Raw genomic sequence first — 138,176 nt, 5'->3', positions numbered from 1 at the left:
CAAAAGGGTGTTAATGATAGTGATACTGGCTAAAGACAGAGAGAGACAGTCATCATCCTCAAAGAGAAAGTTGAGCTTTTCTTGGGCGCCTGCAACTTGACACCATTGTTTTTATCTCAGATCCCAGCGTTCAGTGTTTTCCCTTTCTTTTTTGTCACTTTATCTTATTGTAAGTCTCTGACCTCTGCCCTCTCTCCTCAAGAAATTATGGACAATATTCAGAAACACAAGGAATTTACAGAAACAGGAAGAGACCAATCGGCCCATTGCGTCTGTGCTAGCCAAAAACGAGCAATCCAGCCTACTCTCCTTTCCAGCTATTCGTCCATAGTCTTGTAGGTTACAGAACTTCAAGTGCACATCCGAATATTTTTTAACCTTTAAACCATCAGCATGAAGAGGGAAATTGCCCACCGATAATTCATTCTTTTTGATGCTGAAGATGGATTTGACCTGCCTGTTCTTCATGTGAGCAGCTGTTGCTTTTTATTCATTCACGGGATGTGGGTGTCGCTGGCTAATTACCCTGGGGAAAGTGGTGGCGAGCTGCCTTTTTGAATGGCTGTAGTCCATGTGGTGAAGGCTGCGTTTGCCCATTCCGGCACTGCAGAGGGCGCATTCCCCACACAGGCAGTTGCAATGCAGTGACAGCACTGACCGTGATATCCCAGGCAGCTGCCTGCATCAAAGCTGGAGAAGACGTAAACAAAGTGAGAAAAGAGCACGCACCACGTTCCTGCTCATTTCCCCCCCCCCCATTCTCTTCGCCACTCGCTCCCTCTCGCTGCTCCTTCCTGCCCCCTGCCGTGTGCCTCCCTTCCCTATTCACTTTCATTTACTGTCCTCTCCCTCCCATTTCCCCCAGCTCTCTTCACTTGTCCATCCTGTCCTGGTTGTCTGCCTCCTGCTGCCACTCCTTTTGTTGCTCCCTCCTATTTGAGTGGGACACTGTCGGGAGGGAGTGGTGAAGATAGTGTGGAAAACAGCGAATAGAGCTGAGGGAAGTGGGATTTTATTTTGAAAGCCTGCAAAGTAGTGATAAGTAAAAGTCACCGAGGACAATTTCACCAACAAATCCGTCTGGAAGAACTTCCAGATCTATTGTGACCAGAATTCTGTTAGATCAACAACGCTGAGATCTTTTCAAATTTTATCCTTTTAAAAGAAGCACTTCAATCCTCCAGCCTCTGTGGGGGACTGTTTGTTTTGTCCTGTTTATGTGTGAGTTTATGGGGGTTCAAATATCTGTTTTTTTTAAAAGGGTAAAATTGTTACATTTCTAAACTACAATTTGTATGTTAACTAGTTTACTAACTTGTTTTTAAAAGGAAGTTTGTTTTAAAATAAATCAATATATTTTGTGTTTACTGAAAGAAGCCTGGTTTGAGTCTTTTTATGCTGAGAGTAACAGTATCAAAGGTAACAATTCGCTGCTCCCAATACAGTCTCCTCTACATTGGAGAGACCAAACGCAGACTGGGTGACCCCTTTGTGGAACACCTTCGGTCTGTCCGCAAGCATGACCCAGACCTCCCTGTCGCTTGCCATTTCAACACTCCACCCTGCTCTTATACCCACATGTCCATCCTTGGCCTGCTGCATTGTTCCAGTGAAGCTCAACGCAAACTGGAGGAACAGCACCTCATCTTCCGACTAGGCACTTTACAGCCTTCCGGACTGAATATTGAGTTCAACAATTTTGGATCATGAACTCTCTCCTCCATCCCCACCCCCTTTCCGATCCCCCCCCTTTTCCAATAATTTATATAGATTTTTCTTTTCCCACCTATTTCCATTATTTTTAAATGTATTTCCATCCATTGTTTTATCTCTACCTTTTAGCCTATTTCAATCCCTTCCCTTCACCCCACCCCCACTAGGGCTATCTGTCCCTTGCTCATCCTGCTTTCTACCCTTAATGTCACCTATTAGCACATTCCTTAGATAATATCACCACCTTCAACACCTCTTTGTCCTTTTGTCTGTGACATATTTTGGTTATCTCCACCTATCACTAGCCCTCTATCCAGCTCTACCTGTCCCACCATCACCCCCCCGCCCTTAAACCAGCTTATATTTCACCTCTTTTCTATTTTTCCTTAGTTCTGTTGAAGAGTCATGAGGACTCGAAACGTTAACTGTGTTCCTCTCCGCAGATGCTGTCACACCTGCTGAGTTTTTCCAGGTATTTTTATTTTTGTTTTGTAACAATTGGCCAGTTTTGTGAGTGAATTAAACATTCAAACTATTGTTGCAATCTATGGTGGCAGGAGTTGCAGTATTTCAACTCTGGTAGAGAATATTCTGGGAGATTTCACCTCCTGCCTTGCCCAGTCAAACAACAACCCCATCTGTTTAACTTCTCATTGAAACGATAGCACCCTCTGTAATGTAGCAGTCCCTCAATGCTGCACAAAAGCATCAACTGAGACTCTGTGCTCACATTCAGTGTGGGCCTGAAACCCACAATTTTCTAACGCAGAAATAAGAATATTACCACTGAGCAAAGTTAATAGTTGTATCCAATTTCCCAGGGTGCAGAACAGGTGCAATTGCACAATAAGGCCATAGCCTGGACCTCCCAAACACCTCATAGTAGCCAGGGTCACTCATTTCAACCCATCCGAGCATCAGATTCAACATACCCACCCTGGGAGATCTTACTGGTGCAGATGAAGCACAGGCGAGCTGGAGAAGGGTGTGGTGCAGTCAGTGGAGGAACGGGATCATGCTTTGTGAAGGGCTAGATTGCATCCCCTAACTAAAGGAGAGCCAAGGAATGCAGACCTTATAAACGAAAATGCTTTCTGAGCACATAAATGATAGTCAGTAGACACTGTGCCATTCACCCGAGAACAACTGAAGGCTCCGGTGAAGTGTCCGCATGCTGCATCTTTATAGGAGTGAAAATGCATACTGCACTCTGCAGTTTACCTAGGGACATCTAGTGAATAACCTTCCTCCTCAGAGACCTGAACGCCAATACACAATGTTTTCTAGCAGACTGTACTGAATGGAGTGTCAGCAAGGGCCTCACAGATCTGATGTGGTCATATAGATGAGTGGCCATGGAAATTCAGTTGCAGCAGTGAGAGCATGGTTAAAACTAGCATGATGAAGGTACTGTGCCTCTGGACAATTCCACATCTCGCTCAATTCCCTTCTATAAACTACAGCCGCCTAACCTGGCAAAAGTGGCAATCCTGGCAGCTGTGGATGTGGTGGAGTCAGTAACTATGTGATTTCAGGTCTTAGCTCAGTGTCACAGTGCTGCTTCAGTTCAAAGAAGCTTCAGCTTGGCGTAGCAGCCTCTTTGACTGCAGCCAAACAGGGGGGGGGCATGTAGAGCAGTAGTAGACTTCGCTCAAAATTACAACCCCACCCCAATTCTTCCAGCCCCAAGAGCTGACCCCATTATGCTGTCACATGTTGGGTCAAAGCAATGGGCAATTTTCCCTATGCTCCTGAAATTCTCTATGGGTTGCCTTTGTAACTCCAGTCGAGGGTTCCAGTGATTTTTTTTTTTGCATCCACTAATGTATTAATCCATTCATTCTCTGCAAATCTGTCCTTAATTTCATTACTGTATGCCACTTTGTCACATTTCTCTCCAACCCCGAGGTTCTCCCCATTTGTGCTCGGCTTTTATGTTCACCTAACTCTCTCTCCCTCATACCGTCACAGGCAACCTTGTGTTTCTCTCTGCTAACCGGCGTTTCGATTACCATATTATAAATAACTTGGAATTGCACGCTTCTTAACGTCAATCGTCCATGGTATTAATCGAGGAAGTGCTATCAATGGTGCTAATCAAATATGCTTTTAAAGGATGAAAACCCCCCGTGTTTCGCCTGCACGAATGAACACAAACCAGCTCCTTGATAATGGGATAAAAAGCAAAATACTGCGGATGCTGGAAATCTAGAACAAAAACACCTGGAAAAACTCAGCAGGTCTGACAGCATCTGCGGAGAGGGAGATACAGTTAACGTTTCGAGTCCGTATGACTCTTCAACAGAACAAAGACATATAGAAATGATTTTTTCATCTCATTTCACACTTCATTGCAATATTTAAACGAGATGGATATAGACATTTCTATATGTCTTAGTTCTGATGAAGGGTCATACGGACTCGAAACGTTAACTGTGTCCCTCTCGGCAGATGCTGTCAGAGCTGCTGAGTTTTTCCAGCTGTTTTTGTTTTTGTTCATTGATAATGGGCCCGGAAGAATGTTCTCAGCTGTATTGTAGCGTCATGGGTTGCCTAGTTACATTGACAACAACACACTAACGACATCCAACGTCCAGCGTAAAGTAACAGTCCAGCCTGTGTCCGTCCTCTGTGTAGAAATAACTAACTGTGTTGCACTTCAGGGTAAGTCTCTTTCATGTCCTGTCTTAGCTGCTTCCACTGGAGAATTTTTGGCAAGTCAAACAACTAAAGTTTGACAGTTGATTCTCACTAGGGGGGACCTGGAGGATGATTGACGTAAATATCTGGTTCCAAAATAGAGACTCAGTGATTGGGGATTGGACCCCGCACCTTCGGAAAACTTGGTCATCCCGCACTTGAGTCAGGCCAGTTCTGCAATACTTCCGGCTGCTGCTGTAGATTGGCCGGGTCTGACCCACTGATGGACCTGGGGGAACAAATCAGCCACTGGGGAGTTTCCCCAGTCAACAGCCTTGTATGCCAATGCTCGAAAGAGCAGGATAATCCCAAATACATTTGCCAACGGCCTTTGCCGATAAACTGCAGGATTTTAATCAGTAGACATCCCCTAAACTTGGCTCCTGCCAATGTGTAACTGAAAGCTCTGGTCTTGGATTAGTGAGACCTGACTGTATGGGAAGTACGCATTTTGCATCATGCAGAGGGAAAATTTATTTAAGTTACATTTCCCAGTGGGTTTCTTTCAACACTGTTCAGCACGGTGATGGTTTTCCCAGACATGCTGAGCAGGTCACAACAGCCATTTTCAGATTACATGGACAATGCCTCTGTCTAGGATCTGTCATTATTTCGAAGGAGAACAGGGGAGTTTCACTCAGTGACCTGGCCATCATCCCTCAGCCAACTAAAGCAGGTTATCTGTCACTGCTGTTTGTAGGAGTTTGCTGCGTGCAAATTGGTTGCCTCATTTCCTACATTACAAACAGTGGCTGCACTTCAAATATACTTGATTAGCTGTAAAGTGCTTTGGGACATCCTGATTTTTTAAACAGTGACCCCTAATTCTAGATTCTTCCACAGGAGGAAACATCCTCTCCATATCCAACCTGTCAAGACCCCTCAGGATCTTCAAGATTTCAATTAAGTTGCCTTTTACTCTTCTAAACTCCAGCGGATACAAGTCTAACCGGTCTAGCCTTCCCTCATAAGACAACCCGCCCATTCCTGTTATTAGCCTAGTGAACCTTCTCTGAACTGCTTCTAACACATTTACATCTTTCTTTAAATAAGGAGACCAGCACTGTACACAATATTACACATGTGATCTCACCAATGCCCTGTACAAGTGAGGCATAACTTCTCTACTTACGTAATCAATTCCCCTCGCAATAAATGAGAACATTTTATTAGCTTTCCTAATTACCTGCTGTACCTGCATACTAACCTTTTGTGATTCAAAAGGTAATCTATTATAACGATATGATTTATGAGGCACCTTAAGTGAAGATGCACATTAGAAAGTTGATTTTTATCTTTTTTGTTTTAGGTATTCATTACATTATGTCTTTGAGAGATTTTGGAACCCAAGGGCAGGAAGTAAAACCTAAATTTATGAGTCGTGCCAAGCAATGGACTGAAGAAATAGAAAATTTGTACAGATTTCAACAAGCTGGATACAGAGATGAAATAGAATACAAGCAAGTAAAACAAGTAGATGGGGTAATGAATTCCATGGTTTATTAATTGTATGCACAATTATCTAATTTCCAATATTTGTAATTAAAAACCTGCAGAAAATTTATAAGGGGTAGTACACATTTATCTAATTCAGATGATTTAATCAATGGAATGAACACAATGGACAGTAATGAGATATACATAGCACTACAAGTAAGGTCAGCCCAGGTTTGAGTGATGAACTCATAAAAGCACTATGGATGTGGCCAAGTTCTACAATTCTACAAGTTCTACAAGACTGATTTTTATAACATAAAAGCAGTTTAAAATTATCTCCTTATTTAAAAGTAGCTGTTGCTATATTTTTCTAGGGAAATTGCTGCTCCCGAAACAATCTGATTGTCTACGCTCCCTAAATCTTTGTCCCTCATTCTTGCAATCTCAACATCTGCTGGTTAATTCTTTTTTTTTTACAATCTAATCAATTTTATTCTCACGGGGGGTACTGTGAAATGCTTCTAAAATAAAGTTACCATTCCACACAATGTGTTATATATTTATAAGGAAGTTTCATCGTATATCACAACAGCTACCCAGCTGTTTCATATGTTGCATTTCAATGCCTACCTTTTGGTTTGCAGTGTGTTATATGTATGAGATAATCAATGAGATGTGTGATAAAATTGAGACAGTGATGTCCTGTTCAATGCAGGTGGATCGTTGGCCAGATACTGGATATGTGAAAAAACTTCAAAGACGAGATAACACATTTTATTACTACAGTAGAAAAAGGGAATGTGAGGACAAAGAAGTTCAGAAAGTCAAGGTTTATGCCTATTGAACAATTCTTGTTTGTCACACTTTTGAGTCTAAATAAATCAACATTTACCTTCAAAATCTTTGTGATTGAACAGCTTACATTTCAACATTTGTGAGTTTTTGTTGTGTTCGTTCTCCTTTACTCTCTAGTTAAACCTGAATGAAAATATGTCAGCTCTGTTGAAAAAGACCAACAAGCTTATTAGTAACTTATGAATATATTGCCCACCTGAATGTTTATCACACAAGGAAGGCAAATTTTATAATTCTAAAGGGCTGTTAAAATCACTTCTATAAATGGGGAGATGATATAATATTGGATTGTTTTAGTTTTACATTTCAATATAAATTTTCTGTTTAATTTTACAATTTTTTGGTACTGCTAGTGTTTTGCTTCTATCTTCAACAGAACATTAATGCATGATTTTATTAAATTACTTTTGTTTTTACATTAAAGTAAATTCACACATCATCAAATTAGATACTAATAGGTGGCGAATTAATACACAATAATGAGCAAAATGATACTGTATTTTAAAACTTTTACTGTGTTCCAACAAACATACATTCTCATACATTTAGGAGTACATGCACATATATTCTATGAAGCCATTCATTTTGTAATTATAGGTAACTTCATACAGATTTATTTTATGAGCTCCTTATATATTTAGGTGCACAATTATGCACTTCTTATGGACAAGTACATTTCCATACATAGCTAATGACTGTGCAGTCTGACTGCATAATACCTGCAGGAGGAATCAGTCCATGTTGGGATAATTGTAGGTTGCATGTGTTTTGCTGGGGTAGTTGGAACTGGGGACAATGGGGAGAGGTTCAGAATTTTCTTGTGTTTTTAAAAATTCATTCACAGGATGTGGGCTTCGCTGGCTGGGTCAGTATTTATTGCCCTAGTTGCCCTTGAGAAGGTGGTGGTGTGCTGCCTTCTTGGACCGCTGTAGTCCATGTGGTGTAGGTACACCTACAGTGCTGTTAGGAAGGGAGTTCCAGGATTTTGACCCAGCAACAGTGAAGGAACGGCGATATATTTCCAAGTCAGGAGGGTGAGTGACTTGGAGGGGAACTTCCAGGTGGTGGTGTTCCCATCTATCTTCTGCCCTTGTCCTTCTAGATGGTACTGGTTGTGGGTTTGGAAGATCCTGTCTAAGGAACCTTGGTGAATTCCTGCAGTGCATCTTGTAAATGGCACACACTACTACTAACATGCGTCGGTGGTAGAGGGAGTGAAAGTTTGTGGATATGTTGCCAATCAAGTGGACTGCTTTGTCCTGGATGGTGTCAAGCTTCTTGAGTGTTGTGGGAGTTGCACTCATCCAGGCAGGAGGGAGTATTCCATCACACTCCTGACTTGTGCCTAGTAGATGGTGGACAGGCTTTGGGGAGTCAGGAGGTGAGTTACTCGCCGCAGGATTCCCAGCCTCTGACCTGCTTTTGTAGCCACAGTATTTATACAGCTAGTCCAGTTCAGTTTCTGGTCGATGGTAACCCCCAGGATGTTGATAGTGGGGGATTCAGTGATGGTAATGCCATGGATTGTCAAGGGGCAATGGTTAGACTCTCTCTTGTTTGAGATGGTCATTTCCTGGCACTTGTGTGGCATGAATGTTACTTGCCACTTGTCAGCCCAAGCCTGGATATTGTCCAGGTCTTGCTGCATTTGGACTTGGACTGCTTCAGTATCTGAGGCGTCGTGAATGGTGCTGAACATTGTGCAATCATCAGTGAACATCCCCACTCCTGACCTTATGATGGAAGGAAGGTCATTGATGAAGCAGCTGAAGATGGTTGGGCCTAGGACACTACCCTGAGGAACTCCTGCAGTGATGTCCTGGAGCTGAGATGAATGGCCTCCAACAACCACAACCATCTTCCTTTGTGCTAAGTATGACTCCAACCAGCGGAGAGTTTTCCCCCTAATTCCAATTGACTCCAGCTTTGCTAGAGCAGTCACTCTCACCTCACCTCGGGAGTTCAGCTCTTTCATCCATGTTTGAACCAAGGCTGTAATGAGGTCAGGAGCTGAGTGGCCCTGGCAGAACCCAAACTGGGCATCAGTGAGCAGGTTATTGCTAAGCAAGTGCCGCTTGATGGCACTGTTGATGACCCCTTCCATTACTTTACTGATGATGGAGAGTAGACTGATGGGCAGTAATTGGCCAGGTTGGATTTATCCTGCATTTTGTGTACAGGGCATACCTGGGCAATTTTCCACATAGCCGGGTAGATGCCAGTGTTGTAGCTGTACTGGAACAGCTTTGCTAGGGGTGCTGGAGCACAAGTCTTCAGCATTATTGCCGGAATGTTGTCAGGGCCCTTAGCCTGTGCTGTATCCAGTGCCTTCAGCCGTTCCTTGATATCATGTGGAGTGAATCGAATTGGCTGAAGACTGGCATCTGTGATGCTGGGGACCTCTGGAGGAGGCCACGATGGATCATCTACTCGGCACTTCTGGCTGAAGATTGTAGCAAATGCTTCAGCCTTGTCTTTTGCACTGATGTGCTGGGCTTCTCCATCATTCAGGATGAGGTTACTTGTGGAGCCTCCTCCTCCAGTGAGTTGCTTAATTGTCAGCACCATTCACAACTGGATGTGGTCGGACTGCAGAGCTTAGATCTGATCTGTTGGTTGTAGGATCGCTTAGCTCTGCCTATCACTTGCTGCTTATGCTTTTTGGCACACAAGTAGCTCTGTGTTATCGCTTCACCAGGTTGACACCTCATTTTTAGGTATGCCTGGTGCTGCTCCTGGTATGACCTCCTGCACTCTTCATTGAACCAGGGTTGATCCCCTGGCTTGATGATAATGGTAGAGTGGGGGATATGCCGGGCCATGAGGTTACAGATTGTGTTTGAGTATAATTCTGCTGCTGCTGATGGCCTACAGCACTTCATGCCTGCCCAGTCTTGCTAGATGTGTTCACAATCTATCCCATTTAGCATGGTGGTAGTGCAACACAATCTGATGGAGAGTATCCTCAATGCAAAGTCAGGACTTCGTCTCCACAACAACTGTGCAGTGGTCACTCCTACCGACACTGTCATGGCCAGTATCATGGATCTCGGCAGGCAGGTTGGTGAGGATATCAAGTATATTTTTCTCCACTTCTTGGTTCCCTTGCCAGCTGCCACATACCTAGCCTACCAGCTATGTCCTTTGGGATTCAGCCAGCTGAGTCAGTGGACATTGAAGTCTCTGACCCAGAGTACATTCTGCACCCTTGCCACCTTCAGTGTTCAACATGGAGGGGCACTGATTCATCAGCTGAGGAAGGGCAGTACGTGGTAATCAGCAGGAGGTTTCATGCCCACGTTTGACCTTCATGGGGTCCGGAGTCGATGTTGAGGACTCCCAGGGCAACTCCCTCCCGACTGTATACCACTGTGCTGCCACCTCTGCTGGGTCTGTCCTGCCGGTGGGACAGGACATACCCAGGGGTGGTGATGGTGGAGTCTGGGACATTATCTGTCAGATACGATTCTGTGAGGATGCCTATGTCAGGCTGTTGTTTGACTAGTCTGTGAGACAGCTCTCCCAATTTTGGGTTGTTAGCAAGGAGGACATGGCAGGGTTGCGTTGTCGTTTCCAGTGCCTAGGTTGATTGGTCCGTCCTCTTTTATGACTTTGTAGTGGTTTGATACAACTGAGTGGCTTACTAGGCCATTTGAGAGTCAGCCACATTGCTGGGGGTCTGGAGACTGTAGATTTCCTTCCCTAAAGCACATTATTGAACCAGGTGGGGTTTTACAACAATCGACAATGGTTTCATGGTCATGCCGTGCTGGGATTTGAACCCAGGTCCCCAGGCATTATCTGGATTACTAGTCCGGCGACAATACCACTATGCTATCGCCTCTCCAGTTAAGTTGGTTAAAGTTGTACAGTGAGTCAATTGCTGCTCTGAGAGGATAGGGGTAGTTTGTGCTGAGTGGGTCTCCAAGAAAGTATCAGAAACTGCCTGGTATTCCCCTGCTCCCTCCCTTCTAGCTGGGGGCTGATCATCACTCGTTCTGCTTGGCAGATTTCTCACATGTGTTTCAGTGTTACATTTATTACGGGTGAGACTGCACCTCCTATAGAGTGGGATGCATCTCCTTGCAGTTAGTAGCAAGATAACACTGACCCACCTGTTGGCTTCAGGTATTGGAGGCATATGAGGAGATGGGTGCACCGTGTCCATAGCCTAGCAGCTGTCTGGTGTGGAGGGGTGGACCTTTTGGAGCATGTGCGATTTGTGCAATACATGGTTCTAAATTGGCCTTCCTACATTTTTCTGCAGTTGATGGTGTTTAGGGGTTGACTGCTCACCTTTAGCCATTCCTGCTTCCTTAACACTTGGTCATGTTACCACACGGCCTTCAGGCTTTCTGTCCCGGCTTTGGTGATGGAGGTTACAAGGTAGAGGTGCACTTGCAAAAGGTTGTTGGGCAGCAGAGGAAAATTTCCAAAAGGTGCATGTTGCCTGATGCTGAAGCCTGGAAATTATTGCAGAGTTCTGGAGAATTTCGTCATCTGGAGAAAGCAGGGTTGGCCAAGGTGAAATTTGTCAGCTAGCCAGCAGAAGAACATAGTCTAGCCCCACATGATCATCAACTAGTCTTTCTACTCCTAGTTACTATGTGAGGGTACAACCATAGCTTTTCACTCTTGAATTTTTTCCAACATCAACTTCGGAGGTAAAAGCGGAGGCAACAGCATGAGCTCACAAGCGACATCACTTGACCTTAATCTCTAAGTTAAGGACACCAGTTTTTCCAAGTCAAAGGACATTCACTGTTAACTTCTACATATATATGATGAAGATTAATTGTGGAGCAATTATTGCAACCTATAGCTTTAAAAAATCTTCCCGATCCTTTCAGCATGTTTAGCTTGCAATTACATGATTTAAAAAAAAATTATAGTAATCTTTGTTACTTGTTATGGAGCCTTGTTACAGTAATCTTTGGCTCCTGTTTGTTGTTATGCCATTTCATTTCATTGAAAAATTGTACAGATGAATCTCCAAGCAGTTGACTAACAAGCCATGAATTTTAAAATTGATGCAAAAATGCTCCTATGGAGAGGGACCTTCATCAGTTGACCCTATGTACTGACATGCTATTTGATACAGTAGAATTCATTTCTATATTTTTTGTTCTTTTTCCCCTCCTGTTAGCTTTATGTCCCCACATCGACCTCTTTTCCAGAATGTATTTTACAGACTAAGCTCTGGTACAGAGAGAGAAGATTGAAAAGTAAAAGCAATCTAGGTCAATCCTCTGCATTCCCTGGGTGCCACTCCCGCTAAGTCTTTATTCCCAAGGGCTGAGAGTCTAAGAAAGTCATCGCAATGCCCTGGCCTGAATGATTATCATGGCAGCCCATTAAATATTTTCATGCATTGGGACAGGAGGAGACCTTTCAGCCCCTCAAATTTGTTCCTTTAAATTAGATTAGATTATGGCGGATCTGTATCTTAATTCCAACTACCTGACTTTTTACATAGCCCATAATACCCTTAATTAGCTTACCTTAGCTACAGCAATGGTAGATGTGCTACAGTCGGCATCCCTAATGCATGATTTGGGGAGGAAAACAGATCAGGACACTTGCTGCCAATCCACTGTTCAATGGTCCTGCTGGAAGAGGTCGTGTGTGAACATCAGGTGAGAACAGGGTGAACTCATAGAAACATAGAAACTAGGAGCAGGAGTAGGCCATTCGGCCCTTCGAGCCTGCTCCACCATTCATTATGATCATAGCTGATCATCCGACTCTATAGCCTACTCCCGCTTTCTCCCCATGTCCTTTGATCCCTTTCGCCCTAAGAGCTATATCTAACTCCTTCTTGAAAACATACAATGTTTTGGCCTTAACTACTTTCTGTGGTAACGAATTCCACAGGCTCACCACTCTCTGGGTGAAGAAATTTCTCCTCATCTCAGTCCTAAATGGTCTACCCCGTATCCTCAGACTGTGACCCCTGGTCTGGACTCCCCCACCATCGGGAACATCCTTCCTGCATCTACCCTGTCTAGTCATGTTAGAATTTTATAGGTTTTTATGAGATCCCCCCTAATTCTTCTGAACTCCAGTGAATATAATCCTAACCAACTCAATCTCTCCTCATATGTCAGTCCCACCATCCCAGGAATCAATCTGGTAAACCTTCACTGCACTCCCTCTATAGCAAGAACACCCTTCCTCAGATAACTCGGGTGTGACTGCCCTGTGGCAGGATTAGAGAACAGTTTCTGGTCTAAATGGGAAGAGAAATTTGGAAAATGCAACCAGCATGTTTCTTTAATCATAATGTGGCATGTCCAGCAAGGAAGAATGCATTGCCAGATCTGAAAAGGAGGAGAATTGAACCACTTGAAGTAACTACTGCAACAGAATTAGGTTCACATTGAAATCAACAAGAACCCATGAAAGTATAGGACTGAAAAGTATTCGATTGGCTCCACAAGCCAATTCCTCTAAATAGAGTCATTATTATGGCACAGAAGGAGGCCATTTGGCCCATTGGGTCCATGCTGGCTCCCTGTGGAGCAATCCAGTTCGTCCTATTTCCTGCTCTATCCGCTTATCAAGGGAAGTTTCTTTCCCTTGTGATGAAACTCAAACACTTACCTTCTTTCGTTCATAGGTCGGGAGCTCCGGTTCGCAAAGAACACTGGGCCTCCTGCGCATGCGCCGACTGGAAACTGGCCGCACATGCGCAGTTCAGTTATTCATATATTCCTCAGGCCAGGGACCAGCCCTGTGCACTTTTGGAGAGGGGAACACCATTGTAAGAGTGGGTCCCACGGAGCAGGACACAGGAGGGGGACAGGGAGAAGGTCCTAAACCAGGAACGGGGACAGGGAGAGGTCCTAAAAGGTAGTACCAGGTAAGAGACCAAGCCACGGGACAGGAATAGGTCCCCTTAAGCGAAGCTAAAGAAAGGAGCAGAGTAATAGGCTCCAAATTCAAGAAAGAGCTGCAGGGAGCAGACTTTAAGCAAACTGGGCATGGGAGGAACCCTGAAGATCTGAGAAGGCAGCCAAAAGTTGGTGACTCTGTGCTGCAGGACGTCGGGGCAAAGGTACCCCTTTGGAACAGTGTGTTCAGCTTGGCACAGCCGAAGATCTGAAATTGTGTTTGGAAGGTGAAGCTTGGGTGTGTTCGAAGATCCAGGGGAAAGGAATCTCAGCATGCGAGATTGAAACCCTGAGGTGTGGGTCATTGTTGAAGCTGTCCAAGTGGGAGCGACCTTTAGAGAGAATTCCAAGGCAAGATCTTCAAATGTGGAGATTGGAAACCCAAAGTGAAATTGGGGCTCACAATGTGGCAAATGTCTGGGTGGGTTGTTGAGAAATCCATGGAATCTGTCTTGGTTGCATCTGTCATCTATTGTGTAGTGTAATGTGTCCGTCTCAGTTTGCCTGTTAATTCACACGTACCTCATATTTACCCTGAATGTTAGAGCATAAGATCGATATCATAAATTGTTTTATCTTTCTGAACTTGTAAAGTTTATTTTTGCTTGTTGAAAACCCTTGGAATTTTGTGGCTTTATTCTCTTAGTAAGCGTCTTGAATCTCAAACTTTATCTATTTTAAATAAAATGTTATTGGTCCCTAACCAGATCTCCCTCCATGACCTGGGGTCTGGCCAAGGGTCATAACACCCTCAAGTGCCCATCCAATATCCTTTTGAAATCATTGATTGTCTCTACTTCCACAACTCATGTAAGCAGTGAGTTCCAGGTCATTGCCACTCATAGCTTAAAAAAAAGTTGTTCCTCACACCCCTCTGCATCTCTTGCCCAGTTCCTCAAATAACAGTTAAATTCCCTGAGATTTTAACAATCTATCTGTTGCCACTGTCTTAATTCAAGGAAGTTAACCTATTACACACAACATCCACCAGATGGATAAAAGCAAAAGTACTGCAGATGCTGAAAATCTGAAACAAAAACAAAAATTGTTGGAAAAACTCAGCAGGTCTGACAGCATCTGTGGAGAGAAAGACAGAGTTAACATTTCGAGTCTGTATGACTCTTCTTCAGAGCTCCACCAGGTGGAGATGGTGGGAGGTTTTTTGGGGGGGAATGAAAGAGTGAGTTTGTAATTTGGGTTAAGACAGGGAGTGAGTGAGTCCATGTGTTCCACATCGAAAGAGCAGTGGGGAAGGTTACATATCTGTGCAAAAGTTAGGTATGATAAAGACAAGAAAGTAATGATTATATATATCTTTTCTGTTCAGTACACTTTCATCATATTCACATTTAGAAGTCTGATGTTTAACTCATAGAACTTGTTTTGCTTAAAATATTACAATTCAATGCACCAAAAATATAAAAGAAGAGTATTGGCAATCAGCTGTTTTCTGACAGTTGTTGTGATCGTGACATCTAGGCTTCTCTTCAAGGACAAGAGACTGCCTGGGATTAACAAAGTGCCACAACTATCCTCCAACTGACCTCAGGGTGGATGAGTTGCTGGCTCTGGATTTCCTCTCCTTGCGTTTTCTCTCTGCCTCTGATATACGCTTGCTTTCCAAGGAGGCCACACCATTTTTTTTAAGTTGCGCCAGGTGCAGCGATCCTGGGTGAGCTTCTCCAAGGGCTCAAAGTCAATATCCAAACTCCTAAGTGAAGCCTTCAGAGTGTCCTTGTAGCACTTCCTTGGACCTCAATGAGAGCTATGGTAAGCAAGTGTTAGACATTCTGGCTGCTTCTTTTTCATGCGGAAGCTATAGATAAAAAAAATAATTAAAATTTACCTGCTTGGGGTTTGTGCCTTAGGTTAAAATAACAGATCAGGCCCCAGTGATGCAATTGCAGCCTAATTTGTATATTTAAAGAGGCTTTGCCCTTGGGCATCTGTCCACAGCCCCCCACAGGTTTCACACCCCTATGGCCTCTCAAACTATGGCCCTCCGTCACCCCCCCTCCCCCTTCCCCTCGACTCCCCCCACCCCCGAGACAGTTACAGAGTTCTAATCCACTGCAGCTCACCTCCTCATCGCCCGAGTGCAGAACCAGCAGTCGCCACGACTCCTGCTGGCATTACTGGTGCTGGAGAGAGTTGCTGGCCTCTGATTGGCTGGCAGCTCCCTGAAGCGGGACTCCTGTCTCGGAGGGACAGAAATCCTGCCTCCAGTCTAATGGTCAATTGACCATCAAGTGACTGCAGGGCAGCTGGTCTTCCCCTGGGTGGGCTCCCTCCCGGGCTCCCTCCCGGCCTCCCTCCCGGCTCCCTCCCCACTCCCCCCCAACCCCCCCTGACTTTTTAGTTAGGGGGAGGGGGACAATGGTGCCCCTTATAGTTCAACCCATGATTTAAGAACTAGAAACAGGAGTTGACCATAAGCCCCTCGACCCTGCTGCACCACTCAGTAAGATCATGGCTGATCTTCAACCTCAACTCCACTTTTCTGCACTATCCCTATATCATTTAATTCCCTTAGTATCAAAAAATCTATTGATCTCAGCTTTGAATTCTGAGTAACCACAGCCCTCTGGTGTAGAGAATTCCAAAGATTCGCCTACCCTCGGGGTGAAGAAATTTCTCCTCATCTCAGTCCTAAATGCCTGACCCCTTATCCTGTGACTATGACCCCTAGTCCTAGACTCTCCAGCTGGGCACCATCGTCCTCCTCCCCCCAGCTAAAAAGTCAGTGGTGGGGGCGGGGGGGAAATGGGTTGGTGGGTGGGGCACCCGCTTAGGGAAAGAATGATTTCCAGTAGTCATTTAACAATCAATTGACGTTAGTTGGATATCTGTCTCCCTGGGCTGCTGGCCAATCAGAGGCCAATCTTTCAGCATCTACCCTGTCAAGCCTTCTTTGAATCTTATACTTTTCAATGAGGCCAACTCTCATTCTGCTAAACTCAAGAGAATATAGACCCACTCTACTCAATCTCTTCTGACAGGACAGCGCTGTCATGCCAGAATGCATGTTACACCCTGTCTAAGGCAACTATAGCTTTCCCTATAGGTAGGGAGACCAAAAGTACAATTCCAGCAAAACTTCTTTACTCTTATACTCCAATTCCCTTGCAATGAAGGCTAGCATACTACTTGTTTCTAATTGCTTGCTGTACCTGCATGAAAATTTATAGGTGGTTTGAAGAAATCTGAGATGAACCTAATCATAAAAACAACATGGATTTTAAATTATTAGGATTTATGTTATTTATTTGTTTAGCTATCTTTATACTGAGTATAATTATTTTCGGTTGTTAAAAACTAAGTTACAAACTAATCTAGTCAACTAGACAAACTGAAACATGTGTTCTAATTTTATATAGCGCATAAACATATACACACGTTCTGTGAAGCAGCTATCACCAGCAGGGACAGAAGGGAGTGATTTAGTGGATTTGCAGGAATCACTACAATACTTTGCGGTGCATTTTAAGATATATCACAGTACATGAGGGAAAATTTGAAAGATATATTGGCTCTTTTTTTTAATTAAAGCCTGTTTAGGATCTGGGAGTTCTATGTCTGGTAACTTGTGATAAGATGTTTATCCCAACATTAGACAGCCCTCTATTTATATCTCTCCAAGAGGGAATGTCTTCCTATCAGTCATTGCTTTAGCACACCAGGAACACAAATATTGGAAAAAAAACCCAGAAAATTTAGGAAATCACTCTAATACCTGTACCATGCTATGTAGTATTAAGTAACAAAGATAAGGAAGGTACTGAATTAATCCCACCCAGGCCACTTTGAAGTATTATAATTGAGTTCAGTGTTCTTAGAGGAGATGGGAAATAAGACTTAGGGATGTTACCTTTGACTAGCCCAGGCAGGAAATTGGGTTTTGGGGGTGGGGGGCTTAAGATGATTGACAGCAATATGATGAAGAGAATAGAAAGCACAATGGTCACATTATTACTATTTACTCTTATTAATATTTGAATTATTTTTTATGAGCCCTTCCACCTTTAAATCCTTTCCCCGAAGGCATATTTGCTGCAATAATTGCATGAATCACACAATCACTTAATGCAAATAAAACCTGTGCCAGTATAAACAAACACAAGGCAGCACATCACTCAATCTCACGAAGCTTGTGTTAGAGGATGGAATGATGTGAGAAAAGGGGGAGAATCATTGGCACTTCAGCCTTGAAAGGAAGGGAGCTGAGAGGAGATTTGACTGTAATAGGCAATAATGAATAAAATACCAAAAATAAATCCAAAAACATACAGAACAAGTGAAGAGGGTGCTCAGTAGAGTGCATACCTTTGTCACACTGTGTTAACTCAACGTTATTATAATTACACATTTCTTCCTTGAGGCTTTTCCCTGCCTGGTTGATGTTCTGTAACTACAAAGCCGAAAAAATAAATCTTTTTATCAAGAGCTCCCATCTCACTGAGGAGGCTTCAGGCCAATCCATACCTAACAAGCTGCTCTGAAAACTTTCCTCACATTTTGACAGCTGTGACAAATTCCACCACAGCAGCTGAGATAAATCACAACTTTCTAAAAAAATTAACAACATTATTAATAAAAAAATCCACAACATTCTAAAAAAAATAGACAATTCAGCCTATCTCCCAATATTAATAGATCCTTTAAAAATTTCGAGGATCCAGGCCCACATATTTGCCAAAAACTAGTTGGTTTTTCCTTGGGCCATACCCTATCTGTGTATCAAGTTTCATGGAAATCAGTCCATTAGTTTTTGAGATATATTGTTTACAGTCGAGCAGCTGTGGAGGCGTTGTGGCATCCCTGCCTCTGAGCCAGAAGCTCTGGGTTTGAGTCCTACTCTGGATAAGTAAGGATGGTGCATTCATAACAAGTTAGGTATCAACTTGTAAATCCTTCTAACACGCCAATGGTTGTAAGAGCAGGAGAGATTTCTGGTCAGCCATGTGATGGAAAGAAATTGGAGCCTCTACCATCACAATTCATAGCTCCGGACTACAACATGCATGTAAAGGCGTACGTTGTCACAGCAACTTGGACCTCCTTGCGTGGTCGATTGGCTCAGTTGGTTGGATGGCCCGTGTGGATCAGATTGGTGTCAACTGCACAGGGTTTGATTCCCCATAACTGCTGGGATGGATTTGAGACCTGCCTCCTTGCCATACCCAAGGTGGAGATCACGGCACTGTGGGTCTGATCTGCCTTTGGGCAGGGAGCTGTTGAAGGAGACAACAGGGGCAAAAACATTACCTCTGCCACTGAAGGTGGGCTTCAAGGTAAATAAGAAAAGAGGTATTTACATTTTTTAGCATCTTTCACGACCAGGGGGTGCCTCGACAGCAGTTTACAGCCAATTAAGTACTTTTGAAGTGTGGTCATTGTTGTAATGTAGGAAAAGCAGCAGCCAAGCCCAAATAATCTGTTTCTGTGATGTGGATTGAGGGATAAATATTGGTCATGACTTTGGGGATGACTTCCCCGCTGTTCTTCATAGTAGTGTCAAGGGAGCTTGAGAGGGTAGACAGGTCCTCGATTTAATATTGCAAGTGAAAGGTGGCACTTTTGACAGTGTAGCATAGTCTCAGTAGTGCACTGGAGTGTCAACCTGGAGTGGGATTTGAACCCACAGTCTTCTGACTCAGAGTATTACCAACTGAGCCATAGGGAGAGAAAATGAATTCACAATCATTGCAGAGGGTGGATGATGAGCTGGGAGGTTGAGGAGACTTCCATACCTGGCTCTGGACTTGCCTGGCTCTGGACACATCTGGTTCTGGACACACCTGGTTCTGGACACACCTGGTTCTGGACATGCCTGACTCTGGACGCGTCTGGCTCTGGACACATCTGGATTGGGATACATTTGGATCTGGACACACCTGGCTCTGGTCACACCTGGAGATGTGAGAAGTTGCCTTTAAGCGCCGCCCCTTTAAGGGCCGCTGACGTCGCGCTGCTTGCGTTTGGCCGACAGTTTGGGGGGGAGGGAGGAGCAGCGGCGGCGGCGGCGGCGGTTGGAGCGGAGCCCGGGGTAGGAGCGGCCGGTGAGTGAGTGAGTGGAGCCCCCGGCGGGGCGGAGGGCCGGGTCCCCGGCGGGTGGGTGAGGCAGGGCCGGGAGGGGAGTGTCTGTGCCACGGTCCCGGGATCGGAACCCGGGCCCCGGCTCACACTGAGCAGCCGGGCCCGAGGCGGCGGCGGTGGAGCCCGGGCCCGGGGTGGGGAGGGTCCCCCTGAGAGTGGGGGAGAGGGGGGGATGTGACCTCTCTTTCCCCCGGGGTCGGGCTCCCCTGTGCTCTCCAGTCTGACCCAGTGTGCTGACCCTTTCCCTTCTCCCCCTGGTCAGCTGCTGGTCAGCAGTTTGACCCAGTGATGGGGGTGCTGAGCTGGGGGGGTGCTCTGAGCTGGGGGGGTGCTGAGCTGGGGGGGTGCTGAGCTGGGGGGCTGCTGAGCTGGGGGGGGTGCTCTGAGCTGGGGGGGGTGCTCTGAGCTGGGGGGGGTGCTCTGAGCTGGGGGGGTGCTGAGCTGGGGGTGTGCTGAGCTGGGGGGGTGTGCTGAGCTGGGGGGGTGCTGAGCTGGGGGTGTGCTGAGCTGGGGGGGTGTGCTGAGCTGGGGGGGTGCTGAGCTGGGGGGGTGTGCTGAGCTGGGGGGGTGCTGAGCTGGGGGGGTGCTGAGCTGGGGGGGTGCTGAGGAGCTGGGGGTGCTGAGGAGCTGGGTGGTCGCTGAGCTGGGTGGTCGCTGAGCTGGGTGGTCGCTGAGCTGGGTGGTCGCTGAGCTGGGTGGTCGCTGAGCTGGGTGGTCGCTGAGCTGGGTGGGCGCTGAGCTGGGTGGGCGCTGAGCTGGGTTGTGCTCCCTCCCTGGGTTCAGTGGCTCTGCTGCTCCCCAATCTATATCAGTGAATAGGTGCCTACAGCCTCATCCTCTCTTTTTTTTAACCCCTTTCCTCTTTCTATATTCATAAAATATCCGGGAGAACATTACCAAACATTTCAAAATCACAATAAGTGCAATAATATTCAAGTTTTCTGCATAGATCATGTTGCACCCTGAGGTGCTTCAAATAAAACCAAAGGTACGTTACAGACATTTAAAGTGGTCAGTCAGGCAGTGCGACGGTATTTAAGTTGTCGACATAAACCATGTTGCACTCTGAGGTGCTTCAGTACTATTGTGATACATGCTGCACACATTCAATGTGAGTCATACAGCCTTATCTTTCTTCCCCACCCCCCCGACCAGTTCAGCCTCAGCCGCTGCTCTCCGGTCTGCCCCAGTACATGGAGCCTCTTGTGTTCCCCTCTCAGGTTCAGTCAGCATTGCTGCACTGGCTTTTTAAAATAATAAATGTCCCATGTTGGCTGGTTGTGTCGATTTGGTAGAGTGTGAAATGTGATTTTGAATTTGTTGAAACATCTTCCTTTTCCTTGGTTTACTCAGCTGTGTTGGTTTCTGTTGCTGGCATAAAAAGCCACCATGAGAATTGTATAGACACTTGTGCACAGGAACTTGTGTAAAATAACACTGCTTATATCTGTACATAAGCACCTGCAGTGGCTGACTATGACTGTGTATATAAAATGCTGCTGGATGGATGAATGCAATGACTCCTGTACTCCAGTTTGCTGAAATATATTTTGTAAGTTTCCAAGGGGCACAGTGATTTACTTGTACTTCTTGCTATTCAGTATTGTCTATTCACTGACCACAGTGCGGTTTTCTCTACATTGAGGAGATTAAATCCCAGTTTGGTATCTGCTTTGTGGAACATCGCCTTTCAGTCTCCAAGTGTGACCCGGAGGTTCTGGTCATTTACCAGTTTAATCTCCACCCACTCCCACTCTGACCTCGGCCACCTGCACTGTTTCAATGAAGCTCAATGGAAGCTCGAGGAACAGCAGCCCATCTTTCATTGGACACTTTACATCCTACTGGACTCAACATTCATTTTGACAATTTCAGATCATAACCACTGCTCCCATTTTATCACTGTCAGCGATAACATACTGAGAGTAAAAACAAAAAATGCAGAAATTGCTCGGCAGGTCTGGCAACTTCTGTGGGGAGCGAAACAGATTTTTGACAAGAACCTTTCATCATCGAACAGCTTGCTTTACCTGTTGCTCAAATTGTTGAGATACTTTGCTTCCCCAGCATGATTTGAGGGAGACTGGGCACTTTTCAGGTCCAAAAGTGCTGGCCGTTGGTTGAGCAAATGGTGTCACACTGCTACTATGCAGTGGTTTTGCAAGTGGTAGTTTCCACTAACAGGATGCTGCCATCAGTCCAAAAACATGTTCTGCCTACCACACAATTGAGCAACGTAGTGTATGAATTTCAGTGCCAGTGGGATGCCAGATATGTAGGCTGTACATCCCAGCAAATGGCTGATCAAATCAAACAGCATGTTCTTTTGGTTGTTTGTAATAGACAGAGCACAGGCCGTACTTAACCAGCCTGCACTTGCAAAACCCAAAACAAAACATCCGCTGTTAGATGTCGTTCTGCGATTGGACAGTACTTGCTGAACAATCCCGAGTGCGCCAATAGCTACAGTAACAACCAATATAAAATAATCAGTCGAGCGCTAATTGTGGCTCATTTATTCTTGCTGGAAGTGATATACATTCATACACAGGGACCTGTTTTCTGCAACAAAAAAAAAATGTTCAAGCCGTGCGCCTTTTTTGAATTACCCGGGAGTTTGGGGAGCCTATTGTTCCCTGTTGCATTCTCTATTGTAACACCTTGGCCAATCGGTCGATTTGCCAATCAATCAGCAACCTTTTTTCCTGTAGTGTAAATTGCTATGACCATTTGAAATTTGACATTCTTGCATTTGTCCTGATGAGTACAAGACAAACCTTTGGCAACATGTCTCTTTTCAGTAATATTTATTTTTTTCTCTCCCTTTGGGTGTTCCAGATCAGTAGCGTTGGTGTCTGCTTGGCAACCTGCTGACTGTTTAAAATATATTGTGCTCTCCTTGGAGCTGTTAGTCTGAGCAAAAATTAGGGGAAAATGTTTCCACAGTTTGTCTATACATTGATTTGATGTACCAGCCTGTTCAACTCTAGGGTCTGTTTGTGCTGCATGTTGCTCTCTGAAGAATTTTGCGTTTTGGCAAGTTTTTGGACTGTGGAAACATTAGATACACATTGAAATTCAGCATTGGGGAACAATTAAGGGGAAAAATAGCACTTCCTTTATAACATGAATTAACAATAGATTAAAGTGCTACTTTATATTTTTGCACAAAAGGTTTGCATTCATTTTACCCTGACCCCACCTTGTCTATTCAGCTGCTTGTGGCTTTACTGTGCTGTCTTTGTAAGAGCAATGTTATAGCTGATATCAGCCTTCCATCACAGTATTTCTATTTTACACTTCCACTCATTGTTGCTGTCAGTCGGGGCTGGCTAGAAGTCGAGCTGACAAATCCACTAGTAGCTTTTGAAGTCTCATAATAAAGAGATTGTTCCCCACCCATAAGAACAAGGTACATCAGGTCTTTTACGATTGAGGGTGAAGCTGATGGTGGGTAATGCGTGTTGTCAATTGCACTTTCAATCCTTAGTGGGCCACTGAAGAAGGGACAATTTGTATTAAATGGTTAAAACATTGTGAAAGTACATACAATTGGTGCACCCTTGAAAAATAAAGTTTGTCCAGTAAGTTGCAAAGTCTGAGACACCAAGAAAATACTAGGTTCCTTCTCTGAAATTACCTGATCTTAATGGTGGTGGCATTAAAGGAGCTATGGTTGGCTTTAATTGTTGTGGTTTCAGGGAGGGGAAATTAACAATGATTCCCACCCTGATTTATTATTCACCTGCTGGAAATGTGTGTCAAGTAAGGCCTGGAAAGCGTGACTCTCAGCTGTGATGATCCCTGCTGTTGAATAACCTCCCAGGTCTTCCTGTTAATGCTCATATTTTGGAAGTGCCTGACAACTTTGGAACCATATTTGAGGAGTTAATGCCTTTAGGAAGAGAGGGGAGAAAACATTCTGGGAGGGCAAAGTGAGCATTTTATGCTGATAGTGTTTTATTGGTATTGTGTAGCTCTTTTTGTTACAGAAGAATTAGGAACAGGAGTAGACCACTTGGCCCCTCGAGCCTGCTCTGCCATTCAGTAAGATCATGGCTGACCTGAGTGTAACCTCAACCTCACATTCCTCCCTACCCCCTATGACCTTTCACCCCCTTGTTAATCAATCTATCTAGCTCTGCCTTAAAAACATTCAAAGACTCTGCTTTCACTGCCTTTTGAGAAAAAGAGTTCCAAAGACTCACTACCCTTGGAGAGAGAAAAATTCTCCTCAGCTCTGTCTTAAATGAGCAACCCCTTATTTTTAAACAGTGACCCCCAGTTCTAGATTCTCCCACAAGATAAACATCCTCTCCGCATTCACCCTGTCAAGACTCCTCAGGATCCTAAAGGTTTCAATTAAGTCTCCTCTTATTTTTCTAAATTCCAGTGGATACAAGCCTAACCTGTCCAGCCTTTCCTCCCGAGGCAACCTGCCCTTTCATGGTATTCGTCTAGTAAACCTTCTCTGAACAGCTTCTAATGCATTTACATATTTCTTTAAATAAGGAGACCAGTACTGTACATAATACTGCAGATATGGTCTCACCAGTACCCTGTATAACTGGAGCATAACCTCCCTACTTTTGTTATTAATTCCCCTCGCAATAAATGATAATATATTATTAGCTTTCCTAATTACCTGCTGTACCTGCATACTAACTTTTTGTGATTCATGCACTAGGACACCCAGATTCCTCTGAATCTCAGAACTCTGCAATCTCTCACCATTTAGATAATAAGCTTCCTTTTTATTCTTCCTGCCAAAATGAACAATTTCAGTTTTCCTACATTATACTCCATTTGCCAGATCTTTTCCCACTCACTTAACCTTGTCTCTCATTGTCCAATGCTTTATTTCTATAATCTTGTATCGCTCTTTTTCATTTTATTCCGCTCCCTACTGCTTTATTACCAGACACTTGCCTTGTTTCTCTGTTCCCATAGGTTACAAGCTTTGTATCCCTTCTTTCTGTGTATGCAGTTTTGGTCTCCTTACCTAAGGAAGGATATATTTGCCATAGAGGGAGTGCAGTGAAGGTTCACAAGACTGATTCCTGGGATGGCAGGATTGTTGTATGAGGAGAGATTGGGCCGTCTAGGCCTGTGCTCACTGGAGTTTAGATAGATGAGAGGGGCTCTCATTTGAAACATATAAAATTCTGACAGGGCTGGACAGACTGGGTGCAGGGATGATGTTTCCTCTAGCTGGGTTGTCTAGAACAAGGGATCACAGTCTCAGGATATGGGGCATTTAGGACTGAGATGAGGAGAAATTTCTTCACTCAGAGGGTGGTGAACCTTGGAATTCTCTACCACAGAAGACTGTGGAGACCAAGTCACTGAATATATTTAAGAAGGAAATGGATTTCTAGACACTAAAGGCGTCAAGGGGTATGGGGAGAGAGCGGGTGTGTGGCGTTGAGATAGAGGATCAGCCATGATCATGTTGAATGGCGGAGCAGGCTCAAAAGGCCGAATGACCTACTTCTGCACCTGTTTTCTATGTTTTTCTCTCTCATTGTAGTTCCTCTTGGTTTTGATGTGAATTATAGCGCACATATTGAGATTTCACCATTCATGGAGTATAAAAGAACTACATCAGCAATCAGCGTAAGGCAGTGCAATGTATTGTAAAATATTTTCAAAAGTAGATGCTTGCCTAAAAATTTATTACCCTGATCAGAGGTATGTCATTGCTTTCCATAAACAAGCAACTGTTCATTAAGTCACAGTCTCACAAATTATGTCAATTACACTTCTTGAATACTGATCTGTTGTAAACCACTACCTGTTGAAATCGAGAAATGGAAACATCACAGTTTTGCAATAGTTACATGGCTGAATTTAAAATTTTAACACTACACAGACAGAAGCGTTCACACTTTGCAATTTTATTTGGGTCAATTTAAATGCGTTAGATTTCTTTTTAAAGATCAGTTATTTTTGTGGAAGTATGACTATTAAATGTTTCCTATGTTACAACACCGACTACACTTCAAGAAGCTCTTCATTGACTGTAAAGCCCTATATAACTGCAAGTTTTGTTTTCATAATTTTACACAGTTGTGCAGTTGAGTGTGAGCCTTATGTTGAAAAACCATGAATTAGTATCTTTTTATTTTGTTGAAAGTTGCTGCAAATTAGTTATTAATATTTTTCATTATAAATCTGGGCATTTTGATTAATGCAGGCAAATGAGTGAACAGTGTGAGAGCGAAGCAGTAAAGTCTGCTGGATAATAAAGGACTTGTGCAATCATGGCCCTCACTATTTTTGTGTAGTATTCTGGCACGAGGCCAACCTGGACATTTTGTTGTAATATACTGTGGGGTGATTGGTTGGATCATGCCTGTTTTGCCTGTGTCGATTGGGCACAAAGTGTATTTTAGCAGCAAGACCGCCCTGAGCAATCTGTGCAAGAATTGGCCCCACTGCTAAATTTGTGGGACCCTTTGTCCTTTTGAACGGCCCAAGCAGGAGTGCAGGCACCCATCCCCCCCCCCACCCCACCTCCCGATCTATAGGAGTCACGATTGTTATCTCTGTAACCTCATCCCCGCACCCCCCAAACCATGCAAACATTTAACTGGAAGCTGCTGCCCATGAGGCAGGTAGTCCAAAATTGAAGTCTTTGCTGAGTATGCTGATGAGACCAGAAGATCAATTTCCATTGATTTTCAGACCTCTAGGTTTAAGCACATGCTATTCAGGTTGATCAGTTCAGGTTTCAAATAGTTACAGTTTTTGTGCATGTGGTGTTGTATTGTCAACTTTCAGATACTCAACTGACAAGTCTGGAACTGCAGTGTCAGATGGTGTTATTCTTACCCACCCTCCTGTAACCAACCTGTAATTTACAAGTATAAAGGACAGCAGTAACTTGTTACTGAGCTGAAACATATGTGTTTTATTTGTGAGATGATGGATTTTGCAGCCGCTTTTTTTTTGAAGAAAGTTTGAGATACTCGAGAGCCCCAATCAGCCCATGTGATCTGAACCATACAGAACATTAACTGTACGATCTTCCCGTTACAGCATCTGTTTCCAAGCGTGTATTTACACTATCGGTGTAGTGTTAAAGTTAGGTATTATAAATTAGGTCTTGAGGTTTGACTTGACTCTGTAGTGAGACATCTTATTGAATTGCTAACTCACCATCTCGAGGGTTTTATTATAAATGCAACCCTTGGCGATTACACTTTCATCAGTGATTGCTGGTGCAGGGCTTTGCCATGTTTGTTCAAATTTGTAGAATTTTGGGACAAATTGATAAATTTGAAAAATAGCACAAAGCAAATTGGAAAAAGCCATTGAAGAGTAAAGGATCACGGGGGTGCCTTAAAAGGTACACATCCAACTTCAAATTCGAATATTCACTAATAATAACTTTGCTCATTTGCTACTTTTATAGAATTATTTTATTTGCTCAACTGTTGAAGCAGGGTTATTATTGTAATCAGTACAGAAATATCCAGAACGTTCGAGAAACATCATGCTTTCCTGTACAGCAGTGCCAATTTATTTTAGATATTTTTGATTTGCTCCTGTAGCCAGTTTGCAAAGCATCTTGACCCAATAGTACAGCACACTGCGATTGTTATCCAGTACATGTTGTCCTGTGTAGTCCTTGGGAGGGAATAAAACATTAAAAAAAACTTGCATTTATATATTGCCAGGATGTCCCAAAGTGCTTTACAGCCAATGAAGTACTTTCGAAGTGTAGTCACTTGTAATGGAGGCAACGTGGCAGCCAATTTATACATGGCTGTTTGTGGAAGCTTGCCATGTGGTAATGACTGGATAGGGCTATTCTGTTTTTGTGATGTTGGTTGAAGGATAAATATTGTCCAGGACACTGGAGAGAACTTCTCTGCTTCTCTTCAGAATAGCACCATGGGATCTTTTATGTCTGTGCAAGAGAGCAGACAGGGCCTTTGGTTTAATGTCTCGTCCAGAAAATGGTGCCCATCCAACAGTTCAGCACTCCTCCAGCACTGCACTGGACTGTCAGCCTAGATCTTGTGCTCAAGTTTCTGGTGTGAGGCTTGAACACATAACCTTCTGACTCAAGCAAGAGTGCTACCAACTGAGCCACAGCTGACACATGAAGCAGTGAATGAGCTGATAGGGTTGTGGTCTAAGCCAGTGAATCTTGTTCATTTAAAATACGCAACAAAGTAGAGCTTAATGGGCTTTTCATTGTTTATTTAATGGGGTATATAAACATCCAATTTTACAGAAGGAGCCCTTTGAGCCACCACTCTGAAAGAGTAGTCCTCCATGTTGCCCTGTGCCCACTGTGGCTGCAGTTACCCTGTAAATTCAAATTAGAAGCTGCTGTGTAAATAGGTGACCAGATTTCAATCAAGAGGAAAAGATAACCACAGCCCTCAGGAAGATATCTTAGCCGTGAAATATAGATTGCATTGCTACAGGCTTGACTTTGCATTGCCTATCTTCAGATACCAAAGGAAGCAAGATATAAACATGAGAAAGGAAAAACATCTTTCACCCGAGACAGCTGAATTATCTAACTTCCTCTTAAATAATTTATTTTGTTCTTTCTTCTGTTTGTGGGTTTATTATGTAAAGTACTGAGGAAATGGACAGCATACAGATAGCAGTAATGAAATCCAGTCATTCACAATTCATTATCACTGAAGTGTATTCCTAGACTAATTTACAATGCAGTGTCACTGTTTTTAAGAAAAAAAGCATTGAATAAATTATTTAATTATGTTCTGTTTCTTAACTAATTTTAGGGCTGTGAAGTAATTGAACTGATTTGGTCTCCTTTTTAACTTAATAAATATTTTTTTCATTGGGCTAAAGACTTCATCAGAAGGGGTTTCCTTAAGTTTGTGCTGATGGCTGTGTCTGGTACTCTTCCAGAAAATTCATAGGACATCATCAAAGTCTCTAGTGAGCATTTGGTGTCAAGACAAAAGGACAGTAGGAAGACCCATCTGTGTGGAGCTTTGAAAATCTGTGAAGTAAAGTGAGTGTGAATGTATGTTGTGTCTGGCGATATGGATAATGATGGTAAAGGTTCCAACTTTCTTTCAATGACATGGCTAACCAGGAATCTCTCCCGCACTTACCATCTGCCATTGGCGTGTGTTGGAAGGATTTGCAGTTGATAACTCAACCTGTTTGGCTGGGTTATGAATGTGCCTTCCTTGTCTGTCAAGTCCTGGAGTGAGACCTGAGCCTGGAGCTTCTGGCTCAGAGGCAGCAACATTACCTAATGTGCCACAAGACCTCCCAGAGAGGATCATAGTGTACAAAAGATCAGGGAGAAACCTTGCTGATATCTGTGGTCTTTAAGGTGGTTCTGGGGGTCAAAGTGACGTGTTCAAAGTCAGTGATGTACTAAAAAAAAAACAAGCTGAAATTTGTCCTTGTGAGGGATGCATTTACCAAGTCCTGGCTTAGCAGAACATCATTAGGCTTCAGGAACTGTGCTTACAGTTTCCTGTAGCTCTGACTAACATTGGGGAACAACGTCACCAGAAAGGGATCAGGCGACCATTCAACTCATCGCCAGTAGTGGGATCTTGCTGCTGCATAACTCATTGCACTTTAGTTTAATGCATCTTATTTGAGATATTTCCCTTAGTGATCATAATGAGATGCTGCACAAATGCAAATCTTTTTCTTACTTTTTTGGCTGGGACAGAAAGGCAAGGAGTAGATGCTGAAGCTCTCCATTTTGAAATTGATAGAACCACAGTTTGGTCTATGGTGTGTGTCAGTACCACAAGAACACAGACATGGGAGCAGGAGTAGACCTTATGGTCTGTTGAGCCTGCTGTGCCATTTGGTATGATCATGGCTGAATTTGAACTTCAACTTCACTTCCCTGCCAGCTCCCCATATCTCTTGATTCCCGGAGAGACCAAAAATCTGTCTATCCCAGCCTTAAATAGAATCAACAATGAAGCATCCACAACGCCCTGGGGTAGAGAATTCCAAAGATTCACAACCCTCTGATAGGTTGAGTAAGTGGGCAAAGATCTGGCAAATAGAGTTTAATGTGGGAAAATGTAAAGTTGTTCACTTTGGCAGGAAAAGCTTAATTTCTTAAATGGAGAAATGGCTGCATAATTCTGAGGTGCAGAGGGATTTAGGTGTTCTAGTACATGAGTCACAAAAAATTAGTATGCAGGTACAGCAAGTAATTAAGAAGGCCAATGGAATGCTATCCTTTATTACAAGAGGGATTGAACATAAAAGTAAGGATATTATGCTTCAGTTATACAGGGCATTGGTGAGACCACACCTCGAATACTGTGTGCAGCTTTGGTCTCCTTATTTAAGAAAGGATGTAAATGCATTGGAGGTGGTTCACAGGATGTTTACTAGATTGATACCTGGAAAGAGTGGGTTGTCTTATGAGGAAAGGTTGGATAGAATGGGCTTATTTCCACTGGAGTTTAGAAAAGTGAAGGGTGATTTGATTGAAGTATACAAGATCCTGAACGGCCTTGACAACATGGACGTTGAAAGGATATTTCCTCTTGTGGATGAGTCCAGAACTAGGGGGGCACTGTTTTAAAATTAGGGGTCGCCCTTTTAGAACAGATGAGGAGAAATGTTTTCTGAGGGTTGTGCGACTTTGGAATTCTCTGCCTCAGAAGATGGTGGAGGCGGGGTCATTGAATATCTTTAAGGCAGGGGTAGATAGATTCTTGTTAGGCAAGGGAATCAAAGGTTATGGGGGTTAGATGGGAATGTGGAAATCGAAAAACAAGATGATCAGCCATGATCTTATTGAATGGCGGAACAGGCTCAAGGGGCTGTAGTGTCTACTCCTGTTCCTGTTTCTTATGTTCTTATGAAGAAATTTTTCCTCAACTCAGTCCTAAATGATCAACCCCTTATTCTCAGACTGTGTCCCCCGTGTTCTAGATTACCCAGCCAGCAGAAGCAACCTCTGTCTCAAGCTCTTCAGAATCTCCTGTGTTTCAATGAGATCACCTCTCATTCTTCTTAGCTCCAGAGAATTTAGGCCCAGTTTACACAGTCTCTCATCATAGGACAACCTTCCCATCCCCAGGGGCCAATGTAGTGAATCTTTGCACTGCCTGCAATACAAGTAAATCCTTCATGAAATATGGAGTCCATAACTGCACCCAGCACTCTGTGTGTTATCACCAAAGCTCTGTACAATGTAGCAAGACTTCTTTATTCCTCTACTCCAATCCCATTGCAATAAAGGCCAACATGCCATTTGCCTTCCTAATTGCTTGCTGTATCTGTGTGCTAACTTTGTTCCTTGTTTGAGTACACTCAAGTCTTTCTGAGCTTCAACATTTATAAGATTCGCGCCTTTTTAAAAAAAAATTCTGCTTTTCTATTCTTATGACCAAAGTGAATAACCACACACTTCCCCTTGTGATACTCCATCTGCCATCTTGTTGCCCACTCAGTTAATCTGTCTGTATCTCGTTGCAGCCTCTGTGTCCTCCCTGCAGCCTTCCAGATTGTGAAAAGCTGAGGCTGCAACACTGATCCTTGTGGCACTCCACTTGTCATAGCCTGCCAGCTTCTTGGTTCTAGTTAGGCCATAGGAAAGGTTTTATTGGAATAGAAAACTATAGGGTGAATCAAGCTGGCCTGTTGCACACCTTTAAAATAAAAACAACACAATAGCCTGGATTTAGTGGCAGTAATGATGGCGAATCCCCAGTATTTGCCACCGTTATTCTACTGAAACTGTACACTAACTTCTGAGGTCTGCATATGTACGGTTAAATGTGGAAATCTAGAAATTGCTGTCTGTATTTGTGTTTTTCCATACTGTTGAAGTCCCAGCAGACTGCAATCGAGTAGAAATTGCTGAATTGACATGGACCTCCACCTTTATGCTATTAGGACTCGCAGTAAAAACTCTTAAGTTATGGCTTGTTGAGTGAGGTGTAACTGGATTTTTAATGGTGTAAAACTTTATAATTACTGCCGAACAACCTCTTACCCGATGTTTAAGGTTCTAGCTTAATCCAATGTGTATGTCTCAAATGATATTAAAATATTAAAAAAAGAAGGTTAATCAGTGCTTTTAACTTCCTGAAATAAAAACAAAAAATGTTGGAAATACTCAGCAGTCAAGTGTCATCTGTAGAGAGAGAGAGATAGAGAGACAGAGTTAAATTTTTAAGTTGCTAATCTTTTCTTAGAACTGCTTTTTACTTCCTCATTTGCTGCCTGTGAGAATAGTTCAGTGTGATAAGCTGCTTTGCCTGCTTGATGACATTGCTGCTGCTCGATGCTAGAGTTGGTCTTCTTTCGGAATCAAGGTAACATTGGGAAAGGGGAAATCCGTGTCACATAGATCACTAGATCCCTGCGGGCAACATCCTTCTAGGTCAGTGGTGAGTGTCATTGCTTCGTGTTCAACATATCTGGCAGCATCTCTAGAGAAACAGTGCTAACATTTCATGATGAAAGGCCATAGACATGAAACTCAGTTTCTCTCTCCGATACTACCAGATCTGCTGAGTATTTTCAGTATTTTCTGTTTTTTTATTTCAGATTTTCAGCATCTGCAGTATTTTGCTTTGATCTGCTCCAGTATAGTTTCTGAAACAAAATCTGAACTATGGCTCCATTAGTATAGCTGTTAATTTTAGAATGGGTTTCAGTGTGGAGAAAATTAGATATTTGAAGTTTGTTTGTCTGCTGCTGCCATTAATAAGGAAATGTCTTTGTATAGCGCTAAGTATATTTGAAGAACTTAATGGTTTAATGTAACTAAAATTAAGTTACATGAAAAAACATGGGCTGGTAGTGGTGTGTGTGGTTGGGAGACTGTTGATTTGCACAAAGGAAACCATTCATCTTACTTGTCACAAGGCAAAGCAAACCAAAAGAGCAGTAGTTCATTATGACTCACTCATTTATTTTTTTATTTCAGAATCATTCACCATGAAAAGCAAGTGGAAGTAGTCAGCAGCTGAAGTGTGTTCCATTAGATGTCTCCATGAATGAATATATTTTCCAAAATGTACTCAGGATAACTTGTTTATAGAGAGCACAAGCAAGATTTTGGTCTGCATGAAAGTGTACCATATAAGATTGCAATGGATGAATTTGCCACAAGGACTTATGGCACTAGTGTGCAAGACAACAGGCCCTTGTTTGGAGAGACATCAGCAAGGGTAAGGACATATAGAAGACAACAGTTCATTGTGATCTCCAATTTTCTCGGTTCAAAGATGAGTTTAAAGATAGATTTGGGTATAAGTATTATCATTTTAAATTTGGTTTTCCACTGCACTGAAGCCCAAAGTAATTTGAATTTTTTCTTGTTTAGTGCCTGCTTTAAGTTTGGTTTGAAATGGTTGCATTATTTTGAGTAAATAGTAAATGTGGTAATGATGGTGAAAAAGCAACAGATGCTTGGTGTAATCCTGCACACCTGCTGGCACATCATGGATGATTAATATATATTTTAACAAAACAGAAAATACTGGAAAAACTCAGCAGACCTGGCAGCATCGGTGTAGAGAGAAACAGTTAACGTTTCGAGTCTGTATGACCCTTCTTCAGAGCGTATATATTTTAGTTTGACTGCACTCCCTGAAGACTGGTATGGTAATTTAACCTGTAGTACGTTTGCACATACATTTTGAATTTCAGAACTAGGTGCAGCATTTTGATTTTTGTTTAATTTAACTGAAGTTTTCAAACCTAATTTCATACCACTTATCCACTGAATTATCAAGGGAGTACCCAGGAATTTTAAGGGAGTTGAATGGTAAACGGTGCATATTCAAAGCAACTTTCTTTTTAGGTTGTCTCTTTTTTATAGAAGAATTAGCAAGAAAGAGCGATACTTACATGTTAAATATAATTATTGTAAACTTCCTTTAAAATTGGTTTGGAAAGACATTTGTATTTAGAACTTATTGGTTTCAATGGGAAAGCAAGCAAGGAAGTGCGATTGTTAGTTCTAATGTAGAGCTTGTAGCAGCAAAGGTACAGTGCACCATTTCCTGTGTGGAAATGTTATTGGTTTCAACAACACCACTTCTTAAATCCGTGCTATTCATTTATTGTTAGCCCATTTTATGTTTGCTTTATTTAATTTTACGCTGTCTCAGCTTTTCCAAGCCAGTTTTTGTTACATTGCATGTTTTCCTGTGTTGTGCATAGGTGAAAAAAATACCGTTCTCCCCAAAATGGAATTAAAATCTGTGCTTTGTTTTAACAAATGAAATTGTAGCAGTAGCTTACTGCTGCTAAGTTATTTATAATGTCACACTTTCTGTCCTTGAAACAAGCACGCACAGGAAGATTTCATCTCACTACAGCAAAATCATAAATGCAAGAACACATTTGCACTCTCACTATTGGTATTGTGCAGAGGAAATCTTTCCAGATAGTCTGAAATGTTGTTACAAGCATGCACCAAGGAGTCGGTGTCAGATTGATGAGATTAATGGGTGTACTTTCTTTAATATGCCAAAGCTTTATGATGTTTTATTTCACATTACTGATGAATCTTTCAAACACTAAAGCCTTAGTATAGGGACAAAAGCAAAGTTGCAGGGCAGGTGCATATTGAAGTATCAGATAATGTAAATCACTTCACTGTTTATCTCACTGCTTACATAATGCAAGAAAAGCCAGAAGAATAAAAGGAGGACAGTAGGTTCATTCTTCTACTACATTGCCTTTCTTGTCATGTCTCCTAGTATTTTGAATAACAAATATTTTACCTCTATATTCTGCTTGGGAAGTTATTCCAAACATTTAAAGTTAATTGAGTAAAGATTTATTTTCCAGCCATAAGAACATAAGAAAGAGGAGCAGGAGTAGGCCATTCGGCCCCTCAAGCCTGCCCTGCCATTCAATAAGATCATGGCTGCTCTGCCCCAGGCCTCAACTCCTCTTTCATGCCAGCTCCTCGTAACCCTCAACTCCCCAATATTTCAAAAAAAGATCTACCTCCTCTTTAAATACGTTCAGTGATCTCGCTTCCACAACTCTTTGGGGAAGAGAATTCCAGACATTCGCTACTCTCAGAGAAGAAATTCCTTCGCATCTCAGTCTTAAATGAGTGTCCCCTTATTCTGTAACTTTGTCCCCTAGTTTGAGATTCCCCCGCTAGTGGAAACATCTTCTCAACATCTACCCTATCAAGCCCCTTCAGAATCTTGTATGTTTCAATAAGATCACCCCTCATTATTCTAAACTCTAATGAATAAAGGCCTAACCTGTTTAGATGTTCTTGATAAGTCAACCCCTTCATCCCAGGAATCAGCCTAGTAAATCTCTTTTGAAATGCCTCCAATGCCAGTATATCCTTTCTTAAATAAGGGGACCAAAACTGTACACGGTACTCCAGGTGCGGCCTCACCAACATCCTGTGCAGCTGTAACAAGACTTCCCTATTTTTAAACTTCAACCCCCTAGCAATACAGGCCAAAATTCCATTTGCCTTCTTAATTACTTGCTGCATCTGCATGCTAACTTTGCTTTTTATGTATGAGAACACCCAGATCCCTCTGTGTTGCACTTTTTTGGAGTCTCTCTCCATTTAAATAATAATATGCCTTTTGATTCTTCCTACCAAAGTGCATGACCTCACACCTTCCTACATTAAACTCCATCTGTCAAGTTTTTGCCCACTCACTCAACCTGTCTATATCCCCTTGCAAATTCCTTATGTCCTCATCAAAACATGCCTTCCCACCTATTTTTGTATCGTCAGCAAATTTGAATACATTACACTCTGCCCCCTCCTCCATTAATATAGGCAGTAAATAATTGAGACCCTAGGACTGATCCTTGTGGCACTCCACTAGTTACGTCTTTCCAACCTGAAAAAGGCCCATTAATCCCAACCCTGTCTTCTGTGCGTTAACCAATCCTCAATCCATGTTAATACATTACCCCCAATTATCTTGTGCAATAACCTTTTACGTGGCACATTATCAAATGCCTTCTGGAAATCCAAATACACTACATCCACCGGTTCCCCTTTATCAACTCTGCTTGTTATATCCTCAAGTAACTCTAGCAAATTTGTCAAACCTGATTTCCCTTTCACAAAACCATGTTGACTCTGATTACGTTAAGCTTTTCTAAATGTCCTGCTATTTCTTCCTTAATAATGGACTCTAGCATTTTCCCAATGACAGATGTCTACTCCAAATTTCTTTTTCACTAATTTCCATTTGACTTCTGTGGTTTTATATTCTTGGTTTCAAATGAAGCTGGATTATTTTGTATTGTTTATTATATTTTGGTATGGATCCTCTATCTGCTTTCTGGACAGTTCAAGTTTTGCACATCTTTCCTCATTGTTTATATTTACACTTGGGATCAGTTTTGATGTTCTTTCCTATAAGCTTTCCAAAAAGTATATCTTTTTTGTGGTTGCAACTAGAAACTGAGCACAATATTCAATATGTGACCAGACCAGTGCTTTCTGAACCTGCAAACTGGTATTTTTCTATAGACTTTTTTAGTTGTTTCACTTTATATTTGAACACTGAAGCTGATGGATCTATTACTGCCATCTCCCTTTCTAAGTCTTCCTATACTAATTGAATTCTGTTCATCGTGTGTCTGTATTGCCCTATTTTCTAAACATCTAAATATAGGAAGCATCACTATCTATTTCATCTATAATATCTTTCAGAGTTTTGTCAGACAGGACCTTCTGTTTCGAAGTACAATGTTGTTGTTTTAAGTTTCTATACAGGCACTCCTCCCACTTTCTCTTGGCATTGATTCTATTATTTTGCCTATTACTGATGTTGGACCAGTAGTTGCCTGTGTTCATCTTAAATGTGCCTTTAATGTCCTTTGGGGAAGGAAGTCTGCCGTCCTTGCCTCGTCTGGCCTACATGTGACTCCAGACCCACAGCAATGTAGCTGACTCTTAAATGTCCTCTGAAATGGCCTAGCCAGGCACTCAGTTGTATCACAATCGCTGGAATATTTATAACGAATCGAACTAGACAGACCACCCAGCATCGACCTAGGCACTGGAAACAACGGCAAACTCAGGCCTGTTGACCCTGCAAAGTCCTCCATACTAACATCTGGCAGTTTGTGCCAAAATTGGGAGAGCTGTCTCTCAGACTAGTCGAGCAACAGCCTGACATAGTCATACGCATGGAATCATACCTTACAGATCATGTCCCAGACACCGACACCACCATTACCATCCCTGGGTATGTCCTGTACCACTGGCAGGACAGATCCAGAAGAGGTGGTGGCACAGTGGTATACAGTTGGGAGGGAGTTGCCCTGGGAGTCCTTTATGTCGACTCCGGACCCCATGAAATCTCATGGTATCAAACATGGGCAAGCTAACCTCCTGCTGATTACCATGTTAATCATTGCTCTTCCACGTTGAACACAACTTTGGAGGAAGCACTGAGGATGGCAAAGGCACAGAGTGTAGTCTGGGGTTCGGGGCGGTCTTCAACATCCATCACCATGAGTGGCTCAGTAGTACCACTACTGACCAAGCTGGCTGAGTCCTAAAGGGCATTGCTGTTAGACTCGGTCTGCGGCAGTTGTTGAGGGAACCAACAAGAGGGAAAACATACTTGACCTCGTCCTAGTCAATCTGCCTGTTGGACATGCATCAGTCCATCACAGTATTGGTAGGAGTGACCACTTTTTTGCATTGAGGGTACCCTCCATCATGTTGTGTGGCACTACCACGAAGCTAAATGGGATAGATTTTGAACAGATCTAGCAACTTGAGACTGGTCATCCATGAGATGCTGTGGGCCATCAGCAGCAGCAGAATTGTATACAACCACAATCTGTAACCTCATGGCCAGGCATATCCCCCACTCTACCATTACCACCAAGCCAGGAGATCAACCCTGGTTCAATGAAGAGTGCTGGAAGGCATGCGAGGAGCAGCACCAGGCATACCTAAAAATGAGGTGTCAACTTGGTGAAGCTACAACACAGGACTACTTGCATTCAAACAGCGTAAGTAGCATGTGATAGACAGAACTAAGTGATCTCATAACCAACGGTTCAGACCTAAGCTCTGCCACATCCAGTCGCAAATGGTAGTGGACAATCAAACAATTCACTGGAGGAGGAAACTCAACAAATATCCCCATCCTCAATGACGGCGGAGCCCAGCACATCAGTACAAAAGATAAGGCTGAAGCATTTGCAACAATCTTCAGCAAGTGCTGAATGGATGATCCATCATAGATGCCAGTTGTCAGCCAATTTGATTCACTCCACGTGATATCAAGAAACGGCTGAAGACTGATACTGCAAAGACTATGGGGCCCTAACAATATTCCGGCAATAGTACTGAGGACTTGTGCTCCAGAACTTGCCGTCCCCATAGCTAAACTGTTCCAGTACAGCTACAACACGGGCACCTACCAGGCAATGTGGAAAATTGCCCAGGTATGTCCCGTACTCAAAAAAAAAAGCAGGACAAATCCACCCTCTCCAATTGCCGTCCCATCAGCCTGCTCTTGATCATCAGTAAAGTGATGGGGTCATCAACAGTGCTATCAAGCGGCACTTGCTTAGCAACAATCTGCTCACTGATGCTCAGTTTGGATTTTGTCAAGGCCGCTAAGCTCCTGACCTCATTACAGCCTTGGTTCAAACATGAACAAAAGAGCTGAACCCCGAGGTGAGGTGAGAGTGACTGCCCTTGACATCAAGGCAGCATTTGACTGAGTGTGGCATCAAGGAGCCCAAGCAAAACGAGTCAATGGGAATCAGGGGGAAACCTCTCAATTGGTTGGAGTCATACCTAGCAGAAAGGAAGATGGTTGTGGTTGTTGGAGGTCAATCATCTGCAGTGATGTCCTGGAACTGAGGAGTTCCTCAGGGTAGTGTCCTCGGCCTAACCATCTTCAGCTGCTTCATCAAATGATCTTCCTTCCATCATAAAGACAGAAATTCGCTGATTGCACAATGTTCACCATTCGCGACAACTCAGATAATGAAGCAGTCCATGTCCAAATGCAGCAAGACCTGAGCAGTGTCCAGGCTTGGGCTGACAAGTGGCTTGTAACATTCATGCCACACAAGAGAGAATCTAACCATTGCCCTTTGACATTCAATGGCATTACCATTGCTGAATCCCCCACTATCAACATCCTGGAGGTTCCCATTTACCAGTAGCTGAACTACTGAAGTCGTATAAATACTATGGCTACAAAAGCAGGTCAGAGGCTAGGAATACTGTGATGTGCAATTCGCCTCTTGACCCCACCGAAGCTTGTCCACCATCTGCAAGGCAAAGGTCAGGAGTGTAATAGAATACTCTCCACTTGCCTGGATGAATTCAGCTCTCTCAACACTCAAGAAGACCGATACCATCTAGATCAAAGCTCGTTTGGTTGGCACCCTATCCACAAACGTTCGCTCCTTCCTCCACCGAAGCCCAGTAGCAGCAGTGTGTACCATCTACAAGATGCACTGGAGGAACTCTTAAGACTCCTCAGACAGCACCTTCCAAACTCACGACCACTACCATCTAGAAGGACAAGGGCAGCAGATGCATGGGAACACCACCACCTGCAACTTCCCCTCCAAATCACTCACTACCCTGACTTCGAAATATCGCTGTTCCTTCACTGTCGCTGGGTCAAAATCCTGGAACTCCCTCCCTAACAGCACTGTGGGTGTACCTACACCGCATGGACTGTAGCAGTTCGAGCGGGTAGCTCACCACCACCTTCTCAAGGGCAATTAGGGATGGGCAATAAATGCTGGCCTAGCCAGTGACACCACCATACGATGAACGAATATTTTAAAGATAGGCAGCGGCTAAATTTCCTCAAGTTATTCTGTAAACTGGCATGAAATGAACGACTGGGCGCAAATTCGGATGGTGTTTCACCAGCTGCCATGTTTAGGATGGGTGTGACACTTGTCGTATAATATGTCTGCCAAATATGACTGTAAAATAATTGGATGGAAGTTATTAGAATATGTCACGCAATATGTTACCTACCATTTGCGTCATTGCATCTGTGTTAATGTTGCAATCCTGTCACAGTGAAGTGCATGCTTTAGTTGCAAATGAGAGTGACTTACCAAATTGGGGAAGGGTTTGGGTATTATTCTTAAGTATATATACAAGAACCATCTGTGCTGGGGATGTAGGCGGGGGAAGGAAAAGCGAGTCTGTGCCTGTGTTCTCTGGGTTTTATGAATAACCCAATGTTAAGACTGGCTCCAGATTCCTCCTTTAATCGGTGAATGAGCTGCGAATTATAACACTCTGCAATTTTGCTATTCATCCCAGAGTTGTCATCTCCTTTTTTCTCATAGGCCTTGTATGGTTTGTTCATTTTGGTGGATTTTATCTTTTATCTATTTGGAGCCTGTTTACTTAGCTCACACTTCATAGAGCTGTAGAAATTTGTAGCACAAAAGGAGGCTATTCGGTCAGTTGTGCCTCTGCTGGCTCATTTGAAAGGGCAGTTGTGTTCAGTCCCACATCACCACCTTCGTCCATAACCCTGTAAGTTCTTCATCTTCTAGCATCTGTCCAAGTCCCTTTTTAAAGTTGTTTATGGAATCTGCTTCCACCATCTTTGCAGATAGAATGTGTTCCACATCCCGACAACTGAGTGAAAACATTTCTCCTCCACTCCCCTCTAGATGTTTTGCCAATGATTTTGAATCTATGATCTCTGGTTTTTGACCCACTCGCCAGAGGGAGTAGTTTGTCTTGATCCGTTCTATCATCAGTTCTCATCATCTCAGAAACCACTATTGGGTCACTTCTTAACCTTCTCTGTTCTGAGGAGAACAGTTTTCATTCAACTTCTCTATGTAACTGAAGCCCATCATCTCTGGTAAACTTCCTCTATACCCTTTCTTAGGCTTTTACATCTTTCCTGAAGTGTGTTTCGCAGGATTGTCCACAATGCTCCAGCTGAGGACTAACCAGTGAGTTATAAACTTCATTTTTGATGGAGATATTTGCTGATTTTGTATTATTTATAAAATGTTCCAATTATTCTGAACTTGGATGTCCTTTAGAAATAATTCCAATTAATTTCTTTTAGCTCTTCCCTTTTCCTGATTTATCTTTCTGAAATTTGTCATTTTAAAATTAATACTTATTTGCTGGTTCTTAATATTGTTGCCACTAATCCCTAAATGTTTAACATCACCATATCATAGATGTTATTCTAAACATCTGCCTGAGCTTTACTGAACTAGACGTTAGTCCCAGTGAAGTCTTTGACGTGGGCTTGAAAATACTCAATGCTGCACCTGATGGCTCTGTTGTATTACTTCCATGAAGGAATTCCTAGTTTATAAATACCACCTCACCATAGGAATATACTTTTTTAAAAAGTTGCATGACTGTGGTTAGAGAAGTTGGGGGCTAAATGGGGGAGTAATCTGGAGATGGTATTAAATGTGGTAAATGGGGACAGCAGGGTTCAGTGCTAAAGATCATAAGAAATAGAAACAGGAGTAGGCCATTCAGCCCCTTGGGCCTTCTCTGCCATTTAATAAGATCATGGCTGATCTGATTGTGGTACAGCTCCACCTTCCTGTCTGCCTCCATAATCCTTGACTCCCTTACTGATCAAAAATCTGTCTAACTCAGCCTTGAATATACTCAATGACCCAGCCTCCACTGCTCGCTTGGAAAGACGATTCCAAACACCAATGACCCTCAGTTGGATCATAGTACCTTAATACCCTGATTGTACCTATCTTGAAATCTTTCTTGCGCTTTTTTTTTCAGGATCGAATTGTCAACATTGTTGTTGGTGTCCTCACTTCTTTATTGCTAATAGTAAGTACAGAGTTTTCAAATCTTAATTTGTTTACTGGTTTTATCAACTTGGTACTTTAGTGGTCTCCATAGATGATGAGTATTTTGCAAGACAGTAACTATGCATGTAACTGCAAAATAGGCAAACCGAGGGAAAATGTTTGTGTGTCCTATGAAATAGATTGCCAGGAAGTGTTTTTGAGACCAGGATCTTTGATTCCTTTGAAATCATTAGCAGCTGTAATGGGAAAACATTAGTGTCTGTGTTCTGGAAGTAACCAATCAAATAGGTTGATACTCTTTCGAGTTATCAACAGTCACAGATTGCAACTCTTTCGAGTACAATCACAGTTCTTGGTTTCCGGGAGTGGGACATGAACCCACAACCCTCTGATTCAAAGGCGAGGGTGCTATGAACTGAGCCACAGCTGACACCTCCTCAAATAGGTTGATGGTGCATCTTTATCTGAACATACCTAATGGTACAGTGGAGATTGGAGAGGGGAAAACAAATTGGTTCATTAGCAAGTTTTGAAGGTGCTTGGTTCTTTCAAAGATGTTCAACTTGCATTTAATACTTGCATTATTTGCCATTTTTTCATGGTGTAATATCTTAAAGTACTTCACAGATTTGTTGAAGTGCTATGAATGTTATGTAGACAATTTTAATTCCATGTTAGTGATTCTCAAATAGCAGTTAATCTGCTTTTTGTGGGCATGGGATGGGGGGCTTGGTGGGGGGATGGGAATAAGTTGGTTAAGACACCAGAAGGATGCCCTGCTTTTAATAGTACTGTGGAGTTCCTCTGAACCATCAAGACAGGAAGCTGGTCCCCCAGCTTGACTTCTGATCTGAGGGGATGATGCCTGCAGGAATGGAGATTTTCCACAATTGCTCATTTTCATTGTGGCTTGAGATATGTAAAAAATCATTTTGCGTAGGTTACTGTAAGGTTATTGAAGGACTGATTTTAAATCCATGGTGTTGCTGATCAAAATATGGTATTGTAAACAAAGCCAATTGTTAGTGAAGAATCTTCTCATTATCCTTCCAATTCTCATCTATATGCTACCCCTCAATGATATCCTGCAAACATGTCAGATTCCACATGTATGCTGGTGATGCAACATCACCTCGAACCCCTAAACTGTCTTTGATTTGTTTCGTGCATCTATTTGAGGTGTTAGGGGACCAAAAGTCAGTATAGGTTGGCAAGAGTAGGGGTGATGGGTGAGGAGAGGTCAACCAGGGGGAAGGTTGAAAAAGTGATGTAAATCCACTTAAATTTGTCTTTGCCTATTTGTTTACCCAATTTGAAAATGTTAAGCTTGTGATGCAGAAGAGTACAAAGTCTCACTCCTCTACTATCCAGCTGGCTTCCTCAGTAATTCAGGGCAGTAAGTATTATGGATAACATGTAAACTCCTTGTGCAAGCCCTTGGTCTTGATTCATGTGTTAGCACATGAGGTAAAGTATGGGAACGCTCTGATGTTCCCAAGGGTATTGCAGTACAATTTCTTCCAGTTCTATGCTTTGAAGCTATCAGATTTAAATTTGTGAGGCATTAGTCATTGTTACAGTTCGTAGCCTATTATACCACTTAGTGTGCCAAAAATACTTCAGCAGCTGTGACATTGAATGTGGTTAAGGAAGAAGTTATTTGAGTTTTTAAGGACTTGAAAGTATGCAAATATAGCGTAAGGAACAGAACTTGACTCAAGTTTCTTCTGAAGTGGCAGGTTCTTGAGCTATAATCTTGTTTGAACTAAAAACGAAATGCTGGAAAGACTCAGCAGGCCTGGCAGCATCTGTGGCAAGAGGGACCAAGTTGATGTTTCAAGTCAATGACCTTTCATCAGAACTGGGAAAGTTTAGAGATGTAACAGATTTTAACAAGTACAGAGGTGGGGATTAAGTGGGGTGGTTGTGGAAGAGCAATTGGGGAAGGTCTATGCCAGGGTGGAAGACAGGAGAGATTAAATGAGAAAAGGAATGATGGTACAAGGCAAAAGGAGATGGTATTGGGACAAGTCAAGCTGTGTTTTTTTTTCTTTCATGGGATGTGGGCGTAGCTGGCTGGGCCAGCATTTATTGCCCGTCCCTAATTGCCCTTGAGAAGGTGGTGGTGAGCTGCCTTCTTGAATCGCTGCAGTCCATGTGGTGTAGGTACACCCACAGTGCTGTTAGGGAGGGAGTTCCAGGATTTTGACCAGCCACAGTGAAGAAACAGCAGTGTATCGAGGAGGTTTTAATGGGAAAGGAGAATCATAACCAACAACTGCCATCCAAAAAACGGGGAAGATGTTATGATCTGAAATTGTTGAACTTGGTATTGAGTCTGGAAGGATATAAAAATCTTAATCGAAAGATGAACAGCCCTTCCTCAAGCTTATGTTGAGTTTCTTTGGAACAGTGTTGAAGGCAGAGGTCAGAGTAAGAGTAGAGCGGAGAATCAAAATAACTGGAAAATCAGGGTCCCATTTATGAACTGAATGGTGGTGTTTTGCAAAGTGGTCATCTGATCAGCTTTTGGTTTCTCCAGTGTAGAGAAAACAGCAGCGTGAGCAATGACTGCAATTCACTAAATTGAAAGAGGTAGAGTAATTCACTATTTCACCTGGAAGGACCTTGGATGGTGCGAAGGGAGGAGGTAAACGTGGATGTGTTGTATCTCCTGCACTTGCATGGAAAGATCCAGTGGGAAGGGGAGGGAGTGATTGATAGTAGACCAAGGCGTCACTGAAGGAATGCTGAGAGGGGAAGATGTGGTTGCAGGTGGCATCACACTAGAGATGGTGGAAATAATGGTGAATGGATGTTGCGGTTGGTAGGTGAAAGTTGAGAACATGGGCAACCTTTATCACATTTCTGGGAGCTGGGGAAAGGGGTGAGAGCCCAAGTGCTGAAAATGGAAAGAAATCTGTCGAGGGCCTTGTCAAATGTGGTGGAAGAGAATCCTTGGTTGAGGAAAAAGGAAGGTTGTATTGTCAGGCTAGAGAAGCTAGGACAATGGAATAAAGTCCTTACAGGAAGCAGGGTGGAAGTGTAGCCACAGTTACTGCAGGAGTCATTGGGCTTATGGTGAATATTGGCTGATAACCTATCTCTAGAAATGGTGATAAAGAGATCAAGGAAGGGAAGAGTTGGATGTGAAGGTGAGGGATGAGTGGAAATTGGAAGCAAAGTTGATGAGATTGTTTGGCTTTGTTCCAGTCTGGATTAAAGTACTTTTATTCTTGAAGAAAGAAGATTCATTGAAATGACCTTTAGATCTGGAGTTAGCTTGTTACTGTTTCCCTTCTGGTCTCTGGTTGCACTTTCCACACCCTCAAAGGTGCTTTGAGGAAGAAAATTAATATCCCTCCTGAGATGAGGTTTTAAGTTTATACATTGTTCAAAGCTCTTTGTAATGCCTTCGAATACTTTGGCATATTTAGATTTTCTGCTCCTTAACATTGGGTCCTTAGCCAGGGCTTTCCCAAAATCAGCAATGTTGAGCATAGCAGTGCTTTGAAACACTTGGTGTTACAGCAGCTTTAATCAGATGGCCAAAACCCTTGTGCTTCTCAAAGTGTAGGAGAGCCTCCGTAAAGGCCTAAATGGTAGTCCCATTGCTGATCAATCCAAATTGGTACGGGTGGTCTGAATCAGAACCCATTATTCCTATAACAATATTTGGTATCTTTAAAAATAAATATTCTTTAGTAATTGTGCAGAAGTTATTACTGTTGTATGCCACGTGCACGAGTGAAGCATTGCACATAATTATCTCAATGTGAAAAAAGCCTTAAGGCATCACCTGAGACTAATATTCTTATGTTTGAAGGAAGCAGCCAAGTTTATCCAGCTATCTGTGCAGTCGTCACTAGGAGCAGATGCTCGAGAAAGCCCATCTGCATACTCTCAGCATTTCTAATAACACAATTTTAATGAACTTGATAAATGATAGTTTAATTTAAAACACTATCTTAATAATCAGAGTTTTGGAGTTCAGGCATAATATAGGAATGTGAAGAATAGGTGCAACCAAATACAACTTAATCTCCCGAAAGCAAATATATTTAACATATTTAAGGCAAATTATGATTAAGATCACCTTTTAGTTATCGTGTATTGATGATGCATAACTGATACAACTTCTAAAGTAAGAACCTATTGTAGCTAGAAAAAGCATTTTGTTACCAAGGTTCCTCAGTGTCTTGTCAGCTGCCATGTAACAAACTTTCCACAACACTTCGATCTAAAAGTTAGCAACTTACAAATGTTTTTGCAATGACCATTTTTCAATAATGCTTGCACATAGGATAAGAGATGACATGGATCACAATGTTCAGCACCATTTGCGAAGACTCAGATACTGAAGCAGTCCATGTCCAAATGTAGCAAGACCTGGACAATATCCAGGCTTGGGCTGACAAGTGGCAAGTAACATTTGTGCCAGGCAATGACCATCTCCAACAAGACAGAATCTAACCTTCGCCCCTTGACATTCAATGGCATTACTATCACTGAATCCCTCACTATCAACATCCTGCGGGTTACTATTGAGCAGAAACTGAACTGGACCAGCCATATAAATACTGTGGCTACAAGAGCAGGTCAGAGGCTAGGAATCCTGTGACGAGTAACCCACTTCCTGACTCGCCATAGCCTGTCCACCATCTACAAGGCACAAATCAGGAGTGTGATGGAATACTCTGCACCTGCCTGGATGAGTGCAGCTCCCACAGCACTCAAGAAGCTCGACATCATCAAGGATAAAGCAGCCTGCTTGATTGGCTCCCCATCCACAAACATTCACTCCCTCCTCCACCACCGACGGTAGCAGCAGTGTGTACCATCCACAAGATGCACTGCAGGAACCCGCCAAGGTTCTTTAGACAACACCTTCCAAACCCACAACCACTGCCATCTAGAAGGACAAGGGCAGCAGACACATGGGAACACCGCCATCTGGTCATTCCTCTCCAAGGCACTCACCATCCTGACTTGGAAATATATCGCTGTTCCTTCACTATTGCTGGGTCGAAATCCTGGAACTCCCTCCCTAAATGCATTGTGGGTGTACCGACACCACATGGCCTGCTGCAGTTCAAGGAGGCAGCTCACCACCACCTTCTCAAGGGCAATTACGGATGGGCAATAAATGCTGGCCTAGCCAGCGATGCCCATATCCCATGAATGAATAAAAATCTCCAAATTGTAAGTATGCTACTTAAAATGGGAATAGCACCAGCATTGAACATCTGGGAGTTTCCCTAATATGCCATAATACTGCTCAAGATCTGTCACTTTGACTTGCTAGCTTTCCCTTTTATGTATGAAAGTTTCAGATGTGGACATGATGCTTGTGGCTTTTGGAGACTTAGTTGATGCCTTTTCTTCTGTGTTGTAACTTGGCTTGGCCACTGGGCTTGTTGCCTCCTTTCTGGTCCAAGCCAGAGTCCAGGTCTAATTATTCGAAGGTATTGCTTCTTGTTCAAACTAAATACGCCTCTTATGCTGGTAATCAGTTTTACTAATGTGGTTTTAAATGATAACCATAAGGGTGGTATAGAATAGGTGCAACCAATCTACCTACCTGGTCCTAGAATATTTTTGGAGGTGATGCATCTATTTTTTAAAGCAGTATTCTAATACTGGAAAAATAGGAGTCTGAATTAATGCTGGCGTTGCAGTAGTGATTAGAAGGAAAGAGCTGTTACACTTTTTTCACCATGAACTCGTGCAGTGAGGCCTCCCTTAGCATAGCATTATATTTAGGAGACAGCGATCATTGTATCATAAGGTTTAGGATAACGGTGGAAAAGGATATTGGTCAATCCAGAGTAAGAATAATCAACTGGCACAGAGCAGACTTCAATTGGCGCAAGAACTGAGCTCGGCTGGATAGACTGGAACCAAATGCTGGCAGGACAAACAGTAGCTGAACAATGGGCTACCTTCAAAGAGGAGATGGTTTGGGCACAGTCAAGATCTGTCCCCTCAAAATGGAAAGGTAGGACAAACAAATCCAGAGCTCCCTGGATGACAAAGGAGATGGAATTTAAGTTAAATGATGACCATAAGGGTGGTATAGCGTACGTGCAACCAATCTACCTACCTGGTCCTATAATATTTTTGGAGGTGATGCATCTATTTTATATTCTAGTCCTCTCGACTACTTCTAGTTGAGAGGACTAGAATATAAAAGCAGGGATGTGCTGCTGAGGCTTTATAAGGCTCTGGTCAGACCACATTTAGAATATTGTGAGCAATTTTGGGCCCCGTATCTCAGGAAGGATGTTCTGGCCCTGGAGAGGGTCCAGAGGAGGTTCACGAGAACGATCCCAAGAATGAAAGGCTTAACATATGATGAACGTTTGAGGACTCTGGGTCTATACTCGATGGAGTTTAGAAGGATGAGGGGGGATCTGATTGAAACTTACAGAATACTGAAAGGTCTTGATAGAGTGGACGTGGGGAAGATGTTTCCATTAGTAGGATAGACTAGGACCCGAGGGCACAGCCTCAGAGTAAAGGGAAGACCTTTTAGAACAGAGATGAGGAGAAACTTCTTTAGCCAGAGAGTGGTGAATCTGTGGAATTCATTGCCATAGAAGGCTGTGGAGGCCAGGTCATTGAGTGTATTTAAGCCTGAGATAGATAGGTTCTTGATTAGTAAGGGGATCAAAGGTTACGGGGAGAAGGCGGGAGAATGGGGTTGAGAAACTTATCAGCCATGATTGAATGGCGAAGCAGACTCGATGGGCTGAATGGCCTAATTTCTGCTCCTATGTCTTATGGTCTTAAAGAAGAAAAAGTGTGCTTACGACAGGTGTCAGGTAGCAAATACAGTTGAGGACCAAGTGGAATACAGAAGGTTAAGAAGTGATGTGAAAAAGCAAATACGAGAAGCAAAGAGGGATTATGAAAAAAGACTGGCAGCTAACACAAAAGTAAACCCAAAGTATTCTATAAGCACATCAATAGTAAAAGGGTGGTATGTCGTTTGTACACATTGGTACAAACGACATAGGTTAAAAAAAGGGATGAGGTCCTAAAAGCAGAATATAGGGAGTTAGGAGGTAAGTTGAAAAGTAGGACCTCAAAGGTAGTGATCTCAGGATTACTACCAGTGCCATGTGCCAGTCAGAGTAGAAATAGCAGGATATATCGGATGAATACGTGGCTGAAGAGATGGTGTGAAGGGGAGGGTTTCAGATTCCTGGGGCATTGGGACCGGTTCTGGAGGAGGTGGGACCAGTACAAACTGGACGGGTTGCACCTGGCAGGACCGGGACTGATGTCCCAGGGGGAATATTTGCTAGACTGGTTGGGGACGGTTTAAACTAAAATGTCTTTCCCTCCACAGATGCTGTTAGACCTGCTGAGCTTTTCCAGCGTTTTTTGTTTTTGTTTTGGATTTCCAGCAGTATTTTGCTTTTATCAGAGAGTAATGGTTAATGGGCATTTTTCGGTTAGACCTCAGCTGGAGTATAGTGTACAGTTCTGGGTGCCCACACTATGCGAAGGATGTGAACGCATCGGAGAGAGTGCAGAAGAGGTTTACGAGAATGGTTCCAGGGATATGAGACTTCAGTTATGAGGAGAGATTGGAGAAGTTGGGACTGAGAAGTTGGGAGGAGAAGGCTGAGAGGAGGCTTGATAGAAGTTTTCAAAATAATGAAGAGCCTGGACAGATTAGAGAGGGAGAAACTGTTCCCGCTCATAGACAGATCAAGAACCAGAGGGCACAGTTTTTAAAGTGTTTTGCAAAAGAAGCAAATGCGAGGTGAGAAAAAACTTTTTCACACAGCGAGTAGTTAGGGTTTGGAATGCACTGCCTGGAAGTGTGGTGGAGGCAGGTTTAATTGAGGCATTCAAGAGGGCATTGGATGATTACCTAAATAGAAACAATGTGCATGGTTACGGGGAAAAGGTAGGAGATTGATACCGAGTTAAAATGCTCAGAGTCGGTGCAGACACAATGGGCTGAAAGGCCTCCTTTTACACTCTAATGATTCTGTGATTGGAGTCCACTCTTTAGTTTATTTGAAATAATATGCACCTAATAAATCTGTGCATTTTGTTTTATTTCAAATGGATAAAATCTGGAATGTTTATAGTTTGTAAATGGGAAATAAATTTGGTTATTCCTGTGGTTTTTAAGATTTTAGATTAAATGTAGGACAGAGGGTTGTTTTTTAGTTGGCCTTATTCTGAACATTGAGCTATTGTAAAGTCTGAATAAGTAAAAGTGGAGTCTAAAAAGTGAAGAATGCAGTGTTTCTTTAGCTGATGGCTGGTAGAATAAAATGATAGAATTTTACAGCATAGTAGAATGCCATTGGCCTATTTCACGCATGCCGGCTCTCTGAAAGACCTATCATTGGTTGCTTTCACATACTCTTTTAAAAATGTCACTGTTCAGAATTGTTTTATCTACTTCCCTTTTAAAAGGAAATTAGGTATCCTATAACACTTATTATTTCAAAAAATGAACCAATGCTTCTCTTCATTCTTTCGGTAATATTTCCCATACCTGCCTTATTAAAACTACTCGTAATTTTGAGTTGTACTATAGCAGATTTCTTCTTGACTCTATTTTGGGGTGGTGGTGCAGGGAAGGAAACCATTTCTGTAATCATCCTTTATCTTTCAAATCTGTCAGGTTGGGTATTATTTGTTCTGTATTCTCTCCATGGTCTTGGCGTCCTTCCTAAAGTAGGGTACCAGAAAGTCAATATTATTTTGATTGTAGCTGAACCAATGATTTGCATGGATTTGGCATGATCTATTCTTTGGGACTCAGCCCTGTTTTATAAAATCTAGGTTCCCAAAAGTTTTTCTTAGTTACAGCTCTACAAATTTATATTCTGACTTTTAAGAATTATATATCCAAATCTCCTGGATTCCTTTTAATATTCTACCATTTAGAATCTATAATCCTCTTTGTCTTTCCTTCCAAAATATTCCTCAACTCTACATCTATCTCCCCAGTGACCTTAGAGCTATAAAAATCAAATGGTAAAATAAACATTTCAGCTGTTTAAATAAAATCAGAAAATGCTGGAAAAACCCAGCAGGTCTGGCAGCATCTGTGGAGAGAGAAACAGTTGTACAGATTCAAAATGTTAACTCTGTTTCTCTCTCCACAGATGCTGCCAGACCTGCTGGGTTTTTCCAGCATTTTCTGATTTTATTTTAGATTTCCAACATCTGCATAATTTTGCTTTTATTTCAGTTGTTTACTTGTTTTATTAGACTGTGTCAGTCAGGGAGGTGGTGTTGGGGATTGAAATGGATGGACTAGCCAACGTATTTGCTTTGAGAGGAGGGCGGGATGAAGAAATTATAACAATCAGTAGTAGCCAAAGAAATTCAGTGGTCTAGCATGTTTTGTTCACGTAACTTTACTGCCTTTGGAAGGGAAGTAAAAATTTAATGTTGGTGATTCTGTAGTATAATTGCTGCTTATCTGATGTCCAGTTTTTCCAACTTCTGTTCTACAGGTAACGATTATTAGCGCTTTTGTTTTCCCTCAGTTACCTCCAAAACCATTGAATGTTTTCTTTGTTGTCTGCATCTTGCTGAGTTGCGCCTCCATTGGTGTTCTTGTAAGTATTGAGATTTTGTAATCTGTTTTTCAAAAGTAGTGATAAATTTGAAAAACTATATAATGTCTAGAGTAAGTACATATGGCACTAAGGGAATTGCTCATTTGGAGAGGCTGTGCAGACACGATGGGCCGAATGGCCGCCTCTGCTGTAACAATTCTGTGATTTGGATAATTTTTACTTAGGGTTCACTTATGGGGATGCGAGAACAAGGAAGATGATAATCTGAATATCTGTATGGTGCACGGGAAAAAATTCTTATGCTATGTGCATTCATAAGAAATAGAACAAATGACTTGAAGCGCAAATTAAAGGGTCTGCCGTAATGGCCATTAAAGAGATCAGTGTACAACCTGAGCATGATGGGGAGCTAAATATTGCCACCACAGGATCTTTAGGAAGGACAGTGAAATTGGGAAAGTAACGAGATAACTATTGACAAGACTCAGTTTAAAAAGTTGTAAAGAAGGGATTTCATGAAAGGCGATGGGGCAGTAAAAACACTGGGTAGAGTGAGCAAAAACATGGAAGATGGAATATAACATAACATGGGCTCGTGTGAAGTTGCCCACTTTGGAAGGAAAAAATAGAAAAACGGTATCTTTTAAATGAGGTGAGTGTGGAAAATATTGGTATTCAGAGGGACCTGGGTGTCCATGTACACAAACTGCAGAGTTAACATGCCGGTACAGCAAACTATCGGGAGCCTTTATTACAAAGTGATTAGAGTACAAGACTCTAATAAAGTCTGACTATAATTATATACGGTCTTGATTAGAACACACCTGAAGTACTTGTTCAGTTTTGGTTCCTGTACCTAAGAAAGGATATAATTGTCTCAGTGGGAGTGTAGCAAAAGTTCACGAGACTGATTCCTGAGTCGAAGGGATCGAGTGATAAGGAGAGACTAAATAGACTAGTCCTATATTTCCAATCCGAGGCGATCTCTGAGTCGTAGAAAATTTTAAGGGGCCTGACATGGTAGATGCTGATTCCCCTGGTTTGGGAGTCTAGAGTAAGGGTTCAGCCATTTAGGACTGAGGGGAGAAATTTATCCACCCTCAGAGCTGTGGATGTTCATGTGAACATGATCCAAGACTGGTTAGATTTTGAAGGTTAAGGGAATTGAGGGATATGGGGATAGTGAGAGAAAACCAAATGGTTAGAATGGGAAATGTTAATTTTAAAAGTGGAGAAATGGAACTGCTAAAGTGATAAGCACAGTGGCATTCTAGAATGTATTCAGGACATTTTTTTAGAACTGATAAGGAAGCCGGCCATATTCAACTGAGTGATAACTAAATAACTAAAATTAGTTAACAATCTTGCAGTAAGGGAGCATCTTGATGTGATTGAATTTAATATTGGGTTAAGGAGGGGAAGGGAACATGGGGTAAAGAAAAACTTGCAAGGGCTATCAAAACAAATAGCCAAACCTTTCCTAAATTTATTAAGAGAAAGAGTGCTAAAGTGGAAAGTGACACTTATTAGGTGAGTACTTTGTATCCATTTTCAGTGTAGGAAGATGACAAAATGCTAATGGTACAAAGAATCTAAAAATTAGCCAAGGGGAGAAATGATGTAGTTAATATTTATATCAAAAAGATAATGGAGAGAATAATGGGATTTTTGTATGGTTGTGTCAATTGAAATTTAAAAGACATTGATTCGTTTAAACTAGGGTATCTAGGGATATAGACTAGAGTTGGGTAAATGGAGTTGAGGTATTGAGTACAGATGATTTGATTGAATGGTGGAAAATGCTCAAGTGGCTGTAATGCCTACTCCTTTCTTAGGATCCCTTGTCAGAGATGCAGCAAGGACAGAAATTGGGGCTGGACTTAGGAATGCTAGATCTCTGCCCAGAAAACTTGTGGCAGCCAAAGTCTTGGCGGATGGAACTTCTGCCCAAGACAGACGGGACCTCTGTCGGAGGAAGCAGACCCAAGTTAAGGACTTTCTCACGTCAAGACTTGCTTGCATTAGCCTCTGGCTTTGCAGGATGCAGGAAAGATAAGTCAGCTTAGGGTAGAATCAGAAGACCCTAGAATTGCTTACACCTAATGGATTGATCAGCCCTTTGAAAAGGGATACTACATGACTTTCAAGATACACCTTCTGATAGGGAAGGAGTCTGCCAGTGAAACCTCCAAGTGGCAGTAAGAAACTGCATTTCCCTCTTCCAATGGGTGTCCCAAGATGTGCCTTGCACACCCATCCTCTGAAGAAATGCAAATCAGCTGACCCTATACATTCTGACAGGGTCAGCAGCATTCCCTCATATTTGTGTTCTCCAAGCCAGCTTCAGCCCACTGTCTTTCACTAATAGATTCTACCTGCTCCGCATGTAGGCTTAGGGTTTCCTTTTGAAGATCTGCACAGAATCCGTCACTCAGCAGATATAATGATCTATTTCTGATCTCTGGATTGTATGTAGATCATCGTTAAATATAAACATGAACCCAGGATGTTGCTAATCTGTGCTCCCAATGTAAAACCATGGGAACCTAAAATACAGTCTGGGTTCTTTTATTTCCCATCTACAATAATATCACATACAGGAAGCGATAATTATGTTGAATATCAATTTGCAAAATTCATCCAGATTCCACTAGAACTTTTCCATTTCCCACACAACAAAATGCACAATAACCTTCCTATAAACGATCTACAATTTATGAAAGATAAAGTATACCTGTCATTTAGTTCACAAATTTAATATTTTTCAGATTTTCTGGTATCGCCAAGGCGACCTGGAACCTAAATTCCGGAATCTAATCTACTACAATTTATTTTCCATCCTTATGCTGTGCATATGTGCCAACTTATACTTTCATGATGTTGGTAAATGACTTGACAGTAGCAGCTCGAGAATTCACTTCCAGTCTACCACATGCTGACAACTGAAAATGACACAAATGAAGTTCTCGAATGTAGAAATGGAATTTCTGGTCTGCACAGCAAGAAAGAATGTTTTGTAAATGTGGAGTGAGTTTCCTTACCAGCTTCGTATTGTACTACAGAACGTGAAGCATACTGGAGGCAGACCGCTTCGTGTGTGAGCTGGGGTTGATGCCACAAACATTGATGCAATTTGTTTTCCAAAATAAATTTTAAGACTTGCACTAAATGAACATTCCAGACTTGCCAAGGTTTTGAGATGACACACACATTCTCCTCTTTTTGTAAAGGGTGATTTTTTTTTTTCTCTCCTGCAAATTGTTTTTTTAATTATATGCAGCACTTCAAAACAATTACCTGTTTAAACAAAGTATAACACAAAGTAGAAATAAAGATACTGCAGGACAAATATACTTTTTATTTTGTCTTAAGTAATGAAATAATTGCACTATGCAGCCACTTAACTACTGGATTTTTACAATAAAATGAAATAGCCAAACCAAGCCTGTGAACCAATACTAGACAATACAACGGTAAGAAAGCATTTACTTTGTTTTAAAGAATAAATAGTAATAAAATAATTTATATACATTGAACTTGTGTCTACACTTTGTTTATTTGTGCACAAAAATAAGTTGAATACTAATTGAATAAATCCTGGAGATGTCACAAGTTTGATAAGTATTATCAAATTTATTGTCACTGTAGTGCAAGTTTGCTTTTGGTATGTACAGTTTTTCTTTTTCCTTAATTATGCCTAGGGCACTTAATTCCTGTACTTTTCCTACATAATAGTGAAAGGTAGTTTTTGTGGGGGGAGGTGGGAGGGAGAAAAGGATATTCTTTCCCCCATACTAGAAAACGAATGTATTTCTGAAATACTGCAGAGTTACAACAGATGTATGAAACTCACATTTAAGCCACATTATCTCTTGTATGAATTACACATTGAATTGAAAAGGATTTTTTTTAAAGAATGTGTAACTTAGTTCAAAGTCTTTGACTTGGCAGGATTTTACAAAAAAAAAGCTTTGACGAGGGATTATTAAACTAGGAATGTAAACAGCCTCAAAGGTGATATTGGTAAAATAAATTTCAGCACCTTCAGATGGTTCATCTAGCTGAAAAAAACCTCAACACCTTTTCTCTCCCATTTCAGAAGAAATTCCTCAACTCAATCCTGTCAGTCTGACAGCAGTATTGTATTAAGGGGAAAGGTGATGTAATTTTTTAAAATATATTTACAGGAATTTGGTAGTTTTCTTGGCACAATGTCACTTTTTTTAGTTTACATTGTTTAGTAAATTCGCACCATAGGAAATTAAATCGGTTTGAAAACTACTCTATTCACTTTGTAGTTGGTCTCAAAAGGCAGCACCATACATTCACAAATCTTGAATTATCAAGAGGATTCATTATCCATTGACCATTTCATAGTTGGTGAACAACACATTAGATTATTCACTATTAAAGACAGCACGACAGGTATGCAGAACAGTCATTATTTTCAATCATCAGGATCTGGGGTTTCCAGTGATGAGCTAATGATGTCTGAACAGTCACCTCGGGGTTGTAGAATGGGATCTGAAAACAAAATGAGAATCTTAAATCTCAAATCGGGGGATTAAAACACGGAAGCTCTGACAATTCAGTTTAAAAAGTGCTCATCTAAGTGAGGGTAGTCAGTGCTGAGAAATGGAACACTTCCCAAGTCAGAAACCCAAATATCAGCATCAAGCACTCCCTACGAAGGTTTAAATCCACAGCACAGCTAGATATGGAGTAAAGTTCCCTTTGCAATGCCTCAGCTCCAACCTCGGGAATATATCCCATACCAACTATTGTGACTTGGAGGGGAAATCGAAAGCGATTGCAGTGACTGGCTTCACCAAATACAAACATCTTACTTCGCGCCAGGTATGATGTAAGCCATTGAAGAGTTTTCCCTTTGACCCCCATTGACCTCCATTTTGCTACGGTTCCTTGGTGCCATACTTGGTCGACTGATACCTTGCTGTCAAGGACAGCTCCTCTTACCTCATTCTGGTATTCAGCTCTTGCGTCCCTGGCTGGATCAAGGTTGTTTTGAGGTCTGGAGCCTGGCTCAATTTCAATGTTCTGATAAAAGTCACACAACTAGAAGGCAGGAGTAAAAAAAAAATGAACAAGTTCTGAGCAAGACTAGAGATTTGGAGGGTAGTTCCCCAAAATAATATGTGGAATAGACTCCTTGTAAAAACAGTTATTACTATGTAGACTAATGTTTTCACAAAAAGTTGAATGTTAAAAGAATAGGATAAAAGGCTAGAAGGATAAATGCAGATGATGAAATATCCATGGGACATGAGGTTTTTGTTCTGCTGGGACTAAGGATAGATTATTTGTAGAATACATCTGATGAGAGTTAATAGAGTGGGTTGTAAAATTGGTTTTATACTTCAGAGACTTTTTTTTAAGACCAGTACAGGGATCAGGGAGAAATTTCACAAAAGATTTCCTGGATATTTTACCAATAGTTGTTTCTTTCCTTAGAGATGGAATAAGGTAGCATCCATATGGGATACTCAGGCTTGATAGTCTGAATACTTTCTTACTGAAATTTTTCTCATGTCTGTACTTGTGCAATAAGGGCAGTGAATATTATATTCACCTTATACTGTAATATTTTTACACTGGCAAAGTAGAAATTGCTGTTGTGACTTTCCAGTTAAAGTACATCTTTGCACAGGGTAGTAACCATTTCAGATGTGCCAGCATGCAGCAAGACCTGGACAATGTTCTGGCTTGGGCTGATAAGTGGCAAATAATCATATCACCACATACGTGCCAGGAAATGGCCACCTCCAACAATAGAGAATTGAAACAATTCCCCATGACGTTCAATGGCTTTACCATTCTCCCACCATCAAAATCCTGGAGCTTACCATAAATCAGAAACTTAATTAGACCAGCCACATAAAGACTGTGGCTCCAAGAATGGGTCAGAGCCTTGGTATTTTGTGTTGAATAACTTAACTTTTGACTCTCCAAAGCACAAGTCAGGAGTAATGGAATAAGCTCCACTTGACTGGATGAGTGCAGGTCCAAAAACATTCAAGAAGCTTGACACCATCCAGGCTAAAGCTTGATTGGCATGCCATCCAGCACCTTAAACATTCACTCCCTCCACTGACCAAACGTGGTTGCAGTACCTGCAAGATGAACTGCAGCAACTCCCAAATGTGGCCTCTACCTCCGAGAAGTACAAGGACATTATTAGGCATATAGAAGCTGCAAGTTCCCCTCCAAGTCACACACCAGCTTGACTTAGAAGTGTATCACCATTCCTTCATTGAGTCAAACTCCTGGAACACTCTATCTGCAACAGCACTGCAAGAAAACCTTTACCACACATAAAGCAGTAGTTGAAGAAGGTGGTTCACAAACTACCTCCTCAAGTGCAATTAGGGATAGGGAGTAAAGTTTGACTTTGCCAGTGACACACATTCTGTGTTGAATAAATAAAAGCTAGGCGGAGTTTTATCCTGCATAACCAAACTGGGATTGTACCTGATGATGCTGACATTGGGTGCTCAAAATAGAGAAGAGTCCATTCCCCAGCACTAACATCCTTCATTAATTAGCAACCATAGTAAAATTGCTGCATCTTCACAATGATATCCTCATGTTAATGTTTCATAGAATTAAAGAAAGTTTACAGCACAGTAGGAGACTATTTGGCCCATCTGGCCCATGCTAACTTTCTGCAAGAACAATTTAGTAAGTTTTGCTCCCCTGTCCTTTTCCTGTAGTCCCTTTGGATGATTATCCAATTTCCCTTTGGATGATTATCCAATTTCCTTTGGCATTATGTTTCAGATCCAAATCACTTCCTGCCTAAAAGAACTTCATCCTCATGTTGCCTTTGGTTCTTTTGCAAACACTTTATATCTGTGCCCTCTGGTTTTCAACCCTTCAGGCAATGGAAACAATTTCTCTTTATTTACCCTGGCTGGACCTCTCAAACATTCAATCAAATCTCCTTTCAATCTTCTTTAAGGAGAACAATCCCAGCTTCTCCAAACTATCCATGTAACTGAAGTCCCTCATCTCTGGAACCATTTTTGCAAATCTTTTCAGTACCCTCTCTAATGTCTTCACATCCTTCCCAGTGTGGTGCCTAGAACTGGTCACAATATCAGAAGCCTGACCAGTGATCTATAAAGGTTTATCTTGACTTCCTTGCTTTTGTACTCTAAGGTTTGTGGTTTGGTTTCTACTTTGAATACTATTTGGATCTCTCTTCAGGTAACTTATGGTCTGTTCTGGGTTGGTAAGGTTTCCCACAACTTATAAGTGACTTAAGTCTAACTCCAGTATGTTTCTTCAAAAACTCCTTTACTTACACTATAGTACATTCAAGGCTTCTAGGTAAGAGGATCTTCTTTTGTACAGACTATTCCAGCTTATCTTCTCAGTCTCTTGCACATGATTTGTGATGTCACTGTTACATCATGATACACATCACTATCTCATTACCATAACTATTACCCATTATTCTACACCCCAAGTATAATCTCTACTTTATTAATAATCTTAAAATATTTACATTACCACCATCACCTTGCAAAGTCTGAACTTCACAGATTTGCAGTGCCTTCACAGCTCTCCCTCATCTTGTTCTTGTCACTGCTGATCGAGGGTGACGTTCTTTAATCAGTTCGCTGACTGGATCTTTATTCTGCGAGATGATTGATGTAGGCTATGTTTCATCATTCCAGAACTTGTGATAATCAAACTCATTTGTTCTTGCAGCCTCTAATAATATTCGAGATTTTCTGTTTTGCCTGTACGTTCCAAATGGAGCTCTTTTCCCTATTTTGGCGAGCTTTTGAGTGCTGCTCGATGCCTCTAGAATTGATTTTTGCACAACGCCCAATGTTGCCCTCTCTGTGAACCTTCGAGGTTTGCAAATGGCTACAGAAGAGGCAGCGACTGCCCGTCTGGTGCTGACATCGCTACCAATTCTCAGTGCGCCTCTCACCAAGGTAAGTCTTCTGATTCTTCCTAGGAAGAAGTCTTCTTCCGATTTCTCTTGTGGGTGTTCTGTCGATGGCACCAAATTGCTGTTAGATTGGTATCACCACCGCTGCTACCATGGTTGTGGTCTGGTTTCCAATTTGAATACTATTTGGATCTCCGGGTAACTTGTGGCCTTTTATGGATTGGGAAGGTTTCCCAATACTTATGAGTGACTTAGGTCTAACCAGTAAGTTTCTTCAAAAACTCCTTTATTCACACTATAGTACATTCTAAGCTTATTGGTAAGTACATCCTCTCTCAGTCTCTTGCACATGACTGTTGATGTTACTGTAACATCATGCACATCACGATCTCATTACCGTAACTATTACCCATTATTCTACACTCTATGCCTTTACTTATAAAGCTCATGATTCCCTATGATTTTTTAACCATCTTCTCAAGCTGCCCTGTCACCTTCAACAATCTGTGCACATAAACCCCAGGTCTCTTTGCTCCTACACACCCTTTAGAATTATATCCTCCATTTGATATTGCCTCTCCTCGTGTGTCAGCCGTGACTCAGTTGGTGTCACATTTGTCTCTGAATCCCAAGGTTCTGATCAAGTCCCACTCCAGGGCGTGAACACAAAAATCAAGGCTGACACACCAGTGCAGTACTGAAGAAATGCTGCACTGTTTTTTTGGAAGAGATGTTAAACAGAAGTCCCATCTGCGGGTGAATGTAAAAGATCCCAGGGCACCATTTTGACAAAGAGCAGGGAAGATATCTCTGATGTCTGGCCAATATTTTCTTCTCAATCAACATCAGCAAAAGAACAGATTATCTGGTCATTTATCACATTGCTGTTTGTGGGTGTTTGTTGTGTGCAAAATGCATTTCCTACATTACAGCAGTGACACTTCAAAAAGTACTTAATTGGCTGTAACTTTGACGTCACTTTGAGACGTCTGGTGAGCGTGGAAAGTGCTATATAAATGCAAGTCATTCTTTTCTCCTCCTCATTCTTCCTACCAAAATGCATCTTTTCTTCCTTAAATTTCATCAGCAAATGTCCACGCATTCCACCATCCTGGCTATGCCCTCTTGAAATCCATCATTATCCTCCTTACAGTTCGCAATCCTTACAAGTTTTGTGTCATCTGCCAATTTTAAAATTGTGCCATGTACACCAAAATCTAAGTCATTAATATATGTCAAGAAAAGTGTGGTCCTAGAACCGACCCCTAGGGAACACCAAGGCTGCTTTTGTTACAAAAGAGAGTGAAATTATTAAGGGGTACCCATTTTGAAGTTACTATTTTTGATCATTTTCTAAGAAATGCAAAACAAATGTATTGAGTTAGCTCCTTTATATAGTCTTAATAACCATTGATGAATATGTTCATTGAAAAAATAAATTTGCATTTAACCACATGCAAATAAAATTCCTTACCAGTCAGTGTTGTTAATGGCAAAACTGAGTCATTATCAATGTCATCTGTTGATTGAATAAACCCATGATCCGATGAAGCGATAAGTGTTGTTTCTTCATCAATGCCCGCTTCAATGTTGGGAGAACCTAGAGCCTATGAATGGAAACATTTATTGAGAAATATATAAATTACATCCTGAATTCAATCACAAGCAGTATTGGGAAAATGGACAATGCAATATTTGGATTAAAAAAACGTAAACCTTCTAGGTGTGCAATACAACAGCAATAATGGAATATATGAGTATTATCACTGATGATCACGATTAAAAGTCACCAGATTAACCTTCTATTGGGTCACGTAGGATTCTCTCCTATTATTACTTTGCAAGATCTATATATGCACAATAATATTGCTACACCTTTATTTTTGATTAATTATAAAGTGAAATGCGAATTTCTTTTTCAGTGACAGCTCTTACCTCAGTTACATAAGCACCACTGAGATCAGATTGCACTTCAACATCTTGTCTGAGGTCTGATTCATCAATATTTACATCTGAACCCATCATATCCTCACTACTATCAGAGTTCAGATTTGATTGGGCAATTTCTGCTTCAGTAAGGTCTGTCTGACTTGTGTTTTGGTCTTCAGTTAACTTTGCCTGATCAATCTCACTGTAGGTTTCAGTCTCGAGAGATGTGGAGTTAATCTGATTCTCTGTCAAATCCGTGTGGTCGATTGCTGAATCAACTGTCAACTCAGCTTGGGTTATAGAAGAAGTGATGTCATCAGTGGCAACGGCATGGATGATGACACTCGGGTGTGTCATTTGTACACTGACATTTTCATTGGTACTGTGAAGAAGAGCCTCAGGCTGTGAAGAGATGTCAGAGTTGGCTGGGTCAACAAAACGTTTTCACCAATAATATTTTTAAAACTCCAAGTACTCAAATCATGAACTGTATCCTTTAAACAATCATATACTAAACTGAACTAATGCAATAGGTTCAGGAAATATTTTGATAAAAGGGATTTGTAAGGAGGCAAATAGAATCAAAAATACAAGTCTTTATAATTTGCTGCAAGCTTTTGAATTACAAATTATAATATATTGGACACCTTCCTTAATGTATGATCCTAGACCAGACCCCCAAATTTGGTTATGATCTGATTTGTTTACACGCGACAAAATTTGAAATCACAGTTATTCATTAAGAGAATAAAGCCACAAGATTCTATGGTTTTTAAACAAACAAAGGAATTTTTTTAACAATACAGAAGTCAGCACTTTAGCTCCATGGGGCCTCTTCACCTGCTCCCAACTAACTGTTCATTAACCGTCGTTCACTGACCCTTGAACTGATCAGTGTGACCTATTAAAATATCCCAACAGGGTCTCGCCCATGTCCCTAGGCAGAATCAAATGCGGGAACCATTGTAACATTCCGTGCCTTGAATGTTACAATCTCCAGTTAACCAACTGCCACTCTCCATTGGTGCTAACTTACAAGGACACAGAGACAAAGAAAAAATCCCAAAAATATAGATTTCATCACACGCCTTATTGTAGTAAAATAGTGTATCTCCTAACTCACCACGAGAAACAACAGATTTTGTTATGGCTAGTGTGTGTCCGACAACACACACGGTCTTGATGCAAAACAAAATTAAAATACTGAGTGTTTCTGAAACACTTAGAAACTGACAAACGTATTCCAATCTACAAGGTTCTCTCACCAAAATGCAATTACACTCTTGAGTGATCTCAAGTTGTGTTACTTACAAAATTAGACCTTGTGGCCTCAAACACATAAGATACCTTAAACACAGTTTGACCTCTGCAGTGCAGTATAGCATTTTAAAAGGTATTAGCATCGTGACTGGCTTTACCCATCTGAAATTGTCAGTGGTGGTAATTTTATCTTTAATTTGTCAGGCACGAAATAAGAAAAAGCAAATTGTAAATATTCGTTTTTTTTTTTCTGGTGTTGGATTTACTTCCTGCACCCTTTGCTTCATAGTTCAGGTCAATAGGTTGAGGCTACACAGGGAAAGATTCCAATGATCAGATGTGGAGGACATTCCTCTGTGTACCTCCCAGCACATTTAAATTTCAGCTGACTCTGGATAGGCAGGAGAAATAATTGCAGGAATATGGGGAAAGAGCAGAAAAGTGGAACTGACCAGACTGCTCTTCTAGAAGGGCTGGCACAGACTCAACGAGCCAAATGGCTTCCTTCTGTGCTGTACTTTTCTGTTCTATTCCATGTAGATCACATGGTATAATGTTCCCATCAATACAAAGCTATGCATCATCCACTTGCTCCATGAGCAATGCCACAGAAGATAAAATGATATGAATCCTGTGCAAAACCCTCATAATCTTGGTATCACACTTCTGATACAGATGTTAACCACCTTAAAATGATGGGCTGCTTTGAGCAACAGCCTGAAATTAACAAGCACCTTCCAAATCATCCTACAACGTTCCCTGACCAAGCAGCAATTAAATTCTGATTGACTTAATAATTTACTTGACAATGAAACTTTGTTCCCTAATAGGGACACAAATACACCTCAGCAGTGTAATTCTCTTACAAAACAACACATCAAAGTATGCTCCAAACCTCAGACTACTTGTGAGCAACATCAAAGGTGAACAGTTAGTAATTCACTAATTCATCAGCTCTGAAGAGTCATATGGACCTGAAACGTTAACTGTTTCTCTCTCCACAGATGCTGCCAGACCTGAGTTCTTCCAGCGTTTTCTGTTTTTATTTCAGATTCCCAGCATCTGCAGTATTTTGCTTTTATCTTAGTAATTCGTCAATAATGCACCTAACACTATAGCTCCTAGTTACTGGGAGACACTTCTTAAGGGAACCATTATACTATTGATACTGTTCCAAGGCTGTTGTCTACAAAGGGTAACCATCTCTGAGTTACACCATTGATTGTATATCATTCCATTGCCAGGGTACAGAGAGTGAAACCCATGCACACTACGGCAGGTTGCCTCATTGACATTTGAATGTCAGCTAAATATCATGATCAGAAAGCAGACTGTCCCATAACTATATGGTACAAAACAAGGTTGAATTTAGGCTGTGCTGTTGAGGCTAATAGCTTACAAATCCTAATCTGACCTAGGGACATTTTGTATTATCACCATGTACAGGTAAGAAATGTAAAATGTATCCTTCTTCATCAGCCCACTTGTTAGCTTGAAAGAATTACAGTAATAACTAATTTAAAATTACCAGTCTAGCTTGCAATGTAGCTCACTTATGCTTGCTAGAAGTCATATATATTCAAACGCAGGGACCTGTTCTCTGCAGGTGAAAGGAACCTTTCAGACATTGTGCCTTTGTTGAATTAAAAGCGTTAGGGGACCAATCAGAGTCAACATGCCGACCAATCAGATCCCTTTTCTCATGCTGTATAAATTGGTGGTCCCTTTGAAATTTGGTATTCTTGCATCTGTCCTGATAGATAAAATGCTTCGACAGCTGTTTCCAGCAATACTCAAGTTTTGTACTACCAAGAGACTATTAGGTTGAAAAAGAGAGAAATCCAGATCTCTTCTGGAAAATTAAAATAGCTCATGCTAAAACTGTACAAAGTTGCAATCATTGTCAAAGTTACATGACAACAATTATAATAATTACTTAGTATTAAGGTAAACTACATAATTATTCTGGTATTTGAGCTACAAGATCTGATTCTTAAACTCATACTTACTGAAAGAGTGTGCACAATAATCTGTTCTGGAGAAGATGGTGAGGTAAGGGTAACAGTTGGACTAGTTGTCAGTGTTATAGGAAGGCCTTGACTTGAGCTAGTCTGAATCAGGTAAGTTCCTGGTGTTCCTGTGGGTTGTAACCGGAAAGACTAGAAGGGGAAAAAAATCAACAAAGTGAGTTTTCACATAAGGTAAGAATTCAACACTAATTTTGGATAAATAAAAACGCATCTTTTAGACAAATATAATTTGCAATTACATAGAAATTAAGACAAGGAAACAGGCTGTTTGGCTCAACTAGTCTGCGTTAGCCAAACCTGAATTTTTCCCATTTCCATTTTAGAATCTGTATCTCCCCTTTGCATTAATGGCCAACATGTAGTTGACCTTCAAGGTTCTATCATTGCTGTATTAAAATCCCTGCTAGGAACAATGCAAGATAATTTTATAGTACTCCTGCATGAAATTCACTCCCCATTTAACAATTCCTGACACCCAGTAGGCATTTTGGCTAATATTAGGTGGTAACCCATGTTTGATAACTTTGTTTAAAATCTTTTTTAATACTTAAAACACTAGCTCCTTATGGCTACTGCTGTGGACTATTATTGGATGATCAATTTTTTTCAGTTCTTAATTTTTCCGTTTCCTCAAAGTGCTGAATCTTGCTGAAATGCAGTTCCATGGGCAAAGGAAAACCCTTGGCCAACTATGACCTTAAACCACAAGGGCGAGCAGAGACTTCAGTACACAAAGCATCTCACGAGCGAAACTGGTCTCCATCAGCAGTGTGGAATAGGCTCGCTGTGAATAGGTAGCTGATTTTTTTTCAGCGTATATGATCTTCCTTCCTTTGAACAGAATAGCAGCTCAAACTCTTGTTGAAGTCTCGTTTCCTAGCCTCAGTGTCTGCCTGTCCCAAATGCCTATGTGCTTCAGGTTCTTGGGGCTATCTTTCTCCCCCAGACTACATGTACCTATTTCTATCAAATCCTATTCATTCTCCCAAACCTTGAGCATTGAGCCTTAGTCCTAAGAGTATTGAGCCCTCACTAACCCATTGAAGAAGTTCCCAGATGAAACAGTAGCAAGTTTTTTGTGCACCAGCACTTCCACTTCAAATGGGGATTGCGTGTTGCCAAATCTATCAATGTGGCAAGGCAAGTTGCTAATGTTGTTAAAAAAACATACAAGTACTTGGCTTTGTAAATTAGGGGCATTGGATACAAACCAGGGAAGGATGTCATACCTTTACAAATCACTGGTTAGGCCTGAGCCGTACTCTGTACAAATCTGGGCACCGTGCCTTAGAAAGGATGTTAAGGCCTCAGAGAGGGTGCAGAGGAGGTTCACCAGGATGGTACCAGGGATGAGGATGTTCAGTTGTTATCCTTAGAGCATATTAGGTTAAGAGGAAGGCTAATAGGAAGTGGTTTTGATAGAGCAAGTAGGGAGAAACTGTTTCTTGTGGACAAATGGGCTGGTAACTAGAGGTTACAGATTAAAATAACTGGCAAAAGTGCTAGAGGGGAAATGAGGAGAGATTGTTTCACACAGAAGATTGGTAAGACCTGGAACACCAGAAAGGATGGTGGAAGCAGATTCCATAGCGACTTCCAGTAGACAATTGGACATGTACTTGAAGAGGATTAATTTTCAGGCTTATTGGGAAAAGGCTGGGGTGTGGGACTAAATTGGACAACTCATTCTGAGAGCTGGCAGTTGAGTGGAGTTTGTGCTGACTGTAATGTGAGCTGGTGGGGCAGCTAGAGACTCAGGTCTCAGATAGGCACTGAAGACTGTCAGGGACAAGAACCTTCCTCCAAATTATTGAAACAGAGGTCCAGAAAAGTCTCTGATAGAGCTCAGGTGATCACTGACACCTCCTCCACAACTGAGCTTTTTCTAATTCTTCATCCTCCTTCAGCTGCCAATTCTGTCCATCCCGGTTCTCTGAAGTTCTGTATTAATTTCTTTCCGGAGGTACAATTCTCCAGGCAGAGGTTGCTGTTCAAGACCTCACCCAAGAGGCAGTATCAATATACTATTTGACTCTGTGGCCATCACAGCGAAAAGTAATTGCTTCCTTGTTAATTGTATATTAACTGTTTAATTGTTTGCAGGTGGTGGGCATAAACAGACATTGGGTGGCATTTCATTCAGGGGCTGGCAAGCACCCATGTCACTCCTTTAGGGAAGACTGCCATGTTAAGTGCCAAGCAGGCACCAAAGTGGCCAGTGGCAGACCTTTCCTGGGACCAAGGGCCTGGGGGCAGAAAACCCACCCTGCGAGAGCTGCCAGCCACAGGCCTGCAGCACTCCATTTTGGGGAGGCGGTGGCCCAGTCACATTGTCAATGGACTAGTAATCCAGAGACCCAGGGTAATGCTCTGGTAACCCGGACTCAAATCCCACCACGTCAGATGGTGGAATTTGAATCCAATAAAAATCTCAAAGTAAGAGTCTAGCGAAGACCATGAAACCATTGTCAATTGTCGTAAAAACCCATCTGGTTCACTAATGTCCTATAGGGAAGGAAATTGGCCTACATGCGACTCCAGACCCACAGCAACGTGGTTGACTCTTAAATGCCCTCTGAAATGGCCTAGCAAGCTACTCAGTTGTATCAAACCGCTACCAAGTCTATAAGGAATGAAACTGGACGGACCAGTTGGCATCGACTTAGGCACTGGAAATGACAATGGCAAACTCAGCCCTGTCGACCTTGCAAAGTTCCACCAGCAACACAGACACAGCAGAGGTGGCAGCATAGTGGTATACAGTTAGGAGGGAGTTCCCTGGGAAGCCTCAACATCGACTCCAGACCTTTTGAAGTCTCATGGCATCAGGTTAAACAAGGGCAAGGAAACCTCCTGCTGATTACCACAAACCGTTAGCAATCAATCAGTGCTGCTCCATGTTGAACACCACTTGGAGGAAGCACTGAGGGTGGTGAGGGCGCAGAATGTACTCTGGGTGGGGGACTTGGTGTCCATCACCAAGACAGGCTCGGTAGCACCATTACTAACTGAGCTGGCCGAGTCCTAAAGGACATAGCTGCTAGACTGGGTCTGCAGCAAGTAGTGAGGGAACCAACAAGAGGGAAAAACATATGATGTTAAATGGGATAGGTTTCGAACAGATCTAGCAACTCAAGACTGGGCATCCATGACATGCTGTGGGGCATCAGCGGCAGCAGAATGGTACTCAACCACAATCTGTAACCTCATGGCTCTGCATATCCCCCACGCTACAATTACCACTAAGCCAGGAGATCAACCCTGGTTCAATGAAGAGTGCAGGATGGCATATCAGGAGCAGCACCAGGCATACCTAAAAATGAGGCATCAACCTGGTGAAGCTACACCTCAGGACTACTTGTGTGCCAAACGGCGTAAGCAGCAAATGATAGACAGAGCTAAGCTATTCCACAAGTAACGGATCAGATCTAAGCTCTGCAGTCCTGCTACATCCAGTTGTGAATGGTGGTGGACAATTAAATAACTCTCTGGAGGAGGAGGCTCCACAGATATCACCCATCAACGATGGGGTAGCCCAGCACATTAGTGCAAAAGAAAATGTTGAAGCATTTGCAACAATCTTCAGCCAGAAGTGCCAAGTGGATGATCCATCTCCTAGCTTCACAGTCTTCAGCCAATTCGATTCATTCCACTTGATACTGAAGAATAGCTGAAGGCAATGGATACTGCAAAGGGCATGGCAAAATTCCAGCAATAGTACTGAAGACTTTTGCTCCAGAACTTGCCTGCATCCCTAACCAAGTTGTTCCAGTACAGCTACAACACTGGCATCTACCGGGAAATGTGGAAAATTTCCAGGTATGATATACACAAATCCAACCTGGCCAATTACCACCCTATCAGTCTACTCTCAATCATCAGTAATGGAAGGGGTCATCAACAGTGCTATCAAGCAGCACTTGCTTAGCAATAACCTGCTCACTGATGCTCAGTTTGGGTTCCACCAGGATCTCTCAGCTCCTGACCTCATGACAGTCTTGGTTCAAACATGGACAAAAGAGCTGAACTCCAGAGGTGAAGTGATAGTGACTGCCCTTGACCTCAAGGCAGCATTTGACCAACTGTGGTATCAAGGAGCCCTAGCAAAACTGGAATCAGGGGGAAAACTCTCCACTGGTTGGAGTCATACCTAGCACAAAGGAAGATGGTTGTGGTTGTTGGAGGTCAATCATCTCAGTTCCAGGACATCACTGCAGAGTTCCTCAGGTAGTGTCCTAGACCCAACCATCTTTAGCTGCTTCATCAATGACTTTCCTCCCATCATAAGGTCGCTGCTAAATGCACAGAAGTGGGGACAGTCGCTGATGATTCTACAATGTTGAGCACCATTCGTGGCTCCTCAAATACTGAAGCAGTCCATATCTAAATGCAACAAGACCTGGACAATATTCAGGCTTGGGCTGACAAGTGGCAAGTAAGATTCGCAACATTGGCACCACACAAGTGCCAGGCAATGACCCATCTCCAACAAGAGAGAATCTAACCATCGCCCCTTGACATTCAATGGTATTACCATTGCTGAATCCCCCACTATCAACATCCTGGGGGGTTACAGAGACCAGAAACTGAACTGGACTAGCCAGATAAATACTGTGGCTACAAGAGCAGGTCAAAGGTTAGGAATCCTGCAGTAAGTAACTCATCTGCTGACCCCCCAAAACCTGTCCAACATCTACAAGGCACAAGTGTGATGGAATACTCTCCACTTGCCTGGATGAGTGCAGCTCCAACAACACTCAAGAAGCTTGACACCATCCAGGACAAAGCAGCCCGCTTGATTGGCACCCCATCCACAAATATTTACTCCCCCCACCACCGATGCACAGTAGCAGCAGTGTGTACCGTCTACAAGATGCACTGCAGGAACTCACCAAGGCTCCTTAAACAGCACCTTCCAAACCCATGACCATACCATCTAGGAGGACAAGGGCAGCACATGCACGGGAACATCATTACCTGGAAGTTCTGCTCCAAGCCACACACCATCCTGACTTGGAAATATATTGCCGTTCCTTCACCATCGCTGGGTCAAAATCCTGGAACTCCCTCCCTAACAGCACTGTCGGTGTACCTGCACCACATGGACTGCAGCGGTTCAGGAAGGCAGCTCACCACCACCTTCTCAAGGGCAGTTAGGGATGGGCAATAAATGCTGGCCCAGCCAGCAATGCCCACATCCCACGAATGAATAAAAAATAACTTGCAAGCAGCATCACCAGGAGCAGTGGCAGCTGCTGGCAATGCGCCCACCAGAGATCCCAGGAGCAGCAGGAACCCAGAGCACAGGTGAGTGAGGGTGGGATGGGGGCCATGGGAAAGGGGTGTGGCGGAGTGGGGAAATGGGGGACAGGTAGTTGGAAGAAAGAGTAGGGGGTGGCTCTCAGCAGACGGGTGCCTTGCTGATTAAGGTCCCTCAATCAGGCACTGAGGGGCCTGACAATGAGAGGAGCCCCATCCACAACAGGAGCCTGCAAGCAAACCCAACAGGATTTGCCTTTTGGGCTCCCCACACAACTGCCCTGCCTGTTGTTAGTTGAATATCAGTGGTGGCATGAGGCCATTAATTGCCCACATAAGGGCCTCAATTGGCATCGGGGTGGGACAGCCATCCACAAGCTTTCCCGACACAGACTTAATCGGGGCAGAGGCCGGAAAGCTGAAGGAGTCCCCATCCTGCACCCTCTAGCCCGATTAAATACTCTCCCTGCCTCCAAACGTACCTCGGGGGATGGCATTTAATCGGGCTAGAGGCCCACAGACTGAAACTATATTTGTTGAGTTAGGAGGTTTGTGCTTGTAATGTGTAACTCTGTAAATAAATGCTTACAAAGGTCTTAAAACTTCACCAACTGACTTTCTGGAACACCCAACATGCACTTCCAGCAAGGATAACAATTAGGCGCAAGGAGCCTGGCTGATTCTCTCTGCCCTAACCTCAGGTGCCATTTTAGTTAAGATCAACTATTTCTGACAGAGCAATTTTTAATCCAGCCACTTCACTTGCCATCTAATTTGTGAACCATAACTGTTTTATTTTTTGTTGGAAGTCTCCCATGAAACTATCTCTCATCCATTAGATTGGTTCTCGTTAAACGACCCTGGAAAAGTATAGAGGTCATTGTGACGTGACACTATAGGTGTAGTTCCTGTTGATTTGCTTTACTTACAGGTAGGAATTCGAACCTCTGTAGAGTCCCTGCATTCAGCGTTATTGTCTCACAATCTGTACTGCTCCCACAAGAATCACCTGATGCTGCATAAAAATTCATACTTAATTGAGCTATTGCAAACATATTGCATTCTCATACAAAAAAAGCTTCTCTAGGATACACTGTTGTACTATTTGAGAGCTGTAAAAGTGACTATTTGGACACTTTAAATCTTGTATCTGGTGGGCATGGCACTAAATGGATCTGGATGCCCTGGTACGTGAATCACAAATAGTTAGTATGCAGGTAAGCAAGTGATCAGGAAGGCAAATGGAATGTTGCCATTTATTGCAAGGGGAATAGAATATAAAAGTAGGGAAGTTTTACTGCAGCTGTACAGGGCTTTGGTGAGACCACACCTGGAATACTTTATCTAGTTTTGGTCTCCTTATTTGAAAAAAGATATTATTGCATTAGGAGCAGTTCAGAGAGATTCATTCGACTCATTCTTTGGATGAGGGGCTTATCTTATAAAGAAATGTTGGACAGGATGGGTCTATACCCACTGGAATTAAGAAAAATGAGAGAAAGGTCATCTTATTGAAACACATTAGATGCTGAAGGGACTTGATAGGGTAAATACCGGGAGGATGTTTCCACTTGTGGGGCAGACTAGAACTAGGTCACGCAGTTTAAGAATGAGAGGTCTCTGTTTTAAGACCGATTTTTTTCTCACAGAGGATGGTTAGTATGTGGAATGAGGCTGGGTCATTGAACTTATTCAAGGCAGAGTTGGACAGACTTTTGATCGACAAGAAAGTTAAAGATTATGGGAGGCAGACAGGAAAGTGGGGTTGAGATCACAGCCAGATGAGCCATAATCTTACTGAATGGCAGAGCAGGCACAAAGGGCTGAATGGTCTACTCCTGCTCCTAAGTCCTATGTGCCTAAAGCACGTGCCTCTAATTTTGTATTAATTTCAAAGAGGCCAGGAAACAGCTTGTGTGGGAAATGTGTGAGCGCTTAATAGCTGCTTGGAAATGACAAGTGTGTTGTTCCTCAGCACTAATATCTCTCAAAGTTCATGAACACTTAAGCATAAAGAGTGACAGCTTAGTACTGTAGGGCACTACAGACTGATGCTCCAGCTTGCGGTAATTGCCCAACACTCCAAGTTATTGATTGCAAAATTGTTGGACAGCACAGAGAGTTGGACTTTGTTTCTCTTACAACTTCTTAGTAGCTGGTTTTGGAGTTGCCCACACACAGAACCAAGAAGAAGCAAGTGAACTGTTCACCTGCAGAAAGAGATATTGGTGTACGGACGAAGGGAAGAAATAAAAAGGTAGCCTTAATTTGAAAAGAAAAGATAGCATATTTGCTAACAGTCAGGCTATTCAAGTGAGCACTTGTAATTTAAATTGTAGACTTTGTATTCCAGGAACTCACCATTCCATAGTGATCACTCATGTGATTTTCCAGAATTTACTGGATTCAGGAACGGTCCTGTCAGATTGGAACTTGGTAAACTTTATTTCACTTTTCAAGAAAGGAGGGAGAGAGAAAACAGGAAACTACAGGCCAGTTAGCCTAACATCAGTTGTTGGGAAAATACTGGAATCTATTATTAAGGAATTGTTAACAATGCACTTAGGATCGGGACAAGTCAACATGGTTTTATTAAAGGGAAATCCTATTTAACAAATTTATTGGAGATTTTTGAGGATGTAACTAGTAAGGTAGATAAAGGGGAACCAGTTGATGTAGTATACCTGGATTTCCAAAAGGCTTTCGATAAGATGCCATGAAAGCGATTAATAGGCAAGATAAGTGCACATGGGGGGTAAGTAATATATTGGCATGGATAGAAGATTAGTTAACAGACAAGAAACAGAGAGTGGGCATAAATGCAACTTTTTCAAGTTGGCAGGCAGTGAATAGTGGACTACCACAAGGGTCAGTGTCAGGGCCTCAGCTATTTACAATCTATATTAATAACTTAGATGAAGAGACAGAGTAATGTATCTAAATTTGCTGATGATACAAAGCTAGGCGGAAAGGTAAGCTGTGGGGAGGACACAGAGAGGCTACGAAGAGATATAGACAGGTTAAGTGAGTGGGCAACAAGATGGAAGATGGATTACAATGTAGGGAAGTGTTAAATTATTCATTTTGGTAGATGAGCTGAATATTTCTTAAAAGGTGAGCAACTTGTAAGTGTCAATTTTCAGAGAGACTTGAGTGTGCTTGAACAAGGAACGCAAAAATCTAATATACGGGTACAGCAAGCAATTAGGAAGACAAATGGTATGTTGGCCTTTACTGGAAAGGGATTGGAGTACAGGAATAAAGAAGTCCTTTCAGAGTTGTACAGGGTTTTGATAAAACTACATCTGGAGTTCTGTGGTCTCCACATTTAAAAGATATACTTGCATTGGAGGCGGTACAAGTGAAGGTTCACTAAATTGGTCCTGGGGATGAGGCAGTTGTCCTATGATGACAGGCTGCACAAATTCGATCTATTTTCTCTGGAGTTTAGAAGAGTGAGAGGCGATCTCATTGAAACATACAAGATTTTGAAGGGGCTTGAAAGGGTAGACTCTGATTGTTTCTGCTGGTTGGGGAATCTAAAACACGGGGGCACAGTCTCAGGATAAGGGACCAATCATTTAGGACTGAGATGAGGGGAAATTACTTCACTCAAAGGGTTGTGAATCTTTGGAGTTCTCTAGCCCAGAGGGCTGTGGATGCTCCATCGTTGAATACATTTAAGGCTGGAATGGATAGATTTTTGGTCTCTCAGGGAATCAAGGGATATGGGGAGTGGGCTGGAAACTGGAGTTGAAGCCCAAGATCAGCCACGGTCGTATTGAATGGTGGAGCAGGCTCGATGGGCCGTATGGTCTACTTCTGCTCCTATTGTGTTCTTATGACCGTTCGCGTATAACATCAAGTGTGAATATGAACTTATGACAGAAAAGGGCGGGAAGAAACAGTGAGCCTTGAAAAAAATGAGTTTCATGTTTTGGATCTGAACAACTGATTTTAAACCCATCTTTCCAGATGCTGATTGACTATATCCAGTACTTATTTTAAATTTCAGGCTTCAGCATCTGTTTCTGTTATGTGTTTATAATGTATACTCGTTATGCTACATTTGGGAAATAATTTTGCTATTAACTGATAGCAACACAATGTTATAAGCATAAACTGAAGAAGCATTGCTATATAACTGCTGTATTTTAAAGACGTACCAACATGAGTGATTTGCACAGGAATCTGCAGAGCGGCTACTGGACTGTTGGAGACACTGCTGTTTTCCTCCACTTGAGCTAACCGAACCCGCAGATGCTGGACAGAGGATGAATTTGAATTGTGTGAACTTGATCCAGTTTGACATTCAGATAATTGGTGCACTGGGACATGTGGTTGCTTTAGGCTCTCTACCAATTGTCTCAAACTCTCTACCAATTCTGCCATTGAAAAACAAAGGGGGAAAAGAAAAGTACCAGTAGAACTGGAGCACTGGCAATAATAATTTCATTATACAAATGAAAATGTGGATTATGTGTTCTGCAAATTCAGATTGTCATTACCAATATAAGTATCTATAAATTGATTAAGTTGACCGGTATCTGAAATATATAAAACACTGTCGTATAAAATGTATAAAACGCTGGTTAGGCCAAAGCTAGAGTATTGTGTGCAGTTCTGGAATCCTCATTATAGGAAGGATATGATTGCACTAGAGAGAGTGCAGAGAAGATTTACCAGGATGTTGCCTGGGCTGGAGAGCTTTAGTTATGAGGAGAGATTGGATAGACTGGGGTTATTTTCCCTGGAGCAGAGGAGATTGAGGGGGAACATGATTGAGGTGTATAAAATTATGAGGGGCATAGATAGGGTAGACAGGAAGGAACTTATTCCCTTGATGGAGGGATTAATAACCAGGGGGCATAGATTTAAGGTAAGGGGCAGGAGGTTTAGAGGGAATGTGAGGAAGAATTTTTTCACCCAAAGGGTGGTGGGAATCTGGAACTCACTCACTGAAAGGGTGGTAGAGGCCAAAACCCTCATAACATTTAAGAAGTATTTGGATGTGCACTTGTGATGCCATGGCATACAAGGCTATGGGTCTAGTGCTGGAAAATGGGATTAGAATAGTTAGGTACTTATTTGACTGGTGCAGACTCAATGGGCCAAAGGGCCTTTTTCTGTGATGTAGACCTCTATCACTCTATATATGATACTAAGTCAAAAGTTAAAAGTTATTTAATGGAGCAACAAAAACATTTATTCATTCATGGGATGTGGGCATCGCTGACTAGGCCAGCATTTCTTGCCCATCCCTAATTGCCCTTGTGAAGGTGGTGGTGAGCTGCTTTCTTGAACCACTGCAGTCCATGTGGTGTAGGTACACCCACAGTGCTGTTAGGAAGGGAGTTCCAGGATTTTGACCCAGTGACAGTGAAGAAACGGCAACATATTTCCAAGTCAGGATGTTGAGTGGCTTGGAGGGGAACTTCCAGGTGGTGATGTTCCCATTTACTGTTGTCCATTCTTCTAGATCAGGCTTGTCCAACCCGCAGACATGGGCTGAAGCCCCTCCGTGTGGCCCCAGGAATGATTGTTAAAAAACTGTAAGAGAGCTCAGTGCGTTTGAAGGTTTCTTCAGGGGCCTGCTCCTCCAATCACAGCCTGTTTCTCTCCCATGTTTGACGCTTCCATGTTAGGCTCACTATTGAGCCTATCAGCACCAAATATGGGAGAGAAACAGGCTGTGATTGGAGGAGCAGTGTACACTGGCAACTGGGAGCATTTGAAGATAGAGAGAGACACTTTGGATTGCACGTTCACCATGCTTTCCCGTGGTTGCCTGTGTCTGACCCAGCTGTGGTCGCTATCTCCCAGCTGTGGCTGTTTTCCTCCGGCTGCCAGTGCTCTGGCCCGGCTGCTTACCCTGGGACTCCCCGTGACCAATTTAGGATCCCCCTGCATACCCCAGCTCTCGGCCCTCCCCTCGGCGGGCATACGAGTTTGGGCGCCGCTGGGACCCTGGCCTCTCTCCACCTCTCATCGCACTCACCCCAGCCAGAAGCTGATTTCGTGATGAATGGCGAGTGAGTGTGCGGATGAGTAAGTGAGAGTGAATGTGCAGGTGAGTGTGCGCGGGTGAGCAAACATGAAGGCTGGTGAGTGAGCGAATGAGAGGGCAGGCGGGCGGGCGGGCGAGCGAGCGAGAGGGTGGGCGGGCGAGAGGGTGGGCGGGCACAAGGAGGCCGAGCACAAGGGCAGGCAGGCGTGAGGGCAGGTGAGGGCTGATGTGTGAGTGAGGGTAAGTGAGTGAGATTGAGGATGAGTGAGGGTGAGGGTGGGTGAGTGTGTGTGTGCGCACGTGAGAGTGGGTGATGCATGTGTGACAGAGTGTGAGTACGCCCGAGTGTGCATATGCGTGTGTGGGTGGGGGGTTGGGGTGATAGGGAGGGGAGAGTGTGTGTCTGGCTCACTCCCAGTCGCATGGTTCTCATTCACCCTCACCCCCACACAGCAACAGGCACTCTCACATTGGGTGAGGATGAGTGAGTGAGTGAGCATCGTGAGACTCGGAGCTAGCTGGACAAACATACTCTCACCCTTTCACACTCGAATGGTTGTCTTTATTTATTACTCGTTGTTTAATTATCAAGCTATTGTTGTGTTTTTTTTGCTCAGCAAGTTGTTTCTAATCAGATGTCAGCTTTTAAAAAAAAAAATTCATGTTTAATGTTGCACCAAACCTCATCTTTCTGAAATCTGCTCATTGCTACCCCCTCCAACCCAAGCATGAGAAAAATTGAAATGTGAGCCCCAGTGAGAAAAAGGTTGGACAAGCCTGTTCTAGATGGTAGTGATCATGGGTTTGGAAGGAGCTGTTGAAGGAGCCTTGGTGAATTTCTGCAGTGCATCTTGTAGATGGTATACGCTGCTGCTACTGTGCGTCGGTGGTGGAGGGAGTGAATGTTGGTGGATGGGGTGCCAGTCAAGCGGCTGCTTTGTCCTGGATTTTGTCAAGCTTCTCGAATGTTGTAGGAGCTGCACTCATCCAGGCATGATGGTCTCTTAATTATACAGATAAATGGTCAATTTTTCTGGGAGAAATTTAATAAGATTTGAAGACAAAACGTGGACAAGTTTTGTACTCCCTGCTTCTGACTGAAAAGCAGGAAATAAGAAGAAATGTACCATATAACATAGACATGGCTTAATCTTCATCACTAATTGAAAACTATAAAACCTTCCAAAATAAAGGATTTAAATAAGAATACACGTTGACCTGTTACAGAACTGAATAAGTTAAGCATATGAAATCTGTGTTTAATCGAATATGACTATTGTTAGTTAGAAATCAGGAGAACCTGGCATCCAAAAAATAACTTTTAGCAACTGCAGCCTGCGTCATAAAACTTCTTTTGCTGTTATTTGCAGCTAACATCCTGAAATGATTTGTTTTTGCAAAACATGTAATACGTTGTGAAGCTGATCAGAGTGGTATTTGGGGATATTATTGTACCTGCAAACGTCAAGTCTTTATGGTTCGTAACCTGCCGTTTGATGGTCCACCATTTACTTCTCAGCCACTGGGGAGAGCGGACACTACTCCAACCTTCCGCCATGATGTCCCAGTTAATTTCACTTTCATCCTCTGCATTGAGTTCTGCGATTCTACACCAAATAATTTAAATATCACATTATTAGGATACAACTATTTATAAAGATTCAGAATGTTGGCAAATCTGAGCCGTACTTGAGGGCTCCACAGAATTCACCAACTATATCATTTTTATTAGTCTGAGGCTGGGATTTTCTAGCCCTGTTGGGGCAGGGCCCACGCCGGAAATTCGTCAGCCTAACCAAAAGTCCACTGACTTTCAGCGGGTCCAGACAAGCCCAGCAATTGGTAGGGTTGGAAAATCCCACCTTTGGTTCCTGTAATTGACAGACTTTTAAAAATCATCTTAATCTTCTTCCAATTTTAAGCCTGTAGCATCCTGCACTGTATAACATGCTCAGCTATCAGCCAACACCAAGCGCCACCGATTAAGCAAAATCATTAGCTTTGTTTGACTGGGCTAATTTGCTGGTCGTCAGTCACACTCCTGGACAGTGACTTTAATGGTAAAGGCAATTGATTGGACAATAGAATCTTTTAAATATTGATAATCAATTGGTTAGTTCCTTGTAATTTCTTTAGTAATTATTTTTAAATCATTTTGAATCATCTGCGGGGAGGCGATGGCATAGAGGTATTGTCGCTGCACTAGTAATCCAGAGACCCAGGGTAATGCTCTGGGGACCCGACGTCGAATCCCGCATGGCAGATGGTGGAATTTGAATTCAGTAAAAATCTGGAATTAAAAGTCTAATGATGACCATGGAACCATTGTCGATTGTTGTAAAAACCCATCTGGTTCACTAATGTCCTTTAGGGAAGGAAATCTGCCGTCCTTACCTGGTCTGGGCTACATGTGACTCCAGACCCACGGCAATGTGGTTGACTCTTGAATGGCCTAGCAAGACACTCAGTTGTTACAAACCACTACGAAGTCACAAAAAAGAATGCCACATGACCTAGGCACCAGAAACGACAACGGCAATCCCAGTCCTGTCGACCCTGCAAAGTCCTCCTTACTATCATCTGGGGACCAGTGCCAGAATTGGGAGAGCTGTCTCACAGACTAGTCAAGCAACATAGTCATACTCATGGAATCATATCTTATAGATAACGTCGCAGACACCACCATCACCATCCCTGGGTATGTCCTGTCCCACCGGCAGGACAGGCCCAACAGAGGTGGCTGCATAATGCCTGCCACAGATGCATCTGTCCATGACAGTATCGGTAGGAGTGACCACCACACAGTCATTGTGGAGACAACGTCCCGCCTTCGCATTGAGAATATCCTCCATCGAGTTGTGTGGCACTATCACTGCGCTAAATGGGATAAATTTCGAACCGATCTAGCAACTCAAGACTGGGCATCCATGAGTTGCTGTGGGCCATCATCAGCTGCAGAATTGTACTCGAACACAATCTGTAACCTCATGGCCTGGCATATACCCTACTCTACCATTACTATCAAGCCAGGGGATCAACTCTGGTTGCAGGAGGGTATGCCAGGAGCAGCACCAGGCATATCTAAAAATGAGGTGTCAACCTGGTGAAGCTACAACACAGGACTACTTGCGTGCCAAATAGCATAAGCAGCAAATGATAGACAGGGCAAAGCGATCCCGCAACCACCAGATCAGATCTAAGCTCTGCAGTTCTGCCACATCCAGTCGTGAATGGTGGTGGACAATTAAACAGCTCATTGGATGAGGAATCTCCACAAATATCCATCCCCATCCTGAATGATAGAGGAGCCCAGCACATCAGTGCTAAAGATAAGGCTGAAGCATTTGCAACAATCTTCAGCCAGAAGTGTCGAGTGGATGATCCATCTTGGCCTCCTCCAGAGGTCCCCAGCATCACAGATGCCAGTTTTCAGCCAATTCGATTCACTCCATGTGATATCAAAAAACAGCTGAAGGCACTGGATACTGCAAAGGCTATGGGCCCTGACAATATTCCGGCAATAGTACTGAAGACTTGCTGCGCCTTAGCTAAGCTGTTCCAGTACAGCTACAATATTGGCATCTACCCAGCTATCTGGAAAATTGCCCAGGTATGTCCTGTACACAAAAATCAGGACAAATCCAACCTAGCCAATTACTGCCACATCAGTCCACTCTCAATCATCAGTAAAGTAATGGAAGGGGTCATCAACAGTGCTATCAAGCGGCATTTGCTTAGCAATAACCTGCTCACTGATGCCCAGATTGGGTTCTGCCAGGGCCACTTAGCTCCTGACCTCATTACAGCCTTGGTTCAAACATGGACAAAAGAGCTGAACTCCAGAGGTGAGGTGGGAGTGACTGCCCTTGACATCAATGCAGCACTTGACAGAGTGTGGCATCAAGGAGCCCTAGCAAAACTGGAGTCAATGAGAATTAGGGGGAAAACTCTCCGCTGGTTGGGGTCATACCTAGCACAAAGGAAGATGGTTGTGGTTGTTGGAGGTCAATCATCTCAGCTCCAGGACATCACTGTAGGAGCTCCTCAGGGTAATGTATTCGGCCCAACCATCTTCAGCTGCTTCATCAGTGACCTTCCTTCCATCATAAGGTTAGAAGTGGGGATGTTCACTGATGTTCAGCACCATTCCTCAGATACTGAAGCAGTCCATGTCCAAATGCAGCAAGACTTGGACCATATCCAGGCTTGGGCTGAGGAGTGGCAAGTAACATTTGCGCCATACAAGTGTCAGGCGATGATTATCTCCAACAAGAGAGAATCCAACCATCGCCCCTTGATGTTCAATGGCATTACCATCGCTGATTCCCCCACTATCAACATCCTGGGGGGGTTACCATTGACCAGAAACTGAACTGGACTAGCCATATAAATACAAGAGCAAGTCAGAGGCAGGGAATTCTGTGGTGAGTAAATCACCCCTTGACTCCCCAAAGCCTGTCCACCATCTACAAGCACAAGTCAGGTGTGTGATGGAATACTCCCCACTTGCCTGGATGAGTGCAGCTCCCACAACACTCAAGAAGCTTGACACCATCCAGGACAAAGCAGCCCTGCTGGGGTTGGCACCACATCAACAAACATTCACTTCCTTCACCACCAACGCAAAGTAGCAGCAGTGTGTACCATCTAAAAGATGCAGTGCAGGAATTCACCAAGTCGCCTTCGACAGCACCTTCTAAACCCATGAGCACTACGATCTAGAAGGACAGTAGATAAATGAGATCACCACCACCTGGAAGTTCCCCTCCAAGCCACTCACCAACCTGACTTGGAAATATATCGCCATTCCTTCACTGTCGCTGGGTCAAAATCCTGGAGTTCCCTTCCAAACAGCACTGTGGGTGTACCTACACCACATGGACTGCAGCGGTTCAAGAAGGCAGCTCACCACCACCTTCTCAAGGGCAACTAGGGATGGGCAATAAATGCTGGACCAGCCAGCGAAGCCCACATCCCGTGAATGAATTTTAAAAAATTTCTTTAAACAACTTTGTTCTATTTCACCTGTGGTATGGCATCAATGCACTAATCCATCGTAACATTTAGATTATAAGTCACTAAATTTTCCCTTGTAAGAATAAAACTTCACTTCATAACTCAGAAAATTAAAATACACCCTTAATACCTGGTTTCAAATGTGTCCAAGCAGTGTAATTTGTCCAAGTGTTCCTTGGAACTAAGGAATGGAAGTTTAGATACTAAAAGTCTTGGTTTGATAAAATAATGCTACAGCAGCTATTAGTTATGAGGAGAGTTTGAATAGATTGGGGTTATTTTCCCTGGTGCAGAGGAGATTGAGGGGGGACATGATTGAGGTGTATAAAATTATGAGGGGCATAGATAGGGTAGACAGGAAGGAACTTTTCCCCTTGGTGGATGGATCAATAACCAGGGGGCATAGATTTAAAGTAAAGGGCAGGAGGTTTAGAAGGGACGTGAGGAAGAATTTTTTCACCCAGAGGGTGGTGGGAATCTGGAACTCACTGCCTGAAAGGGTGGTAGAGGCAGAAACCCTCATAACATTTAAGAAGTATTTGGATGTGCACTTGCGATGCCATGGCACATAAGGCTATGGGCCTAGTGCTGGAAAATGGGATCAGAATAGTTAGGTACTTGTTTGACTGGTGCAGACTCGATGGGCCAAAGAGCCTTTTTCTGTGCTGTAGACCTCTATAACGCTATAACAGTAGAACATTGAACCACCTAACTCTAGAGATTTACAACACAGTAGGCCTTTGACCAATTGTGTCTATGCTAGTTCATTATAGAGTAATCCAAAATTAATCCCACTCTCTCTTCTATCTTCCTCTGCTTCAAATATTCATCCACTTTTTCCTTAAGTGTAATTGTCCGCGAGAATGCATTCATGCATTGGGCCCCGTATCTCAGGAAGGATATGCTGGCCCTGGAGAGGGTCCAGAGGAGGTTCACGAGAATGATCCCAGGAATGAAAGGCTTAACATATGAGGAACGTTTGAGGACTCTGGGTCTATACTCGATAGAGTTTAGAAGGATGAGGGGGGATCTGATTGAAACTTACAGAATACTGAAAGGCCTGGATAGAGTGGACGTGGGGAAGATGTTTCCATTAGTAGGAGAGACTAGGACCCGAGGGCACAGCCTTAGAGTAAAGGGAAGACCTTTTAGAACAGAAATGAGGAGAAACTTCTTTAGCCAGAGAGTGGTGAATCTATGGAATTCATTGCCACAGAAGGCTGTGGAGGCCAGGTCATTGAGTGTATTTAAGACCGAGATAGATAGGTTCTTGATTGGTAAGGGGATCAAAGGTTACGGGGAGAAGGCGGGAGAATGGGGTTGAGAAACTTATCAGCCATGATTGAATGGTGGAGCAGACTAGATGGGCCAATTGGCCTAATTTCTGCTCTTATGTCTTATGGTCTTATGCCCCGTGAATCTTGAACTCAAAGAAATTAATTGAACCCTAGGAAGAAAGACCTGACTTACAATGAATAAAGCTCCTATTATTACTTGCCTTAGGTAATTAAATTGGTACTTTATTAAATTTGTCAACTTTGCAAAATGTACTTTCTGTGGGGTTTTTGTACCTGCTGCTTAGAAGCAGGTTGCTTGCTTTCTTCTTGGAACTAGCACTGTTGGCAGCTGAATTAATATACCTTAAAATTAGGTTTATTTCATCGTCTTTACTCCATTCTGTCCCTCCACTCTGCTTCCAGTTGAGGTAATTGAGCCATTTGGAACGGCATTGCTTCTCTGAACGGGTGCCCACCCGTTCAGCCACTGCAGCCCAAGAGACGCCCTGAGTGACAATATCACCAGGATCTGTGGCAGTTAATTCATGAACCACCTCTGCCAGTCGTTTTTCTTCTTCTACCGTCCATTTACCTGGAAAAGGAGATGTGACAAAACGTTTGGGCAATTTGAGCAACCAGGGCTCACTGAGCATTAGCTGTTGAAGTCCCTTCACATGGTAGGACAGAAGTGAAAAAAGAAAGTGAGGGATACATTCATAGTGCCTTGGAAACTATAGAATTGGACTTACTTTAAAATAATCCCAATTTTCTCAGAATAATATTTAAGATCAAACATTCTGGAATAAAAATTACTATTGCAAGATGCTCTGAGAGGGGAATTTGGCGCTCCTATGTATTGGGTTTGAGGTAATTCTTCAATGTTGCAATACTTTATCTCAGCCACACCACAGAGATGCCAGAGCATGGTTAAGCACTCGCCAAAGGAAAGGTGGAATACGTTTAGGGACAACTCAGTAAATAAAATTGATGTTACTCAAGGTACTCACACAAACTCCTTACCAACTAGTTTAGGAACAAAATTGGCAGAAGTCTGAGAGCAGACGCTTACCATCCCTCTCAACCAGGAACTAATGCTCGGGGAACCAAATAAAGAGAAATTTTATATGACAGAAAGCAGCTCCACAAAATTAAACTAGAGAATAAGCAAGATCTGTTTCATTTAACTGCAATGGTGGTTTTATGGTGACTTGATTACTTTATAGTCTAGTCCAAATTTTAAATTAAATATTCCTATATCTAAATTAAGCAATGCAAATAACACATTGAAGTAGGAATTTGGAGCTAAAATTGCTGAATTATTTGTTAATCTGAATTCACAACATTGTATTAAAAATAGACTGTATAAGCTTTGAGCAAGAGGCATTTTTTTGTAAAAGAGTGACAATGATCAAGAATGGTAATGACAAGCATTATCAGATATGAAATAAATGGGGGAGATCTGTTAAAACTGTTAGCTTTAAACATTCTTGGCAATTTCTAGGCTTCCATTCATTCTAGCTAATTTGTGTCTGATAATGCTTGTCTGCTGTTCCTGATCACTTTCACTCTTTTAAAAAAATCTAAAGAATTCTTATTCTAAATATGCCATTTAATTAAATCATCACAAAACCACAATTATGCATGATTTAAAACATTCTGCAATAGCAAATTTGTAACAGGTTTTTCCTGCCCATTTTAAAACTGATGTGGGAAGGATCTTTAGGTCAAGTGCTATTGTAATTAATTGCAAAGCACCAGTTAAACAGTCAGATGAAGCATTCAGGAATGAAGCGCTCCATAGTGTCAGGCTAATACATCACTTAGTCAGTGCAATCACCCCACGGAAATGGAACAGGCATTGCAGGAGGGATTGCAGTGAAAAAGCCAAAGTTTTCATTTGAAGGCAAACGGCTGAAAATTTGCTTTTCACGTTCTAGGTTTTTGGATATTTCCTCCAAAAATCTTTTGTAAGCGGTAATGGTGCACTGTGCCTCCAATTTATCCAATTCACTCAAATAACCAGTTCCGTTTAAAGAGCTGAAGAAACTAAAAAGTTGGGTGCAAATCTCTTCCTCATGCATGTTTTATGTACTTTAACATAGGGCAATGATTTGGGCACTAGCATAACAAAGCAGCTTTACTGCTGTAAAATACAATGGGATTTACACAGTGGAATTTGAAATAATATAAAATGTATATTGCTGCCAGTTTTACCAGTGTTGCAAGTGTCTTTCATCAGTCTGCATCGATCTTTTACTGAAGAAGCACTCCTTCCCAGAGCTGCCCCTATTGTTGCCCAGTCATTACCATGCTTAGATCGTAACCTAAATATTAGGCAAAATACATGTTAAACATATCTTTACTTCGCAGGTAAGATCAAGCAATATATAAATCCTCTACTAACATTTCAACAGCAGCTTTTTGAGAGTCATAACATCTATGAAATATTATTTGATATCTTAAACCATGAATGATAACTTTCTTATTTGATGAGGTAGTGAGGAATCTCGGTGATTATTTTAATAAACTGAATTGCAATTAATGATAATTATAGCTCAATGTGTGAAAACAGTGTCATTTTGTTCATAGTAAACATTATAAAGATCCCCAAAAACACTGAAGTATAGAGTTACTAATGAAAAATAATCCAATGTTTAATCACATAGTCAGAAATAATAGAATATCAAATTACAATTTTTTAAGTGTTAGTTAAAGTTTTTATTTTCATCTCATCCAAAGTCATCAATCAATTTGATTCTTAACACCTTCCCAAACTGTCCTCAGAGAAAACACAAAGCCAGAGTTGTTTCATTTCCAACATTGATACTGTCAGCTGTTTTTTGCACAGCATACATACAATGTGTTTGGCAAATGATAGTGTCCAGAAGTTCTCAGCTCATGCTGAAAAATATTCAGTTTCCACAGCTTAGCTGTTCAGTTCATGTTTAGTAAGTGTAGCTGGCTGATGCATCATGCCCATATGGTCTCATGAAAATGCCAGTCATGGTTTGGTTGGTAGCACTCTCACCCCTGAGTCAGGAGGTTATGTGCTTAAGTCCCATGCCAGGGGTTTGAGCACAAAAATCCAGGCTGACACTTCAATGCAGTACTGAGGAATTGCTGCACTGTCAGAGGTAATGTAATTCGGAAGAGATGTTAAACTGAGGCTGCATCTGCCATCTCCGATGGACTTAAAAAGGTCCTACGTCCCGGTCAATATTTATTCCAAAACAAACATCACTAAAAACAGACTATCTAATCATTATGACATTGTTGTTTGTGAATCCTTCCTCCGTGCAAATTGGCAATTGTGTTTCCTACATAACAGCAGTGACAAAAGTACTCCATTGGCTGTAAAGCACTTTGGGGCATCCGGAGGTTGTGAAAGATGCTATGTAAATACAAGGTTTTCTTGATTAACTACTTAAACAATAACAAGGAAAGGTAAATTTTAATTACTGCGCTGCTGAGGCACCATTTTGATGGACTTGTAAATATAATTACTTTCTAGCTTAATCAGGAAACGTGGAAACTTGGGCTGTTTGTTCACACAACTTGTCAATGTCCAGCTCAGCTGTTTGTAAAACACTGGTTTGAATGCTGGACTCAACTGTCATCTGAGCTTCAACTTGTCCCATCAGGCACAGCAACAAACAGAGTCAAATTACTTAATAGGCTGACAGCAGGTAGCTAGGGAGAAAAATCAGCAAGGTCACACTATACCATGTCAGCTGACAAGATAATACCTGCCGCAGAGGCCAGAAAAAGTTCTTTTGTGACAGGAGGCTTTAGTCTGAGGGGAGAAGTTGGGAATAGAGAGGATGAAATGGTATGAAAATTTAAAATGAGTTACAGTAAAATAACAGAACACTTACTCTTTAAGTTTCTCGATTTCTTGTGGCGTATACCTGACAACAAGAACAGTTCAGAATGATTAAGAAAACCAAATAAAATTATTTTAATTTGTAAAAATTACATCAAATTATAAAATACAAATTGTTCGTACTTTCCAACGTGGTTTCTATTGTCATACATCCGGAGCACTCGTCTATAAACTGCAAACAATGGCCGGTTAAGACCCCTCGCTATAGTCCGGTAGAAATCTTTTCTTTCATCTTTTGACATTTCAAATATGACTTCCGTGGCATCACTTAGTCCATGTATCTACAGAAAGACCAGGAAATCAGGGACAAACAATAACTTTGGGGTACTAATGTGTTGCATTGTTCAGAAGCTCCAATTGCAAAAATAATTTGGATCGTAACTACTTTGGCATTCTTCCTTTACATAACTTATGAAGGGCCTTTAGGGTGATCAGGGAGGTACAGGGGTATAGGGAGAGAATTCAAAAGTGTAGGCCTATGTGGCTGAAGGCTGCTGGCAATGGTAGGGCAGGCGGTGCAAAGGTGTGGGGGGTATGTCTAAAGTCAAAGGACCAGAGAGTTCTGGGGATCCAGCAGGACTGGAGCAAGTTAGAAAGGACAGGAGGGATAAAGCCATTAAGGAAATTAAACATGAGAATGAGAATTTTAAATTGAAAGTATTGAAGGACTGAGAACTAATGTAATGCTAGGTTGATTGGCGAATGGGACTTGATGGGGAAAAGGATGCAGGCATCAGATTTTTGAATGAGCTGAAGTTTACAGAGTATGAAGCATCAAAGACCAGCCAGGGGAACATTCAAACAGTTGAGGAGGAGATGACAAAGGTACAAATGAGTGTTTCAATAGCACATGGGCTGAGACAAGTGAAGGGAGGGGAGAAGTGAAAGGTGACATGACTGGGTGACAGGAATAGGAAGGCAAAAGCAGAGAAGGGGCTGAGAGAGGTCAAGAGAAAGAATGAGTTATGTAAACAAAGGCTTTGGGTAATAATATAATTTGTTTTCATTATTCCTTACCTGTAGGTAGTTTTCAATGTTGCTCATTAAAATGTCTATTTCCTCCTTTGACCACATTCCCTGTTTCCACTTGTGGCCTGTTAAAAAAAAAGTGTATACTTTCAAAACATTTTAAATAGTTCTACAGTGAGTAACAGGTCAACGGTTTCAAATTCGCAATTTCTGGCGTCAAATTTCCAATTTCCTGGCAATGCAAGCAGGAGAAACACAAAAGAGCAGTGAGCTGCCAAGGAGCGATGGAAGCAAAAAAAGACAATACAGCAGGCTCTTCTTGGGTATCTCCCAGCAAGTTGCTCAAGAGTAGCACTGGCAGATAGCTGTAAGCAGGTCAGTGGCTGCCTCTTATGCTTACATTTTGGTGCAAGACACAGATGGACCTAAAAATTGGGTTGGAGAATAATTACTTTTAAATAAATACAGCAGAAGTAATAATTATTGGAATAAACTATTACAAGATAAACCACTGTAACCATGCAATGCAGCATACGTTTTCCTCATCTTACACAAGCCTGGGTTGAAATGCTACATACAGACCCATAATACATAAGTATATATATATATAAACGATACACAAAATATTGTAACAAAAGTAAATAGTTATCACATTACAGTGTTATCTTCTGATTCCAGCCTCACTTCTGTGTTCAATTTTAAGTAACTCTGTTAACCAGGTTCAAGTTTCACTGCCGAGCTTGTACAGAAACATCGATGCTAACACTACAGAGGAGTGCTGAGGGAGTGCTGCACTGTTGGAAGTGCCATCTTTTGGATGAAACATTAAATTGCGGCCCCCATCTGCCTGCATGGGTGGAAGTAAAAGATCCGATGGCACAATTTCGAAGAACTGCAGAGGTGTTATGCCTGGTGTCCTGGCGAATATTTATCCCTCAATCAACATATCTGGCCATTATCACATTGCTGCTTGTGGGAGTTTGTAAGTTTTGTTGTTTAGTTTTTTTTGCAAATTTTGGTGTCATAATCAGTTTGGATTTTTTGCCAAATCAAAAGAAAATGGTAAATGCACATTTCTCATTATACATTTTCATACAAAACAAACATGATTGATGGCAGGCAGGTCAATAAAAGGTCCAGTATTTTGATGACAGCCCCATGATTTCAACAGTATATCAAACAATAAATTGCCTCAAATCTTAATAGAATGAAAATACTTTGAACAGAACTTCTGATTTGTTTACCATTTTTCAATTTTCATCATGATTGTATTAGTTTGGTTGATTATACTTGCTAAGATTACCATCAGAAAGTGTACAATCTATTTTGGGAGCTGCACAATGTTCCTACCTTTGTTCTGGAGTGTGTCCTTGTCTTCTTTAGTTGTAAACCAGGCTTGACTAACGGGATCCAAATCTTCATTGTTTTGGGGAGAAATGCCCTCCATTTGATCTTCATTGTGCAAGATCTATACACAAACAAGAAAGAAAGAAAGAACGTGAGTTTACATAGTGCTGTTTGTGACTTCAGGACACGCAAAATGCTTCAAAAGGTAATCACTGTTGTACAGTAGGAAAACGTGGCAGCCAATATGTTCAGGACAAGGCCCTGGAGACAATGAGATAAATGATCAACTGTTTTACCTCACGTTGGTTAAGGGATATACGTATGCCAGGATATCAAGATAATTCCATTGCTCTTTATCGAAAAGTGCTATGTGATCTTTAAGTTCCAGCTGAAAGGGCAGGCGGGGCCTCCATTTAGCCAAAAGACATTACTTCTGAAGTGTCAGCCTAGGCTACGTGCTCCAGTCTTTGCATTGGGGGTTGAACCTGTGACTCAGAAGTAAATGTGCTCCGAGTATAATGCAACCAAATATAAGGGAAGAGAGCTGAGAGTTTTTTCTGTCAGAGGGTGAAATGCCCTCTTTACAGTTAATTCTCTTTCCACTTTCCCACAAGACCATGGTTTATTCATGACCAGCATGGACAGAGAAGTGAACAGCTCACCTTTTCATTCGCTGCCTGTCTTCTGCCTTAATAAGTAAAAACTGTAACAATTACACCGCAAATTAGCAAATCTTTTTTAATCACCTTATGTACCAGCATAGGCTTTAAGCTTAGATCAAGTGAGATCTTTGGTTAAAAAATGTTTATTTTTTGCCCCATAGCCCATACTGACTATTCATCCTTTATAACTTTGAAATAGGAGCATGAGTAGGTGACAACATGATGGTAAGGAAGCAGACGTTCACTTAAGAGAGTTTCAAATTTAAATTCATAGGTTTTATTTTATTTGTTTACTACAGGAGGCAATTCTTAGAATGAACACTCACCTGTATCTGAGTAATGGTTTCACTGTCTTCAATTTCAGTTGCATGAGTCAGCTCAGATGCTGCCTCTCCAGTCATGGTTACCTCAAAACTTTGATCATTGTCTGAAACTGGTACCACAAAATATGCATAAAGGTCCAGAAAATTATAGCAGAGGAATTAAGGGAATTGAAAAACAAGTAAATTCTGAAAATTAAAAATGAAAATGCCTTGATCAATTTGTTCCTGTTGCTCTAACAGAGATGCTTATGGTAGTTGGGGCTGTGGAATTTTCCTTGCAGGGTCATTACTGGCAAAGCCAAAGACCGCTATACTTTTGAGTATTCCTTTAAACAGGAACAATGCTTGTGAGGGAGAGAGGAGGGGTGTGGAGAGAAAAATAGGCACACTTTCAATATAAAGCCCAAGTGTTCAACTTAGGAGTAAAGTACCATACGGGTTTTGTGCAGCAACTTTAAGAGATTCAATAAGGTCATCATATTTCTGTTCATTTGGATCTGGCCATGCTCTGAGCACAATGGTCATATTTTGCAGTTATGATGACTTCTGGCATCCGCAGATGTGATGTCAGTGACTCCCCGCTCCACAACAGGGTGCACTGTTAAAGTCTTTGCAGATGAGGGGTGACTGAGTTTTTATTGGTGTACTATGTCATAATTGTTATTGACCAGCACCTCTGGCCCTGAACTACTAATTTTATATTTGTGGAATGTCAAACTACTCCATTATGATAAAAAAATATAGATTTTTGAAGTAATATGAAGTCATTTTAAAATTTTTGTTTATGATATTTCAGTTTCTATCTTAATCCCACGTGTATACCTCAATCTTTATTTTGCTGCCTTTAAAATGATTCAAAAGTGAAGAATAATCGGTGGTTTTTACTTGATGGCTTTTTGTCTGTGAAAATTCTCCAAGGTGATTAGCTGCTTCACCACATCACTGTTGCTGGACAACTCAAGATCCTCTATAGCTAACGTCTGAATGAAATTAACTTTGAGAAAATTGAAATTCATGCCAGAGATCGCTAGATTGCTAGGGGAAGTGATTACAATCGATCATTAAGGAGGTTATATCTGGGCACTTAGAAGCGCTCAAGGCAATAGTGAAGAGTCAGCATGGTTTTGTGAAAAGAAAATCATGTTTAACCAATTTATTGGTTTTTTCGAAGGAGTAAAAAGCGCAGCGGATAAAGGGGAGCCTGTAGACGCACTGTACTTGGATTTCCAGAAGGCATTTGATAAGGTGCCACATCAAAGGTTAAGGAAAATAAAAGCGGATGGTGTAGTGGATAACATATTAGCATGGATAGAAGATTGGCTGGCTGGCAGAAAGTACAGAGTATGCATAAATGGGTCTTTTTCTGATTGGCAGGATGTGACGAGTGGAGTCCCACAGGGATCTGTACTGGGACCTCAACTTTTTATGATTTACATCAATGGCTTAGATGAGGGGAGTGAAGACATGGTAGCTAAATTTTAAGATGACAAAGATAGGCAGGAAAGTATGTTGTGAAAAGGACATGAGGAGGTTGCAGATGGATATAGGTAGGTTGAGTGAGTGGGCAAAGATCTGGCAAATGGAGTTTAAAGTGGGAAAATGTGAAGCTGTTCACTTTGGCAGGAAGAACAAAAAAACAGAGTATTACTTAAATGCAGAACGGCTGCATAATTCTGAGCTGCAGAGGGATCTAGGTGCTCTAGTATGAGTCACAAAAAGCTAATATGCAGGTACAGCAAATAATTAAGACTAATGGAATGCTATCCTTTATTACAAGAGGGATTGAACATAAAAGTAAGGATGTTACGCTTCAGTTATACAGGGCATTGGTGAGACCACACCTCGAATATTGTGTGCAGCTTTGGTCTCCTTATTTAAGGAAGGATGTAAATGCATTGGAGGCGGTTCAAAGGAGGTTTACTAGATTGATACCTGCAATGAGTAGGTTGTCTTATGAGGAAAGGTTGGACAGACTGGGCTTGTTTCCACTGGAGTTTAGAAGAGTGAAGATCCTGAATGGCCTTGACAACGTGGACGTCGAAAGTATGTTTCCTCTTGTGGGAGAGTCCAGAACTAGGGGTCACCCTTTTAGGACAGAAATGAGGAGAAATTTTTTCTCTCAGAGTTTGGACTTTGGGATTCTCTGCCTCATGAGTTGGTGGAGGCAGGGTCATTGAATATTTTTAAGGCAGAGCTAGATAGATTCTTAAACAAAAACAAAAATAGCTGGAAAAACTCAGCAGGTCTGACAGCATCTGCGGAGAGGAACACAGTTAACGTTTTGAGTTCGTATGACTCTTCATTAGAACTAAGGAAAAATAGAAATGAGGTGAAATATAAGCTGGTTGAGGGGGGTGGGACAGGTAGAGCTGGCCAGTGATAGGTGGAGGCAAAGAAGAGATCGCCAGATGTCATAGACAAAAGGGCGTTGACGGTGGTGATATTAGCTAAGGAATGTGCTAATGGTGACATTAAGGGTAGAAAGCAGGATGAGCAAGTGACAGATAGCCCTAGTGAGGGTGGGGTGGGGGGAAGGGATCGAAATAGGCTAAAAGGTGGAGATAAAACAATGGATGGAAATAAATTTAAAAATAATAGAAATAGGTGGGAAAAGAAAAATACATTAAAAAAAATATATTTAAAAAATTATAAATTATTGGAAAAAGGGGGATCGGAAAGGGGGTGGGGATGGAGGAGAGAGTTCATGATCTAAAATTGTTGAACTCAATATTTAGTCCGGAAGGCTGTAAAGTGCCTAGTCGGAAGATGAGGTGCTGTTCCTCCAGTTTGCGTTGAGTTTCACTGGAACATTGCAGCAGGCCAAGGACGGACATGTGGGCATGAGAGCAGGGTGGAGTGTTGAAATGGCAAGCGACAGGGAGGTCTGGGTCATGCTTGCGGACAGACCGAAGGTGTTCCGCAAGGCAGTCACCCAGTCTGCCTTTGGTCTCTCCAATGTAGAGGAAACCGCATTGGAAGCAGCGAATGCAGTAGACTAAATTGAGGGAAGTGCAAGTGAAATGCTGCTTCACTTGAAAGCCGTGTTTGGGCCCTTGGACGGTGAGGAGGGGGGAAGTAAAGGGGCAGGTGTTGCACCTTCTGCGGTTGCAAGGGAAGGTGCTATGGGAGGGGGTTGAGGTGTAGGGGGTGATGAAGGAGTGGACCAGGGTGTCCCGGAGGGAACGGTCCCTACGGAAAGCCGCCGGGGGGGTGAAGGGAAGATGTGTTTGGTGGTGGCATCATGCTGGAGTTGGCGGAAATATTCTTGTTAGGCAAGGGAATCAAAGGTTATTGGGGTTAGATGGGAATGTGGAAATTGAAACACAAGATCAGCCATGATCTTATTGAATGGCAAAGAAGGTTTGAGGGGCACAGTATAAACCAGGAAATACTGGGAGCGTGTAAGAAAGGCACGGCAATAATCATGGGTGATTTTAATATGCATATAGACTGGACTAATCAAATTGGCAAGGGTAGCCTCGAGAGAGAGTTCATAGAGTGTATTAGAGATTGTTTCTTGCAGCAATGTGTTGGGGAACGGGCTATTCTGTATTTGGTTTTGTGTAATGAGATGGGATTAATTAATGATCTCATAGTAAAAGATCCTCTAGGGAAGAGTGATCATAGCATGCTAGAATTTTAAGTTCAGTTTGAGAGCGAGGAACTTGAGTCCCACACTAGTGTTCTGGAGTTAAACAAAGGTAACTACATAGGCATGAGGGCAGATTTGGCCCTAGTGAACTGGACAGGAAGATTACAAGGTAGGACAGCTGATGAACAGTGGCAGATTTTTCAGGAGATATTCAATTCCTCCCAAGTAAAATATATTCCAAAGAGGAAGAAAGATGGTAAGAGGGGAAAAAGCATCCATGGCTAAGCAAGGAAGTTAAAGATAACATAAAGGCAAAAACTAAGGCATACCAAATTGCAAAGGTCGGTGGCAGGCTGGAAGATTGGGAAACTTTTAAAGATCAACAAAGGGTTACTAAAAAATAATAAAAAGAGCAAAAGTAAATTATGAAAGAAAACTAGCGCAAAATGTAAAAACTGATTGCAAAAGCTTCTATAAGTATATAAAAGGAAAGAGAGTAGCTAAAGTGAATGTTGGTCCCTTGGAGGATGAGACCAGGGAGTTAATAGTGGGGAACACAGAAATGGCAGAGACGCTTAATCAGTTTTTTGCCTCAGTTTTCACGGTGGAGGACACAAGTACCACCCCAATAGTAACAGGTAGTGCAGAGGGTATAGAGAAGGAGGAACTTAGAACAATCACCATCACTGGGGAAAAAGTATTGAGCAAACTATTGGGGTTAAAGGGTGACAAGTCCCCGGGACCTGATGGCCTATATCCCAGGGTCTTAAAGGAAGTGGCAGCGGAGATAGTGGATGCATTGGCTATAATATTCCAAAATTCCCTGGATTCTGGAAAGGTACCAGAGGATTGGAAAAATGCTAATATAATGCTCTTATTCAAAAAAGGAGGGAGGCAGAAAGTAGGAAACTATAGACCAGTTAGTTTAACGTCTGTCATTGGGAAATTGTTGGAATCCATTATTAAGGAAGTAGTAATGGGGCATTTGGAAAGTCAAAATGCAATCCATCAGAGTCAGCATGGTTTTATGAAGACTAAGTCGTGTTTGACCAATTTGCTAGAGTTCTTTGAAGATGTGACAAGGAAAGTGGATAATGGGGATCCTGTAAATGTAGTATATCTGGACTTCCAGAAGGCCTTTGATAAGGTGCCGCACAAAAGATTAATACACAAGATGAGATCACACAGAGTTAGGGGTAATATATTAGCTTGGATAGAGGATTGGCTAACCTACAGAAAGCAGAGAGTTGGGATAAATGGGTCTTTTTCTGGATGGCAAGCTGTAACTAGTGGGGTGCAACAGGGTTCGGTTCTTGGAACTCAGCTATTTACAATCTATATTAATGACTTAGATTCAGGGATAGAAGGTCCTATAGCTAAATTTGCAGGTGACACCAAAATAGGTGGGAAAGTAAGTTGCAATGAAGAAATAAGAAATTTACAAATGGATATGGACAGGTTAGGTGAATGGGCCAAAATCTGGCAGATGGAGTTTAATGGTGATAAGTGTGAGGTTATCCATTTTGGTCGGAAGAATAAAAAGGCGACTTATTATTTAAATGGAGAGAAACTTCAGAATGCTTCAGTGCAGAGGGATCTGGGTGTCCTCGTGCATGAATCGCTGAAAGCTAGTATGTAGGTACAGCAGGTAATAAGGAAGGCAAATGGAATTTTGGCATTTATTGTTAAAGGAATAGAGTATAAAAATAGGGAAGTATTGTTGTAACTGTACGAGGCATTAGCGAGACCGCACCTGGAGTACTGTGCAGTTTTCGTCCCCTTACTTGAGGAAGGATGTAGTTGCATTGGAGGAGGTTCACTAGATTGAATCCAGGGATGTGGGGCTTGTCTTATGAGGAGAGATTGAGCAGTTTAGGCCTATACTCGCTAGTTTAGAAGGATGACAGGAGATCTATTTGAGGTATATAAGATGCTAAAGGGGATAGACAAAGTAGATGTGGAGCGGATGTTTCCCCTAGTGGGACATTTTAGAACGAGGCGCCATAGTTTTAGGCTAAGGGGTGGTAGAATTAAATCAACGATGAGGAGGAATTACTTTTCTCAAAGGGTCGTGAATCTGTGGAATTCACTACGTCAGAGTGCAGTGGATGCCGGGACGCTGAATAAATTTAAGGAGGAGATAGACAGATTTTTAAATTAGTAACCGGTTGAAAGAATATGGGGAGAGGGCGGGAAATTGGAGTTGAGGCCGTAATTAGATCAGCCATGGTCGTATTGAATGGCGGGGCAGGCTTAAGGGGCTGAATTACCTATTCCTGCTCCTAGTTCTTATGTTCTTGAGATATGTTCAATGCTATAGTCCCTATGTGTAGAAATGAGCAGCAATTTTGTAGAATGAAATGTTTATAGACCAAGGCCATGATCAATTTTCTTTTTAAATGAATGTTCATCACAAATCCATTAAAATAATTGTGCAGGTCTTTTGTTTGCAACATGATGGCAGGACTTCCAGCTCATTTTCACAAGGACGGCTAAAAAAAACCTAGGGTTAGGAATTTGTCTGGTTCATAATGCGTGGGTCTCCTCATCCCCTTATACATCCTGCCCAACATTATTTATGTAATTAATACCAAAAGAAAACATACTTTGCAAAATATATTTTTTTAATAAAAGTGCTAATTAACATTACCATTTTCAATCTTTGTCACAATCAGGATTTTCATGATTTACAATTTTGAAAATAATGTAGCAGACTTGAAGTGTAGCTCGTTACTGAACACCAGTGAACAGGTAGTTTGCACAAACTGATTCTTAACTGCAACAGTCAGAAGAATTTAGAGACATTATGATTATTTGTATTTCAATTCCCTTAAACAATACTTGCTACTGACTATGGAAAAAGCTGCCCACAAAGATCTAGCGATTTCTGGCATGGATTTCACTTTTCTTAAAGTTAATCTCATTCAGACGTCAGCTACAGAGGATCTTGAGTCATCCAGCAACAGTGATGTCATCAAGCAAGCTAAGCAGCTAATCACATTGGAGAATTTTCACAGGCAAAAAGCCAGAAAGTAAAAACCACTAATTATTCTTCACTTGTGAATCATTTTAAAGGTAGCAAAATAAAGATTGAGGTATACACATGGGATTAAGATAGAAGCTGAAATATCATAAACAAAATTTAAAAATAATTTTATACTACTTTAAAAATCTATTTTTTTCATCAGCTAAAATCACATTTATACAAGATGAAATTAACTAACATTAATGAATTATGGCAAATATTTGTCATGGTCTTACTTGGAAGTGTAACAACTGATTGTACTGCTGCAAATGGGCCACCAATCCCTGTGGATTCAAGACTAGCGTCATCTTCGGTCGACAAACAAAGCCTTTTGTGTAGAGGTTCTTGATTGTCCTCAGATTCTAAATCTACATTTGATAGAGAGAATAAGTAGTTCTTGTAGGATAAAAGGAAAAAGAACATTGTAGCAAATTTTAGGTCACCCTTATTATCGTGAATGATACAGAAACATTAAATATAAGCAGAAAGATCGACGAGTATTACTGATAGAAAAATGCATCGTCATAACCATCTTCGATTCAACCAAATGATATATTCCCAAACTAGGTGAGACGCCAACAAGCTATAAATCTTTCCTGCAGGGAGGGGGAGATTATGATCTTTCTCACTGTCATGAAGGTATAATAATTTTAACAATATTTTTCTGGTTTATTGTAAAGTAGGTTTATGGGGGTTATTTTTCTGTGTGCGTGATTTAATTACATTTTGTAGCCAAGCAGACTGCAAGTTGAAATAATCAAAAGAAGGTGTAGAAGTGTCTTTAATATGCTAATGAGCAAACATGGCTGGGGTCTTAGCATGTAAGGTGTAAATTTTTAGAGACATGAGGGGGATTTGAATTTTAAAGAGGCTATTGAGAATAGTAGCAACATGAAATGATTTATAAGAAAGGTAAATGTTCCAAAGGCATATGGAAACAATGGAATTTACATATTAAAAAAGGTGAAACATATGTAAAGGAGAATGAGGCTGTGTGTCAGGAGAAGGCATTGTAAGACCTAGCAGAATTGTGTGAAGCCTTCAGTATTTGTGCATAAACCTGTCTACAGAAACTGAAGCTGGAGAAAGCCATTTTGAATTTCGCTGCCCAGTGTATTGTGTTAATTTGCTGGATCTGTTTAAAATCTAAAATCTATTTTTGAACCATTGCCTTAAAGGGGGTGTAACTGCGGGGGGTGGTGGGGGGCAGGTTAATTAGGGATTTTAGCAGTTATTATAGTAGTAATTGGTAGTTTTATGTAGGCGCTTGAAATCTTTTCTTTTGTTAATAAATATTTTAGTTTTAGTTTTTTATTTAAATCTCTAAAGTCTCGGTGGACTTATTACTTCTGAATTCAGGGCATGCATCTCGAAATAAATACAAATTGCAAAACCGTTGTGATAGCGCGATTAAGCCTCCCTTGTGGATTTGATCCATCTGGCACACATCATCTGCCATGTCATAACACCACAAGGAATGGGGAAATCGCAAAGGCAAACAAGTCATCTTGGGCTTTCTTATTAGCTGGACCAAAAGTAATGTGTCTGGGTAGGTGTCTGGGAATAGTCAGCTATTCACTCTAATTGGGAAACCTTGCATGAAGCAGAGAGCAAATATATGACATTTTAGTAACAGGAAAAACTTATCTGTCTCCAAAGCAGCCTTATTTTTAGTTGTTCTAAACTTCACCGCCTACTTTCTAACCGGCTAAAATCCAGAAACGACTTTGCCTCAAAAATCCCTTATTCCAAAGTACCACTGTGGCAGGCTACAGAGAAACAAAATAGTGGGAGATGCTAATGTTCTGGGAGAGCCTTGTTCCTTCAATACAACTTCTTTCAGCCACTGCCCTCGAACAAAATTACTAGTGTCTCCTAAATTGACCACGAAGTGGGATGACAAGAGCTGCTCACAATATGGCCAAGTGAAAGCTGAGAAATGACTGCAGATATGAAATTGGAGATTGCCTGACGTAGTACCCCTTATAAGAATGCTATACTCCCGTGGAACTATTCGAGAGAAATTACAGCATTAAATTCTGGCTGTGGTTTTGGAACAACAAACTATGATGATTGTTACGAGATCCGTCTTACTTTCTCTCTGATAGCGGGTCCAGGAACTCCAAGTCCCGACACACCTCAGAAGTTTACACACACGCAGGCCAGGAGCGGGCACACAGGCTCAATCGGGCATTTTTGTAGTTCTTTGTGCCAAGGACAGCCCCAGTGTGCCTACGTAAAAATGGGACAAAAGTCCCAATCGTGTGATCGAAAGCAGAGCGCCATAATCAGAAGGAAGTCCCAAGCAGGGTACAGGGAGAGGTCCCAGTTATGAAGGCTGAAAGGGAGGAGCAAAGAGGGAGGTTCCAAGTGGAAATAGGGCTGCAGTTGGCAGACCTTAAGTGGAGATGGCTCAGGAGAAGCCCTGGCGATCAAAGGAGGCAGCAGAAGGTTGGTAACTCAATGCTGCGGGCCATTAGGGTGCAGGTGACACTTTGGAGCAGCAGTATTCTGCTCAGCAAAGCCAAAGAGCTGAAGCTATATTTGAGAGTGGGTGCTGGAGTGCAAGCTCGGGAATCCAGGGAAAGAGTGTCTCGGGACACGAGACTGAAACCCTGCGCCATTGTCAAAGTTGGCCCAGTCATAGAAACTTTTGGAGAGAATTCCAAAGCAAGATCCTTAAAGGTGAAGACTGGAATCCTTGTGCGAAAGACAGAGTTTCCACAAGATTGGTTGACTCAGAGCATCACTGACATCTGTTTGGGTTGTTGAGAAATCTGTGGAATCGGTCTTGGTTGCATCTTCCATTTATTGTGCAGTGTGGTATGTTTGACCTCTGTTTTCCTGTTAATTCACATGTACCTCATATTCACCCTGAATGTTAGAGTATAAGGGTTAGGAACTAGATATAGTTGAAGTAAGTTGTATTTGTAGGTGTTAGGAATAAGCTATAGCTTTAAGTTTAAGTAAGTTATATGTTTTATTTGTGGATTAATAGGGTGAAACCTGGGTCTAGTTTCACTTCAAAGCATGTTGCCTGCAAGTCTGTGGGTTTGTTTGTATACCTGCATTTTAATGAGATTTTATCTCGAAGTAGAAAAACTGGGCTGCTGCCTAGCAACAAGGGGCCCCACAGACACAGAGAAACAGAAAACAGTTTTTTAGTTCAGTTGGAAACAAGAGCTAGGAGAAGCTGGACAGGAGGGAGATGCAGGAAGCAAATTTCCCAAAAGAACAAAAGAAAGAGTGTCCCAAGACCTTCTAGTCAAAGGAAATGAACAGGAATCTGGAAAAGGTCCTGTTAAGTGAAGAGTGAGGAGCAGAGGAAGGTCCAAGTCCAAAGAGAGAAAGCAGCAGGACGCAGACTTAAATCAAAATCAGCTCGCGACAAGCCAGAAGATCCAAGGAGACAGCCGAAGGTCTATAACTCTTTACTACGGACCTATGAAGCAGTGGTGTTCTGCTGGCACAGATGAGTATCTGGGAGAGTGTGTGGGGAAGGCAAAGCTTGAATGCACCTGGTGATCCGGGGAGAGGAACATTGGAAGGAGAGATCAAAAGCCTGGAGGTGGATCCTTGTGGAAAGCATCCGGGACAAAGCGTCATTTGGGAGAAGATTCCAAAGTGATTCTTCGGGGAGTGGAGATTGGAAACCCTCATGTGAAAGGTGGAGTTCAGCGAGACCGGTTGAGTCTTGGGGTGACAAGTGCCTGGGGGAGTTGATGAAAGATCCATAGCATCTGTCACTTGGTTTCAGAGTGTGGTATGTCTGACCACAGGTTGCCGACTGGTTTACATGGACTGTGTACTTACTGTGAACATTAGAGTATAAGATAGCTTTTGTAACTTATGTTATCCTTACAAATCTGTATAAATCTGTAAAGATATGGTTGTGAGTGAAGGAGTATTGTTCTATGGTAATATAGTTAATCTTTTCTTGTTTAATAAATGTTTTATTCTTTTGTTAAAAGTTCATCAGCTGACTCCTGTGACTCTGTTCAGTAGCCATTCTCCACGTTTCTAAACCAAAAAATAAAAGTTAAGATCTATCAAGCCGGGTTCCACCCTGGGATCTGACTTGTCCACTAGTAACATCAGCTGGGATCATAACTATAATATAGATATTGTAAAATTTTATCTTTCTGACCTTTTATTTAAAGTTTATTTTTGTTTATTTAAAACCAATTGAATCTTGTAAGTTTTCTTTTTATTCATTCATGGGATGTGGGCATCGCTGGCTAGGCCATCATTTATTGCCCATCCTTAACTTTCCTTGAGAAGGTGGTGGTGAGCTGCCTTCTTGAACCACTGCAGTCCACGTGGTGTAGGTTCACCCACATTCCCGTTAAGAAGTTAGTTACAGGATTTTGATCCAGCAACAGTGAAGGGATGACAATATATTTCCAAGTCAGGATGGTGAGTGGCTTGGAAGGAAACTTCCAGATGGTGGTGTTCCCACGTGCCTGCTGCCCTTGACCTTCTAGGTGGTAGAGATCGTAGGTTTGGAAGGGACTGACTAAGGAGCCTTGATGAGCTCCTTAAGTGCATCTTGTAGATGGGTGCACACTGCTGCCATTGTGTGTCGGTGGTGGAGGGATTGAACGTTTGTGGATGGGTACCAATCAAGGAGGCTGCTTTGTCCCGGATGGTGTCAAGCTTCTCGAGTGTTGTTGGAGCTGCACTCATCCAGACAAGTGGAGAGTATTCCATCACACTCCTGACTTGTGCCTCGTAGATGGTGAACAGGCTTTGGGGAGTCAGGTCCCTTTGTACATCAACATTTCCCAATCTATCACCATTTAAATAATACTGTGCCATTCTGTTTTTCCTACCAAAGTGGATAACTTCACTCTTATCCACTTATACTGCATCTGCCATGTATTTGCCCACCCACTCAACTTACGGGCAAAGCTTGCATAGCGCACACCCTACCCAACTGCACAGCCATTTTGATCTGCAACGATCAGAATTATATATTGCATTTTTGTGGAGCTCCACAAAACGACTGTGAGGATCTGACCTTGCCTGTCCTCAGAGTCACAGCTGCCGCTCCTCTCCCCCCAGCCCACCCTGGATGGGGTAGATAGCAAGAAAATATTCCTATTGGTGGAGGGTTAAGAACAAGAGGGCAGAGATTTAAGGAACTGGCAAACAATTCAAAGGTGACATGAGGAAAAGCTTTTTTACGATCCGGAATGCACTGCCCAAGAGTGGTAGAGGCAGGTTCAATTTCAAAAGGGAATTGGATAAGTACTGGAAAGGAAAACAAAACTGCAGGGCTATGGTGAAAGGTTTGGGGAGTAGGACTAGCTAAATTACTCTTGCAGAGAGCTGGCACAGACACGACAAAGCCAATGGTCTCCTTCTGTGCTGTAATCATTCTATGATTCTAAATGTGCCCTGTTACATTTTCTATGAATCCTTCTCCTTGCACCTACTGCTGTTGTCCCAGCTGCCCAATATTTCTGAGGCCAGAGTGGCACATCCAGTTGTGTGGTAGGGCATTCACCATCATTGATGATTCTAGTTCTTGGTGCACGGAGAGAGGTGTCAACCACCAGCTGGGGCTCAGGGTCTGGATGGGCAGATGAGAGTTGCAGTAGCTGGTGAAGTTTGGGGTCTTGGCAGGGTGAGCGTGCAGGAGCTTTTCAGAGGCCTGGGCGATGGAAGAAGTGCAGCGGCCAGTGGATTCCCTATGGGATCTTTTCATCTTAAAACTTTGCAAGAATAACAGCAGTATTTGCTGGTTAAACAAAAACAGGATCTTCATGGTCTTCCCTTCCATTCCATCTGACTATCTGCCACTTGTCACCCAGAAGGCATTTACAACTTGATGGCTTGTGGCCCTGGCTGGATCTTTCTCTGACTGACATCATGCACTTGGAAAATTCATCTGCAGTGTTTATCTTCTTGGCTAAACCACCCACCACCCAGAAACGAGAGAGAAAAAGATGCAGTGAAGGAAAGAATGAGAAGTAGAAAAAAAGTAGAAGCGGCAGTAAGATTAAAACTATGCTTCCTTCTGAATACACATATCCAGTAATATACAAAGGAACTGATTATTTTTCAAAAGAGCATAAAATGGAAAAAATAATGCATGATCCAGCTTACTGTTTTGAGGGCAATGCAAGATCAGGTTGCCTTCTGTGTCTTGGGCTAGGGTTACTGAGCTGATTGTTTCCAAGGTTACTGTGCCAGATTCGTCCTCAATTGTGTTCATACTCAATCTGAAAGAAAAAAGACACAAAATTTAATATATGTGCATCTTGGAATAACTTGAGCAATGCTTAGGGATGTTTTATTACATTAAAGGCACTAAATAAATACAAATTGTTGTTGGTATAGTGATAAATTTTGGCCAGGACTTCAGGAGAATTCCCTGTTTTCCTTTGTGAAAGTGACACAGGATTTTTGCCATTTACCAGTACGGGGTCTAGATTTAATGTTTCATCTAAGAGAAACCGCCTTTTGAGAACATACACGTCCTCAGTATTGCACTGAAAGGATACCCTAAACGATGTTCTCAAGTTCTGGAACCAGCGTTAAAATCACAACTTTCTGATCAAAGCTGACATGACACCAATGAGCCAAACTAACGCTTAGTCACAAGAGTGAGAGGTTCCCAACTCTGGCTGGACATCTTGCTGGAGGCACTATAACGATATTCAGATACATAATTCCGCCCCCCTCCACGAGGGTGGCATATATTAACTTTAATTTGACAGATGTTAGTGGACCTCCAGCACCTTAAGTGGTGAATGTTTATACCTTACGTTTCTTTTTATTCATGGAATACAGGTGTCAACATTTAATTTCAATTTCAAAATATCAATGTTGTTAGAAAAACTAACAAATGCTCCCAATGTAAAGTGAGGACACTTGACAACAACTATATTTATTATATCAGTGAAACTGGCCTTGTAGCTGCCAAAGAGATTAAATCATGTGCCTGTAATAAAACATTTATGTTCATACTCTGTGCTTTAACAGTGATTGTTTACATAATAGCATTCAAGAAAGCAAACTTTGAGACTTGCTTGCCTATGTACGGTTGTAGTGGGGATTCTTTTACTAAACAACATGAAGAAGCTCGTATAGAATACAGTGAGCAATGCTCTTTGCTGTGGGGGAATAAAACACAATGCTTGTGGTTTGTGATTGGAGAAATCAGGTAAGATGTGATTAGCAAATTCTGTGGCTTTCATTTCAATGAAGGAATCATATGGTTTAATTTCATGACAATGTAACAGTGCAAACAGTTTAATAGTTCAGCCAAATCATCTGTTGCAAGAAAATACACTAAGATTAAGGTGTGGGGATAGCTTGGTATTACAGGATTCAGCAAAGGATCATGTATTTGTTATAACTGCCAAATGGGACAACCGCTCATGGTTGGGGTTTTTTGTACCACTTTAGAATATGTTTCTTTCACGGATAACTTAATCCACTCAAGTTGTGTAAGAAAGCTTGACTCCCTTTATTTCAATAGAGATAGTTAGGTTCTGTGTGTCGTTGGAAACAAATTTGAATATCTTTCCGCAGTCAGAGTCAGTCTGAGAATCGTGCAGTTGAATCTCATGTAGGACTTCTGGTGAGCTGATGACATCACCCTTTCACACTTGGATTGAAGGGTGTGCTTCCCTTTCTATTTGATTAGCTGGTCTTCCCCATTCATTAAAGTATTTCTATCCCTTGGCCAATCTGTAGCACATTTTTCATTAAACCACTGCAATAAACCAATAGCGTGCAGCCCCTTGAATAGAATGTGGAATCCTGCCTGGTCTGAATCTTTTGATTGGAAAGTTGAATGTTTATCTAAAGTACCAACATCCTGCTCAAAACCATCTTATTGACTCTATTAAGCAGCTTAAACTTGGGATTGGTATTTTCAAGATATCAATATTTTATTTGCAAACAGTGGTTAGCTATGCCAACTGGCGCTTTATTCCGTTTCCAGCTGATTATGAGTCTATTATGCACTAGATCTAAGTGGGAAATAATACTAATTTGAGAAGCTGGATGCAATAGTGAGCAAGAGAAATATGGCCATAATATGTACTCTTTTGCTTTCTAGCTAATCCCTACATTAGGAACTTGCTGAAGAAATTAATGCATCCTTAAGGCAGAAAATCCATTTCTGGTTTATGGTGCTCAATGGGTAGGTGAAAATGGAATTGTAAACTGATGAAGTAAACTGTTACAAGAAGACACAGGAACAGGAAGACAACATTCTGCCCCTCAACTGTATTCTGCAATTCAATGGATCATAGCTGCTCTGTATCTCAACTCCATTTCATCCATAACCTTTGATACTCTTATCTAATCAAAATATACTGATCTCAGTCTTGAAAATTTCAACTGACCCAGTAACTTCCAGCCTTATGCGAGGGGAAAGAATTCTAGATTTCCACTACCCTTTGTGTGGAAAAAGCGTTTCTTGATATGACTCCTTACATAGGATTACGTACAATATAAGGCACAGAAGCAGGCCATTCGACCCAACCAAAACATGCCGGTGTTTATGCTCCACTTGAGCTTCCTCCCATCTTTCCTCATCTAAATCTACCATCATAACCCTCTATTCCTTGGTGGCAAGTGGTTTTCCACAAGGATCGGTGCTAGGACCACTCTTGTCCATCACTGACAGAACATCAGCAATCAGTAACACTGGAGTAAGGTAAAGAACCTGGGAGTAAAGAATCTTTCTCTGCATTTCACACATCCCACCATACTATCAGAGACTTTATGTCTGCCTTAGATATTCTCTTTGGCAAAGCAGTGCTGGTTACTCCTGAGAGTGTACACACCTGCTCCGACACCTAATGGTATGAATGCATAATGCAAGGGTATAACATTAGATGTCATATCTCAGAAGATATTGTCATTTGCATGTACCTTTACATACAATCTACTTTTAAAAAAGGCAGAGAACTTTATTTTGTTTATAGTTCAGTCAGTGTATATTTGCTGAGTTTATTCTAACTTGGCATCATTAAGCATTTTCCTATGTAGCTTTTCTCTCTTAATATCTAGTTGGTGACACAGGTATCAGTATCATTTAGCTAATTGTCATCCCCAAATAAATGGCTTTTGGTCAGACAAATAGCTACTTGAAGGTTTACCATATGTTTTAGAAAGAGACAAAGGCACTTATATCACACCTTTCAAGGCTTTCCGATGCCGCAAAGCGTTTTCAGTCAACAAACTACTTACGAAACGTAGTCATTGTTGTAATACAAGCAATGTGGCAGCCGATTTGGGTTTCATTTCATTGCAAGCTTCTACAAACAGCAATGTCATAATGACCAAATAATCCATTTTTGAGATGTTCTTTGAGGGATAAATATTAGTTTGGATACCAGGTAATTCCCCTGCTCTTCTTTAAAACAGCGCCAAGTATCTTTAACATCCACCCAAAAGTACAAATAGACGAGGCCTCAGTTTAACATCTCATCCGAAAGATGGCATCTTCACCAGCTCAGCACTCCCTCAGTACTGTACTGGAGTTCCAGCCTCAACTTTGTGCTCGAATCTTTGGAGTAGTACTTGAACCCACAACCTTCTGACTCAGAACTGAGTGCTACACACTGAGCCACTGAGCTGGAAGTTAAAAAAAACTGTCAATTACATTGAAATAAAAGCAAAAGACTGTGGATGCTGGAAATCTGAAATAAAAACGCAAGTGCTGGAAAAACTTAAAACAAGAACAGAATTACCTGGAAAAACTCAGCAGGTCTGGCAGCATCGGTGGAGCAAACTGATTTCTTCTCCACCGATGCTGCCAGACCTGCTGAGTTTTTCCAGGTAATTCTGTTTTTGTTTTGGATTTCCAACATCCGCAGTAGCTTTTAGTTTTTTGTTTTTATCTCTGGAAAAACTTAGCAGGTTTGGCAGCATCGGGTCCTGAGGAAGAGTATTACTGGACCTGAAAAGTTAACTGTTTCTCTCTCCACTAATGCTGCCCGACCTGTTGAGTTTTTCCAGCACATTCTGTTTTAATGTCCATTACATTGTTCTGGTTCCCTCTAGTGTTCACAATAGATCAAACATTCACTACCATTTCCCCAAATGAAAGAAATAACTTTTTCTCTAGCATACAGGAAGGTTCTATTTCTTGATGAAAATGTTTTTAAGAGTAAGAATTACAGCAATCAAACTCTACAGTAAAGTTTCGTATTGTTATGGACTATGCAGTTCACGGTTTGTGATGTATTGCTTAAAAAGAGAGGTATTTTTTGTTGAAGCTTTTGTCTTGCACTCCTCAGCAGAATTCACCAGAAAATACCAATGTCAGAGAAACAACGTATTTATACTGTATGAGAAGAGAGTGCTGATTGGTTGGCAAGTGGACTCTGATTGGTAGAGGCGTCGCCATGGAGAATGCACCAGTTGATGGTAAAGTCACCTACTCCCAATAACCTTTGACTCCTTTGTTAGTCAAGAATCTATTTACCACTGTTTTGAAAATATTCAATGACCCTGCCTTCACCACTCTCCGGGGACTGAGTTTCAAAGATTCACAACTCTGAGAGAAAAATATTTCTCCTCATCTCTGACTTAAATGGGAGGCCCCTTATTTTTAAACTGTGTCCCCTAGTTCTAGTCTCTCCCACCAGGGAAACATTTTTTCATGTTCTGATGAAGGGTCATACAGACTCGAAATGTCAACTGTATCCCTCTCCGCAGATGCTGTCAGACCTGCTAAGTTTTTCCAGGTATTTTTGTTTTTGTTCTAGATTTCCAGCATCCGTAGCATTTTGCTTTCATCGTTTCAGCATCCACCCTGTCAAGTCTCCTCAGGATCTTATATGTTTCAATGAGGTCACTTCTCAATCTTCTAAACTCCAATGGATACAGGCCCAGTCTTTCCAACATTTCCTTGTAAGATAAGCCCCTCATCCCGGGTATCAGTCAAGTGAACCTTCTCTGAACTGCTTTTAATGCATTTATATCCTTTCTTAATTAAGGGGACCAAAACCATATACAGTATTCTAGATGTGGTCTTACCAATGCCCTATACAACTGCAGCAAAACATCCCTACTTTTATAACAAAAACAGAATTACCTGGAAAAACTCAGCAGGTCCGGCAGCATCGGCGGAGAAGAAAAGAGTTGACGTTTCAAGTCCTCATGACCCTTCAGCAGAACTGAGTAAAGTTAGGAGAGGGGTGAAATATAAGCTGGTTTAAGGTGGGGGGTGGGGAGGGGGGAAAGAAGTTGGGGGGGTGGGGGTTGGTAGTAGGGACAAGCAAGCAGTGATAGGAGCAGATAATCAAAAGATGTCACAGACAAAGGAACAAAGAGGTGTTGAAGGTGGTGATATTATCTAAGAGAATGTGCTAATTAAGAATGGATGGCAGGACACTCAAGGTACAGCTCTAGTGGGAGTGGGGTGGAAAGACTGACAGGGCATTACAAGTATAGATTTAAAAATAATGGAAATAGGTGGGAAAAGAAAAATCTATATAAATTATTGAAAAAACAAAAGGGAGGGGGAAGAAACGGGGTGGGGATGGGGGAGGGATTTCAAGATCTAAAGTTGTTGAATTCAATATTCAGCCCGGAAAGCTGTAAAGTACCTAGTCGGAAGATGAGGTGCTGTTCCTCCAGTCTGCGTTGGGCTTCACTGGAACAATGCAGCAAGCCAAGGACAGACATATGGGCAAGAGAGCAGGGTGGAGTGTTAAAATGGCAAGCGACAGGGAGGTTTGGGTCTTTCTTGGGGACAGACCGCAGGTGTTCTGCATAACGGTCGCCCAGTTTACGTTTGGTCTCTCCAATGTAGAGGAGACCGCATTGGGAGCAACGAATGCAGTAGACTAAGTTAGGGGAAATGCAAGTGAAATGCTGCTTCACTTGAAAGGAGTGTTTGGGCCCTTGGATGGTGAGGAGAGAGGAAGTGAAGGGGCAGGTGTTGAATCTTCTGCGTGGGCATGGGGAGGTGCCATAGGTGGGGGTTGAGGAGTAGGGGGTGATGGAGGAGTGGACCAGGGTGTCCCGAAGGGAACGATCCCTAAGGAATGCCACCAGGGGGGGTGAAGGGAAGATGTGTTTGGTGGTGGCATCATGCTGGAGTTGGCGGAGGATGATCCTTTGAATGCGGAGGCTGGTGGGGTGATAAGTGAGGACAAGGGGGACCCTATCATGTTGTTTTTATCCCTACTTTTATATTCCATTCCCCTTGCAGCACACCAACATTCCATTTGCCTTCTCATTCACTTGCTGTACTTGCAAACTAACTTTTCCTGATTCATGTACCAGGACACCCAGATACCAGAGTTCTGCAATCTCTCCCCATTTAAATAACATTCTGCTTTTTCATTCTACCTATGAAAGTGGGCAAGTTCATAATTTCCCACATTATACTCCATCTGCCAAATTTTTGCCCACTAACAACCTATGTATATCCCTTTGCAGACTCCTTTTGTCCTCTCCACAACTACCACAACTAACTTTCCTATCTTTGTCTCACCAGCAAACTTAGCAACCAAACATTCAGTCCCTTCATCCAAGTTATTGGTTTAAATTGTAAAAAGCTGAGGCCCCAACACTGATCCCTGTGGCACTCTACTCATCTCATCTTGCCAACTCAAAAATGATCCATTTATGCCTTATCTTTGTTTCCAGTTATCTAACCAATCCTCTATCCATGCTAATATGTTACCCCCCAACACCTTGAGCTCTTATTTTATGTAGTAATCTTTGATGTGACACATTGTCAAGTGCCTTCTGGAAATCCAAGTACAGCACATCCACAGGTTCCCCTTTATCCATGTTGCTTGTTACTTCCTCAAAGAACTCCAGTAAATTAATCACACATGATTTCCCTTTCACAAAACCATGTTGACTCTACCTGATTGCATTGAAATTTTCTAAGTGCCCGCTATAACCTCCTTAATAATAGATTCCAGAAACATCCCTATGGACGTTAAACTAAATGGCCCGTAGTTTCCTACTCTCATCCTTTTCTTGACTAGGAGTCACATTCATTATTTTCCAATCGGATGGGACCTTTCCAGAATCTACTATCTCAGCAGTCACTTCTTTTAAGACTCTAGGATGAAGTCCATCAGGGCCTGGGGACTTGTCAGTTTTTAGTTCTATTAATTTTCTGATTGTAATTATTTTAAGTTCCTCCCTCCCTTTCACCTCCTGATTCACAATTAATTCTGAGGAATTATTTGCATCCTCTACAGTGAAGACAGATGCAAAATATCTGTTCAATTCATCTGTCATTTTTTTATTTTCCATTATTATAGTCTCTCGAGAACCAACGCTCACATTACTTTTTTCCTTTTCAACTACCTGTAGAAACTCTTACCATCTGTTTTTACATTTCTAGCTAGCTTTCTCTTGTACTCTAATTTCTCCCCCCTTATTAATCTTAGTCATTTTTTGCTGTTCTTTATATTTTGTCCAATCTTTTATACGTTTTTTCTTTCAATCTGATGCTATCGTTAACATCCTTAGATAGCCATGGCTGGTGTATCATCCCCTGAAGTCTTTCTTTCTTACTCGAATGTAATTTTCTGAATGTTCTGAAATATTTCCACAAATGTCTGCCAAAGCATCTCTAATGACCTATCCTTAATCTTCCAGTTTACTTCAGTTCTGTCTTCATGCCCTCATAATTGTCCTTAAGTTTAAAACATTAGTCTTAGATCTACTCCTCTTTCCTGCAAACAATGTGAAATTCAATCATATTATGATTACTGCTACCAAGGGGAGCCTTCACTATGAGGTCATTAATTAATCCTGTCTCATTGCACATTACCAGATCTAGTATAGCTTGCTGTCTGGTTGGTACTAAAACGTGCTACTCTAAGAAACAGTCCTGAAAACACTCTATGAGCTCAACATCCAGGCTACCTTTACCAATCTGATTTGTCCAATCTATATGCAGATTAAAATGACCCAATATCACCATACCTTTCTCACAAGACCCTATTATTTCTTCCTGTATACTCCGTCCTACAGTATGGTTACTGTTAGGGGGTCTAGAAACCACTCCCACAAGTGACTTCTTACCTTTACTATTTCTCATATCTACCCAAATTGATTCTACGTCTTGATCTCCAAAACTAAGATCATCTCCCTCTATTGTACAAACGTCATCCTTAATTAATAGAGCTACCCCTTCATCATTTCCTAGCTTCCTGTCCTTCCTAAATGTCATGCACCCAAGGATAATTAGGTCGCAGCCTTTGTCATCTTGCAACCATACCTCTGTAATGGCTATCAGATCATACATATTTATTTCTATTTAAGCTGTCAATTCATCCGTTTTGTTACAGACACTAGGTGCATTCAGATACAGTATTATTTACTATTTTTGTAACCTCTAGCATTATCTGCTGGTGCCCTCATAAGTTAGCACACTAGGTCCCTTCCTGCCACGCTCTGATCATCATTTCCCTTATTCCAACCTCCTTCTCTTGCCTTGTCTTCTCTATTTATCACATCTTTCCAAATTTGATTCGTCACCCCCACCATTCATTTAAAGCCCTCTCTACTGCCCTAGTTGTACAATTCAGCAGAACACTGGTCTCAGCACAGGTCAGATGAAGACCGCACCAACGACACAGCTCCCACTTTCCCCAGTACTGGTTCCAGTGCCCCATAAATCGCAATCCATTTCTCCCACAGCAATCTTTGAGCCATGCATTCAACTCACTAATCTTATTTACGCTTTGACAATTTGCTTGTGAGTCAGGTAGTAGTCTACAAACTACCACCTTTCGGGTTCTACTTTTCAATTTAGCCCTTAGCTGCTCACAGTCCCTCAGCAGAGCCTCTTTCCTAGTTCTACCTATGTTGTTGGTACCTATGTGGACCACGGGATACTCCCCAGCACAGAGCAAACATCATGAACCTTGGCATCTGACAGGCAACACAGCTGTCTGGACTCACGCTCTCGGCTGCAGAGAATTGTGTCTGTCCTCCGACTGTACTGTCCTGAACTACCATTATATTCCTATTAACTCTCCTGCTTGAATGGCTTCCTGTACCATGATGCCATGGTCCACCCTGTAGTCACCGCTTTCAGTCATACAGATGGCAAGGGCCTCACATCTCTTCCTTCTGGTGCTTTGGAATGTTTTTATACTTTAAAAGGAAGTGTACAATTTTACTGTCGTATTAAATGTGGCCCTAATTTCAAGCGGCCAAAAAGATCCCTCAAGTTTCCTACGAACTCTCCCAAATATATCTGACTAAAAATCTGAAAAATACTTAAGCTTACCATACCCCCCACTCACCTATAAAAATATTGAGAAGAAATTAATATACAAATCCATCCAGAATTTGACTAGTTCACTTGTAAAGACTGCTCCAAAAGGCCATCTGATGAAACATTCCCATCAGATACGGGTTGACCTGCTATGAAAACGGTGCATTTTTCTTCAGTGTTTTCTTTTTCGGAAGGACAGGCTTCTGGTTTTCTTTTTCGGAAGGACAGGCTTCTGTGCATTTGTGGTTTTATTAGAATAATTATTTGTTAGTAATTTAAGAATAACTTAGAAACTTAAGTCTTACGCTTGTGTCCTCAGGAGTACGTTTACAGCAGTAAGCAAACACCAACACAATTACCGCGATAATTATACACACACAGGAAAATGGGAACATTGGAAAATAAGAACAGGGGGTCATTCAGACTCTCAAGCCTGTTTTGCCATTTAATAAGATCGTGCCTGATCTGTGACCTAACTCACATACCCAGCTTTGCCCCATATCACTTAATACTTTTAGATCACAAATCAATCAATGGTCAGTCTTAAAATTAACTGATCCAGCATCGATAGCCACTAGCAGAAGAGAGTTCCAAACTTATACCACATTCTTTGTGAAGAAATGTTTCTTAATTTCACTCCTAAAAAGTCTGGCTCTAATTTTTTTAGACTATGGTCCCCAGTCCTAGCCTCCCCAACCAGGGGAGATAGATTCTATCTACCCTATCAGTTCCCCATAATATCTTGAAAACTCCAATCAAATCATCACTTAACCTTCTAAATTCCAGGCAATATAACCCCCAGTTTATGCAATCTCTCCTTGTAGATTAATCCTTGAGAATCTAGATGAGAGCAGCTCCAACGACAGTCAAGAAGCTCGACGCCATCCAGGAAAAAGCAGCTCGCTTGATTGGCACACCATTCACCTCCTTCAACATTCACTCCCTCTACGAACAACACACAACAGTAGCAGTGTGTACTATCTACAAGATGTACTGCAGCAACTCGCCAAGGCTCCTTCGACAGCATCTTCCAAACCCACAACATCTATCACGTAGAAGAACAAGGGCAGCAGATGCAAGTTCCCCTCCGATCCATTCACCATCGTGACGTGGAAATATATTGCCGTCCCTTAACCGGCACTAGGTGAAAATCCTGGAACTCCTTCCCTAACAGCACTGTGTATGTACCTACACCACGTGGACTGCAGCGGTTCAAGAGGCCAGTTCACCACCACTTTCTCAAGAGCAATTAAGGATGGGTAATAAATACTGGCCTGGCCAGTGACACTCGCATCCCGTGAATGAATGAAAAAAAACATACACACACAAATATAAATAAACATGATACACACAAATTTGATGATACATAGAAACATATAGATCTGCATATACGCATACAAATACATTAAATCCATATATAAATACAAACCGTTTAAAAACAATTGCTACAAGGAATGTCAAGACAAAATAAACAAAACAGGTTGAACAGACAATATCAACATTTTTATTGTGTTTTAAAACAAACAAATGAATAAACCAAATTTGCTTTGTTAAATTAGAATTGGTGATGGTCATTGAAACAACAGAGCAGGAGCTGTTGGGACAATAATCAGGCCTAGTAGTGGCCACGGGCTGGCGATGGCCCAGTGGCCCCAAGAACCCACCAGCCCGGGGCCAGCCAGTGGTCCCGGTTGGGCAGCGGCCCCATGGCCCCGGTTGGGCAGTGGCCCATTGGCCCTGGGAAGCCAGTAGCCCCGTCAGTCCCGGGAAGCCAGTGGCCCCAGGCAGCCAGTAGCCCCATGCGGGCAGTGGCTCAGTGGTCCCAGGAACCCAGTGGCCCCGGGCGGGCAGTGGCCCCATGACTCCAGATGGGTGCTGGCCCAGGAGCTCTGGATGGGCAGTGGCCCTGTGGCTCCAGGCTGGCAGTGGCCCCGAGCGGGCGGTGGCCCAGAGGCCCCGGGCTGCCGGTGGCCCAGGGCGGGCAATGGCCCCAGGCAGGCAGTGGCCCAGGGCTGCCAGTGGCCCTGTGACCCCAGGCTGCCAGTGGCCCCAAGCTGCCAGTGGCCCAGTGACCCCGGGCGGCCAGTGGCCCAGGGCGGGCAGTGGCCCAGTGACCCCGGGCGGCCAGTGGCCCCAGGCAGGCAGTGGCCCAGGGCTGCCAGTGGCCCCGTGACCCCAGGCTGCCAGTGGCCCAGTGACCCCGGGCGGCCAGTGGCCCAGTGACCCCGGGCGGCCAGTGGCCCAGTGACCCCGGGCGGCCAGTGACCCCGGGCTGCCAGTGGCCCTGTGACCCCGGGCGGGCAATGGCCCAGTGGCCCCCGGGCGGGCAGTGGCCCCCGAGCGGGCAGTGGCCCAGAGGCCCCAGGCGGCCAGTGGCCCCCGGGCGGGCAGTGGCCCAGTGGCCCCCGGGCGGGCAGTGGCCCAGTGGCCCCCGGGCGGGCAGTGGCCTTGCGGCTCTATTGTGAGTGAGGGAGGGAGAGCAGCCGGCGCCATGTTGAGCCGCCCCTCTGTCTGTCTGTCTGTCCCTGTCCCCGGCTCCGGCCCTCACTCCCTCCCACCCTCACTCACTCCGTCTCCCTCCCGCCTCCAGCACAATCTTTGCTGCATTTACTTACTTCCTGTTTTGAAGTACGGGCACTTTTTTGACAACGTCCAAAGAGACCAGGATGATAAAATACCAGGATGGAGAGAAAAAAAACCCCCCGCTCCCTCTCCCTCAGCGGCCGCCGGAAGCCCACCTGACCTCACATCCGCCCGGCTGCCATGGCAACGCGGCCTACCCCCTCCCTCACCACTACCACCACCGGCTTGTAAACAACACCTTGACCGCCGGACACAACATCAAATTTAACTGCGGCTGTCGGAGATCCGGAATAACAGAAAATGCTGGAAATACCCGGGGGCGGGAAATCCGGAATAACAGAAAATACCCGGGGGGCGGGAAATCCGGTCGGACGATCCTGTGGAGAGAAAGGGACAGAATTTCGCGCGGATGACAGTTGATCAGAGCCGGAAAGGTTGAGACTCTGTCTCCCTCTCTCCACAGAGGCTGTCAGACCTGCTGGGTTCCCCACAGCCGATTTTTGCTGGTGATACAGGACAGAAAAGGAAAGAACAAGAGTTCCAGCCCGAGTGACTCTCCAGCAGAACTTAAGGAAAATTAGAGAGAATGGATAAGTCGCCCATTGCAGTTTATCCGCACAAACGGCCGCAAGAGGAGGCTCTTAACTTCCCCCCCCCCCTCCCCCTTTAATGAAAAAGTTGTACACTATAGAGTTCCAATTTAATCCGATTGATATATTTCTTGTCTTTACAAACCCAGCCTAACCGCAGGTTTCCCAAGAGGATCCATGAGAACATGGGAAATAAGAGCAGGAGTAGGCCATTCGGCCTGTCAAGCCTGCTCCTACGTTCAGTTAGATCGCGGCTGATCTTCTATCTCAACGTCATTTTTCCGTATATCCCCATACGCCTTGAGGTCTTTAATGTCTCAAGATCTATCAATCTCTATCATGAACATACTCAATGACTGAGCCTCCACAGCCCCCTGGGGTAGAGAATTCCAAAGAATCATCACCCTCTGAGTGAGGAAATTCCTCCTCATCTCAGTCCTAAATGGCCTATCTCTTAATCTGCAACTCTGTCTCCTGGTTCTGGACAACCCAGCCAGGGGAAACATCTTTCCTGCATCTACCCTATCAAGCCCTGTAAGAATTTTGAATTTTTCAATGAGATCATCTCTCATTCTTCTAAACCCTAGGGAATACAATCTCTCCTCATAGGACAAATCCCACCATCCCAGGATTTGGTGAACCTTCATTGCACTCCATCTATGGCAAGTATATTCTTCTTTAGGTAAGGAGACCAAAACTGTACAATACTCCAGGTGCAGTGTCATCAAGGTTCAAAACAATTGCAGCATGCCATCTTTACTCCTGTACTCAAATCCTTTTGCTATAAAGGCCAACATACCATTTGTGTACCTAATTGCTTGCTGCACCTATGTTAGCTTTCAGTGACTCATGAATAAGGACACCCAGGTCTCTTCAATCTCTTACCATTTAAGAAATACTCGGCATTTTTGTTTTTCCTACCAAAGTGGACAACTTCACATTTTTCCAGATCATATTCCATCTGCCATGCTCTTGTCCACTCACTTTGCCTGGCTAAATCCCCTTGAAGTCTCTTTGCATTTTCCTCACAACTCACATTCTCACCAAGTTTTGTGTCATCAGCAAACTTTGAATTATTACATTTGGTCCCGCTTGGGCCCAAATAATGATCCTTGCAATACCCCACTAGTCACAGCCTGCCATCCTGTTTTCTGTCCATTAATCAATTTTCAATCCATGTCAGTATATTACCGCCAATCCCATGTGCTGTAATTTTGTTTCCTAACCTCTTGTGTGGGACCATTTTGAAAGCTTTCTGAAAATCTAAATGCACCACATTCACTGGTTACCTCTTATCTATTCTGCAAGTTGCATCCTCAGACATGTCAAGCATGATTTCCTTTCATAAATTCATGTTGACTTTGCTCAATCCTACCATTATTTTCTAACTGTTCAGTTATCTTATCCTTAGTAATAGGTTCTAGCATTTTTCCTACTACTGATGTCAGGCTAACAGGTCTGTAGTTCCCCATTTTTTCTGTCCTCCTTAAATAGTGGGGTTACATTTGCTACCTTCCAATCTGCAGCAATCTTGCCAAAATCTGTAGAATTTTGGAAGATGGGTACCAATGCATCTACTATCCCGATAGCCACCTCTTTCAACATTCTGGGATGTAGAGCATCAGGTCCAGGTGATTTTCCAATTTTCAGTCCCGTTAATTTCACCAGTACTAATTTTTTACTCATACTAATTTTTTTTCAGTTCCTCATTCATGCTAATCCCTTGTACCTCTTGTATTTCTGGGGTTTGTTTTGTAAGATACAAAGTGTTTGTTTAGCTTCTCTGCCATTTCCTTATTCCCCATTATAAATGTTCCTGTCCCTGCCTGTACAGGGCCCACATTTGTCTTTGCAAATCTTTTCATTCTTACGTACATATAGAAGATTTTACATGTCAGTTTTTATGTTTCCCACTAGTTTACATTCATATTCTATTTTCCCAGAAGGAAAAAAACAGTAAAAACTGGGAAATAAGAATGTTGGACTGAACTGATCTTATATACCTTAAAATGGAACACCAGTAAAAACTGGGAAATAAGAATACTGGACTGAACTGGTCTTGTATACCTTAAAATGGAACACCAGTAAAAACTGGGAAATAAGAATACTGGACTGAACTGGTCTTGCATACCTTAAAATGGAACACCAGTAAAAACCGGGAAATAAGAGTACTGGCCCGAAATGGTTTTTTCTTCTAGGTTCCCTTTATTTATCAGCTTCTTGGTCCTCCTTTGCTGAATTCTAAAAGCTTCCAATCCTCAGGCTTAATACTTTGTTTTGGCAACTTTATAAGCCTCTTCCTTTGATCTAATACAATCTTTAACTTATTTGTTAGTCATACTGGATCACTTTTCCTGTTGATTTTTTGTGCCTCAAAGAAATATATATTTGTTGTAAATTAATTCTTTAAATGCTAGCCATTGTCCGTTTACCATCATACCTTTTAATGTAGTTTCCCAACCTACCACAGCCAACTTGCCCCTCATACCTTCTTAGTTTCCTTTGTTTAGATTTAATACCCTCGTGTTGGATTGATCATTTTCACAGTTAATGTAAAGTTCCTACATATTATGGTTACTCTTCCCCAAAGGCTCCTTTACAACAAGATTGTTAGTTAGTCCTTTCTCATTGTACAATACTAGATCTAAAATAGCCTGAGCTCTAGTTGGTTCCTCAACACACTGTTCTAGAAAACCATCTTGTATACATTTCAGGAATTTATCCTCCACAGCATTATTGCTAAGTAGATTTATCCAATCTATGTGTAGATTGAAGTCGCCTATGATTACTGTATTATCCTTGTTACATGCACCACTAATTTCTTGATTTGTACCATCCCCTGCATTACTACTACTGTTTGGTGGCCTATAAATAACTCCCACCAATGTTTGCTGCCCCTTGCTGTTTCTTAGTTCCACCCAACATCTTGATCTTCCAATTTAAGGTCCTCACTCACTAATACATTGATCTTTCCTAAATGTGGAATACCCTTGATTATTCCGTTTCCAGCCTTGGTCACCTGCAGCCACTTCTCTGTAAAGGCAATTAGATTGTAGCCGTTTACTTATATTTGTGCCATCAATTCGTCTGCCTTGTTGTGAATGCTGCATGCATTCAGAGAGAGTGCCTTTAAATTTGTCTTTTTAACATTTTTCCGTATTTTGACCCTATTTGTTGCTGGCCTTTGTTTTCGCCGCCTTCTAATTTTGCTTTCTATTTTTCTTCCTGCCATTATCAGCTTTGTTTCTCTGCTATCTGAATTCCCTCTCAGGTTCCAATGCCCTGCCAAGCTAATTTAAACCCTCCCCAACAGCACTAGCAAGTCTCTCGGTCAGGATATTGGCCCTGGTCTTGCTAAGGATATTGGTCCTGCTAAGGTATAGCCTGTCCTCCTTGTACAGATCCCACCTGCCCCAGAACTGGTCCCAATGTCTCAGAAATCTAAAGCCCTCCATTCTGCACCATCTCTTCAGCCACACATTCATTTGTTCTATTTTCCTACTTCTGTACTCACTAGCATGTGGCACTGGGAGTAATCCTGAGATTATTGAAACAAAAACAAAAATTGCTGGAAAATCTCAGCAGGTCTGACAGCATCTGTGGAGAGAAAGACAGTTAACATTTCGAGTCCGTATGACTCTTCTTCAGAGCTGATATTACTGCCTTTGACGTTCTGCTTTTTAATCCCTTTCCTGGCTCTCTGAAATCTGCTTTCAGGACCTCATCCCTCTTTTTACCTGTGTTGTTGGTACTGACGTGGACCACAAACTCTGTCTGTTCATCCCCTCCCATAAGAACATCCTGCAGCCACGCTGTAACGTCCTTGACCCTGGCACCAGGGAGGCAACACACCATCCCATCCTGGAGTTACGTCTACAGCTGCAGAAGCATCTGTCTATTCCCCTAACTGTTGAATCCCCTACCACTATTTCTCTTCCACTCCTCTTCCTCCCTACCTGTGCAGCTGAGCTACCCGTGGTGCAACAGACTTGGCTCTGGCTGCACTCCTCAAGGAACCATTGCCTTCACCAGTGTAAAAAATTGAAAATCGGTTAGTGAGTGGGATGAACCCAGGGGACTCCTACACTACTTGCCAAGTACTCCTAGTCTGTCAGGCAGTCACCCATTCCTCCTCTGCCTGCACTCTCTTAACTTGCAGTGTGACCACCTCCCTAAATGTGCTATCCATGTAGTTCTGAGCCTCGCAGATATGCCACCCTGACTCCAGCCGTCGCTCGAGTCCCAAAGCCCAGAGCTCAAGTTTCTGCAGTTGGTGACACTTCCTGTACATTTGGTTGTCTAGGCCATGGGAAGTGTCCATGACTTACCACATGTCGCAGTATGCACATTCCATGTTGCTGAACTGCCTTGCCATGCCTTAACTTTACAGGCTATTTATTATAAACTGGAGACTAGAAAGTAGAATTACTTATCAGCTACACACCAATCAGCTCCTTCCCCTCTGTGATCGTCACTTTTTATTCCTGACGTCACGTTTGAACTCTGCCTGTGCTGAGCTCCTGCCAGCCACTTTCTATGTCCCGTTCAACTCTCACTCCTTCCCGCTGCTCTCCAATTAGCTAATTACTGATTTTTTAAAATGATTCTTTTAATTAATGCCTCTCCTCACCACTACTTAGTAATACTATAAACTTGACCACTTGAAAGTGAAATAAAGCAGTAGATTTGTCAGCTTCTTACTTCCTTCCTCCGAGTGTCTCTTAATTAATTATAAGACAGCTAATAAAGGGTTATTTAATTTCTAATTTTCAGCTATTTAGACACTCCCTAACAGCCATTACTCACCAACCAATTAACTTACAGATTTCTTGTGATGTCACTTTTTTTGTCTCTGAATGCAGGCTCCAACTGGCTCCCGGTGGAATAGCTGCTTTATATCTCCGCTCCTCGTCTCACTCTTTCCTGCTGCTCCGACTGAACTCTTGCCTTTTCTGTATTGTTTATATCCCTGCTCCTGGTATTGCTCATTCCCACTGCTTGTCGACTCTAATACCTCCTTTCTTGACCCAAACTTCCAGAACTTGGGGAAGGACCTTGACCCATTTTGGCCCAAGTCTGAGGAAGAGTTTTCTCTAACAAAGACTGATTTTGATCTTGAGCTTTAATTGAATTTTCCATTTCATCAGACTCTGAACTGGTTTTAGGCTAGTGTTGGAGTACTCTACTCATATCCCAACTATCCAATTCATTAGACTCATTTCATTCTTCCACACTCCCTTCTTCATGACCCTCTGAAGGTGAAACATAATCTAAAGGTACAAATCTAACCTTTCCAGTACCAAACATCTTGAACAACACATGTGCCAGAACCACATGTTTTCACAAATCTTCCTGGTAACCACTTCAACCACTTATGATGATACTCTTTCACCTTAACCTTCTGGTTCAACTCGGACTTCTTTCTCTCACTCTACTGTTAAGAAACACAAATGCTTCCCTTAATTTTAAATCAGAGGTCGGAAACTTGGGTTTCGTGTGCATGTGCCAGCTGGGAAGTGGCCGCACATGTGCAATTGGTATCTTTTCCATTCTTTAGGCCGTGAGCTGGCACCTGTGCTGAAGAAAAGTACAAATGGCATGAAAAGCGGGTCAGGTGACCTGAACCGGGACGCTTTTCCAGAGATGGTGTCCCAGAGAGCAGGACACGGGGACGGGGACAGGGAGATGTCCCAGAAGAAAGCTCCAGGCACGGACAAAAGACAGCGTTCAGAAACAGGTCCCTGAAGAAAGCCCCAGGTCAGGTACAGAGACAGGGATCAGACATAGGTCGCCATAAGTAAAGTTGAAGGAGCGGAGCAGAGAGATAGGCCCTGAGTTAAAGAGAGAGCTGTGGGGTGCAGACTTGAAGCAAAGTGAGCTCGAGAGAAGCCCTGAAGATCTGAGGAGGCAGTCAAAGGTTGGTGACTCCTTACTGCGGGACCTTTGGAGCAGTGATGTTCTGCTTGGCATAGCTGAGGATCTGAAATTATGCTTGGAAGTTGAAGTTTGAGTGTACTCAGTGATCCAGGGAAAAGAATCCCAAAAGGCAAGATTGAAACCCTGGAGGTGGGCCATTGTTGCAGCCGTCCAAGTGATAGTGATATTTGGAGAGAATTCCAAGGCGAGTTCTTCAAATGTGGATATTTGAAACCCTCATGAGAAAGACAGTTTCCATGAGACTAGTTGGCTCACAATGTGACAAACGTCTGGGTGGGTTGTTGAAAAATCCATGGAATCTGCTTTGGCTGCATCTGCCATTTATCTTGGAGTGTGGTGTGTCTGACCACAATTTGCCTGTTAATTCATATGTACCTCATATGTATCCTGATGTTAGAGTATAAGATAGTTATTGCAAATTGTTTATTTGTCTGAATTTGTATGTGTCTGTACAGATATTGCTGGAGTAAATAGTGTGATTTGAATCATTTTCTTGTGTTGATGTTGAAATCTTTCCTTTTTTGCCTTGTGTAATATAATTCATTTTTCTTGTTTAGTAAATATTTTATTCTTTGTTAAAAATTCATCAGCAGACTCCTGTGAATTTGTTCAGTCACTTTTCTCCAGTTTCTAAAGAAAAACAAAGTTAGGATCTATCAAGCCAGGTTCACTCGGGTCTGACTTGCCCTGTATTAGCATCAACTGGGCTCATAACTCTACCCCTATCATGATTCTCTTTCTGCCCGGATTGTTGCACTTCTACTGACTGTGCTAAATGTGGCTCCAGCAATAAAAACCCTGCCTTCTATGTCCTAATCTAACTCTGGCCACCAAAGATAGCTTCTTGCTAGACTCTTTGTCAAGCTCATCCCTAGGTGTTGATCATGAAGATCACATAGCAACTGCGATCTGTACCTTTCAGGAATTACAACTCTGGATCCCCACATAACACAGTCTTTATCAATGGACAACTCATTCTTACACATAAAAAATGGCTTGATTTCTAAATCCTGTACCTGGGTTGGCCACCAATTTATGATATAGTCATTCACCTTTGGCAATACATGGTCCCCGCGAGTTGTTCTGCCAATGTCATCTTCTGTGACTGGCAACTCATCTACATTTGAAAAGAAAAATACATCTTCCCTGTTGGGCTCTAGTTCAGATGGGGATGGTAATCTAGACATCGCATCGGCATTACAATGATCTTCCGATTGTCTGTATTTAATGTCATACCGATAAGCAGACAAAACAAAAGCTCATCTCAGCATTTGGGCTATAGCTAAAGTGGATAGTGGAGATTTTGGATTCAAAATAGCCATCAGTGGCTTATGATCAGTTTTGATTGTGGAACCATGACCATACAAGTATTTATGTAATCTTCTTACTCCAAAAATTAAAGACAATGTTCATGTTCTATCTGAGCATAATTCCACTCACTGGCACCGAGGGTGCATGAGGTAAATGCAGTCGGTCTCTCCTCACCATTATCCAACATATGGAGAGATCACAGCACCTACTCCCTATAGAGAGGCATCACATGCTAGCTTAATCTTTTTGGACACATCGTAATGTACAAGCATTGTACCATCTACCAATTTACTTATACACAACTGGAATGCTTTGTCACACATCTTTGTCCAAATCCACAAAACACTCTTCCTCAAGAGTTCAATCAATGGACGCAGTAAGGTTGCCAAATTTGCTATGAATTTACCACAGTAATTCACTAAGCTCAAAACAGATATCCTGAGGGTGTGGCATAATTATTATTCTTGAACCTTACTCTTGGTAGGATGGTAACCCGTCTTTGTCTACCTTGTGACCCAAATACTCCACAGAGTTTTGAAACATTTCACTTTTGTGTGCCTTCGCCTGAACTCCGTGCTTTTCCAAACGTTGGAGTATTTTATTCAGCCTGTCGTCATGGATCTGCCTGTTGGAGTTGAAATAAATATGTCATCCAAATAGCACACCACTCCCAGAATTCCATTCAAAATTTGGTTCATTACCCCTTGAAAAATTCCAGGAGTGAAGGAACACCGTATGGCAGCCTAAAAAACTGAAGCAGACTCATGCGTGTATTGATAGCCAAATATGACTTAGGGCGGAATGGTCCCAGATATGTACTAAGTGCGGTAGCGAGCGGGAAAAAGAATGTTTTAGCTGCTGGCCACAATGGTGGCTTTTCATGTCACATCATCCCAAACCCACCGCATTAAATATGCATTCCCGGGAAACATGCCATTTCGATGGCGGGCGGGCTCTCATTCAGCCACCATACCGTTACCTCGCTGCTTCGTCATGCCGGGTGCCACATTTAAAATGCAGCTGTGCGCACATCCCTCAGTGCTTCCAGCCCAGGGCTGGTGCAAAGAAGACATGGCCCTGAAAGGCAAGAAGACTGCAGCCCCCGATTTAGTGATGCATCCCTCGAGCGCCTTTTGGACACCGTGGAGGCCCATCGTGATGTCTTCCACCCCAGCTCTGGCCACGGGAGGGGCAGCAACATTACCACTCCGGCTTGGTAGGCAATAGCAGTGGTGATCAGTGCCAATGCTGCAAAGAAGAAGTTGGCCGTCCAATGCAGATAGAGGAGTAATCATCTCATCCGTGCCACTAGGGTAAGGCAACCATCTCATCGCTCTAAACTCACACACTCAAGCCCATCACACATTCACTGGCATATCACTCACTGCCAGCTCAAGGGACATCACCACCCATTCTCATACACATCCTCACATCTCCATCTGGCCTCATCTCCTCTGCCTCCTCAGTCTCCTCAGTGCTCACCATCTCGAGGCCACTTGCACAGGTCAACCTCTGCCCCCACACACGCCCTGGAATACTCCCCTTCCCCAGTACAGCCCTCTCCCTGCAGCCTCTTCTCTTGCCTGAGGCCACTTCTCCCCTTCCCCTGCAGCCGTTGAGAAGTCACCCCCGCTTATGGCTGGTCTGGCAGGTAGAGACCTGCCCATGAGCCCCCCTAAAAGTGATCTGGTGCTGTCTGTGAAGCCTGGCGCTGATGACCATGAGTGTTGTTCGAAGCAAGGTAGACAAACAAGCCTCGAAGTCCCGAGTGAAGTGCAGCTCCCCAGGTGCACGTCGCTTTTGTTCAGGTGTGAAACATGTCGGCGTGCAATCACGGGGGGATGATTCTGGAAAGCTGGCCTTATAATGATATGCAGATGTATTACAATGAGATTCCCGACATCTGACAGCGGGAAACGCGACCTGCCATTGACGGGTAGAGCGGACGATTGCAAACTAGTTTCACAATCATGAAACCGATTTTTGGCCTTCTCGCCATATTGTCCGCTCATGCCATCAAACATGCCCGATGCCAGGGGGCATGGAAAATTCTGCCCTAGGCTCACCATTTAACTCAAGTTGCAGTTGGGCATTGGTCAGGAATAATTTTGAAGAAATGTAGCCTCCTGACCACATTGTGAACAGGTCTTCCATGCTTGGTAAAGTATCAGGTGGGTTACATTCCAATTCCTGATTTAGTTACCTTATAATCACCACATACTTTTACACTACCATCTGACTTTTGTACTACCACTATGGGAGTAATTCTATTTTAGGGATAATGTTCCCAGTCTCAAGTCTTTTTAGTTCTTGATCTGCTTTCTCTTTTAGAGCAGATTGTACTGCACAAGGCCTCCAATAAATTTTCTTGCATTCCTCTGCACCCACACATTGGCCTTGTTTCCTTGAACCAGTTTGCCAATCACACTAAACACATGAGGGTACTTGGCGATCACATCATCTTGTGTTGTGAATTTTAATTTGACACAAAAAATCTCACTCCGGTTTAACTTCAGTGCTGTTCACCAGTTTCTTCCTAACAAGGCTGGCTTTTCACCCTTCACCACAATGATGGGCAATTTTGCACAGTGCTCCCTGTATGTGATTGGTACTGACACACTTCCCATTTTGGGGATTTTTCTCTCCTCCATAATTCTGTAATTCTATGCGTGATTTATCCAGCTGATGCTGGCTTAATTTTTAACGGTATAGTGATTCAGGAATCACGCTGACTGATGCAACTGTGCTGATCTCCATGTTTACTGGAGCTCCGTCCAACGCTACCTGGACTTTGGTGCCCTCTGAATTTCCACTGGACATCCTTGTGCTTCAGATCATGTTGGTCTCAACTGACCCCTCAAGCTGTTGTTTGACAACCGTATCCAGTGACTGCCAGTTCCTGCAGCCAGTGCTTTCTCTGTTTACATTCTTTTGACATGTCTTGCCAAGATGACTCATCTTCTTGCAGTTTTAGCACTCTGTCTTCACAAATTAACAATACTGTGCCCAATGTTAGTCTAAGCACTAGTAATAGGATTTTGTCGTACCTTTGCTACTACTAACTGCTGTTGTTAGGGCCTTCTGCTTACTCAGCTGCAGCCTATTTACTTCAGCAGATGACTGGAGGTTGCTAACTCTGACTCCTCTCGAGTCACGCTCTGTCATGTCCATGGACAATGTTGTTTGACAAGCTATGTCGAAAGTTAACTTTGGCGATGTTGGCAACTTATTGCGAAGGCATTCACTATTTGAACTGCACACAAATCTGTCCCACAAAGCTCTCTTGAAATTCTCCAAAATTACAATGGATGGGCAGCTTTTTCAAAGCCACAATAAAGTCTCCAATGTCTTCACTGGGCAACTGTTTCTTGGTTCCAAACTAATAGCTTTCTGCAATCTCTAATGGATTGGGACTGCTCAAACTTGCACAAAATGTCCGACAACGGCAAGTCTTTTGGTTTAGCAGGGACCAACAAATTCTTCAGAGTTTCATACACTCCTAGGCTTCTTCAGTCAAAAACGTCCTGTCGTTACCATTGACCAGAAACTGAACTGGACCAGCCATATAAATTCAAGAGCAAGTCAGAGGCAGGGAATTCTGTGGCGAGTAACTCACCCCCTGACTCCCCAAAGCCTGTGCACCATCTACAAGGCACAAGTCACAAGTGTGATGGAATACTTTCCACTTGCCTGGATGAGTGCAGGTCCAACAACTCAAGAAGCTTGACAACATCTGGGATAAAGCAGCCCACTTGATTGGCATCCCATCCACAAACATTCACTCCCTCCACCACCGATGCACAGTAGCAGCAGTGTGTACCATCTACAAGATGCACTGCAGGAATTCACCAAAGCTCCTCCTTTGACAGCACCTTCCAAACCCACGACCACTACCATCTAGAAGGACAAGGGCAGCAGATAGATGGGAACACCACCTAGGAGTTTCCCTCCAAGTCACTCACCATCCTGACTTGGAGTTATATCACCGTTCTTTCACTGTTACTTGGTCAAAACCCTGGAACATCCTCCCTAATAGCACTGTGGGTGCACCTACACCATATGGACTGCAGGAGTTCATGAAGGTGGCTCACCACCACCTTCTCAAGGGCAATTAGGAATGGGAAATAAATGCTGGCCTAACCAGCGGCACCCACAAACTGTGAATGAATAAATTAAAAAAGAATCGTCCTTTTCCTTTCCCCAGCTGCCTGATTAACAGCTGGATTATCATGAGCATCAAAGATATTATCAGTGAAAAACATCTCTAGCCGCTCCACATATGCATTGGAAGACTCTTGACCAGGGCGAAAGTGGTCAAAGGATATAGGGAGAAAGCAGGAGCAGGTTATTGAGTTGGATGATCAGCCATGATCATAATGAATGGCGGAGCAGGCTCAAAGGGCCGAATGGCCTACTCCTGCCCCTATTTTCTATGTTTCTATGTTTCTATACTCTTCCAGTCGCCCAATAATACATAATGATGCAACCATCTTCGAAGGTCAGTCCACCCAGAAACAGCTTTCACTAAGATTGGATTTTTAAAACTATTTCTCAGCAAAAGAAACATCACAATTCCTCTATTGGTTTGCCAGCAGCTTCTCTAACCCAAATTTGTTTGGCTAGAGAATCAACCCCAGCTTGTTGCCATACTGTGATATCTTTGCAAGGCAGCTGTCTCCTTTCTGAAAAAAGATTATGTGCATACATGGAATTCAAAGTACCTAACTGAAAACTAGTTTATTCCAAACTGACTATTGTTATGACCAGGTGTGGAGTGAACCAGCTCTTCAACAGGTAACAACAAAGGTTTAAGTTTCTTTTTCACAAGGATATGCCTTTTCCGAATCCAAATGTAGTTAACTACTTAAATTGTCAGCGCTAAGGAGCAATCAAACCAGCTTTTCTTGTGCCAAAGAAAGAGCAAACTTATTAATCACTAAACCCGAGGGAAAAAAATAATAAAAACGCAACGTCTCTCACACAGGTAACAGAATTAAGGAAAGTTCGAGTTCAATAAGAATAGCTAGAAGAATATACGGTTTTGTGTCCTTTGACTGCCCTGGAGGTGTAGATTTTTAAATGCTGTGGCCAATTTGGATTAGCTGGTTTTGTGGATGCAGTCAGATGTAGAAGATGCTGCAGTTATCACGACATCTCGCTTCGCTGGTAGATTTCTAGTAAAGTTAGCTTCCGAACTGGGTAATACAGTTGTTCCAAAAGACAGAGGAAGAAAGAGAGAGAGTGAGCCGCTTTCAGCCTGTCTCTTCTGATGAAGTCTTTCTTGCAATCTCTCTGCAGCCTGGCCTGTTATACTTCACCCATTGTGTACTTCCAAGGGGATTGGGGTGAGTCTGTCTGTCTGTGATATTGTTTCAATATCCAGCATTTTGCATTTCAATGTCTCTTCCTTAGATAGGGATGAGTTTCAATGGATCTTCGAAAGTTGGTTACTTTTTTCACTTTCACCTTGGGGAAGGTGGCCTTGCATTTTTAAGTAGTTTGTTCTGTCTTATTTCGAGTTGCAAAATTTCCAGTCAGTTGAAAGTTGAAAAATCGTATCTTTAAAATATAACGGGGGATAGCCTGGTGACACTATATACACATACATGCACAAATGGCCACGAGAGGGTGCTATTACATGGTGAAAGATCATCACTCCGAAACATTGAGCCTAATTTTAAACAATTCAAAACCTAACCATTTGCACAGAGTTAAAATTGGGCTCATTAACTTTTTTTCTCTCTCCACAGGTGCTGCCAGACTCGCAAAATGTTTCTGTTTTTATCATCAATGATCATCTTAGCAAGCTGCCAATAGCAAAATCTCAGTCAGACTTTGTTTTAGAGTTGGGAGGGAATAAAATATGTTAAAATTATAGGATGCAACTGAATTTGATCAGTAATTAAAGGACTGGGCCCAAGCTTATTACAAACCCATTTAAACAAAATTTTAAGAAGTGTGTGTTTTGAAACCAAAGCAGAGACACTGGAAGCACTCAAAATGGGTGATATCTGAAGATAGGGAAGCTTCTTAACATTCCCCTTTCTTTACAGATGTCACCTGACGCTGAGTATTTTCAACATTTCCTGTTTCTGTTTCAAATTTCCAGTTGCAGTTATTAGATATGTGTTTTACAAGTAACAATATCACAATATATAGGTTTATTAAGGCAATTTGGTCTGTACCTTAACCCATCCAGAGAGATCCTACTGACCCCCAGTTGTAGCATCCAATTATTTATTAAGTGATTTCAGGGGTCTTTTGTGCACTGCGCTGGAAGTTTAGTTCACATGTTGATCACCCTTTATGAATATGAAGGAAAAAATTGCTAACAGTCCTAAAATTACCTTTTTACTAGTTTGAATTTATCTCCCCTAGTTCTACTCCCAAAAAGTTTAAAATAATATTCCGGGTTAACTTGTTCTGTTTGTTTAACCATCTTATATACCTCCCTCAGACATCTCCCTTCCCAAGGATAAAAAGTCTTAGTTTATCCAGTCTTTCCTCAGTACTCTGAGCCCTGAGAACAGAAATTAGGATTGTATCTTTTCTTTCTTCTGCCTCCAACATTTGAGTTTTTCTCTATTTCTTGGCAAGAGTGAACTAGATGCCACATTCTTGGTGTGGTCCGACCAGAGCATTATACACTTTGGGCATGACCTCCAGTGCTTTAAGTTTTGACTGTTCAACCTCTTATTAACTTGGTTGATTGCTGCTCTGCATTGCTTGGACATATTTAGCATTGAGTCTACCAAGAATCTTCTCTTTCAACTTCACCCTTAGCAATTTCAACAACAACTTATATTAATATAGCACCTTTAACTGAGTAGAACATCCCAAGGTGCTTCTAAGGAGCATTATCAGACAAAATGTGACACCAAGCCACACAAAGAGATATAGGTGACCTGAAGCTTAGTCAAATAGGTAGGTTTTAAAGCGCATCTTAAAGGAGGAAAGAGATGGATAGGGATTGAGGCTAAAGGTTGTTAGCTAGTCTGAGAGTCAGGATAAACATAACACTATTAATATAGTAAACAATTATTTCCTCTATCTATTCACTAACATGACCCACATGCCCACCAATAATCCAAGCAAGATGAATAACACAACAGGTTAAAAGGGCTCAAAATGAGTAAATACTTATTCTGAGTCCTTAAAGAAAAAGGGTTTGATGTTTCCGAGTGTAATGACTTGAAGAACCGGACAGTTTCTATTTGAAATGGGTAACTTTATTACAGACAGCTTTTTCAGAAGCTACATGCTTGATCCAGATCCTCAACTAGAAAACCACGCCCCCCCCCCCCCCCCCCCCGGATTACCCATGCTGAGGGCTCATTGGTCGGAGTCTCCAAGAACAGTCATGTGACCTCTGATAGGCAGTAGGAAAGGCTATACTTTCAATTACTATACCGAGGTATCAACTCCTAACAATGAGACAGTGGCCTGGTGGTAATGTCACTGGACTAGTAATCATGAGGCCCAGGCATAATGCAATGGGGACATGGGTTTAAATCCAACTGGTTGAATTTAAATTCAATTAATAAAATCTGGAATTGAAAGCTAATCTCAGGAATTGTCCCACCATCATCGATGGATGGAAAAACCCATCTGGTTCACTAATGTACTTTAGGGAAGGAAATCTTACCTGGCTTGGCCTTCATGTCACTCTAGATCCACAAAGTGGTTGACTCTTAACTGCCTTCTGAAATGGTCTATCAATTAGGGGTTGGTCTTTCCAGTGGCACCCAAATCCCATTAAATAATACATTTTAAAAAGCACAGTCTTTGTTTGGACTTTAATTCAATAAGTTGAGGAGTTAACTGGGGATTTAATCAATTGATTGAGAAACAGTTATTGTACTCCCTATCCAACAGTCAGTACACCATCCAAAGTGTCTTCCAATTATAAAGATCAATTTCATTTAATTTTATGTCACTGATAAAATGTTAAGAGTTTATGCTAAGAATGAATAAAGGCTAAATTTAAATGTTTCACAGGACTGCATGCTTTCATTAGCACCTTAAACAGCTAAGCAGCACTGAGAACAGGCAATCCTGTTACATCTGAAAATATTAACTTGCTCTGATTCTTCTTTCTTCCCTCTAACAAAGGATTTTGTTTCGTTTTTTAGCAGAAAGTGATCACTACAATTGATAAGAAAAAGTATCCTATTTTTGGGCAGGCTTTGGGTTAATGGAAAACAAAAATAAAAATACCTGGAAAAACTCAGCAGGTCTGGCAGCATCTGCAGAGAGGAACACAGTTAACGTTTCGAGTCCGTATGACTCTTCAACAGAACTAAGTAAAAAGCTTTATATTTCACCCCTTTTCTATTTTTCCTTAGTTCTGTTGAAGGGTCATGCGGACTCGAAACGTTAACTGTGTTCCTCTCCGCAGATGCTGCCAGACCTGCTGAGTTTTTCCAAGTATTTTTATTTTTGTTTTGGATTTCCAGCATCCGCAGTTTTTTGCTTTTATCCTTGGGTTAATGGAGTTTGACTAATCAGGCAGAATTTTGGGCTTTGGGCTTGGTGTCTGACATCGGGGAAGCTGTTGTCTAAGTACATAACAGCATAAGAAATGTGAGCAGGAGTAGGTCATTTGACCTGTCGAGCTTGCTCTGCAGTAACATCATGGCTGATCTGATTGTGACCTTAATTCCAGTTTCCTGCCTGTTCCCAAAACCATTGACTCCCATGTCAAACAAAAATCTATCTAACCTGGTAGTGATTTTCCCCTAATTGGACAATTATAGCCAGAGAGTGGGCTTACCATCTAATTAAAGGCGGTGAGTGGACGTAAGGGCCAATAGGAGGCCTCCAACACTGAAAGGCCAATAGAAGGCCCTCCACAGAAGGAGCAGTAGCCTGCAGTTCAGTTAAGGGAGAGGGAGATGGCGCCTCCACCTTGCGACACCCTCTGTCCAACGTTTTAAATTTCAAAATTTAAAAATGCCCTCATCATTATTGCAGGGATACCCCACCTCAAGGTGACATGTGGCTGCTGCACCCAGGCGGGTGGGGAGGGTCTCAAAGCTCGGCTGGAACTCTGGCTCCCTGGTCTACTGCCAGGGGGCATCTTTCAGGCAGCTGCACTAACCCCAACACCTCAGGGGTGGGGGGTGGCGGTTGGGGGGTGTGGGGGTGATGCAGGCTGACTGGGAAATTTCAGTTGGCCTCTGATAATAGGCCTTAATAGGCCATTTAATTCACTGAATTAACCACCTGCCATTCAAGGGCAGGTTAACCTTTCTAACCACGTCCCACCACTGGGAAAATGGTCTAATGAACTGCACCTCTGGCAATATGAACTGGTTTCAGGAGCAGATCAATACAGAAGTATTAGGATTCTGACTCCATGTTTGTGGAACTTTGCATGTGTGTACAGGGCCAGTTATTGTCATACATGTGAGTACAGGGCCAGGTATTGTCATACATGTGTGTACAGGGCCAGGTATTGTCATACATGTGTGTACAGGGCCAGGTATTGTCATACATGTTGTACAGGGCCAGGTATTGTCATACATGTGTGTACAGGACCAGGTATTGTCATACATGTGTGGGGCTCAGTTGTTGCGAAGGATATTCTGGAAGATCTTTTATACAGGGACCCTGCCAGCTGTGAAACATGGCTTCAAATGTCAGAAACTGATGCCCACACCATCTAAGCAGGAGATTTACCTGGGAGGTGGACCTGGAAGCCAGGTAATGCAAGACTCATACAAGTGACTAAGAGTAATAGAAGAATGACAATAACATTAGGAAATGCATGACAGAAATGGGAGAAAGATGGTATGGCACAAGCATTTGTTTTATTTGTTCTTGGGATGAGAGCGTCACTGGATAGGCCAGCATTTATTGCCCATCTTTAATTGCCCTTGAGAAGGTGGTGGCCAGTTGCCTTCTTGAACCGCTGCCGTCCATGTGGTGTAGGTACACCCACTGCTGTGGTGGCTGTAACTGTAAAAATATGACATCTATCAGGAATAGATGATTATAACAGAGGGTATGTGGAAATTCATTCTAAATGTGGAAATAAGGTGTGTGTGGGCGGCACTTAAATTGAATGAGAGACATACCCACGCATTTCCACTTTAAATATGCAGGTTGGGTTCCAATGATGTCTTCGGGACCCTACTACTACTGGTCTACTGGTTCATATGAAGGGAAAAGTTTATAATAGGCAGGATTTTCGGGTCACTGGGTGGGCGCTGCAGGCGGGCCTGGGAGTTGTCGGGAAAGGGTCCGCTGCCCGCGATCAGCCCCCAGACCCCAATTTCATGCTGGGTAGCCAATTAATGGCTAGCCAGCATGAAACTCTTGTTGAAAGGCTCAGCGCTGCTGGGGTGGGGGCGGGAGGAGGGCGAATGCTGAAGTCAGTGCAGGTGCAGGAGAGTGTGCAATGAAATCTCCCTGAAGGCAGAGAGCTGCCTCAGGGAGCTGAAGAATTTTAAAATCAAAAATAAAGATTTGGGAATTCTGAAAAAAATGTCCCCTCGTAGGACTCGCTCACATGAACATAAAGATAATAAAAATTATGTCAAAATATTTTCACTTTTAAAAAGATTAATGTCGAATGCCTCATCCCACCTGTGGATGACGTTTCCCCAAAAATGCAAAGGCTGCCTGGTTGATTCGGCATCCCGCCAATTGTAAGATTGGACAGACAGCGAAAAATCTCTCTTAATTAATACTTTGATGGCTCTTAATTGTCAGTGGGTGAGCTGCCAACTCTCGCGTGCGCCTGCTGACTGAAATATCGCGCGAGTGCGCGATGACATCGGGACGCTCGCCCAACGTCACCGCACGCTATTTTATGCCCGATCGGGTCGGGCGCGAGCGTTCCTGTGGGACAGAAAATTCTGCCCAATGGATGTCTAGTTTGACTATTCATTCAATGATAATTGAATCATAGAATGGTTACAGCACAGAAGAAGGCCACTTGGCCCATCATGTACAAACTGGCTCTCTGCAAGACCAATTCGCTTGGTGTCACTCTCCCGCCTTGTACGCATAGCCCTGCAAATTTTTCCTCTTTAGATAATGAACCAATTTTTAGAAAGCCATGATTGTATCTGCCTTCACCACACTCTCAGGCAGTGCATTCCAGATCCTAACAGCTTGCTGCATAATGTTGCCGTTGCTTCTTTTGCCAATCACTGTAAATCGGTGTCCCTTGGTTCTCAATCCTTCCAACAATGGGAACAGTTTCTCCCTATCTACTCTGTCCAGATCTCTCATGATTTTGAATACCTCTGTCAATCAGCTCTCGACCCTCTCTTCTCCAAGGAGAACAGTCCCAGCTTCTCAATTCTATCTCTGTGACAGAAGTCCCTCATCTCTAGAATCATTCTTGTGAATGAGGCCTGCTGAGATGCTGAATGGAGAAATGAGGTGCACCCTTGAACAGATCTTAGTGGACAGGTTACTGTGATGTGTTGCATTGCCTGGGACTCATGGCCGCCATTGCACTTCAGCTTGTTCCTCATTTTCCACTTATGGAGCAGGTGGCCGCCTCATCCATGTCCTTTGGGGATTTGGTTGAACACCGTCCACTGTCTTCGAAGGAAATCAATGCCTGGGATCTCTGCTGTTGGTCAGTGGTGAGCTGTTGGTTTATGATGCTGGTTGCATCTCATGATTCCTTTGGGCCCGAGCAAGGGAGTAGTAATGGCTTTCCAAATCTGTCAGGAATGGGACCTGTGCCTAAAGCGGTAAGTTCATGCTCTTTTTTAAGTTTCCTTGTTGGCCAGAAGGAGCAGGAGCATTCTTTCAGCTCTATAAGGAAACATTATGCCTCCCTAGACACCCTCCCCCAACGCTGTGCACTTCTCCCATTCCTGACACCTCTCCATCACTAACCTCATGCCAGGAGCTATTCCTGTGGGTCGCTAGTGTTGGCATCTTTCTGCCTGATTTCAGCCTCTTGTCACAGCCCCTTTCCGAGGCTCAAATCAGTTGAACCAGCCTGCCATCACCTCTGGGTGTGCAATCCACTCACCTTGTTGGGCAGAGCTCAGCTGGGAGTTAATGTTGAGCTTGAGGTTTCTATTTTATAAATAAATTGGAGCCTGACTCAGAGAAGATATAGATATGGAACAATTTGCAATTGGTGATGTAACGGAGCGCTGAGATAACCGAGAGATTTGGCATGTACTCTGCTCTGCTGCACCTGTTTAATTGGGAATTCTTGGTTGGTGAAAAAAAGCTAGAGGCATTTTTTCCACAGTGTTAACAATATTTAAACTGATAAGCACAAAAATATATATTTAGTGCTTACAGCTTCTAATATGAAGGTCACATGTCTAGTTGGTCTGGAACATAGCCAGATTTAGGGAATTATCTTCAACCTCTGTCACACACTTCTCATTTTCAATTTCATGCTTGCCATCACACTCCCATCTCCCCTGAAGCTGTTCATGGTTGAGTTTGGAAATGTTATCCCTTTGAAAACAATTCTCTCTTTGCAAACATTTCACCAGCTGCAGGATCCTTTTGAGCAATTTACGTCTTACCCCAGAGATTTGTGGTTATTTTGATTAGCAGTTGAATTATTGTTTATAAGACATGAGATACATGGAAAATGAATAAGTGCGGTGAGGAATTGAATGATGTTTTGCAATCTTATGTGTTACAAAAAGGTCATCCAAACACAGATTTCTCAGCATGATACGAGAGTAATCTGCTTAATAACATTCATCCTCAATTTAACGGAAATTTTAAAAATTATTTTCTCCATTTCTCATTCTGTAGTTTCTCTACATCGCATATCATCTGTGGCTGAAGGGTAGGTGGTGACCATTGCTCCTTGGTTACTGAGCTACCGACAGTGGTTTCAGTGAATGCGCAATTATTCACAGTTGATTTGTTTTGTACATCCATGCAGCTTAATACAAAAGCTGATGTATCGTTATTGCAGAAGGGACTGTGAAGAGAAAGGAAGCTGCAACACTGAAAGAGCAGCTGATTGATAAGAATTATTGGAAATTTAACTGCACAGAATCTGAATCTCAGCTGCTCAAAACGGTTCTCTAAACATCAGTGTGGTGGGCAGGTAGCACAGATAACCAGTTGAAAGTTAATCACCCTGTAACAGAGCTAAGACCTCATACTATATTATCATGACTATACCACACCATGGCTACTTCCTAAAATTTTAAAACCTGGACAAAAACTTTAAAAAGGCTGAAGCTATGTCTGCCTATAGCCCCGGACAAAAATAACTTTCTGGCAGTATCGGAGAAGCTGACACCTCGTTATCTCTGAAGAGACGCTAACGCCCGGCGGACTGCAGAGACCAAATTCAAACGAAATTATACAGAGGCCATCTACATTTCATAAGCCAGGCCTAGCCACCAGAGTGTACCAGTCTGCTAGGTCAAAGGACCCGTCACCTTTCCTTTCAAATTCTTCATAGTTGAACAATTAGCAAACTCAGGAACCCAGACAAAGGATTATACACTTCGTCCAAGCTTAAGTGGAGAGGTGGGAGTCATGTGACATGACACCCCTAGGTGGGAGAACCAGTTGTACTGTCTTGCTGTACTGCAAATCAGCTTGCCATCTTTCATCTACCAAGCAGCAGCACAGAAAAAGGGCTTTGTCCAGGTTTGAATGCCTGGCCCCCATCTACACTGCTTTTACCTGATCTTCTGAAATTCTATACCATTGCCTATAAGGCTAATTCATCTCTGCATGCCTATCTCATTGTGGAAGCCATCTCTATTGGGAAAGTGAATTATCCAGCATCAGTTTTTAACCTGCCAACCTCTGTGAAGGAATACACCATTGGGCTTTGATTCTGGACTCTGGACTCATGTGAAAGAATAATTCCTTGCTCTGTGGTCTTTGCCCTGTTACCTTTCTTTCTCTATTCCCCTGTCTTTTATTGTATGAGTGAAAAGGAGGCTATGTTGCGACCCTCCTCTCATGTTTGAGTGTGTGCGAATAAACCCTGAGTTTACCCTATCTTGAGTTTGCTGTGGGGTTATTTTTATAAATTGTATCATACCAAAACTGAGGGGTTGAGCAATTTCCCTGCTTATAAAGGGGGAAATCAAAATCAAAACATCTTTCTGTTTATGGAGGGTATGAGAGGAGAAATCAGGGCTGTTAAATTAAACCCCCTCCTGTCCATGACAACCCACCAAGAACACCACCTGAATTTAAAAGATTCAATAAGTTATTTAAATTCGGGCCTTGTATTTCTTGAAGGATCTTTTTCTGATTTTGGTACGCCCCAGTGTTTGACCCCCGACATGCTGAATTCATACAGCAACATGTAGCATTAATTTCCAAGAAAAGTTCCTCACCAATCCTATTTAAAAGGTATCAAGTAGAATCTACAAGATAGGTTTTGGTTTGGCCTTCTAGGCTGCTGGTCAACCTGGGCGATTCTTGATATGTTTTGTCATAGTTAGCTTTCTCTGCAAAGAATAAGATTTTAGTGGCGTTGCACTTCCTTGTTGACTTCCCCATAGACAGTTTGGCTGGAGCCATGATTGACTATCTTTGAGGCTGGAGGATGAGATGGAGAGAAAGGAGGACAGCACAGAACCAAAGTGGGTGTCATAAGAAGATAACGAAAGAGCAGGTCACTGCACAGGAGACCAAATCCATAGTGAGCATTCAGAGGGCATTTCTCCTCCATTAACTTTAATCAGGAGCAATTCTTGAGCTGCCTTTGCTTTACAAAGGAGGTTGTTCCTGAGCAATGTCACCTGCTGCAGCCTCGCGCCAGCGTACGGACAATTCTACCTTTGACAGTCAAGGTCTTCGCACCTCATAAGTTTTATGGTGCCATCTCCTTTCAAACGGTAGCAGATGACATCAGTGACATCTCACAATTCGTAAGCGTGCTGCTGTGTATCAGGGAGGTCACTGAGGCTCTTGGAATATCGACATCTCCTTCCCCACAAACACAGTGAAGCAAGACATGAGAGCACTAACCTCTTGCCTGCAATGATAGGCTTCTCTCTTGTAACTGGTGATTCACCAACTGAAGACCTGGGAGATGTCTGAGTTCTCATGCACCCACCCCTTGTCCTCCTAGGTGGTGGAGGCCGTGAGTTTGGGCGATGCTACAGAAGAAACGTTGGTGACTTTCTGTACCTGCTGTGGATGGTACACACTCCAGTCACAGCGTGCCTGTGATGGAGGGAATGGATTTTTAAGATGGTGGATGAGGTACAGTCCAGCAGGTTGCTTTGTCCTGCCTGGCGTCAAACTCCTTGAGTGTATATAAACTACCCCTAAATAGATTCTGTTGCACTTTCTTAAACAATTCCTCAGGTATCACCAGTGCTCATCTTTTAATATGCTCCTACATTTTAAAAAATATACATAGATCCTCAATACAATGTGAAAATTAAGGGCAGAATTTTGCCGTCGGCGAGCAGGGGGTGGGATGACATCGGGTGGAACCCCCAACGTAATCCCGCCCCATTTAAATTTTCAGGAAGGCGGGGGCGCAGCAAAATCAGCTGCGGGCCCGCTGACATGTTAATGGCCAATTGAGGCCATTGACAGGATCATTTAAACAATTAAAGGGCCTGCCCGTCCAACCTTAAGGTTGTCAGGTTGGCCAGGAGCCCCGGCAGCAAATAGAGAAAACATGAAACCTCATCCACCGGCGGGATGAGGTTTCATGCAGGGTTTTATAAAGTTTAATAACGTTTTACTGTAATTTATGAACATGTCCCATCTCATGTGACATTGTCACATGAGGGGACATGTTAAGGTTCTTTTTTTTCTTCTATTTTTAATATTTTCAAAGGTGTCAGCGATTTCCCTGAGGCAGCGCTTAGCCTCAGGGAGATGTGCGCTCTGTCGTGCGCATGAGTGAAAGAGCACAGTCTCGCTTTTGGGGAATCCCCCCGCCCGCACAGGGAGTGCATAGCGCTTCCCGCCGGGCGTCACGCTGGGTGGGCCTTAATTGGCCTGCCCACATAAAATGGCGGCGGGGTCTGCATCTCCGGTGGGGATCGGCTCCCCGCCCGCCGGAGATTGGGTCGGGCCCATCCGCCCGACAGGCAGAAAATTCTGCCTTAAGAGTAGGATATGTATTCAAACCATTATGCATTCAGTGAACTGTTCTACCTGTTCAGATGCAGGGATCATTTCTTGCAACTAATTCATGGTGCAAGGTCACACAAACAAACATTTAAGCCTTGGTTTCAACAAATACAATATGTGTGGAAATGAAAGAAATGCTGGCGACCTGCTTCATAAGATAAGAAACAGCTGACCAAAAAGCAATATACAAGAAACCAACAACATTAGCAATGTCATGTTGAATTTTGATATTGGTAAAAGTAAATCTGAGCAAAGCTACTCATGTAAAGTCAACACCTTCAAATGAGATTTTCCCAAAACTACCCTCATAAAACTTAGAAAGAGAGTCCAATGTGTCATTCTGCTGCCTGACTATTATGGGATTGTATTTCTCCAGTCGCTATGCAACTGACTGAATTTTGACAGACTGGAGAAATAAACCAGGGCTTTTTAGCTCTGGAGAAGGGTCATACGGACTCGAAATATTAACTCTTTCCCTCTTCACAGATGCTGTCAGACCTGCTGTGCTTTTCTCGCATTTTCTGATTTTATTTCAGATTTCTAGCATCCTCAGTATTTTGCTTTTATCTTACCGCTTGATTGATGCCCCATCCACAAACATTCATTCCCTCCACCACCGACGCACAGTGGTAGCAGCGTGTACCACATGCAAGATGCACTGCAGCAACTTACCATGGTTCCTTTGACAGTGCCCTCCGAGAACACGACCTCTGACACCGAGGTCAGAATTTTCATCTCGGCGGGCGGGTGGGTGGGCGCACGGCCGACCCGCCCGAGTGTGAAATGAATGCGTAACAACGCCGGACGAGTGCCTCACCGTCAACGCGCAGTCGCACAATAGTACGGTCGGCGGGCACGCGTGGGAATCGGTAGTGTGCCCGCCAACAATTAAAAGGCCTATTAAGGCCATTTAAGTACCAATTAACT

At 42.5% G+C, this 138,176-nt stretch overlaps 3 protein-coding genes across 10 annotated transcripts; 2 read left to right on the top strand and 1 right to left on the bottom strand.

Moving 5' to 3' along the window:
* The first annotated feature begins 4,230 nt into the window (after window positions 1-4,230).
* On the top strand, window positions 4,231-6,746 carry meig1 (meiosis/spermiogenesis associated 1). Its single transcript, XM_078554676.1, has 3 exons — window positions 4,231-4,377; window positions 5,723-5,895; window positions 6,566-6,746. The coding sequence occupies exons 2-3, from the start codon at window positions 5,737-5,739 to the stop codon at window positions 6,692-6,694; spliced, it is 288 nt and encodes a 95-aa protein (XP_078410802.1). The 5' UTR covers window positions 4,231-4,377; window positions 5,723-5,736; the 3' UTR covers window positions 6,695-6,746.
* A 12,844-nt stretch (window positions 6,747-19,590) lies between these two features.
* LOC144687175 (transmembrane protein 243-like) lies at window positions 19,591-54,558 on the top strand. 6 transcript variants are annotated; one of them, XM_078552934.1, is made up of 5 exons: window positions 19,591-19,657; window positions 32,617-32,860; window positions 41,431-41,481; window positions 50,990-51,061; window positions 53,791-54,558. In XM_078552934.1, the coding sequence occupies exons 2-5, from the start codon at window positions 32,783-32,785 to the stop codon at window positions 53,911-53,913; spliced, it is 324 nt and encodes a 107-aa protein (XP_078409060.1). In that variant the 5' UTR covers window positions 19,591-19,657; window positions 32,617-32,782; the 3' UTR covers window positions 53,914-54,558. The 6 variants fall into 6 exon arrangements, with proteins under 6 accessions (XP_078409060.1, XP_078409055.1, XP_078409059.1 ...); XM_078552929.1 differs by having other exon boundaries at window positions 50,957-51,061; XM_078552933.1 differs by lacking the exon at window positions 19,591-19,657 and adding an exon at window positions 28,538-28,698.
* dmtf1 (cyclin D binding myb-like transcription factor 1) lies at window positions 54,361-113,490 on the bottom strand. Of its 3 annotated transcripts, XR_013578088.1 has the most exons (18): window positions 113,370-113,490; window positions 101,637-101,752; window positions 95,762-95,893; window positions 88,912-89,018; window positions 87,927-88,044; window positions 86,625-86,701; window positions 85,731-85,888; window positions 85,600-85,632; window positions 83,939-84,048; window positions 82,088-82,316; window positions 76,887-77,038; window positions 73,591-73,809; window positions 70,354-70,439; window positions 64,145-64,294; window positions 60,882-61,277; window positions 60,421-60,553; window positions 56,000-56,098; window positions 54,361-55,546 (listed from the first exon to the last, which is right to left on the bottom strand). XR_013578088.1 is itself a non-coding variant. In XM_078552923.1 (17 exons), the coding sequence occupies exons 2-17, from the start codon at window positions 101,743-101,745 to the stop codon at window positions 55,470-55,472; spliced, it is 2,286 nt and encodes a 761-aa protein (XP_078409049.1). In that variant the 5' UTR covers window positions 101,746-101,752; window positions 113,370-113,490; the 3' UTR covers window positions 54,361-55,469. The 3 variants fall into 3 exon arrangements, 2 of the variants coding, with proteins under 2 accessions (XP_078409049.1, XP_078409050.1); XM_078552923.1 differs by lacking the exon at window positions 56,000-56,098; XM_078552924.1 differs by lacking the exons at window positions 56,000-56,098; window positions 73,591-73,809.
* Between the last annotated feature and the right edge of the window lie 24,686 nt (window positions 113,491-138,176).

The sequence above is a fragment of the Cetorhinus maximus genome, chromosome 12 (genome assembly GCF_964194155.1).
Source record: "Cetorhinus maximus chromosome 12, sCetMax3.hap1.1, whole genome shotgun sequence".
In the NCBI taxonomy this organism is placed as follows: Eukaryota; Metazoa; Chordata; class Chondrichthyes; order Lamniformes; family Cetorhinidae; genus Cetorhinus; species Cetorhinus maximus.
The sequence above is the reverse complement of the archived record's forward strand: the minus strand, read 5'-3'. Positions and strand labels throughout refer to the sequence as shown.

What these genes read in the sequence shown, in the direction of transcription:
- meig1 (XM_078554676.1), top strand. Translation starts at nt 5,737, where the DNA reads ATGTCTTTGAGAGATTTTGGAACCCAAGGGCAGGAAGTAAAACCTAAA. An exon ending in AAGTAAAACAAGTAGATGGG is followed by an intron (nt 5,896 to 6,565) that starts GTAATGAATTCC and finishes TGTTCAATGCAG; the next exon opens with GTGGATCGTTGGCCAGATAC.
- LOC144687175 (XM_078552929.1), top strand. Translation starts at nt 32,783, where the DNA reads ATGGATGAATTTGCCACAAGGACTTATGGCACTAGTGTGCAAGACAAC. An exon ending in TCACTTCTTTATTGCTAATA is followed by an intron (nt 41,482 to 50,956) that starts GTAAGTACAGAG and finishes TCTGTTCTACAG; the next exon opens with GTAACGATTATTAGCGCTTT. An exon ending in GCGCCTCCATTGGTGTTCTT is followed by an intron (nt 51,062 to 53,790) that starts GTAAGTATTGAG and finishes AATATTTTTCAG; the next exon opens with ATTTTCTGGTATCGCCAAGG.
- dmtf1 (XM_078552923.1), bottom strand. Translation starts at nt 101,745, where the DNA reads ATGAACACAATTGAGGACGAATCTGGCACAGTAACCTTGGAAACAATC. An exon ending in AAACCATTACTCAGATACAG is followed by an intron (nt 88,045 to 88,911) that starts GTGAGTGTTCAT and finishes GTTTGTGTATAG; the next exon opens with ATCTTGCACAATGAAGATCA. An exon ending in AGAGGTTCGAATTCCTACCT is followed by an intron (nt 64,295 to 70,353) that starts GTAAGTAAAGCA and finishes TTCCCCTTCTAG; the next exon opens with TCTTTCCGGTTACAACCCAC.